At 43.5% G+C, this 139,971-nt stretch overlaps 1 protein-coding gene across 4 annotated transcripts; it reads left to right on the top strand.

The window, feature by feature from the left end:
- The first annotated feature begins 56,223 nt into the window (after nt 1-56,223).
- SPSB1 (splA/ryanodine receptor domain and SOCS box containing 1) lies at nt 56,224-136,232 on the top strand. Of its 4 annotated transcripts, none has more exons than XM_031962912.1 (4): nt 56,224-56,303; nt 113,467-113,547; nt 117,540-118,381; nt 134,107-136,232. In XM_031962912.1, exons 3-4 carry the CDS (start codon nt 117,688-117,690, stop codon nt 134,232-134,234), a joined length of 822 nt encoding a protein of 273 aa, XP_031818772.1. In that variant the 5' UTR covers nt 56,224-56,303; nt 113,467-113,547; nt 117,540-117,687; the 3' UTR covers nt 134,235-136,232. The 4 variants fall into 4 exon arrangements, with proteins under 4 accessions (XP_031818772.1, XP_031818775.1, XP_031818774.1 ...); XM_031962915.1 differs by lacking the exon at nt 134,107-136,232 and adding an exon at nt 118,872-123,693; XM_031962913.1 differs by lacking the exon at nt 56,224-56,303 and adding an exon at nt 66,232-66,606.
- Nucleotides 136,233-139,971: the final 3,739 nt, after the last annotated feature.

The following is a 139,971-nucleotide window of genomic DNA, read 5'->3' as shown; positions in this document are numbered from 1 at the left end:
ACAAAAAAAAAAACAGTTTTGGATTAGACTACCTCTAAAGTTCCATAATTAGATGACCAATAAGGTCCCTTTCTGCCAGAAATCTTACAGTTTTGCTTTTAATTTTCACAATTCACATCTCTCTCCTTTTCCTTTCTCACTCCTAAATTATAATAAAATCCAAACAGGGAACTGGGGGGAAGCAGAGGAAGGGAAGGGGAGGGGGGGGGCACGGTGGATTAGTTGACCTCTGAGATCCTTCCAGTTAAGATCCTGGAGCCATCCAATAGAACGTAAGCTCCCTGAGGGCAAGGTTTGCGGCACCCCCCTGTGCCTAGCAGAGTTCCTGGATCTGAATTCTGCCCAAATCTGTGTCCTGTTAGAAAACAAATGGAGAATCTGTTTCCAGACCTCCACCACCTCCTGACTGGGGTGAATGATCAGCATTTGTAATTGCAGCTGAGCCAGATTACCATTGGCTGCCATGTGGCAAGAACAGAGGGACTTTCCAGACTGTTGCAAGCTGCGTTCTGATTTTGGGTCTGGAGTAGATTCCTAGGTGACCACAAATGGCAATTTATGGAGGCTCACGTGGGTGGGTGCGATAGCACTGGAGCCAGATGGAGGTAGAGATGGTAAATCTCTTCAAAACTCGGCTTTTTCTTTTCGGTCTTTGAATTCCCTGTTCTTGGCACACAGGAAATACTTACTAAATGCTTGTTGATGGACTAATTGATGGATTCCTAGTGTCTGAGTCAGTTAGGGAGGCAGTCAGCCAACTAGCATTTAAGTGTCTACTGTATGTCAGATACTATGCTAAGTAGTGGATTTCTTTTTTTTTTTTCACTTTTTTTAAAATAATATTTTATTTTTTTCCAAATACATGCAAAGATAGTTTTCCGTATTCACCTTTGCAAATCCTTGTTTTCCAATTTTTTCTCCCTCTCTCTTCTCTTCCCCCCTCCCCAAGACAGCAAGCCATCCAATATAGGTTAAACATGTACAAATCTTCTAAACATATTTCCATATTTGTCATGCTGTTCAAGAAAAATCAGATCAAAAGGAAAAAAAAAAAACAAGCAAACAAACAACAACAAAAAGGTGAAAATACTCTGTTTTGATCCACATTCAGTATCCACAGTTCTCTCTCTGGATGCACATGGTACTTTCCATCCCAAGTCTATTGGAATTACCTGGAATCATCGCATTGCTGAAAAGAACCAATTCCATTACAGTTGATCATGTGATGGATTTCTAAGGAAAGGAAATAACATTCCCTACCTATGAGGAGCTCACAGCCTAATTAATGTGAGGAATAACGTGCAAATAAATACCTACAAACAAGATGGAAACAGAAAGTATTAGAAACAATCATCAGGAAAGGCATGAAAATCAATAGGAATTAGGGAAGGCTTCTTATAGAAGGTAGGATAACATTCCCTTCTTTTTTTTTTCTCCATAATATTTTTTCCAATTTCATGTAAAGATAATTTTTAACGTTCATTTTTGTAAGATTTTTGTTCCAATTTTTTCTCCTTCCCTCCCTTGCCTCCCTCTTCCTCAAGACAGCACGCAATCTGATATAGTTTATACATTAACATCCCCTTCTGCTCCAAATCTGTGATCCTATGTAAGCTGAAACCCACTAGTAGATAAATATAAAAAGTGGAAAACGATTGCATATGCTACCTTAAGATGGTAACCCATTGGAATGGAAATAGCAAGGTACATAATGGAAGTATTACCTTTATGTTTTCCCGGCACAGTCCCTAGTTCATGGTTAAACTACTTAATAAATGCTTGTTAATGAGGGGGGAGTTATGGGTATCTTTTCATAGGGTCCCTGGTTTAGAATGAGAAAAACATAGCCATTCCATTAAAAAAAATTTGAGCTAAAAGATGACTTTGAGAATAAATGTCTTCAAATCCTGGTAAATCTTGGGCTTGGCCCAAATAAGTCTTTTCTAAGTGAACACAGCAGTTCCCCTCCATCCTCGGGGACAACCCCCAAGGAGCCAACAGGGCTCTCTCTCAGCGTTCTTCAGAAGTATACCATCAGGCTTTGTCTGGGACCTTCAGTAGTTACTCTGCTGCCCCTGTAATATTCAAGGGCCATTTTCTTCTTGACTTTTTTGGAAGGTCCTGTCGGTCTTCCTATTGCCCCAGTCCTTTGTAGAAATGAAACCATGGCTGGATTCTGCTCCCTGGGTCATTTTGATGCCTTTTCCATGTTAAACCTGGGCCCTGAGGGATGCAGGTAGTCACAGAGTGGTTCTTGATTCAGGTGACATCTCTGGGGTCACTAAGGTCATTTCCTCCTGCCTTTTCAGGACTTGGCAAAGACTTCAGAGGGTTATCAGAACCTAATTAACCCTTCTGCCTTAATTGATGACCTGATAAAACATCTCAGGAGGCAGAGACAGGCCTGTGGGGGACCTGAAAATGTCAATTGGAAGAGATGTCTATAAAAAACCAAAATGGTTCCAGGAAACATGAAACTATTTCAGGTGAAAATATTCTGCTATTAAGACTCCCCCAAAATAACCAGTCCCTGAATCTCAGATCCCATCTAGTCCAGGTGATGCTCAAAGAATCCCTGTTCTGATGTTGCCGACCAGTAATCATTCAGCCTCTGCTTGGAGAATTCTAAAGCAAGGAGGAGGAACTTGCCTCCTCCCTCCCAAAGGAGCCGCCATTCCACTTTGGGGAAGCGATCAGCAGCAGAAAGTTCTTCGTCACATCGAACTTAAATTTCCTTATCCCCAACTGCCACTTCTAATTCCTCCTAATTCCACCCTCTGATCCTAAGTGGGACAACTTTTTGGCTTTGGGGGGGTTGGTTGTTTGTGCGTTTTTTTTTTGTTTTTTGTTTTTTTGCAGGAAACTGGGGAATCTTTGTTCCCGTCCAGCCTACTTGTTTTTTAAGTATATAATAAATCCAACATGTTTCTCTCAAAGCTGTCCTGCCAAGCAAGACAAATTTAATCCCTCTTCTGTGTGTCTCAATAGATGTGTAATTTAATGGTTCCCTCCAATGAGGCAGATTGAAACCCACCCATGATTCACCATCTTGCAAGAGTCCCCTCTTCCTATAAGCTTGTTAACATAGCAGGGTTGGCCACCCAAGGTGCTAGCTGTTTTTTTACTTGGTGATGTAAAGAACACTCATCCTGCCCTCCCATCATTCTTCACCCTCACCATGTGACCAACCCATTTTTTTGTATCTTGCTTTTCTCTAGGGACATCCTTTCTTCCTGTTCTTAGGAGCTCCTTGTTGGTTCTGTGTTGCTGTTTGTTAATGGACCCTTGGGGGGCAGCATGTATTTAGTTTCGTTTCTTTCTCTCTGTCTCTCTGTTTCTCTCTTTATCTCTCTGTCTCTCTCCTTTCTCTGTCTCTCTTTATCTCTCTCTCTGTCTCTGTCCTTTCTCTGTCATTCTCGTCTGTCTGTCTCTGTTTCTGTCTCTCTCTATGTCTGTCTCTCTCCTTTCTCTGTCTCTGTCTCTTTATCTCTTTCTATCTCTCTGTCTCTTTATCTCTTTCTATCTCTCTGTCTCTGTATCTCTCTGTCTCTCTGATTTCTCTATCTCTCTGTCTCTCTGTCTGTCTGTCTCTCTCTCTCTTTCTCTCTCTGTCTCTCTCTCTCTCTTTCTCCCCCGCCCCAGCCCCCCCCTCCCTCTCTTGACTTGCCCAGAGTCATACAGCTAATAAGTATCTAAGGCCAGATTTGGAGGCAGGTTTTCCTGACTGTAGGGCCAGTGCTGTATCGCCTGCACCATTTTGTTACCCCGTGGAATGTAGGTGGGTGCAATTAGGGATGCTGGTAGTTGTGTGAAATAGTGAGATGCCCCAGCATTCTCTCTAGCACTGATTAGCTTTGAGATCTTGGGCAATCCATTGGTCTCTCTGTCCTTCCTGACCACTTGACTTCCCCATGTGTAAGATTCTTACACTTAAGATTCTTAAAGACCCAAACAATCTTTAAACCCTCTTCATCCTTACTACTTCTGTTTTCTCCTTCCCTGCACGCATTTATACCAACCATCCTGGGAAAATGTGCCATTATGGAATTAGAAACCTAGGGGACAGAATTATGGTCGGCTCTTGAAAAAACTATCTTTACCACGATATATATACATATATATATATATGTGCAAAATATATATATGTCTATCTAAACAAACATACATATGTACATACACATATGTGCACAAATGTATGCAACATGAGTATATACATACATTTACACACACACATGTTATTCTTTGATCATTTTTCTTTGCTGTTGGATTGGGGCGAGTGGCCAACAAGAAGCAAATAGCTAGCACTGTCAGCAAGGGGAAACGCATCTCTTATAATAATTGTAACAAATTATCACTAAGTCCAATGGGAACATAGTCACTGCATTGAAATTTTCAGCAACACATCTGTTTTGTAAAGCAAGGCTCATCTGTGTATATATGTACATACGTGGGTGCGATCTCCCTTAATCGGAAGCAGAAAAAGAGAATTAATTTTCTATTTGTGCTCTTTTTTACACGTATATTTCCAAGGTTAACTATTTAATTAAGGCCTTCTGCTTGGATCACAGCTTGGACACATGAAAGCACATGTATTTCCTCAGTCAGACTCCCGGGTAGAAAATATGGGAACTTACTAAATAAAGCATACTCCTACATTCATGAACTACTGACTGTAGAAGGTTTATATAAATTATCCATGAGCTGTGAGAACAGAAGTGTAAACAGAATCATTTAGGAATTTGCAATTCTTTGCTCTTTAACCATCCCCACATGGCTCTATAAGACCGGCCGTGTTTAACTTTATAAGCAACAGTTGCCTCATGTATAAATTCTCCAAACTATGTAGTTCTGTAACTAAGGAACCGGTTAAAAATAACATTTCCATCGTGTGGATGGAGTCCATCCTTTCCAATTCTCTGCAAGATTTAAAAAAAGAAAGGTGCTGGAATAGACATGAAGAACTTGTGGTACTGGTGTAAAGTTCGTTTACCTCTGAAATTGGTGTGGAAGAAAGCATGTTTGTGATTTAATGTGGTTGGGGGAAGAAAAACCTTTCTTTAGTGTCATGCCTGTTGTTGAGTACTAATTCTTGAAGAAAAACATCATGAACCGGCACCTGCTGCTATGTAGCTCCTGTAACGTATTATGCTAACAATACTCTGCCCATTAGGTGCCAAATTATTCAAAGGCTTGACTAAATTGCAGGGTGAGAGGAGATAGAAGGCAGGAGCTAACCCAGTGCCTTCCCAAGTCTGAAGTGGGACTCATGGGCACTTTTCCCAAAGGGTTAAACTATCTAAGATGTTCCCCCCAAATTAGGATTTGTCTGTACACAGGCTTGTGGGACACTGTATCAATACTCCTTCTCCCAACATATGGCCTACCTCTTTTGGGTTGGCCCCACATGCAATCTGTTCACACTTCTGGCAACCTGTGTAAGTTTTGTTTTCTTATTTAGAGAAAAGTGCCAAGGGACCTTCCACTGGGGTTTGTTAGATCTGGGGAAACACTGGAAATTCAAAGATCTTATATGCTGTAAGACACATTTATAGAAGAAAAAAATTTTAAATTTCATTTTCATATATTCATTGTAAAAATGTATATTTTTTAAGCAAAATAAAGCTGTTTTGTCAAAAAGTTTTGTGCTTCTGTGGAAAGTATTTGGTAGCAATCGCATAAACTCCTCATTTCTGCTGTGGGTATTTTGGGAGGAGGGAAGGGCAGGACAGATTATCATCTCAGTTTTCCATCTATGGTCAAGAGAGATTTTAAACTTGGGTATCTTATTTCTTTCTTTGTCAATGGGTTGGGAAGGGAGAAAATTTGGAATTGAAAATTTAAAAAAAAAACTTTTTTAAAAAGAAAGATTTAAATTGAAAAGGGAAGGGGTAGAAAGACCATTCCACGTGGATTTTTGAAGCCTGATACCATTGAGAGTGGTATATTAGACAAAGAAGAAGAAAATAGCGGAGAAGAGGGTTAGTAATTCAAAGGAGACCATATCCCAGAAGACCAGCAATTAAACACCATGGTCCCCCAAGACTTGAAAGAAGCACACAAGAGTACAGGCAGTATACAATACCTAGTTCCCAATACAAAAGACAAACTTGAATTTATGGGTAGCCCAGAGATTTGGGGAGAATTGTCTTCTGAATGGAATTATAATGATAGAAACATCCTCTATGCAAAATAAACAGAATAGCTTCAAGAAATGGTATTGAGAAGATATAATCAAGTGAGCAGATGGAGGAAGGTGGGAAGGGATGAGAGCATGGAGGAGATCATTTGAATAATGATCAACAGGAGAAAGAAATTATACGATGTATCCTACAGACCACCTGATCAGAAGAGGGAATGAGATGAGTTTAGGAGACATCACAAACTTGGCATGAAGCCCGAGTATGTTAGTATGGAAATTTCAAGCCCAATAGATGTCTACTGGCTTTCAGTTCCCCAAAGAGCATCTTGTACATTTGGGACTTTTTAAAGAGTAATTTCATTGTACAAAAGGTGGGGAAAATTATAAGGGCCTGCTTTTCTGGGGCTGACAGATATGGAGAAACTAGTTGCTGAATTAAAAATGATGGGAAACCGGGGATCTAGGTGGTGCAGTGGATAAAGCACCAGCCCTGAAATCAGGAGGACCTGAGTTCAAATCTGGTCTCAGACACTTAACACGTCCTGGCTGTGTGACCCTGGGTAAGTCACTTAACCCCAATTGCCTCAGCAAAAAAGCAAAAAAAAAAAAAAAATGGGAAACTGGCACACATCATAGAGCTCAAGAGTGTGGTGGAGTTATTCTATGGAGAAAAAAGAGGGAGTTGTCTAAAGAGACCAATGTGGCTGCACAGGGAACTCTTCATCCAACTCCGGCTTTTAAAAGGTATGTATAGAAGATGGAGACAAGAATTGTTAACTGAAAATGAAGCTTAAAGACAAGTCAAGTCCTATAAGAGGCTGCCTGGCATAGTGGATAGAGGGATTTGAAGATAGTGAACCTCAAAAAAACCAGAATTGAGCATGGGGATTTTAACCACATGGGAGGGTTTGATGGTGAAAAGGAACTAGCCTCTTTCACTTGGCCCCATAGGGTAGAAATGGGAGCAGGAGGCAGACGCTGCCAAAAGCCTCCATAGTGTACTGGAGGCAGCCCATGCTGGCTTGTGAGAGCCAATCGTAAAATTTTCAGCACGAGCTTTTCCACTTTGGAAATTGGCAAATGCTACACATCAGGGCTTGATTTGTTGTTTTGTTGATTGTCTGGAATGAAGAAAGTAATAGAGAAAATATTAAAATTCAAAGTAAGCACATGATAGGTACATTATCTCCTCTTCAGAGAGCTGGTTGTTAAACATTTACCAGTATACCCTGGAATTTAGATATGATGAAAAGAAAACATTTTTCCCCAAAATGAGAGTTATCCAAAAGGGGAAGGAGCTCCCAGGAGGATAGAGGAGGGTGAGGGGTTCATATTTCACTGGAGATATGTAGGTTAAACTTGAAATTTGTCAAGAGTGATGGAGAAGGAATTCTCGTTCAGGAACAGAATAGACCAGCAGTTCTTGGAGATCCTTTCCCAATCTGACATCCCAAGGAAAATGGGAAATCATCTCCTGAGCACATGAGCTGTACTTTGAGGGAATCTAGAGAGTCCAAACATGAGGGGCTACCAAATGAATGCAAAGATTGGGATGGGACGGCCTAGAGGTGAGGAACAGAATAGCTCCCTGACTAGTCTGAATGAGATGCAGAGCTTGTGGAGGAAAGTAATGTTAAATAAGACTGGAGAGGTCATCAGGTAGAAGTTGGATTGTGAAGGGCTTTAAATCCCAAGCATTTTATCCTAGAAGTAATGTGGCTATTTGGTCATTTTTAGTTGGGGTCTCTGTGACCCTATATGGGGTTTTCTTGGACGAGATACTGGAGTGGTTTGCCATTTTCTTCTCCTGCTCATTTTACAGATGAGGAAACTGAGGCAAATAGGGTGAGGTTTCCTGTCCTGAAGATGGATTTGAACTCAGGTCTTCCTGATCCCAGGCCTAGAATCCATTATGGCACCACCGAGCTGTTCCTAGAAGCAACAAGGAGTCATTGAAGATTTTTGAGCAAAGAGATTTTTGAACTGCACCTCCCAGCCAGAGCGATCTTTGGGAGTTTGAATAGACCAAAAAAGTAGCATCGCCCCAAGGAGGAACTGGTGCAGAAGGGCGTTTCTCTGAGTGGGTGAGTGTTGTCTGTTGAAACCCTGGGAACCTGCTCAGCTGAGACATTTAATACTGGACTGAGTCAAAAAGAGAGATTGAAGAGCAAGTGGAGTAGGAAGAAGCCAGTCCTTTGGGCCTGGAGCAAAAGTCATCATGGGAAAGAGGAAGAGGAAGGAAGCTGATTCTTGGGAGGCCGAAGCTTCTTCAGGAGTGCTCCCCCAGCCCTGGGAAGGAGAAGGAAGGTCAGTCCAGATAATCCAGTCCTGGGCCCCAGCCTGGCTGGGGGACTGGGAGATGAGGTGGGATGTCATGGCAACATCTGGCCTGGGATAGAGCCAGCTCCAGGGCTTTCTTATTGAATCTGTTGCATTAGCAGCATCCTAGACACCAGGGATGCCAGGGGGAGTGGAGATAAAAAGACGTGATGGCTTCCTCTTTGGATTTCATGCAGGTTATAATCCCTGTCTGCGCTCATATTTTAATTACCACATAGCACCCATTTTTGGGTCGTCCCCCAACTGGTACTGCCTTCCCCAAGGAAGGATTCAAGATACTGTATGGAGCTTCACTTTTAGAACCATTGCTCATGAACCCCCACTGGCGAATTGATTTTAAATGGTCAGCCAGAGGACACCATTAGCACAGAGCAAAGTAATTTATTGACATGATACAATATGAACATGAATAACAAAATATTTCCTTCCCTTCATAAACCCATGGCATACCCTTCCCCAAACATAAACAGTGGCGATGGGAAGAGTGAGCACACACACAGTATACTAAAGAGGTTGTTCTTGTTCTTATTTGTTCTTTATTCTGGAAGAGGAGCATGACATCAGAAAGATGATGCCGTGATTTGTAGGTGAATTGAATTTAAGTGAAGGAAGGCCGTGTAAAATCCCCAGCCTCCACTTCTCCTCCAGATCCATCTGGTTCCAAAAGACATAGATCAGGATAACTAGAGGTGACTCTGGATGCAGCAGGAGATGTTGACCTTTTTAAGCTAAGGTCTGTTTGATTGAAGCAACTGACTATTAAATGAGTAAGACTAGATAAGAAATGAGGCAAAAATGGCCTTTTTTAAAAAAAATCTAGCCAAAAAACATGAATCTGGAAGGAGTAGACCCTCAAGGCTTCTGGCCAAAAGAGAAACAATTGCTATTCATACTCACTCTGAGCCATCCAAGCCCAAATGGTGACAAAAAAGGCTTGGACTGGAATCTAATACCCTCAATCAAACAGGATCAAATAGGAAATACAAGTGACCAAGGTAAGTCTTTGCCCCTGATACTATGGGGTCTTGATATTTTCCCCTTTCTCAGTGATCTCCATCTTCTGGGGTTTTACTGTCTCTGCTGAACATGTCACTCTGTTACTCTCCCTGGGTCTGTGCTCCTCATCTGAATTTTACTCCAAAGCTATACTCTCTTCTGGATTTCTTGATCTCTCTTCTTGACTGACTTCAAAGACCATTTCTTGCTTTTCAAAAGGTTGAAATTTTGACTAACCAAAGACAAATTCTGCCCTTAACTCCAAGTTTAATAAAGAGTCTCTTTTTTATTGAAGTTTTTTTTTTATTTTCAAAACATATGCAAGGACAATTTTTCAACATTGACCCTTGTAAAACCTTGTGTTCTAATTTTCCCCCCTTTCCCCTTCATCCCTCCTTCCCCTAGATGGAAGTAATCCAATATATGTTAAACATGGTAAAAATATATATTAAACCCAACATAGCCATACATATTTATACAATTATCTTGCTGCACAAGAAAAATCAGATCAAAAAGGAAAAAAAATGAGAAAGAAAATAAAATCTAAGCAAACCACAACAAAAAGAGTGAAAATGCCATGTTGTGAACCACACTCATTTCCCACAGTTCTTTCCCTGGATATAGATGGCTCTCTTCATCATAAGATCATTGGAACTGGCTTGAATAATCAAAGAGCCTCTTAAAAGAGTAACAGAATGCTAATATTCATTTACACTTCATTTAAGAACTTAACTCCTCATTGTCTCTATTATTTGCCCTTTACCCAGTTTCTTCAATTTGGCAAAGGAAAAAAAATCAATTGATCAGGTGTATAAATAGGTAGGTAGATAGATAAAATGATTACATACACACACACACACACACAAATAAAACTTATCTTTAGCCCAGCAAATAGATTGATGGATTCAGAATTAAGAGACCTGGATTTGAATTCTGTCTGAGGCCTCTTGGTTGTGTGACATTGAGAAAGCCTGCTGGTTGGGAGACATTTCTGAGTCTCAATTTTTTTTCCTTTATAAAATGAGGAGTTTCTCACTGGGTTGATTTGAGGCTCCAATGGGACAATAGAAATAAAGCTCTACAAATTTTAAAGTGAAATAAATGTCAGTTAATAGCGTATCATTTCAAATTTTCAATGGCGTTCAGATAGAAATGCTCCTAGGACAAGTTGTTATTGTTCTTTCATATTTAATGTCCTGTAGACTATTAAAATATCTATTTTTCATAATTGAAATGCATTTGGTATTACTGTTGTTGTACTTGCTATCTTACACATTAAATTATAAGTCCTATGAGGACAATGTTTTATTTTTAGCTCTTTCTCAGCAACTAGCTTGGACTAGTTCAGAATAGGAAGGAAGAGGTAGAGAGAAGGAGGAAGGAAGGAAAGAAGAGAGAAAGGGAGGGAGGGAGAGAGGGAGAAAAGGAGAAAGGGAGGGAGGAAGGAAAGAGGAGGAGGAAGGAAAAGGAGGAAGAAAGGAAGGAAAGAAGAAAGAGGAGGAAAGAAAGGAAGGGATGAATGAAAGGGAGGACAGAAGGAAGGAAGGCTTAGAAGGAAAGGGAGGAAATAAGGAAGAAAGTGTTTGGGGCAATTGCACCTACCCAAACTGACTATTCAGGAGTCACTCCAAATGATGTACAGAAAGAATTTATTAGAATCTCGAGAAGCGGACCGTCCTGGCCTGTGGGCCCGAAAGGACAGCAAGGATACCCACAGGAGGAGAGTCACTCACTTGAAGATGCTTACAACTTTTATACATTTCAGACAAAGAACCCCCCAAATCCCACCCTCTACAGGCTGTGATTGGTTACATAAACCTTTATCCCCCTATTTGGTCAGTGGAATGCAGTGAAAAAGATGATATACAGCTTCGGCCACTTAATTCCATCTTTAGACAATGGAATGCAGTCCAGGTCTCATCTAAAATCATGTGACTGGGGCCTATAGGCCTGATCTATTTTAGTTAACAGTCTTTGATCAATATGTGCTTAATCTGTAAGTTCTTCACCTTTCCACACAAAAGAAGGGGAAGAAAGAAAGAATGAAGGAAGGACGGGTGAGGAAAAAAAGAAGGAAAGAAGAAAGGAAAGGAGGGAAGGAAGGAGGGAGAAAGGAAGGGGAAAAGGAAGGAAGGAGGAACGAAGGAAAGAGAAAGGGAAGAAAAAAGGAGAAGGGGAGAAAGGGAAAGGAAAGGAAAGAAGAGATGGATGGGTGCCAGACAGGCTAGTCTCTCTGAGCCCTGGGTTGTTCACAGTAAAAACAATACATCCAGATGTTGCTTTAATATTCACAAAAAGCTATTTTTTTTCAATCCAACCCTGTGATTTCAGTAGGTTAAGTGTTATTAGCCTCAGTTTTACAGATGAGCAAACTAAGGTTCAGAGGAAGAAAGGAATTTAATTTGACTCCCAGTTCCTCTGACCCCAAATCCTGGCTTCTGTCTGTTGCCTCCCATAGTCCAATGGGGCAGATTGAATTTAATGATCTGGTCTCTAACAGTCTCTAAACTTTTCCATTTCTCAATATCTCCTCTGGCATTACCCATCAAAGGGACCCACAAGGTAGATCATGATTCCCCTTAGGGATAATTCCATCCCATTCGAATAAAATGAGGAATACAGGCTCCTGAAAGTGGAATTAGTTCCACAAACAGTGCTGGCTGCCAGATAACAATCTGCTAGTTCAGTAATAACCGTTTCTGAGACAATAATGAGGTGCATACCAGACCACTCCTCAATTCTATTTCGAAGCCATAAAATGATGATAACAGAGGGACATGAAACACCAGATCTCTCTCTTTTTCCTAGAAATTTATCTTCTTGATCCTGGTTCTTTGCTGAATCCTTTTAGAACTTAGCCTGCTTCAATTGGTGTTATAATTTTAATAAACTTTGCCCCTTCACTTGGACATGGGTTCAAGCCTCCAATTTCTTCTGAGATACCTCGTGACACTGGTCTGCAATCCCAACCTTTTGGGGTCTCTTTTGAACTTCAACAAAATGGCTGCTGATAAAGTAAGCTAGGCAAATCCCATATGGTCCTTCACCATTCATTTACCCAAACTTGGGGGCCATTTCTTGGGCCTGTAGATTTAACAATGGTTCACTGACCCCTGACTTTTGGTCTGGGGCTCACCCCACCTTCTACTCTATAGCCATTGAGCTCCCTGAAATAGTTTATAATCTAGTTCTCTTTTTTTTTTAATTTAATAGCCTTTTATTTACAGGATATATACATGGGTAACTTTACAGCATTAACAATTGCCAAACCTCTTGTTCCAATTTTTCACCTCTTACCCCCCCCCACCCCCTCCCCTAGATGGCAGGATGACCAGTAGATGTTAAATATATTAAAATATAAATTAGATACACAATAAGTATACCTGACCAAAACGTTATTTTGCTGTAGAAAAAGAATCAGACTCTGAAATATTGTACAATTAGCTTGTGAAGGAAATCAAAAATGCAGGTGTGCATAAATATAGGGATTGGGAATTCAATGTAATGGTTTATAATCTAGTTCTCAATGAGCAATTGGAGAAGCTAGAGGATGCCATAGTGCACAGAGTGCTGGGCATAGAGTCACATAGACTCATCTTCCTGAGTTCAAATTTGGCTTCAGACACTTAGCAGTTGTGTGACCCTGGACAAGTCACTTAACCCTATGTGCCTCAGTTTCCTAATCTGTAAAATTGATTTGGAGAAGGAAATGGCAAACCATTTCAGTGTCTTTGCCAAGAAATCCCCAAATGGGGTCATAAAGAGTCAGGCATGCTTGAAAACGACTGAACAAGAACACCCAAGTGAATAGGCAGTAGAATGTCATGAAAGAAGGCAAGGTGGAGAAGGAGAAGTCTCCCTCAAGACCTGTTGGGCTCATCATTAAATGAGCCAGAGAACAGCACTCCCACCCCTAGGGAACTCATGTACTAAGGCAGAAAGGACATAAACACACAGAAATACAGAGGGAGCATTCTTTAAAAAAAATAGTTGAGCTGGCTTAGTTCCTTCTTGTTTATTCCCAGAGGAGAGCCAGGTAATTAGAGTCCGTGCATTGAGGTTCACCTCTCTTAAGGAGGCAAGAGGACGCAATGGAAAGAACACTGAGTTCGAAGTCAGAGGATCTGGGTTTGGATTTATTTGTGTCCCTGTTTTATCTCTGACCCAGGAAATAGAGTGATGGACTTTGAGTTTAAAAACCTGGGTTTGAATGACACCTGGGAGCCTCCTCCTTAGGAAAATCATTGATCCTCTGTAATGTTCTCTGATTTGATTTTCTTAGGGGCTTCTGGAAGCAACCTTCTTTTCAGTTCAGAGTAATCACCACAAGAGTAGTCTGGGGTTAAAGTCCAAATCCTTTATTATTTCCTTCCTGGGGCTGGGCAGCTTTCTGGAGAGCCTTTCAGACCTGCCTTGGTCTCAGTGGGGGAAGTGCAGGAGGCCAGGCCAGCCAACAGGAACATCAAAGATCCAATGGAATTTCTCCCCTTGGTTCTGAGAGCTTAAGCTGCTGCCAGTCCTTTGTCTTCTCTGCCTCTGCCCCTGAGGGTTTTCTGGGTCCCAGTTTATATGCTCTACACTGAGTATAAACCAATCATTATATCACTAGGAAACCATTATTTGTTGTAGGATTGAATCAGTCATACTGAATTTAGAAACTATTAAGCATCATGCTAAACTAGATAACCATTGTCTCCTCAATTCCACTTAGTTAGTACCTTGTAAACATCCTTGTTTCAAGTTCAGAGTTCTGGCCCATAACATCTTCCGCTTTCTTTTGTTTTAGAACATAAGGTGGTCACTCTCCCTGACTTCTCAAGGAGGTGAGAACCCCCAAAAAGGAGGTGATCACACCTTCCCTGACATTCAGGAAGGGAGATGAAAACACCAAAGGAAATGGGAAATCAAATCAGATTAGCGGGTTTCTGAAGGGTCTCATTTGAAACAACTATACATAATATCAATATGGGAGGTATTACACATAATTACATAAATTACATAAGCACATAGTAACACAGGCTAGTAGTGATGTCACAAATAACATGAATCAACATGAGAAATTATACATGTCCATAAGTCCTACAAATAGTCCAAAAGGAATCTATTGTCCATTACTTTATGTGCCAGGAATCCAATAATTCCTGCAAGTTTTGAAATCCTGCAATAGTCTTATCATGTCTCAGAGAATCCAGTGATTTCTGCTGGTTTTAAAGTTCTGCAACAGTCTTATCAACAATTTTTTATCTCAAGAAATCCAGTGATTCCTGCGGGTTTTGAAGTTCTGAAGTTTTGAAGTCTCATTATCAGCCATTCTCTTTCAGTATCAGATGTTTTTTAGGTCTTCTCCTTTGTTTCGAGGTTTTTCTCTTTTTCTGTCTCTCTCCAGGTGCTTGTTGGCACCCATCTGATTCCTTCTCCATCTGTGAAATACAAGCAAACCCTTTCTCCCAGGCAGTTAACCTATCTAGTCCCTTCTATTTTACCACTTTCTAGATCTCTCCTCATCACCTGGCAATTACATTGGAGCTGCTTGCACTGGACACTGCCCTTCTGTTGAGTTAAAAAGCCTGTATTTTCCCCAATTATAATCCCTTTCTGCCATCTGATTGCTTTTCTGCTGATTGATCATGTAATCCCTTTTTCCAATCCAGTTGCTTTTTGGCTGATTGGCTGAGTCTTCTATCAGATTGCTTCTCTGCTGATTGATCATATCAGAGTATTGAGCTTCTAAAGATTCTCTGGGTATAAACTTGGTTGCCATCATGTTCCACCTGTTTTTTGTTTGAGGTCTCGGAGCTAGGCCCTGTCTCTCATTTCCCTGGGTCAATCTACAGTCTGAGGCCCGGTGGAAACCCTGGTTGCATTTTGGACATAGGGTTTTAAGATTTTGGACATAGGGTTTTCTCTCACTCTATCTTTTCACTCTATCTCTATACCTACATTGCACTTTCAGATGCCCAATTTTTACACATTGTAAACATCATTGACTCTCTCTAGAAGTCCCTTGCCAAGAGGGACCCTATCTTCTCATGTTCATCAAAGTTTGGATATAATAAGCATTTGTGCCCACTGTGGCACAGCATCTTATGATCCCCTCTAAAGGAGCATCTTTGTGTAGTCCCCATATAATTCTTCTGCAAACCTCATTAGCATTTTCCTTAGCCAGTTGTCTTATCATAATTCTTGTAGCTGCATTTTCTCCAATGGTTCTTGTGACAGCTGTTTGCAAACATCCCACAAAATCCGCAAAAGGTTCATTGGGACCTCGCTTTATTTTTGTGAAGGCTTCCCTTCCATCTTTCCCTGGGAGAGAACCCCATGTTTTTATTGCAGCCTTAGAAATTTGCTCATATGCTACTATGGGGTAATTAATCTGTGCTAAATTGTCTGCATACTGACCTTCACCTGCTAGTTAGTCAAAGGTGATTTGTATATTAACTCTGGTTTGCCTATTTCTTTGGGCTTGTACCCTGCATAGTTCACTATATTTCAAAAACCACAACAAGTGATAATAAAGTCTGTAGCACTTGTCCCATCATGTTGATTTGAGTGATCTTTAACCTCCTTAAGATTCAGATTCCCCTTCTGTAAAAGACTCAGTGACTTTTCAAATCTCTTCCATCTCCAAATCCATGATCTCATCATACTTCACTTGCAATCTATGTTTTGGAAAAGGTAGGACTTTAAATGACCTCAGAAAGGAATAGGGAAAGAGATGGCATTCAGATGGAGGGAAAGGAGGGAGAGAGGGACGCAGACCAGCAGGAAGAGGGGGCAAGAAGAAGCTTTTGTTGCGTGGGAAGCAGGCTAAGAACAATGGGAAGAGGAGAGAGGAGAAAGATGAGGGTTGGCCATTGTGGCCCCTGTGAAACAGTTGGGACCATACCAAAGCAAAGCCTGTATGTCGTGTGCTGAGTGTCACACTCTAACCAACCAATCAATAAATGGGTATGTGTCTTTTCTTCCTTCTTCTTTTTTAATGTGTTTTTATTTAGTTTGTTAAATATTTCCCAACTATGTTTAAAATTATTTGACATTTTAAAAAATTTTGAATTCTAAGTTTTCTCCTTCCTCCTCCCTTGAGAAGGCAACCAATATGATATCGATGATGAATGTGAAGTTAGCGTGCGTCTTTTTAAGCCCTCAACAGTTATTGCCTTTCCTCCATTATAACTTTATATTTATTTTGGATATCAAGTACTTAACCCTGTTTGCCTCAGTTTCCTCAAGTGTAAAATGGACTAGATAAGTCCTTGGTTTTAGCTTTTGGTGGCATGGGTATGGAAGCATTCTCCTGAAGATCACTCCTCGTTCTCTGGGGCATTGATTTGCAATAATTGGCTGGCTCCAGACTGAGACCCCTGTATTCCTGTGGCTTTCACTCCCTGTAATGTCCGGGCTAGATTTCTGGAGGTCCTCCCGACGGGCCTTGGTCTCAGCAGGATAGTCACCATGACGATGGTCAGGAGTAGAGTCTAAAGTCTTTATTGTTTCCTTCACAGTCTCTTCCTTCTGACTAAGTCCCCAGTTTTCTCAGCTCTTAAATAACCTATTACAATTACATCATTACAGCACACTGAGTATGTGTGAACTAGAGAACCATTACATCACCATGCCAAGCACTAAGTATATGTAATATTAGAGAACCATCATCTCATCAGTCGCCCTGAGTTAACACTTTGTTGTAAGTATCATTGTTTCAAGTATCCTTCTCCACAGTTCCAGCCCTCTACAACTCCCGTCCAGTGTCAGAAACTTTATTCCCTTTTCCTTCCAATCCCTCGGTTAAGCCAACTGGAATCCCTATAGAATGTCCATATTTGTTCTGCCATCTTAAGCCACTTCCTCAGGCGCCTTCTCCCCAGCACTCTCCACTCTTCCATGTGACAGAATATATCAACTGAGGAAGCTGATGGCATCCAGCCATGCTCCAGATTCCCATTAGGCATCTTTACATATAGTTGACTACAGAATATAATCTCTTTGAGGGCAGGAACTATTTCACTTCTGTTTTGTATCCTTAGCACATAATAATGCTGCTGGTTGATTATTTAAGGACCTGTCCCATGCCTGTGTTAGGTACTAGATTCGCAAAACTGGCCAGTTTTCCAGGGGAACAGTTCAAATTTCTGGTCAATCTCAGACTAATTAGGTTGGGTTCATTTCTGTAGCACTCCAAGGTTTACAAAATACTTTTTTCCCAATTACCCTGTGAAATACATAACACCAGGATCAGTGACCCATTATACAGATGTGGAAACAGTTTGGGAGAAATGACTTGCTAATGGTTAGTGAGCAGGAGGTATTAGACAGATCAAGCTCTTCTCACTCACATGGCTTTTCCCACTTCCCTAATAATACCTTGCCAATAGACTAGAGTTGTGGGCCTGTTTTATTTTGGTATTTATATACCAGTAGATGGTATAGTAGCTAATCCTTAGGTACCTTCTACCTAGTAGTAACATGGTAGTAGTAATAGTAGTAGTGGTGGTAGTAGAAGCAGCAGCAAGAAACATAAATGCTTGTTGAGTTGAATTGAATGGCCTCCGGCAGACAAAGGCAGGGCCATAATTAGCAATGTGGTTGTCAGGGACAACCAGGATAAAATGTGCATGGAGCTCAGAATTCAGAATAAGATACAGAGAATCCCAGAAGTCTTGGTGCAGTTTAAACTTTCATAGTTACACTAAAACTTTTGGAAATATATCTGGACATGAGCAAAATGGGAATATGTTTTGCTTATTTTGCATATTTATTACAAGGGTTTGGGTTTTTCCTCCCATTAAGGCAGGGAAGTGGGAGGGAGAGAAAATTAATGCTTCTTAATTGAAAAAATTAAAACTGTTCCTGGAGCAAATAGCATGAAACATGCCTTTTACTCAACTTTTTAAGATAAAATTAATTCAACAGGGATGGAAGGTGGAAGAAAGATTCCAGAAAGCTGACTGGTTGCTGATGAGGAAGCCATAGCTTGTGGTTGTGCAGGGAGAAATCCTAGACTAGAGTTGTAAAGTCAGACCTGTGGTGGGGAAAGGGAGAAGTAATTAGTCTTACTATTAGTAAGATCTAAGTTCAGTTATTTCTGTCCTACTGGAGGGCTAAAAGCATAGTCAATGCCCTTTCAATTTTAGGGTTCTAAGTCAAAGCTTAATCTATTCCACCATAATTATAGTTTCAATGAAGGTTTTTCAGCAAGGATTCAATTAAAACCCCACCTATTGTTCAAAATGTGCCACAAATATACTGTCTCCCCCAAGAGTGTAAGCTCCTTGAACACAGGGACTATCTCTCTTTTTCTATTTGTTTCCCCATTCCTTGGTATAATGCTTGGCACTTTGTAAGCACTAAATAAATTTGTTTTCCTTCTTCTCCTTCCCTCTGTCCCTTCCTTCCTCCCTTCCTCCTTTTTTTCCATTTTCCTTCTCATCTTTCCTTTCTTCCACCCTTCCTTCCTTCTTTCCTTCCTTCCTTCTTCCTTCCTTCCTTGCTTGCTTCCTTCCAACTTTCCTTCTTTTCTTCCTTTCTTCCTTCCGATTTTCTTTCCTTACTATTTTCCTTCTTTTCTTCCTTCTTACTTTCTTTTCTTCCTTCCTTCTTTCCTTCTTTTCTTCCTTCCTCTCTTTCTACTTTCCTTCTTTTCTTCCTACTTTCCTTCCTTCCTCTCCTCATTCATACACAAAGCCTAAGAGTCTCTGGTCACGTTCTTGGGAGCTCAGCTTCAATCCAAACATGACTTTTAGTAATAAAGCTATTTAAAAAGCAGCTTATGGGGTATATTTATAAAACCCAGTCATCCCGAAGCCCTGCCCTCCACCCCGCCCCCATCCCATGTGTGCTAAAGCTGGAGAGGAGGGGAGGAAGAAAAGGAGATGACCAGCGCCTGAGAAATGTCATCATTGTTTCAAAAATAAGCAGCTCACCCAAGGGCTGCTTGTTTGGCCTCCCCCACAATGGGCCCAAAGTCCTCAGAGCGGCCGGAGATTCCAGGCCGCCCGAGTCACAGCGTCTCCATTCTTAGCTATGGTTGGAGGCCGTGCAAATATTTTGACTATGTAGTGTGTGGGGGAGAGAGTGTGTGTGTGTGTGTGTGTGTGTGTGTGTGAGATTGTGTATGTGTGTGTGACATGTTGTGATATATGTGTGTGTGTGATGTGTTGTGATATGTTGTGGTATGTGTGTGTGTGTGTGAGTGTGTATGAGTTTTTGTGTGTTTTCACTAAAATCCACAAAGTTTAGCACAGGCAGGAAGACCCTCCCTGCTCCCTGTGCTCCATGGGGCAAATGGCTAGGGGTCTGTGTGTCCCCAGGGACTAGGGACGTGCACATGAGTCCCTTGCACGTGTGCCCCGACCCCTACATCATTCCAAAAGTCCTGAGCATGGCCCTGGGGGCTTATGGGAGGGAGCCAGGAGAGAACTGTCCCAGAATAGCCCCAGCCCGGCTGGTGTCTCCCCTGCTCTGTTCTATTCTGAGGTGCCCTGAGTGGGGACGGGCCGGCCCCGTGTGACGGATGACTCTCCTGTTTTGGAATGACCGCCCCCAGGGACTCTTGCACTAGAGAGGGACTCAGCTTTTCCTTAAAAGGGGCCCCATTATTTTCTCCTCTCTCCTCATCCCACCTCCCTCTCTGAGCCCCACCCAGCCAACCCTCTCCCAACAGGTAAAAGGCTACCAGCGGTAGTCACGGCCCTCCCCACCCAAAACCTCCCCAAAGTGTTTGTTTATTCAGGGTGGCTCTCAGGACAAGCCGTGTTCCTGCCTGGCACTTCAGTGGTCTGACCCTTTTCTTCCTCCCTTCCAGTGCCGAGACTGGGACACTGTGTTCTCCCAGAGGAGGACTAGAGCCCCAGAGGTTTCCCACTGCCCAAGGTTCTGCAGACAAGCCCTCTGTGGGGCAGGGTGCTGGACACGCTGGCCCCAAACCGGGCACTCTGCTATGGGCCAAATGGGCTAGCATCTCTTTTAGAGGGGGAATGAGGAAAGGGGGAGGGGAAGGTCCAGATGGGTCCCTTCACTTCCTTTCACCTGTCAGTAATTTGGAAAATCCCTCCCCCCCAGTCTCCAGAAACTTCCTTATAGACCTTGGAGTAACCCAGTGAATTCAGCTCCTTCTGCCTCATTTTCAAACATCATCTGTCCTCAGCCGGCCTTATCCAGCTTAACCCCAAGGCAAAAGGGATCTGATTGGAAGTTAGGGGTACAACGACTGGAGGGTGTAGCTGCTGAGGTCACAGCCCCAAAGAAGGGGCAGCCTCAGAATCTCGCAAGGAGGGAACTTGGACAATTAAGAGCCCTGTTTTCTCTCAAGTCAGTTGTTGTACTGAAAAAAAAAAAGTTTTAAAATAGGTCCTGTAATGAAGATGGAGGGTGTGAAGTTATAGAATGAGATTATTATTTCATATTATATTATATATCTCATATCTTATATAAGAGGGCTCTCAGAACACAGAATGTCAGAGTTGGAAAGGCTTCTAGAACCCAGGATGTCAGAGTTAGGAGGGCCCTTAGAACATGGGATGTCAGATCTGGGAGGGCCCTTAGAACCTGGGATGTCAGAGCTGGGAGGGCTCTTAGAACCCAGGAGGTCAGAGCTGGGAGGGCCCTTAGAACCCAGGAGGTCAGAGCTGGGAGGGCCCTTAGAACCCAGGAGGTCAGAGCTGGGAGGGCCCTTAGAACCCAGGAGGTCAGAGCTGGGAGGGCCCTTAGAACCCAGGAGGTCAGAGCTGGGAGGGCCCTTAGAACCCAGGAGGTCAGAGCTGGGAGGGCCCTTAGAACCCAGGAGGTCAGAGCTGGGAGGGCCCTTAGAACCCAGGAGGTCAGAGCTGGGAGGGCCCTTAGAACCCAGGAGGTCAGAGCTGGGAGGGCCCTTAGAACCCAGGAGGTCAGAGCTGGGAGGGCCCTTAGAACCCAGGAGGTCAGAGCTGGGAGGGCCCTTAGAACCCAGGAGGTCAGAGCTGGGAGGGCCCTTAGAACCCAGGAGGTCAGAGCTGGGAGGGCCCTTAGAACCCAGGAGGTCAGAGCTGGGAGGGCCCTTAGAACCCAGGAGGTCAGAGCTGGGAGGGCCCTTAGAACCCAGGAGGTCAGAGCTGGGAGGGCCCTTAGAACCCAGGAGGTCAGAGCTGGGAGGGCCCTTAGAACCCAGGATGTAAGAGCTAGAACATTGAATGTCAAACCTGGGAGATGTAGCATTATTTCATTACTCTATGGAGCCTGGCAACCTTTAAATCACTTTAGAAATCTGAACTTTCTATTCTTCATTTTTCCAAAAAAGCAGCCCAGGGCCTCACAATCCTAGGCTCCAGGCAGGCCGGCCCAGGAGAGCAGGTCAGGCAGCCTTACAACTGAAAGGAGCTGTAATAAGGCAGAGGGCTGAGTGAGAGGAGGGATTGCCTCCCATCTCTCATTTATCAGTGGCAGAGGATGCTTCTGTGTTTAACTTCTTGACATGGGTATTTTGACAGGCTCCTGCTTTCCTGAGAAAACCCACCCACACACGTGTCCCCTTCTGGAAGGGGTCTGTTCGGATTTGTTTATTTGGAAAGACCCTTAGAGAAAACCAAGGAGAAGTGGGTTTTTTAAGACAAATTTGTTTTTTTTTACCTTTGGACAAAAGGCCCCTTTTCAATCAGGTTTCTGATTTCCATCAGGGCACAGGCCCATTTTATAGATAAGGGGGGAGGTTTATTATCAAAGGATATTTAAGGTTTGTTTGTGGTTTGTTTTCTGTTTGGTTGTATTCTACTGCCTTTCTTCAACCTCAGATTGAGTAATCAAAAGGGTATTTGCAGCAAAAATGAGAGGGGAGAGTAGTATTTTGCTCTGATAGAGGGAGTCCCTTGTTTATAGGCCGTTCAAGGAAATTAAACTGTGTTTTATTAATTAATTAAAGACCTTTTGTTTGAATAAAAGACCATGTTAGGAAAGGCAAAGAAGAATTGGGGATCAAGGGACCCAGTCAAATCCCATGAAAGTTTGGGACTCCCTGACCCTTTTTGGGGTACCCACCCTTTTGGTTCTAGGGGACAGAAAATTTTGCCAAAAAGTTTCCACTGTCAAATGGTTTGACAAAAGAACCCATGTGGGGATTAGAACTCTAGACCTTTTTCTGGTTTTTGATTTCCATTCTGTTTCCCAAGTTTTTTAGCCTCCAAACTTTGGGATATCCCAAGTTTTAATTCATGTGTCTTATAATTGTGTGACTTTCGTTGTTTGGGTTTCCCTGAGGAGAGGGATTTTCGTAACCTTGCCTGAATGAAGTGTTTACATCCCACAAATATTATTTTTTGCCTATCATTTATCAGACATTGTGTAAGAGGAATAATTTTTCTGTCTTGAAAAAGTTGTAATGAGGATTTTGATGATATATGATAAATTTTTTTAGATTCAGTGATTCAAAGATTTCTGATCAGAAGATTGTGTAGATATGAATTGTTTTCCTTTTCTTCTTTTCTTCTTCTTCTTCTTCCTCTTCTTCTTCTTCTTCCTTCTTCTTCTCCTTCTTCTTCTTCCTTCTTCTTCTTCCTTCTTCTTCTTCTTCCTTCTTGTTCTTGTTCTTCTTCCTTCTTCTTCTTGTTCTTCTTCCTTCTTGTTCTTGTTCTTGTTCTTCTTCCTTCTTGTTCTTGTTCTTGTTCTTCTTCTTCTTCTTCTTCTTCCTTCTTGTTCTTGTTCTTGTTCTTCTTTCTCATGATTTTTCTCTTTTGTTCTGATTTTCCCCCCACCTGACTTAAATGGAAATATGTAGACAATGAATGTACATGTATTACCTAATTAAAAAAAAAGTTCTGTCAATCTATTACAATCTATCTCTATCCATATGTTTATCTCTCCATCTATCTCTGTATCCACCTATCATGTTTACCAATCTCTATCCACAATCCATTATCAATCTATCTGCCCATCTATCTGTCCTTCTATCTATCCCTTTTCATATGTCCAAGGATCTTTATTTATTTATCCATTTCTATCCACCTCTCACCTGCCTGTCGATCTCTATCCATAATCCATTATGTATATATAAAACCATCATACTATATCACTATCCATCAGGAGCTATCCATCTCTCTTTATTCATCTACCATGGTGATCTATCTACATTCACATGATAGAGTGCACCACACATTTACCCTAGAAAGTAAATTATTTAACTTGAAAAGGCCCAGACTAAAGTGGAGGTAAGTGACTTTTTGTTTGCTAATGACTTATGCACTTAATATAGCCTCTGAAGCTGAGATGCAGGAAAGTAGGGATTGATTCTCTGCAGCTTGTGCTAATTTTGGCCTAATAATTAACATCAAGAAAACACAGGCGCTTCACCAGCCAGCACCATACCACCCATAGGTGGGAACCACTGATTAAAGCAAATGGAGAGATTTTTGAACGCTATGGATAATTTCACTTACCTTGGCAGTGTATTTTACAAGGACGTCCATATTGATAATGACATTGACACACACACATTGCAAGAGCGAACTCAGTGTTTGGGAGGCTCCGAAGGGAAGGGTGAGAAACAAGAGGAATTAGATTGCTTACCAAACTGAAGGTCTACAGAACAATTGTGCTGACCTCGTTGTTATATGCCTGTGAACCTTGGACAGTGCACCAGCACCATGCTGAAAAACTGAAAGAATTACACATGCATATGTCTTGTAAATAAAAAGCTATACTAACAATAATAAAGAAACTGAAAGGCTTCCATTTGAATTCTCTTAGGAAGATTCTGAAGATCACTCAGAAGGAGAAGATACTAAGGTCTTTTCTTGAGCTGAAATGCCAAACATTCAACCTCTGCTTCTGAGAGTGTAAGCCATCATTTGTTGTTTAAAGGCAAATGTATGTTTGCCTAAAAGATGATTTTATGGAGAGCTATCTCATGCAAGGCAAGCACTCACATAGAGGTCACAAGATGGGATACAAGGACACTCTCAAGGTCTCTCTTAAGCACTTTAGAATTGATTGGAGATGCAGGCACAGGATTGCCCAGAATGGCATGTCCTCATCAGAAAGAGGCTGTGCTCTATGAGCAAACCAGAATTGAATTAACTCAGAAGAAATGTGAGATGATCATATTTAGAGATATGTCCGCTCCAAATGTTCCCAGGGTCTATTTTGTCCAACCTGTGACAGAGCATTCCGAGCTCGTATTGGTCTGATCAACCACAGGTAAACTCACTGTACCTTAACTCTAACATAGTGATATCATTTGGGACCTCTTCAAGCACAAAAGGCAACAATCCATCAGTCAGCCAACATGAGAGAATGTAAACGAAAGCCCTTTGAAAATTGAGCAAATATATTGCTGTTAGAATAAGGGTGATGAAGGGTCCTTTCTGACAGGTCTTTGTGTGGTTCTGAACTGGGTTCCCCCAAGCTCCATGGGCTTTGATTCAGCTTCATACCTGCTCCAATGGGATTATGTAGGGGAGAGGAGATCATTACTCTATTTTGTTATTAATAAGCAGAGAGTAATAATAAAAATAATAAGTTTGAATGGATGATCTTGAAAGTTTCCTCCAGTGTTTGTAGCAGCTGCTTTTGTGGTAGCAAAAAATTGGAAAGTGAGCAGATGCCCACCAACTGGGGAATGGCTGAACAAGTTGGAGTACATGAAGGTAATGGAATATTATTGTTCTTTTAAAAAAATGATGAACAAGCTGATTAACAAAAGGCTTGGAAAGATTTACATGAACTGATGCTGAGCGAAACAAGCAGAACCAGGAAAACACTGTACACAATAACAGCAAGAATGTGTGATGATCACCTAAGAATAATTGGTTCTTCTCGGTGGTTCAGTGACCCAAGGCAATCCAATAGACACTGGCCAGAAAATGCCATCTATATCCAGAAAAAGAACTAAGAAGACTGAATGCAAATCAACATATGCTATGTTCACTTCTTTGTTTCTGTTTTTTTCTCCCATAGTTTTTCCCTTTTGCTCTGATTTTTCTCTCCCAATATGATTCACAAAATAATGTGTATTAAAAATAAATAAATTTACTAGGAAAAAAAAGGAACTTGGATTTAAATTTAGGTCATCTGAATCCAAATCCTGAACTTCCCTATGATACTGGAAGTTGTTTTCATTTTTCTCAATGAAAATTGAGAAATGGGAATAAAAATATTAAATCTCTTCATTATTAAAAAAAAGTTTCCTCCAGTTCTTAAATTCTTTATATAATGTTTACTAAGTGCCAGGCACTATGTTAAGCACTTTACAAATATTATCTCATTTCAATCTCAAGAGAATCCTGGACTTATTATTCTCATTTTACAGCCGAGGAAACTGAGGCAGGTAGCAGTTAAATTACTTGCCCAAAGTCACACAGCTAAGAAGTATCTGAGGCTGAATTTGAGTCTCTCTGACTCCAGCCTCAAGGCTCTATAAGAGATAAAAAGAAAAGATAAAAACCAAGTCACTGTCCACAAGAAGCTTACATCTCAGGAAGGCAGTTATTCTTTTGCATCTTTGCTTCGAGGGTTTTGGAGTTCTCGTTGAGGATTTAACAACCTGAATTTGAATCTCGGCTCTGCTGCTTCTGACCATAGACAAGTCATGGAAGCGTTTACCTGGATCTCTTGGTCATCTGTAAAGGAAGGGGCCAGGTCAGGTGACTCCAGAGTTCTATCTAGGGTGCTGGTCATCTGGCTGCATTAGGGGGTCAAGGTTCAGGAGCTCCTTCCCCCTCTCTTTCCCTGTCACCTTCCCCTCCTCCACAATACCAGATAGAGCTCTCTTTCTCAATCCTTATTCAGCCTAAGATTTCCTAGTTAAAAACAGAGAAGTGCTGATTTCCAGCAGCTGGTGGGAAGGATGGTCCCCAGATGGGGCTTCCAGACTTAACTCACTCCTTTGGTAATCCTCAGATGCTTGGCTGGCTGGGTGGTCTGGTGGTTAGAACAAAGGACTCGGGACCAGCAGCAGCTGACCTTAAAATTGCCACCAATTCTCCGAACTGCTCTCAGGAAGTTGCTCCCGGTGCTCCAGGCAGCTCCTCTGGTCATTGGTTATAAAAACAGAACCCTTACTGAAAGCCAGATGTTGGCATCTGACAGAAACTAGCCTAGGGAGATGAGAAGTCCCTCTTTGTCTCCCCTCATCCCCCATCCTCCTCATCCAAATGGGAACAGACGGCACAGCAAGGCATGTAGACAAAGGAGAGCCTGGAAAAAGGGGTTTGTTCACGAGGGAACCCACAAAAAAGTGAACTGGAGCTAGAAGAGGCCTTAGAGCTCAGCCAGTCCAACCTGTTCATTTTACAGGTGAGCAAACTGAGGCCGGCGAGATATAATATCCAAGTCACAGGGTCAGGAAGGAGGAAGGGAATCCTCATTTATCTAGTGGCTATGAATTACCATTCATGCCTTTATTAATATCATCTCATTTAATTTTCACAACAAACTTTATGAAGGAGATGCTGTTTTGATTCCCATTTTACAATTGGGGAAACTGAGGCAAATAGATTGGATGGCTTTGACTGGATTGGAATGCTGATTCTCAGATTCCAAAGCTGCTGGTCCTTCCATGTTGCCTCAAGCTCCACTTTTAACTCAGTTTAAAAAATACCGTCTCCCTCCCAAGGTTGTTGTGAATATGGAACAAAGTCATGGATGTTAAATGCTTCGTACACTTTAAAACTTTATAGCAATCTGAGCTATTCAATTATTTGTGAAGTGTGAAAGGTAACATTAGCAGTGAGGAACATCTGGGGAGCTGCTCCCTAGAGAATGCCAGACTCAGAGTAGAAGCCGGAAGCCTCCATCCCATCAAAAGGCCATCGCTGCTACTCTCTGGATCGGTGAATGGACAGGGCTGATCTCCCAAATGGGCCCTTCCCTTGACTAAACAGCAGATGTCAAGGAAGGATGACCTAGATGAGTGGCTAACTTTCTCACCCTCTGCAGCCCTGATAATTCAAGGTACTCTATAAATTCCTTATAAATGGGATTTCCTTATGCCAGAATTACTCAAGGAATTTTTGATACATTAAAAAAAAATTCTAGACGGTGAGGGAGGCAGGATTACCTAAACCCTACCCTAAACAAAAGGAGGTAGGGCCCACTAATCCTGGGATAACTTGGTTAGAGAAAACAAGTTGAAATAGCAGAGTGATAAAAATCTCTCATCATTATCCACTTTAACCCAAATTCCCTTCCTGAGTCTCAAGGTTATACTGCTTTAGTCTCCCTGGGACAAAGAGCATTTCCCCATAAAACAACTAGCTAACAAAGAGAGAATAAAGGCAGTGGCTTGGGGAGTAATAGTGATGTTGGTGAGAAGGGCCTCTTAGGGAGTGCTTTCAAGTCTGCAAAGTGTTTCAAAAGTCACAGAATCATAGAGAATGTCTTGTCAGGCATGGTCCTGGATGCTGGGAAAGAGAAGAAAGAAAGAAAGAAAGAAAGAAAGAAAGAAAGAAAGAAAGAAAGAAAGAAAGAAAGAAAGAAAAAAAGAAAGAAAGAAAGAAAGAAAGAAAGAAAGGAAGGAAGGAAGGAAGGAAGGAAGGAAGGAAGGAAGGAAGGAAGGAAGGAAGGAAGGAAGAAAGAAAGAAAAAGAGAGTTGGAGAGGCAGAGACAGACAGAAAGAGTCACAGAGAGACAGACACACACACACACAGAGGAAAACATACAGAAAGGGAAAGGAAGAAAGAGAAAAAAAGGAGGTAGGTAGGAAGAAAGCGAAAGAAAGAAGAGACAAAAGAAGAGAGAGAAAGAAAGAAAAAGGAAAAGAAGGAAGAGAAAGCAAGAAAGAAAAGAGAAAGAGAAAAAGAAAGGAAACAAAGAAGGAAAGAAGGTTGAGATGGAAGAATGGGAAGATGGAAGAAAGGGAGAAAGGGAGAAAGGGTGGGAGGGAGGAAAGGAAAGAAAGAGGTCCTGTCTTCAGGGAACTTACATTCTATCAGAGGAAACATGAACATAGAAAATTAATTAGAAAATCTATACCAGGCAGTTTCTAGAGGGCTGAGCTCAAATATGAAGACAGCTTGTTAATAATAAAGTGGGGTTGCAGACCCCCATCAATATTGTACTGACTTAAGACCCAGGAGTACCTGTGACTAGACTTCTTACTGGTCCTCTGACTAGTGACATGAGTGTAAACTTAGGCTGCATAAATGAACAAAAGTGACAGCTCAGGGACTGCCTCTCGTTCCAAGTTTTCCTTCATCCTTCCGAGGGAAAGGGCAATCACTCCCTCTTCAACTACCCTGAGTAAATGTATAAATCCTTCTGGTGGAACGCAAGCTTTCTGAGGGCAGCGATCACTCTGTTCTTGCCTTTATTTCTCTAATACCTGGAATAATGGGTAAGCAGACAATTCTGTGTTGATAAGTATCTTGGTATTAATCGTTAAGGTGGATGCTGAAATGTCAAAGTATGAAATGTGTATTAACGCTGGAGGGATAATGATGTCACCTGAGGGAGCTAGTACTGTTGTTGCACTGGCCTAAAAGGTGTATTTAAACCTGGCACTCAGACTAATAAAGGGAGACTGCAAAACACATCTTCCACTGTTGCGCCACGGTTCCCTTTCATTGCCTTGACTCAGTTTCCCTAAATTGTTCTGCCTCAGTTCCTAATTGTTCTGCTCAATCTTGCAACACCCCCCCTTCTAATCATGATGATCCAGATAAGGAGAAAGACCTTCTATCTTAGACATCATCAGAATGTTGGTTGTCTATTCCTTTCCCAACTTATCAGAATGTCCGGTGCCTTCCCTACCCTGTCGGAACCAGATTGATTGTCCGATCCGCTCTTAATGCTCTGACTCTGCCCCTGCCTCAGTTTACCCCTATAACTGAGCCATGTGTATGTACATATATCATTGAGAACTCACATTGGTTGGTCGATGGTTTGGACATCAGCCCTGGGGACAGCATGCCCACAGCACAATCCCTCCCTTTTAAATATTATTATTTAATTATTATTAAATAAATAAATAATGATAAATATATTAGTATATCTTATTTGTGATATAATAATATATAATAAAATAATAAATAAAATTATTAAAAACTCTAATCTCTAACTTGCCTCAGTTTCTCTGGCATTATACCACCTGGTCTTGGATATTCATTCACACTCTGAGTGTTCAGTGGAGCTGGACTCCAACAATTGGCACCTGAACAAGGGACTTACATGTCTAGCAGGAAGAGTGTCCTCATGGAGCTCAGTCAAGTAAGAATTTGTACGAGAAATAAGATAAAGTAAGGAAGAGGTCATCACCAAAAGTAATTTATCACTAGAAATAAATTATTACCAGGCTGACATGAGGAATAAGATATAAATATATGAGGTATAGAATGTATCATATTAAAAAATATATATATATATATTAAGATAAAATTTATAAGATTGATTCTTGTCCATCTGATATCAATACAGTGTACATATTGAATCAGAATGGGGCAAAATCAATCAGGTAGCAGAAATGGAGAATATTATCTGAAAGTATTAAAAAAAATTTAGTTAAAGAAAAAGGATTGGTAATCGCCACAGGACAGTTACAAGAAATTTTGGAGTCTGGAGAAATAAGCTGTCCTTGGTTTCCTCAAGAGGAATGATTGATTTGGAAAAATGGGACATGGTAGGAAAATGGGAATATTTCAAGGAAAAAGGACCGGGGGCTCTTCCAATTACTGTGTTTTCTATTAGGAATATTTTGAAAATATGTCTCCAACCATCAGAGACAGTTCACTTAACTACAAAAATCCTTAAAGTAGATTCTTCTATCAATATTCTAGAAGAAGAAGAAATGGCCCAAACTATAGAATGTTTCAATGCTAAGAAAAAGGGAAAATCAACACAACTTGGGATTTCCTCCCCTCTTGCCCTCCTCCTGGTTCCTAGTCCAAATCCTTCACATAAACATAGATCTGAAGAGAAGCAAAATTCTTATGAACCCTCTGGGCTAGTTCAGGAGGCAATTAAGAGAGCCAAGGAAAAAGGAGAGGATGTCCCTCTGGAAATGCAATTAGCTTTTCCTGTTATCAAAGTTCCTGATCCCAATAATCCAGCTCAAATTAGAAGGGGATATCAATTTAAATCTGGCTGGGACCTAATGTGACTTTTGATGAGGCAGCTTAAATGGTATTGAAACAACTTGCCTTTAAAAGTGCTAAGGCTGATTGTAAAAAAGCATTAGCTGGGGGAAAAACCAAACAAATCTAGTAGAAATGATTCAAAAGCATGAGAATATTAGGACTTTTATTTTTTAAGCTGCAGTAATAATTGCTTCACTAAATCGGGACAATTTACTAGCTAAAACTTTTTCAAATTCTCATTGATGTTTTAATTATGGACAATTGGGTCACAGAAGAAAAAAGTTATATTACTCAAAAGTTGTATTACTTCATTGCAATTCAGCAGATAAACCTTGGACTTTAAGTCCAAAATGGAAGGACAGACATTGGGCTTCTAAATATCACTCTCAGAATGACAGGGAAGGTAATTTGATATTGGGAAACCATTCCCAGGACCAGCTCTGACCAGGACCCCATGGAGGGACTCTGATGGCTCCGGACCAATCAGACAATGGACACTTACACTTACTTTTTCCATCAAGTTGTGACTGCAAACTAAATACCTTAAATCTTCCCTTTTTGACAGTACACGATTTAATACATGCTACCCTGAGAAGTGCCAGCCTTGATTTTTCCCCCTCAGTATCACATCAAATTATAGATAATATAGAATATATTCTTTCCCCACTAGAGATCCACTCGAGTCCACTTCCTTCTGATATGCTAGGTCTCATTTAGGATGCAGTTCACAGGCATTTCTAAGGCTTAAGATTATACCTGGAATAGTAGGTTCTGATTTTTTAGGAAAATATGTATTCTTTGCTATATCATTTCTCACCACAATATTTTAAAAAATTTTAAAAAGGGAAGAGAGGATAGCACAGTTATTAATAATACCTTACAAAAATAAGAAAAGCATAAAATTAACTTAAATTTTAAAAACTAATTAAAAATAAAAATTTAGGGTGAAGATTTTAGAGATACAGGAAAAGAGGCATTCTGGATGCAATCTATCACAGCTCCTAGGCCAATTTTAAAATAGAAATTAGAGATAATTTAGTTACTCTAAATGATTATCAAAAATTGATGAGGGATAGTAATTGAATAAAACTGTATCTGAAATTGGAAATACATGAATTGACAAAATTATTTCATAATTTTAAGAGGAGATTCTAACACTAATTCAAAAAGAAGTCTGAGGATCAGCTGCAAGCAGTAGATGGTATTTACAGATGTTACTAATAAACAATCAGCCTCTTTAAATATATTCCATCCACTACTAAATATGTTTTTAACACCCTGTTTGAATATACACCACAGAATGAGTTATATGCAATTATTACTGCACTGTATACTTTTCAAGAACCTCTTATTATTTTTTCCGGGTAGCAAATTTGCTGTTTATGAAACAGCCCCAGCCCTGGATATCCTGCTGGTTAAAATGATATTCCTTTAATATTATTTCTATAGTTTAACAGAATGGTTTATGTTTTTACAATATTAATAACTGAGTAGTAGTTTTTATTTTTCAAGTTTATGGCTTTTGGCAAAACTGGAATAGTCTTCTTCCATGTCATTTTTGCCTGTGTCTGTGTTTCTGCACAGAATATCTGTGTTGTGTTTTTTCTGTGAGCTAGATTTTGTTACCTGGAAAGATTTAAAAGCCAACCAGCAAGAAAAAACCTCTTTGCTGTAGTTAGAATGCTGGAAAATTTTCTTAAAAAGCCTAACTTTTTTTTTCCCCTTGTGGACATCAGCTCTGACCCAAGTGGGGGCTACACAAAAAGTTAGCCAATTTAAAATTAAAATAATATCTTTGCAGATTCTCAAGTTTTGAGAGCAAAACATCTTAGCCAATTCTCAAACTTTTGAAAACAACGATTAAGAGTTTGGCAATTAGTCATTTTAAGATTGCAAGAAAAATTCCTGAAATGTTGGGGATGATTCCAAATATTTACCCCATTCTGAAAGAAAAGAAAAACAAACCAGGTAAATAGCAAATCTTTTGCTAAATTTTCCTTGTCTTCTATCTTGTCTGGAGTCTCCTTTTACTCCATGGGGATTAAGAGTGAATCCTCATAAGGATTGCTGACAAGATTGATATAGCCCCAAACGCTCTATTTCCTAATCCTTCTCATCTCAGATCAGATTAAAACTCAAAAGTCTGCCTCACCTTTAGAAATAGGGGAAGCAGCCCGTGGGCACCCCACCCAACTTTGGCCAAAATGCCTTCCCAACCCAGTTTGGGGGAATGGGGATAGAGTGGGGGTTAGGTTCCATGGTCAGCATTTCCTGAGCTCTGGCACCTGAAACTACCATCAAAGATAAATCCTGGCACCAGTCACCCCAGCTTTCAGCACTTTCTGTCCAGGAACTGCCTGGGGAGAATCTGGGTACCCTTGGCAGTGCCCAGCATGACAGTGTGAAGTGGAAAAAGGCACTCAGTCTCTGTTGTTGGTAAATTCACCATTCTCTGTTTCAGTTACAGAAATATATTAAGTATGTAATTTATGGCAAATTATTTTCTCTCTGTCCAGTTTTCTGATTTATAGAGATAACTAATATAAATGATTGTTGTTGTGAAGATCATACAATTATAAAAAAGTACTTAGCAAAAAACAATGCTAAATGAATGTTAACTGCTTTATTAGATAAAACTACTTTGTATTTGATAACTTTATGGGTTTTTAGATGTGACCAATATACCATACCAATGTTGAGACAAATAATTTTTGGGTGTGTGTAAATTAAATTAAGCAAATTCAACTAAATTAAGGCCTAGGAAGATAGTGTATAGAATCTCTTTCTTCCTCCTTCCCTGACTGGGAGAAAGGGTAAAAGGGAGAGAAAGAAAATATACATAATTCAGTGAAATTTGTTATTTGAGATATGATAATAAAAGCAGTTTTAAAGGAGCTTTAATACTAAAGGAATATATAAATTATAATCCATTTGCACTAAATTTAGGAAAACAAAAAAGCAGTTCATGGCTACTTAAAAAAACTGCCAAAAAACCAGCCTGCTTTTCAGTTCTCTAGAGTCAGACTACTCAGGGCCCAGTCATAAAAAATTGACATCTTAACTCTTTCCTGGCTTACAAAAGAGAAATGATTTGTGTGAATTGGAAAATACCCTAATAGTAATTTGGTTTGTCTGGAACATTTAATTGATATTTAGGAAATCTCATGAACTAAAGTTAAATAAATTTTAAAATCTGTTCTATTTCAATAAAAAATAAATTTTTATCTTATTTCCTCCCTAAAAACAATATATATATATATACATATATATATGTGTATATATATATATATATATATATATATAGAGAGAGAGAGAGAGAGAGAGAGAGAGAGTTTTGAATTTAATTGCATGATCTTTAAGTCAGTAACCCACCACTTGAGAGAATTATCATAAACTACTCAGAGAAATGTGACCCTGAACGGCTGGGGGTCTATCTGGACAAGAGTTGGGAGCTTCTGCTCAAGGTAAGATGTTTCTGACTCAGTTTCCCAGTTCTGTTTCTTTGTTTCCCACATGATCATTCCTGAGTCTGATAAGATAGAACTATTGTAATTGGATATCAATCTAGACTAAGGAAAATTTATTTTGTCATGTGTATGCTCCCATGCTGAAGCCTGAAGAGTCAGTTCTGATGGTATTATCATACCCCCTGTATTTTAATCCTATAACAAATTTCTATGATCCAATAAGAGCAAATGGTCAACACAAATTCAATTACTTAATATCTTATTGTTTTCAGTCTGAAAATATGTAGTCATTATATCCTAAATAATTTGATGAGTGAGTATTTGGCCTAGCCATCTATTTGTTATAGATACATATAGATGTTTGTGTGAAATAAAGTTCTTATGGATTTCCAAAATAACGTAAGAATAATTAACATGATGGTAAGACCTGTTATTTTATTGTTTATTGAAATTAAAGCTGAAACATCTTTCACATTTATATGTATTGTGTGTCCTGTGACACAAATATATTTCATTACATGAAAAGTTTCTGGCCAATCTACATTATAGCAATCCTTGTGGACTTGTCTTCCCATTTCAGATTATCCTAACCTCTATTTGTTAGATTGGTTTTTTATTCTAGATTTTGGTCAGTTATAGCTGTATTGGCCAGCTTCAAGGAACTGAATCAATTTTTGGATACTTCAATCAGTTCCAATTTACCCCGCTTCCATAAAAAGATAGGACCCTGCAGTTAACTTAGCTCTATGCCCATTCTCAGCAGGAAGTAGTTTCAGAAGATAAGATCATCGCCCCTGCTCCCAGAGGACTTCGGGGACCTAGTCTAAAAAGCTGTTGTGCTGACCATATGGTTATATGCCTATGAAATTCACTGTCTACCAGTGCCGTGCTAGGAAAGAGAACTGCTTCCACTTGAATTGTCTTAGGGAGATTCTGAAAATCACCTGGCAGGATAAGACACCAGACACTGGCAGGGTAAGATACCACCAGCTAGATGGTGCAGTGGACAGAGCACCAGTCCTGAAGTTAGGAGGACCTGCATTCAAATCTGGCCTCAGATACTTAACAGTCCTAGCTGTGGGACCCTGGGCAAGTCCCTTAACCTGATTGCCTTAGCAAACAAAAAAAAAAAAAGATACCAGACACCGAGGTTCTTTTTGAACTAAACTGCCAAGAATTCACAATTTACTGCAGAGAGCTCACCTCTGTTGGGCTGGCCACATTGTTTGAATGCCAAATGTACACTTGTTAAAAAGACTATTTTGTGAAGATTTCACACGGGGCAAGTGCTCACAAGGTGGTCAGAAAAAGCAATGTGAGCACACTCTCAAATCTCTTTTAAGAACTTCAGATTGGATTGTATGACAAGGGAGACACTGGCACAGGACGACCCAGCACTGGATGCCCTCATCAGAGAAGGGGCTGTGCTCTATGAGCAAAGCAGAACTGAATCAGCTCAGAAGAAACGCAAGATGGGCAAAGTTAGAGAATCCACCCCAAATGTTCATAGGGACTGTGCGTGTCTGGCCTGTGGCAAAGCATTCTGATCTTGTATTAATCTGATTGGCCACAGTCAGACACACTGACTTGTCACTTTGATGTCACTTTGGTCCTCTTTGAGAACCAAGGACAACTAATCAACCAACCTAGAATAATAGCTAGAGAAGTACTGTGCCCGTAATTAGGAAGATATGAGTTCAAATCCAACACCAGACATTTCCTAGCTGTGTGACCCTGGGTAAGTCATTTTACTTCTGTCTGTCTCAATTTTCTTATGTGTAAAATGGGGATAACAATCCCACCTATTTCTCAGAACTGATATAAAGCATTTTACAAATCTTAAATGCTCCATAAATGCTGTTTTATTAATGGTGTCTGATTCGTAGTAGTCACTTAAATTCTACTGAACTGGTAAAAGGCAGCTGGGTGACACAGTGGATAGAGCACTGGGCTCAGAATCAGGAAGACTAATCTTCCTGAATTCAAATTCACCCTCAGCCACTAACTAGCTGTGTGAGCCTGAGCAAGTCTCATCAGTAAAATGAGCTGAAGAAGGAAATGGCCAACTAATCCAATATCTTTTTCAAGAACACCCCCAAACAGGGTCACAGGGAATCAGACATGACTGAAAAAAGGCTGGATAACAAAAATTAAATCATTGAATGAAAATGAAATCAAGAAGGAACTGAGTTTGACTAAAGAATCTCAGTGGAGACAAATGAACATCAACAGTTCAGAAGTAACCTCGGAAAATAGAATCCATGTGAATACTAAGTATAAGAAATACTATCACTTAAATGCTTTGGTGATTTGCTGGTAGCCTCTGTAATAATAATGATGGTTATAATTTCTGTATTGGTCAACCTGCCATCTGGGGGAGAGGGTGGGGGGAAGGAGGGGAAAAGTTGGAACAAAGGTTTTGCAATTGTCAATGCTGAAAAATTACCCATGAATATATCTTGTAAATTAAAAGCTGTAATAAAAAATTTTAAAATGATGATTATAATTTTAAATTCATATGGTATCTTGCAGTTTACAAAACACTGTAGAACTTAAACTCTCCCAAAGAGAAAGCTGGAGTCTGGGTATGAAGAAGAAGCTTGTTGAAGGCTTTAGAGATGAGTGACCTAGAAAAGATGTCCCTTTGCTCAGTGCCTGGGAGTTTGAACTTTTATTCCTTAAGCTATAAAAAGACTGATTTGAAGATATCCTGCATGAAAGTAGCACATGATCTGGGCTATTCCTTTCTTCATTCAGGAAATGTGACTATCACTGAACTGAGAGTCTCTGAGAGGAGTCATTGGGAACCTGGTAAAACCCCAATTTCCTGCCAGGAGTCAGGGAAGAGAAAGAAGTTACCCAGTGGAGATAAGAATTCCCTGTTCTGTTCTGTTTGATTTGGCCATCACAGTGGATTACCATTGGCCCCTGTTGGACAACAGCTCCAGGTAATGTTGCATCATCAACAAGGCAAATGAAATTAGAGGAAAGAATACAGAAGTAATGGGGACAGAAAGAACAGAGTCCAGCCCTAGGCTCTTTGTCTAATCTAATCTGGCTTTCTTGTCCATAGGTCAATTGTGGCCAAGATTTCCCAACGTAGGTGGCCGCCACAATTTGATGATTGAGTAATACCAATTGGAGATAGTGGGGAGGGTACAGAGCATTGTGTTGCAGTGGAAAGAATTTTGAAACTAGAAGACCTGGATTTGAGCCCTAGATCTACCACCTGTAATTCTGAACAAGTCATATAACTACATGGTGCCTCAGTTTCCTCCCCTGTAAAATATGGATAATATTCATACTCTTCAACCTCAGAGTTCTTCTGCAGGAAATCTTCAGTAAACTTGTAGTGCACATAAACTTGAGCTACCTAGCTCTGTGACCTAGATGAGTCACTTCCCCACTCCTAGCTTTTTTACCTAGAAAATGGGAAGAATAACACCTGCCATTCTTAGGCCACATGGAGCTGTTGCAAGGCTCAAGAGAGATAAATTAGGACCAGCTCTTGTGACGTGTTAAGGTTAACCAAGCACATACTTTCCTTCCAACAACACTGTTAGGGTGGGTTTGCAAATCATATTGGTTCCTTTTTACAGCTAGGGAAACTGAGGCACAGAGAAGGGATTGACAACTCGGGATCATTGACTGATAAATGTCAGAGCTAGGATTTGAACCCACATCCTCCAAGCAAATCTAGCATGTTTTTCACTTCGCTACATTGTCTCTCCAAGACTCAGTGCTCTTGGAAGCCAGTTTCTGGAGCTAGCCCCAGTAATTTTTTCCACTGTACCAAATAGCTTCCTATAAGGAGGCAATGTGCCTTCCTTTTATGAGAAGGAACTGGGGACCTGGAGGAAGGAACTCTCCCAAGATCAGCAGCCATCTAGTCCAACCCCCTAATTTTACAGATGAAGAAAATGGAAATACGGATATGGGGCTTAATTAGCCCACGGTCACATAATTAATGATCGGGCAGAGCAGAGATTTAATTGCCAAGATCTTAGATAGATTTCAAGTGAGACACTGCATTACCTTTAGTCTCCTCAGGCTTCTATCTGCATGAAATAATAATAATAATAATAATAATAATAATAGAATTTCTATAAGCTTTAAGATCAACAAAACTCTCTCCCAATATCATTTTATTTGACCCTCTCAGCAGCTTGGGGAGGTTGGCAGTTTTCTCATTGGCCCTCTGAGCTCCACAATCCTGGAAGGTAGGTACTATTATTATCCCCACTTTACACTTGAGGAAACTGAGGCAGGAAAAGGTTACATGTAAGTATATGAAGTTGGATTTGAACTTGGGTCTTCTTAAGTCAGGGTCTTGGGGTCTAGTCACATAATAGCTAAACTGATGGGATGCTTGGGACTTTCTCACAAGGCATTGAAATTTAGATGGATACAAGTTATGCTACTTATTAGCTGAGTGACATTGGACAAGTCACCCTCCTTTCAGTCTCACTGTGAAGTGAGGGGCTGAAACTATGTGACCCCTAAAGTCTCTTTTTAACCCTAAATTTAGGATGCTTTGAATAACTTGCCGTCCCTGGTAGAAACAAACAACTCCACTTAGCCCTTTGTTAGCAAAAATAATTGGTTAAAATTGAGAGCCTCCAGATGCTTCCTTCCCACTTTGGCTTTACTTTCCCAGAAAAGTCTCTTTTCCTAGATACAAACATTCATTTTTTAGTCTATTTATTTTTAATACACATTGTTTTATGAATTATGTTTAGAGAGAAAAATCAGCGCAAATGGGAAAAACCATGGGAGAGATTTAAAAAAACAAAACAAAACAGCAACAACCAGAAAAAAGAAGTAAACATAGCATGTGTTGATTTACATTCAGTCTCCTTAGTTTTTTCTCTGCTTGCAGATGGCATTTTCTGTTTAAAGTCTATTGGAATTGCCTTGGATCACTGAACCACCAAGAAGAACCAAGTCTTAGTCGATCATCGCACATTTTGCCGTTATTGTGTACGATGTATTCCTGGTTTGTATTCATGTAAGCATCGGTTCATGTAAATCTTTCCAGGCCTTTCTATAATCAGCTTTTTCATTATTTTTTATAGAACTATAATATTCTATTACCTTCATGAGGTACAAACATTCATAGGATTGTAGACTTAGAACTGGAAGAGACCTCTGAAGCAATGAAGTTGAACCCCTTCATTTTACAGATGGAAAAACTGAGACAGTGATTTTTTAAAAATTGAATTGCCTATGGTCACACAGCTGGTAAGTGTCTGAGGTGGGATTTGAGCCCCATCTTTCTGGCGCCATGTTTAGTGATCTTCCATTATACCATGGTGCCTCAGTTACTAGGTCTGGCTTTGTCTTCGGATAATGAAGCTCTGAGAACCATTGAATCTCAGCATCCTAGATCAGGAGGGATCATCCAATCCCAACTACGATGACTAAGAATCCCTTTTGGAATATTCCCAATAAATGACTATCCAGTCTTCACTTGAAGTCCTCTAGGAGGACAACCTGCTACTTCTCAAGGTAGTCCATTCCATTTTGGAAAGATTCTGGTAGAAATATTCACCAGCATTCATCCTAAATTTTCCATTTTGCAATGTCCACTAACTCCTAAACTATTTCCACTGAGCCTGAGAAAGGGCTTTTTTCCACTAAAGCTTTTCAAGGGCCTTGATAGCACTTTAAATACTTGAAGATAACTGTCATGTCTCCTTTATTTTTTGATAAAATGTAAGCTTTTTGAGAGGAAAGAGCCTGTTTTGTTTTTTGTTTTGGTGATTTATACAAAGTTCTAGTTGAGTTGAGGTAAACATTTCCAGTTCAATTCAACTCACTCTCATGAAACAGGATCTCAAAGCTCTTGAAGATGACAACATCAGAAACACTTCAGGCTTGTAATGTGTGAACTTTTGGATCATAGTGTCAAATTGATATTACTCTGTTCTCCTGGTCTCCTCTGTACCCCTTTGATACCCATAATTTATGTTTGTAAGATTAGTTTAGAAGGGATAGTCCCTGGCAAAAGAATAAACCAACTCTCCTAGAGAGAATAAATACATGACTTTAAACTCATCAGAATGGGTTTCTAATGAATTAAGGCACCCTCATGCTCAGTTCAATATAATAAACATCTATTAAATGACCTATCATCTATGAGGCACTGAGCTAGTCCCTGAGTATACAAGGAAAATAATAAAATAATAATATTAATAATAGCATTAATTAATAATTTAACACCAATAATTAATAATTTAATAACAAATAATAATAAAATAATCCTTATCTTCAAGGATGTTATTTTCTTGGCACATGAGCATACAACTATCTTGTATAGAGATAAATGGTTGGTGGTTGATTATCAATCTTTGCTCTCCAAAGATTGGAGGAATACATTTTAGAGGAGGTTTGGAGAGGACCAAAATGACATCACTGTGTTGGGGTTGACATTGTGTCCAAATGTGGCTGATCAGACCAACATGAACTGGGAAGACCCTATCACAGGTAAGATCCAAATAGTCTATGTGAGCATTTGAAGTAGAGATGGCTCCAAATTTTCTCATCTCATGTTTCTTTTGAGCTACTGCAATCCTGCTTTGTTCATAAAGCGCAATGCTTTTTTCTGGTGCAGGCACGTCATGCTGGGCAGTCCTGTGCCAGTGATTCCCTTGTCTCACAATTGATTCCAAAGTTCTTCAGAGAGATCTTGAGAATGGCCTTGTATCGCTCCTTCTGACCCGCATGTGTTTGCCTTGTGTAAATTCTTCATAAAATAGTGTTTTAGGCCAACATTATGTTTGACATTCAGGCAATGTGGTCAACCCATCAGAGTTGCTCGCTCTGCAGTAGAAGTGGAATATTGGCAGTTTAGCTCAAGAAGGATCTGGTACCTTAACCCGCTGGTAATTCTGGTATCAGAATCTTCCTAAGACAATTCAAATGGAAGCAATTCAGTTTCCTAGCACGGTGCTGGTACGCTGTCCAAGGTTTACAGGCATACAACAATGAGATCATCACAATTATTTGGTAGATCTTTAGTTTGGTAGGCAATCAAATTGCTCTACCTTCTGACACTTTCCTTTGGAACCTCTCCAAAACTGAGCTGCCTCTGGCAATGTGTCAATCACATCATCTATATGGTATGTATGTGGTAAAGTTTATTGCCAAGGTAAGTGAACTTCTCCACAGCATTCACAAATCTCTCCATTTGCTGTAGCCAGTGGTTCTACGTATAGGTGGTATGGCGCCTGTGTTTTCTTGGTCTTAATTATCAAGCCAAAATTAGCACAAGCAGCAGAGAATCGATCCATACTTTGTTGTATCTCAGCCTCAGATACTGCGTTGAGTGCACAATCATCTACAAATCAAAAATCACGTATCAATTCTTCCTCTACTTTACTCTTGGCTTTTTGAGTTAATTTATCATCAGCGCAATAGCTCTTCTGTTTTTGTCCTCATTGAAGCCATCTAACAACACTGGTGAAAATATTGTGGTAGAAAACATGAGAGCAAGCACACAGGCCTGGGACTGGGAAAGTGCAAGAGTATTGTCCTTTATCCAGAACCTGAGATCATGAATATATACAATACCAATGAACTCCTCTGAACAACCAAACTCTGCTAAAATTTTCCATAAGCCTTCAAGTATCAAAGGTCTTGGTCAGATTGACTAATGTTGCATATATTGTGTACATTCTCTCTTCTGCTTCTGTTGAAGCAACAATGGGATCTGGAAGCCCCATGAATATCTTAGGAGCCTTTTTTAAGGACCACACTGCTCACCTCCTATTGTCAGGAAGGGGCTTGAAAAGAATCCCTACAAATTATCTGTTTTACTCAGCCCTGTCATGCTTACTGCAGCAGAGAGGGATGCCACCCTGTGCTCAAAACACAAAATGAGGTACACAAACTTCTACCAAGTTGATTCCACGCCCATTGTAATGTGTGAATACTTATGGACAACACAGAATCCAATAGATCTGAAAGACAAATGACTCTTGTGACTCAGCAGCTATCGCATCCAGATAAAAGCCCTGGGTGGAAGAAGGCCGGCAGATGAAAGCCAGCTTACTTGAAGTCCGAGCTGGAGACTTGTTTTTCTGGAATGGCCACAGTGATGGAGAAGACTGTGAAGATGATTTAGGTTTTGCAATTGAAACAATAATCTAGTCAATCAGCTTGTATGCCTCCAAAAAGGAGTGAATGACAGGCTCGTGACAAGGTAATTGCCACTTGCAGAAAAAGTGCCTGGCCATCATCATCATTGGACATACTCCAACCATAAAAAACCCGGATGAGATAACAAAATTTTTTTACAAAGATTTGGAGACCTTTGTAATGTGCCAAAAGAAGACAAGCTTATGATTCTAGATGGCTTTAATGCTCAAAAAGGTACAAATTTTCAGACATAGCAGGGAACTATTGAGAGGAATAGAGTTAGAAAGAACAGCCACAGTAAATGTCACTTATTACTGAAGACTTGTGCATCCTCTGACCTGCTCTTCTCCAACACTGTCTTCTGTTTACCTAAACAATAAAATTTCATGGATACACCCTCATAGCAAACATTCGCGTTTAATAGACCATCTCATTGTAAAGAGAAAAGATAGACAGCATATGAAAGTGACAAAGCCATGTGTGGCTCAATGTGCTGAACTGATCGTGAAATGACTTTCTCTAGGCTAAACATTCACATTTAATAAAAGGAGCATTCACAAGACAAGATAACTCCTAGAAAACTTAATGTCAAAAGATTAGAGCACTTCTCCAAGCATGAACGGTTTTTTTTTTTTTTTGATAAAGCTGAGCATTTGGCAACAGTGGAGCAGAAAAGGAGTGGGCAGCTTTCAGAGATTTGGTGTAGAGCACCACCTTTCCTTACTGAGCCAGAATGCTTGCAAACATCAAGGCTGGTTTGACATAAATAATAGGAGAAATTCAAAAGCTGCTAAATGAAAAACGAGACCTCTACAGGATAAATTATAATTTATCCATCTCTAAGAAGACAGCATCTAATTCTATCCAGAGTAAAGTGCAAACAAAGCTTAGAGAGATGCAGGATTCTTGGCTTGATAAGAAGGTAGAGGGAATTCAGTTTTAGGCTGATAGAAATAATCCAGAGTGCTTTTACGATGCCATGAAGGCTCTTCATGGGTCAAAGATCCATGGAGCATCTCAACTACTCAGTGCTGATAAAGCCACATTGATTAGTAATAAAGCCATGATCTTAAAGAAATAGGCTGAATACTTCCATGGTGATTGAGCTATGGATCAAAAGAGCATCATCAATCAATGATGAAATCATTGACCATATACTCAGCTTAAAATCAATCCCTCTGTAGCCAAACTTCCAAGTGAAGATGAGATTTTGAATGTCATTAGGTTACTCTCATGTGGCAAAGAACATGGTACTGATTCTGCTCCAGCTGATATGTATAAGGTTGGGAGTTCATTGCGCAAACAAAAGCTTTGTTTGAAATTTTCTGGGTTATGTGGCAAGAGGAAGTTCTTCACCAGAAGTTCAAGGACGCTTCCAGTGTCCATCTTTATAGAAGTAAAGGAAATAGGTTGCTCTGTGACAATTACATCCATTAAGAGTCCTCCTTAATAGACTGAAGATGGCCACATGAGAACCAATGTAGCTTCAGAAAGGGCCAAGGAATGGTCAATATGGTGTTTGCTATCTGACAATTCCAGGAGAATTTCCAGGAGCAGAACAGATGTTTGTATACAATGACCGAGGCCTTTAATCCAGGTAAAGAAATAAAGTAATCTCAAGAAACAGAGACCTCGGTGGAGCTGATATGGTAGATCAGGAAAGGCCTTTTGTAAGCAGGAGGAACCTAAGGAAGAATTATCTGGGGTGGTTGTGGAGTTGCCAAGAAAGAAGAAGGATCACTGATTAAGTTCTAGATCCCTTCAGGAAGTTTTTACTTAGGAGTTAAACTTCTTCCACTTATGTACAAGTATTCCTATTTTTCAGGAATAGGTTTGTTCCAGAAAAGTTGGTGATAAAGTAAATGTCTATAAAATGATGAGAAGCAATATAGTCTAATGGAAGGAACTCTGGGCTTGGGGTCATGGGACTATAGATTTAGAGCTGAAATGGGCCTTCAAGACTTAGAGATGAATACATAGAGGCAGTGAGTGACCTTCCTAAAGTCACACAATTTATAAGAAACCGATCAAAGATATGAACCAAGGTCCTTTGATTTACTCTCACTTCAAGGTCCACATTCCACTGTTCCTTGTTGTTCTGAGATAAAGTATTAGTTCTGCTTGTTACTAATGCTATGTGAAGCTTGTGTAAGTCAAACGATATCTTTCATTCTCAGTTACTGATAAAATGAGAGATTGGACAAGATGATCTCTACATTCTTTTTAACTCAAAATTCATGATTTTATTCTTCTTGCCTTTGGGACTTTCAAGTGTATTTTCATAGTTTTTTGTAATAGCATGGAAGAAAGTTGGAAAATATCTCCCAAGAAACTGAGCTCAAATTTTAGGTGAAGAAAAGGGTAAGCTAGTAATCAGGTCTCCTTCTGACCCAGAGTTATAATATTAATGTTATCTTGGAGGAATTTCAAATTACATTTCTGACTTCTTCGTAACTATATGGATTTTTCTTCCATCAGGATTTGTCTGGCTTTTTATTTGCATTTTAAGAAACTTAAGAAACTCTTGGAGAAACAAGAGAACATTGTACATAGTAACAAGATTATGTGATGATCCACCAGGATGGACTTGGCTCTTTTCAACAGTGGGATGATTCAAAGAAATTCCAAAGACTTGTGATGGAGAGAGCCATAAGCTTCTTTGTTGTTGTTATTTGTTTGCTTGTTTTTTAAATTTTTTGTGTTTTTTCCCTTTTGGTCTGATTTTTCTTGCACAACATGACAAATATGGAAATGTATTTAGAAGATATGCTTACTATCTTGGGGAGTGAGGAGAGGGGAGAGAGGGGAGAAATTTGAAACACAAGGTTTTGCAAATGTGAATATTGAAAACTATCTTTGCATGGATGTGGAAAAATAAAATACTATTTTAAAAAACAATCTTTACTCTTTTCTTTATCTTTAATTTGGGGGAGATTTACAATATTTTATAATGTCTAATAGAGATGGTCTCTGCTATCACCTCTGGTCAGTAGGTGGCACTGTTTCATGCTTGATATCCTACAATCTGAAAATTATTTAATTCTGTGGTTCTAGATTCAGTAAAATTAGTTACTGGTCCAATTGGTCTGCCTGGAACTCTGTAAGATAGATTATAATATTTACATAACACCTTGTGGTTTATAAAGCACTTTAAACAGTAAGATATCTTATTAGGACTGTAGTCTCATAGATGAAGACCTAAGAACATTTTGTTGTTCAGTTTTCAGTCATGGCTGACTCTTTTGGGGATTGTTTGGTGTTTTCTTGCAGAGATAATGGAGTGATTTGTTATTTCCTTCTTCAGCTCATTTAACAGATAAGGAAACTGAGGCAAACATTGTTAGGTGATATGCTCCGGGTCACACAGCTAATAAATGAGAATAATATTATTAAATAACTTCCCCAAGGTCCTATAATTAGAAAGCCAGACTTAAATTGGGGACTTTCTTTTCGGGCAGCAAAGTGATCTAAAGGAAAGAGCCCTGATTCTAGAACCAGAGGATCTGGATTAGGATCCTGCCTCTGATGCTTACTTCCTGGTAAATTCCTTAATCTCCTTTCTGTTTCTCCAACTGTGAAATAATGGAGTTGAACACAATGGCCCCTGAGGACTCTTTCAGATACGTGTCTAATGGCCAACCCATGATACCAGGCTGCCTCCCCTCTTGTACATGGTAGATATTAAATAAATCCATCTATTAAATCAGACCACTCTATTCAGGAAGTACTCGTGCAACAAAGCTGGAAGGAGCATGGACTTGAAATCTTGAAGACTTGTTCCACTTTCCCAGCTCTCCACTATCAGGAAGAGTAACAGCATTTTGCTTTTACAGGATATCTCAACCTTTTCAAACTTTCACATTCATTCTTTCATTTTATCCTTAACCAAAAATCCTGTGGAGTAGGTTGGACAGGTATTATGAGTCCCATTTTACAGATAAGAAAAATGGTGCAAGAAAAGTCATGTGGCTCACCAAAAATATGTCCCAGCATGAGTTAATTTAACAGATTTCTTGCCTTAGGAGGCTCAAGCACTGGGAACGCAGTCTGCAAAAGATATAGATGATTCTGAGAACCCTTGGGAATGAGTTCTGAGGGGGGTCCTCACAGAAACTGGTTTAGGAAATGCAGCCCATAAAGGAAAGAGGCCATAGAGATGTTCTCATCCAAACAAAAAGGAAGGAAAGACAGAAAGAAAGAGAGAAAGGAAGGAAAAGAGGAAAGAAAAAAGGAAGAAAGAAAGCAAGAGGAAAGAAGGGAAGGAGGGAGGAAGAAAAAAAAGAGGAAGGAAGGAAGAAAGGAAGGAAGGAAAGAGAGAATAAAGGAAGTGAGGAAGGAAAGAAGAGAAGAAGGGAGGGAAGAAAGAGGGATGGATGGAGGGGGGAAGGAAGAAAGAAAGGAAAAAAGTCCCATTTTCAGAGGACCTTCTCCAAAGACCATAGGCTCACAGATCTTCTTTCCAAAATTATTTTTTGTGCCTGTAGTACAAAGGAAGAAAAGAAAGAAAGAAAAAAGTTACAAAACCTCTGAATAGCTTAAACATAGTCATGCAAAACATTCCCATATGATCCATAATACATTCTGCCCATTTGTCCATCACCTTTGTGTGTGCAGGGTAGGGTTGCCCATAGGGAAGAGTTCTTTATCCTCTGGAATAAAGTTGCTTATTTAGTTGATGGAAGTTCTTACATCTTTTTATAAAAACTGTTCTCCTGGTTCTGCTCACTTCACTCAAGAACAATTCCTACAAATCTTCCCAGGCTTTTTATCCCTTCTCTTTTATCATTTCTTACGGCATTTCTTATGTAATGTACCCCATGACAATCCCACTAACCTAATTCGTTCAGTCCTTCTTTAATTGATGGGGACCCCCTTAGTTTTAAGTTTTGGGCCACCCCAGAAAGAGCTGCTCTAAATATTTTTCTATCAATGTATCAATCAATAATCAATCAATTATCCTCTCTCTTTGATCTCTTTTGGGTATAGGAGCAATTGTATAACTGGGTCAAAGCTCATGTACTGTGTAGTAAATTTTTGCCCATAGCAAATTTTGTTTTTCCAGAATGACTGGACTCATTCACAGCCCCATCAGCAGATTATCAATTGTGATTTTAAAAATCCCCACATACAATTCTGAGAAAGGGGTTTATGGGCTTCATCAGATTGCTAGAGGAATCCACGTCACTAAGGAGGTTAAAAATCCTTAATCTGGTCTGTCCTAATTTTACCGAGGAGGGAGAGGGAAAGGAGGTTCAGAAAGGAGAAGGCATTTGTCCAAAGGTCAAATAGATAAAGAGACCAACTAATCAGATGGCAAATAAGAGATACTCATCTGAAAACACATTTGGAGACCTATTGAGGCCCTTAAGAGACCATTTCTAAGATACCTGTTGATTCCCTTAGGGATGATATTGTCTAAGTCTCCCGGCCTCTCCCTGTGGCTTCTCTACTCTCTTCTTTGTCCCGTCCCCTGGTTTCTGCATGTCCATCCTTCCTACTGTTCAACCAGAGTTTCCCTCCCCATCACATCTCACTGCCTCCCCACAGGACTTTTTCAAAAGGAGCTTAACCGCCATCTAGGTGCAAGGACCCCTGGGTGATAATACCCGGCTTAGCTTTTCATGGGGAAAAAAATACCATTGTGATCATTTTTCTGAGACTTGGAGATAACTTAGGCTGTTAATATCTGTGAAGCTCAGGGATATTTGAGTCACAAGTCAGAACTTTAGGATCATTTGGAAAACTCTGAATGCTGATTAGATAAATAGGCAGTCTTCACAATCCCTGCATTTTTGCAATACCCAGAGAAGGCATCAAATCAGATTTGTAACTAGCCCAGTGTGATAGGGGCTTTATCATAAACTGCAGATGCTTGGGAGAATTGCTATGGCATTATTGTGTGGTCAATCCCCAGGCCACCCCCATAAGGTGATGTCACTATGACACCCCATTCCCAGAAGACCTTTCTCTCCAAGGACCACAGAGGCACAGGTTCCCCTTTCTCAGTATTACTCCTTGTCCCTGTCACGCAACTGTCTTCTGAATCACCATCCTTCCTTAGCTTATCACCTCCCCATCGCTCCTTCCCCAAAACAGAATCTGCCCCATGCTCAAAAACCCCTACTTATAAATCTGACTCTAATGCAGTTATGAGAAAGGACTTTTGAGATGAAGTCAACTAGCACTTCTTAAGATCCTATTGTGTGCCTGGTACTGTGCCCAGTGCTGGCCGTACAAAGAAATGCAATTTTCAGTCTAAAGGAGCTCACCTTCTAATATAAGCAGCTAAATATAAACAAGATATATACAGGATAGGGGCAGCTGGGTGGCGCAGTGGATAGAGTACCAGCCCTGAAGTCAGGAGGACCTGAGTTCAAATCCGACCTCAGACACTTAATACTTCCTAGCTGTGTGACCAGGGTCACTTAATCCCAATTGCCTCAGGAAGGAAAAAAAAAAAAAGATAAATACAGGATAAATTGGAGATTTATATATGGAGATGACCTCAGACAGCAAGCAGCAGTAGCATTTAAGAGGATAGGGAAAGACTTCTTCTAGATGGAAGGATTTTCTCTAGGATCTGAAGGAAGCTAAGAAACCAGGGAGCAAAGATGAGAAGGAGAGAAATCCAGGCCTGAAATTCCACAGCTGGTGAAGACACCCAGAAATGGGAGATGGAGGAATGGGAAGGAGGCTGACATAGCTGTATCCAAGTACATGGGGAAGGGGATGTAGGGAGTGTGGTGTAAGAAAACTAGAAAGGGCCCAGATGACAAAGCCTGTAAAAATCCAACTGGAGTTTGCATTTCATTTCTGAAAGGAAACAGGGAGTCCCAGGAGTTTATTAACTCAGCTTCCCCCTTCTTTCAATGCACTATGATAATCCTTTGAGGTAAGTTGTCCTTCCTACCTAACAGGTAGGGAAACTGAGATTATGCAAGAAGGATCACAGAATAAGGAAAAAGAAGCCTCAGTGGCTTCACAATACGGCCCCTTCCTAGCTTTCTAGGCTTATTACACTCTACTCCCCAAACGCCTCTCCACGTACTCTTTGATGCAGTTACACCGTCTATTTTCTGTTCCTTTAACTCCCACTTCTGGATATCTTCACTGGCTGTGAAATTCCAAGCCTGGAATTGTCTCCTCCCTCATTCATTATACGGTGGGAGAGAGAAGTTTAACTTTCGGGAGATGACTTTGATACCTGGGTGGAAGATGGACTGGATTAGGGAGGTAAAGTGGGAAAAAAAGTCCATTAGAAGGCTACTGACAAAGTCCAGGAGTGAAGTAAGATGTACTTGTCCCAGAGCACAGAAGGGGGGATATTGAGAGATATTTCAAAAATAAAATCGACGGGATTTAGCAACAGATTGGATTTGGGAGTAGGGAGAGTGAGGAGTGGAAGATGACACCCTAGCTTAGAAGCCTAAGTGGATTGGAGGACGGCAGTACCTCCAGAGGTCACTTTATAGATGAGGAAACTGAGTGACTGATTTGTCTAAGAGTAAACAGGAAGTGACAGAGGCAAGTTTTGAACCCAGGACCCTGGACTCCAAATTCCATGAGTTTTCCAGTAGATAAGCTTTCTGTCTCTGGGAAGACTAATCCTTTCGACTCATCATTTTGGGGAATATGTCTGGAGACCAAAGAGTGGGGAAGGCTGGGCAGACTTAGGTGATGAAATGCATCTTTGACATTGCCAAAGACCAGGAAACCACTCCTGGCAGAGAGAAGGGGCTGCCGGCCTCCCCTGGCAGACAGGTACTCAGTGTTCGTTTTGAGTCAGTCTTCAAATTCCTGGAGGGTGTTTATCGGGTGATGTCATGTATGAGCTGTCTCTCTCTGTCTCTCTTTATCTGTCTCTCCCCATCCTCCCTTTTTAAGCAGTCAATAGTATCATGCTGTTAGGAGGGATACGGTCGTTCCACGTACGGCCTTTACTCTGCATTTCTCCATGTTGTCCAGCAGTGAAGCCAGTCTGTTCCCAGATGGGAAATTTTCTGATAGCTAGCCAGCCATTCAGTAGGGTGGGTGGAGGGAAGGATGGAAAGAAAAAGTTAAAAATTAAAAATTCTAGTTCAAATCTGGCCTCAGACATTTAACACTTCCTAGGTGTGTGACCCTAGGCGAGCCACTTACCCCCAATTGCCACAGGAAAAAAAATTAAAAAAAAATCCTTCTCAAAGCATCAGTTCTGGAAATTTAGTACGGGAATGATGAGGCATTCTGTAGGATGCTGGTAGCACCCCAGTGAGTTATTATTTACCTTGTGATCATGAGAAAGTTGTGTGACTTTTCTAGGCCTTCTTTGTAAAATGAAGGGGTTAGACTATTATTATTATTATTATCATTATCATGATTGTTGGCCAGGCAATCAGGAGTAAGTGTCTTGCCCAGAGTCACACAGCTAATAAATGTCAATCTCCTGAGATCACATTTGAACTCAGTTCTTCCAGACCTCAGGGCTGGTGTTCTATCCACTTTACACCTAGATGCACTGGGGTTGGACTATTTTTACCCAATTGGATTATGAGCTTGGATTTCAAAAATCTGTCTTTTAGGAGAAGAAGAAAGAGTGTTTGTTCTGTTCCTTGGGGAGACCCAGAATGGAGTTCAAATCCAGCATCAAATACTTGCTAGCTGGGAAAGCTACTTAGCCTCTCTCTGCCTCTGTTTCCTTCTTTGTAAAATGGGAAGAGGATTGGCCTTGATATCTCTAAGGTTTTTTCCTAGTTCCACGATGAAAGGATCCTATTTCTGAATCTCATTTTGAGATAGACCCTTCAGGAACAGATTGGCCAGCTTGTCCTCTGGAAGGGTGAACCCCAATATCCTATAAACTCAAACCTGGTTTCTAAATGGAAGGCTCAATGGGGCTCAGTTTGTCATAGGCAATAGCATCTTGGGTCCAGATAGCAGAGTTAACAAACACAGCTCAGACAGACCACTATTGTCAATGATCTCTGGTATTTTTTGCAACCCCCGTACCCAGCATGCAAGGAACAGGACAAAAAGGGGAGGCTGGGAGTTAGGTTAGCCTTTGTGATTTCCAGGAAAGATCGTGGACAAGAGGAATGTATTTCAAGTGGTCTGCTAACTAGCTTTACCTAACACTCTGCCCCCGCCCCGTACACACATCCCCACCCCCCGCCAAGCTAAGAACAGCTTGAAATTGAGGGCAGATTGTGAAGTGGGTAGTGATTGAAGGTAAACAGAACTTGGTTATTTAAAAGCCCAACCACCAAGTTGCTGATGATGGGGGTGAAGGAGTCTGGGGCTGGGGTTTGGCATTCCTAGACAATGAGAACCACAGGCTGAAATCCTGGTGAACATCAGGAGTGTTGACTCAGCTCCTGCCCTGCCTAGGTAGGTACACTGAGTCTCTTCTCTCCTTCTTCCAACACACTGCAATAACCCTTCTAGGTAAGTGCTGCAGTTGTCTTTCCCATCTGACAGGTGGGCAAACTGAGGCAAAGTCATTCTGCCAGAAGGATCACAGAATAAGGGAGGCGTTTCGGTGGCTTCATGATCCGGCCCCTTCCTGGTTTTCCAGTCTTATTACACCATACTCCCCAATCCCCCTCCCTATGTACTCCTCAATGCAGTTACATCTTCTCCTTCCTGTTCTTCTAACTCCCACTACTGGGCATCTGGTTGTGAAATTCCCAGCCTGGACTCCTCGGCTTCCCCATCGCTGCCCTCTGGCTTCCCTGACTTCCTTCAGGTCCTAGAGAAAATCCTACCATCTATCTACAAGAAGACTTTTCCTATCCCCCCTTAGCACTATCACCTTTTCTCTGAGATTATTCCACTTTAGGATAAAATACAAAGTCCTGTTTGGATTTAAAGCCCCTACAATCAGGCTCCAATTTATCTTTAAGGGATTTATTAGGTATCCACCGGATGTCCCGGGATACTGCTTATATTGTGACATTACTTCTCCTTCTTCTGGATCTGTTCCCAGAAGGTCCTCCTTTCTTACCTGGCCCTTCCAGAAATTTTAGCTCTCTTCAAAGCTCAGTCCAAGGGTCAAAGTTCCTAAGGGCCTATTTTCTGGCTTCCTCTCTTCCATATCTCTTGTTAGGATTTCCTGTTCAGGGGTGCTGGAGCTGACCAGGACCAGAGATCTGAGGAAAATGAGTAAATGTCCAGTGTGAACAATTACACCTTGGAAACGAGCAAACTCTAGGTAAGGGTTTTGTTTTTTTTATCATCTTGTGGATTGTCAGACAACTAGGTGTCGCCATAGTGCACAGAGTGCAGGGGTCTGAAGTCAGAATTGGGATCCGATTGGACCTCAGATAGTTCCTAGCTGTATGGGCCTGGGCAAGTCACTTTGAGATGGGATAGCTTCTAGGGAAACATAGTGGTGGTTTTGGGGTCCCCCGACCTTGGGGCTTCTGTTCTGGCAATCTGATTCCAAAGTCCTCTGGCTTTTCCATCCTCTCCCCCCGCCCTCCCAAATGCTATTATTCTGGCAATCTGCCTGACTCTGGAGACCACTGTCTCAGTTCATTGCTGACTGTCAGATAATCTGTTGGTTGGTGATAACCAAATTTTGGACACCACTCCTCCATCCTACCTATGAGCTGGATAAATGTCTCTCCTTGCCTGCTCATTTCTTTTTAGAAATTCAAGCCCGCTTTGTAATGGCGTTATTTAAGATAAATTTTGGTCTTTGACTAGGAGTTGGATTCAAACGTGCAAATTCTTTTGAGACACCTCACGACAACAGGCTGTGACTCCAAACTTTTGGGGTCCCCCTTTCCCAATATCAACAACTTTATCTCTGTCTCAGTTTTCTCATTTGTAAAATGGGAGTAGTAATAGTGATTACTTCATGGAGATTTCGTGAAGACCAGATGGGATAATATATGCAAAGAGCTTCCCAGATATCATGGTTTAGTGAAGTCTGACTCTTTGTGACCCTCTACAATGAGGTGAGGTACTTCCGGCCCAAGGGTCATTGCATAATCAGTCTCAGGTGATGATGAGCTGAAAACTAGGTCCCACTGCCCGGATTCTGTAAATTGATAATTTTGAATGACCCCTAACAGAGAAAAGGTTCCCCACCCCTGCTCTGTGGGGTTTTCTTGGCAAAGAAACTGGAATATTTTGCCATTTCTTTCTCCATTGGATTAAACAGAGATTCAGTACCTTTCCCAGGTCATATTAGTGAGTATTTATGGCTGAATTTGAATTCAGATCTTATGATTCCAATTGCTCTATCCACCAAGCTACTCAGCTGCTTCTGCCATGCTTAAAGATTACCAGAAAGCCAGCTACAATAATCCTTTTAAGGCTTCTACCATCTATGATTGCAAAAGATCTTCAAGCTTTTTAGGGGGAGGGGAACAATGAAAGGAGGAGGCAGGAAAATGAAAACCAAAGGGTGGTGGGAGGGGTTGGGGAAGGGGAGCTGTATTTTTGAGCCCTTTGAGATTCTAGGCTGCTCTTCTATATTTTAAATTCTCAGAAGATGCAGGAAATGTTCTACTGGATATTACACAGAAGGTAATTGGAAAAAACTGAACTCTGCTTTTGGTTTTGAAGCGGCCTTCAGAGGTCATCTGGGATCATTATACAGATAAAGATGGCCAGGCCCAAAGAAGTATAGATAGTTATATATAATATACCTATATATAGTATATATATAGTATAGTAAGTGGTGGAGCTGAGATTTGAACTTTGATCTTCAGCCTCTTGATATGAGCTCTTGTTCCAAAGAACCCTTTTTTTTCTTCTGATACATAAACATTTTTATTTAAAGTTTTGAGTTTCTCTCCCTCTCTCCCTTCCTGAGATATAAGCAATCAGTTGTATTTGCAATTATCTAAAACATTTCCACATTGGTCATTTTGCACACACACACACACACACACACACACACACAAACTCAAGTAAAAGAAAAAATGAAAGTGAAAAATAGCATGCTTTAGTCTGTATTCAATCAACATCAGTTCTTTCTCTGGAGGTGGATAGCATGTTTCATCATTAATCCTTTGGGATTATCTTGGATCACCAGATTGCTGAGAAGAGCTAAATCCATCAAAATTGATCACAGAACAATATTGCAGTTACAGTGTACAAAGGTTCTCCGGATTCTTTTCATTTTATTATGCATCAGTTCTGGTAAATCCCAAAGACCCCTCTTGGTACAATTCTCTGGATCAAGATTAAAAAAAACCAAAAAACAAAAAACCAACACCCTTCCCTGGGGGCAAATACTAAGTCTATACATTTCAGGTCGATAAGAAAGTCTGAGAAATTTTCCAGATGTCAGGAAGCCTTTATTGCCAACTCTTAAATTAGGAAAGAAATTTTAGAAATTAGCTAGTCCAACTGTCTCCTTTTACAAATGAGGAAAACTGGGGCTTCCCCCAAATGACTTGTCCAAGGCCATACAGCTAGAAAGTAGCATAGGCAGAGCTCTTCTTAATCTAAATCTCTTGCTCTTTCCACTAAATTCAATACTATCAGTTACTCTCTGGCATTTTTCTTCCTTAGAACAGTAGAACTTGAAACCTTTTTCCTCTTTAGGGCTGATTTTCAAGTTCTTTGTGAAGAGAAAACTCTAATAAAGAAGAAAAAATATTAAGCACAAGACAGCCCTAATGGGCTGTCATGTGTAACCCATTCTTCTGTCCCTCCCTCAGTCAGTCCCTGCCTCTTTCAGAATTTTTGTATGATTTTTTTTTTGATTCATCTTGGCACGAATTTGTGGGCAGGAAGTTTCCTTATAAATATAGTCAGTCCATTAACATTTATTAAGTGCCTACTATGTGTCAGGCCCTGCTAAGGGCCAAGGCTAAAAAAGAAAGGCAAAAGGCAACCCCTGCTTTCTTAAGCGTCTAATGGAGACGATACCCAAATCAGCTATGTACAAACAAGCTATAGATGATATAAATAGGAGATAATCAACAGAGGGAGGGCAACAGAATTAAGGGGGATTGGGAAAGTCTTCCTGTATGTAGAAGGTGGGTTCGAGGAAGGTTTAATAAATGCTTAACTTGATTTGTTAGAACTAAAATGGACTTTTGTGGGGTTTGTGGTTTGTGAAAGGAGCATTTGGAGAATCTGGTTCTGATTTCAACCCTGTCATTTGGATGACCCTGAGCGAGCGCTTCCCTCTCTTGGAGGTCGGACTGGCTGACCTCTAAAAGTCCCTTCATCCCATTTTGACACAAGAGGAAACTGAGTCCTTTGCTCAAAGTCCCCAACTCTTGTTTCCTCCAAGAACTTTACATGTAAACCCACACACAGCTAGAAGGAGCAACCTCTTTAGGCAGAGGGACAAGCCACTCCATCCAGCATCTTCCCTCCCATCCTCGCAATCTCGCAGGGCGGAGAAACAAAATAACGCATTTATTTGGGGAGAGCCCGGGAGGAAAAGCAAAGCGGGGAAGTCGAGGCCCTGCGGGGCTTAGCGCCAGCGCCGGGGACTTCCTCCCGGGTCTCCAGCCGCGCCGCCGCCGCCCGGACTGCCCGGACTGCCCAGGCTGCCCGGACTGCCCGGACTGCCCGGGCTGCCGCAGCCCCTGCCCCGCTGCCGCCGCGGAGGCGGGGACGCGAGAGGAGGAAGGGGCGGAGAGAGCCGCGGGGGGCGGTGCCCAGCCCCAGCTGAGCGCTCTCGGGCACGTGACCACGCCGGGGCTCGGCTCTCGGCTGCTCTCGCGCCCCCTCGGAGGAGCCCCGGGGAGCGTCTCGCGCCCCCAGCCCCAGCCCCAAGCCCAGCCCGGGCAGCACGGCGGCGGCGGCGGCGGCAGCAGGAGAAGGAGCCGGAGCGGGAGCAGCAGCAGCGGCGGCGGCGGCGGCAGCGACTCGCGCCCTTCTGTGCCGCGCGCTCCGGGGCGCCCCGAGAAGAGTCCGCGCGGGGAGCTGCGTGCCCTCGGCGGAGACCTCACCTTGGTGGCGGTTACAAAAAATAAATTGGCACCGAAGTGCTTCGTGAGCCTCGGGGGCACGCACGCACACGCACTGCTCCCGCGGGCTCGGGCCGGACCGACGGGCGCGGGCAGCGGCATTTCTTCGGGACTGCACCGGGAGCAGCGCCCCCGCTTCATGCCCAGGGCCCCCTCGGCGGGACGAGGAGCCGCGGGCGGCCGCCGGCCCGGCCGGCACGGACTGCTGCAGCCCCGAAAGCCCGAGCGCGGGGGCGGCCGCCGGTTGGCCGCGAGGAGCCCCGGAGCGGTAGGTGGGCCGGGGGCCGGGGGCGGTGGGCTGCGGACACCACCGGAGCTACTCGGGCGAGGGGCAGCGGCGGCGGCGGCACCAGCGGGCTCCGGCACCTCCCCGGGCGGCCCGCGGTCTCCGCCTGGTGGCTGCCGCCGCCGCCGCCGCGACCCCGGCCGCCGAGGGGTTGCGCTGGGCTGCTGGCGGGGGGCGCCCCCCGGGGAGCCGCCCCCCAGACCTCCGGGGCCGGGAGCACGGCGGCGCGCGGACGGGGTGGCCGTCTTCACGCTTGCCGGCGACTCCTCCGAAATGCCTGGAAGCCCCCGGGGACAGCGCCCCGTTTCGGGCTCCCCCTGCCCTGCTGGGCTCCCGCTGGCTTCGTCTGCTCTCGCCCTCCTTCCCTTCTCTTTCCCTCTCTTCCTCTTTTCTCTCCCTCTCCTCCTCTCTTCTTCCTTTCTTTACCCTTCTCTCTTCTCCCCCTTCTTTCTTTTTCTTCCTATCTGTGTTTCTGTCTCTAATTCCCCCTCTACTTCCTAAGGGAGATGGGTGATGTCCCCCGTTTCTCTCTTTCCCTTCCCTTTCTGTTTCTTCCTCTCCTTCCCCTCTTTCTCTTGGCTGAACCTCCTGGGGGGAAAAGGTTGGGGAGGTGATGTCGTGCTGCTCTCCTTCTGTTCCTCTCCCTTTTCCCCTCCTTTTATTTCTTTCCTTCTTTTATCCGTTTTTCTCTTTCACTCCTTCCACACTTTCTTCTGACTATATCTCCAGAGGGAGAGGAGTGGGGGGTGGGGGGTGGGATTTTGTCTCTCCCTTCTTTTCCTCGTCGTCTTCTTGGCTTTACCTCCGGAGGGAAGTAATATGTTCAGGGTGGCTGAGATCTCCAAGTACCTCACCTTCTCCCCTTCCCTGCCCTAGGAGAAACTTTAGGGGTCCAGCAGTCATCTCTGAAAGTTTCTCTGGGAATTCTCAGTATCACCTTCCTCCCAGTCTTGGCCAGTGGCTAATCCTGCAGCCGGGGACCAGCCTGGGGTCCCGTCCCTAGTTGGGGTGTGGGGGTGGAATGTAATTTCTTCTCTGTTGGGGGCAGAGCTGGGCCACCTTCCCCGGGCAACTGTTGGGTTCGACTCCTCTCCTATTAAGCCCAGTCTTGGGGAACCCAGATTTCCCAAATAGCCTTAGGGAATTGGGGCAAAGAGGGAAGGAGTCAAGACAGAACCTTTTTTGTAAAAGCTGACCTTAAAAATTACAACCCGCCTCCTTGCTTCCTTGGAAGGGCTCGGCAGTTCCATGCCCCTTTGGGGCAGGAGAGATTGACAGAGAAACCCAGGGAGAGGAGGAGAGGGAGGCCGAGGTAGGGCCGAGCAGGGCTGCAGGAGAGCTGCAAAGCTTGCTTGGCCTGAGCACTGGAGAATTCAGATTTTCCTCCAGCTCACTAAGGAAGTGAAGTGTGTGTATGTGTTGCAGCCCGTAGTAACAACTGCTGGGGAGACACCCTATGCTGCCAGTTACAGAAAGCTGCTGGAGTCTTGGCGGCCTCCTGTCTCTCCAGCTCCAATTGAGGGAGGACTATCCAGAAGTCACAAAATGGGGAGGAGGAGGTTAACCTCAAGGCCTCTTCATCTTTATTTCCCCCCCTTGCCCTCCTCCACCCTCCCTCCCTCCCTCTGCCTCTCCCTGTCTCCCTCTGCCTCTCCACTCCCCCCTTCTCTCTCCTTCCCCCCCCTTTCTCTCTCCTTCCCCCCTCTCCTCTTTCACCCTGCCATCTTCCCTCCCTCTCCCTTCTTTTCCCTTCCCCCATTTTCCCTTACTCTCTTCTCCCCTCCTCTCTTCTCTTCTCCCCTCCCCTCCCTTTCCCTCCCCTCCCTTTCCCTCCCTTCCCTTTTCCTCCCTTCCCCTTTCTCCCTCTCCCCTCCTTTTTCCTCCTTTCCCCTTTCCCCTCTCTCCTCCCCTTTCCTCTCCTCTATTTCTCCTCTCCTCCCTTCCCCTCTCCCTCCTCCTAACCTTCTATTCCTTTCTTCCCTTCCCCTTTTCCCCCCTTCCCTTTCCTCTCCCCTTCCCTTTCCCCTCCCCTTCTCTTCTCTTTCCCCTCCCCCATTCCTCCCCCTCCCCTCCATTCCCTTTCCCTCTTTCCCTCTTCCCTTTTTCCCTCCCCTCTTTCCTTTCCCCCTTTTTCTTCTCCTCTGCCCCTCCCCATTTCTCTCAATCTCTCTCTTTTTCTCTCCCCAAATTAAATATAGTTTTCAAGTTGATTGCTGCTTCCTATAGTAATTTTTAATTAAACCCTCCACTCAAGACTGGTCGGTTGAAGTTTTAACAGGTGTTCATTGTAAAAGCACCATCCTTCTGGATGACTAAAGTTTGATGGTCAGGGGGGGAAAAAAGGACAGTTTTAACATTAAAAAGTATGAGGGAAGGAGAGTCTGCTGGAAGAAAAGGATAGAAAGGTGGCCAGGGGGGATCAGTCAGTAATCAGACATTTATTTAAGTGCCTGATGCATCCCAGATACTGCCCTAATTACTGAGAGTACAAAGAGAGAAATGAGTAGTCTCTTCCCTTGAGGAGTTGGCCATTTTATTGCCTGTGTTCAGAGAAGTAAATAGGAAAAAAAAAAAATTATATAGACAAACGGTCCATTGCTTTTGGCTGAGAGTTTCCCCTCAAATTTCGGAGAAATCGCGGGTAGTTTAGGCTGCCTAGTTAGTACTAAATTTACAATTTTGACTTTGTGGATGCTTAATGGTGTTGCCTCAGGTACATCATTTAAGCAGTCTGTGACTCAGTTCCCTCCTTTGTAAAATGAGCGGGTGGGACTTCCTGGCCTTAAGGTCCATTCCAGTGCTAAAAGTAGCCTCTTCGGATATAGACTGATTCATAGGTGCCTAGATTTGAGCTGGAGGAGACCTCAGAGGACAGCAGTTGAGCATTTTAGATCCAGAATTGACTGAGACTTCAGGAGTCACATAATACAACTTCCTCATTTGACACAGAAAGAAAGTGAGATGTACTGAGGGCTGGACTGAGGTCACATAAGTAGCAAGTTGGCAGACCTGGGTATGTGAACCCAAGTCCAAAAACTCTTTCTGTGGTACCACATCCCCACCCGTGGGCCTGTGCCCACTGACTCCCCCACCCCTGCTATGTATAGTATAGAAGCTTCAGACCTAAGTTCTAAATATATGCACATTCCCTTTGCCTTGATCCCCTCCCTGGCACATCAAGCCTTAATAAATACTTGTTTATTGATTTACTTTTGCTTCTTAAGACCACAGACAGGGTGGTGGCTTCCTTTCCCAGGGCTAGGGTGGGGCAGAGTCCCCTCCTCCCCCCATTTATGACCCATCACTCCAGAATCAGCCTGTGGGGCCAGGCAAAAGAATCCCTGGAAGGACTCCTTTTTGTGACCCTGCCCAAATTATCCACCTCTCTAGGCCTTCTTCTCCCCATGTTCAAGGCAGGATGGTTGGATGGCTGATTCTGAAGGTCCCCCCTTCACAATCATTCAGTGAGCCTCACCTCAGGTGATGTTTATTTTCTTGAAACTGGGTGACTCTAAATGGGTCATGCTGTCAGCTCTGGGCTGGCATGGGATTGGCTCTCAGAAGAGAGGGAATGTCATTCAGTAGATCCAGCTTAATTCTCCTGGGTAAAATGAGTGCAGATGTTTAATTTCTGCTGTTGAACCAGGAGGGGGGCGTTCCAGCTCACTTCGAAACTCCCCAGATAGCCAAGACTGAGGTTCCTCACACTCAATGGTTCAGTCTGAAATGTGTGTGAGCCGCTGAGCCCAGGACTCGGAAACTGACTGGAAGCCATGGCCAGGCCATTCTTTCAGCTCTTAACTCCATGCTCTGTTCACAAGTTTGGTTGGGGAATGTCTCCTGAATTTTCAATGAGAAATGTTACAGAGTTGCACCTTAAAAGGGGAGGAGGGAGGGCTGGGGAAGGAAGGGGAAAGATACTTTTACTGGGAATTGGAACAATTACAGTTGACTTGTGGCTTTGAACTTGGAAGGGACAAGAACTGGTGTACTGCCCAAGTGTTTCTTCTGAAAGATTGTATCTATGTAGATAGTTTTTCCTAAGTCCGGTTGTAATTTAAATGGGCTAGGAAACCTTTCTCCTTAAAAGAAGCCTTGTGCAAAGTACATGACACATCTTAAAGTGAATAACACTTTTTTTTTTTACTCCCCTCCAAATGCACACAAGCCTAAAACTATGGGGAAATAATTCTAGATGAGTTTGTTTGATTTGAGAGTTTCTAACATCAGTGGATCAGCTGGGATCATGAGCCTAAGATCTGAGTAGCCATGATGCCTTGAGATAGAATTCTTGCATTTTCAGGTTCTCAATTTGTGACATTTCAGAGGTTATCTTGCTTCCCACCATAATATCCCACGTTACTGAATGTTTTCATCTCGACTCTTTCAGCTCTGTTTATTTGATATAGGTTTTGAAGGTGGGAGGGAAGTAAAGAGGAATTATGGGCATTTTGCATTATATTCTGAGCCTCTTGTTATTGTTCTTCAGTCCTGTCTCACTCTTTTACTAGTACTGAGTCCCTATAACGTTTCAGGTGTTGTGCTAAGTACAGTGGATATTTGTTATTCATTCATGTTTTACTATGTAACCCTATTTGGCATTTTCTTGGCAGAGAGGCTGGAGTGGTTTGCCATTTCCTTCTTCAGCTCATTTTACAGATGAGGAAACTGAGTCAGACAGGTTAAGTGACTTAATCAGGGTCACACAGCTTGTGGCTAGAGCAGTTATCAACTTAGACTTTCCATCCTTCAGATCTGGTACTGTATTCACTGTTCATCCAGCTGCCCTCACCACCTAGAGCTTCTGTTTACTCATCTATAAAGTATGGGGTGGGGAGGGGAAGGGGCATATCTCAGTGTGAGTGAGACTGCTGTATTCTAAGTATTGATTTTCTTGTTATACTTGGCATTCAAAGGTCATATGGTACATTGTCTGTCATCTCATCGACTGCCCAACATGCAGATGCCCTGATACCCTCTTTTACAGATGAAGAAACTCCAAATTCAATTTTGAATATCTATCTTAAGAATTTGGGTAGTACAGTGGAAAGAATTGTAGGTTGGGAAATCTGGAGAGACTTGGGTTTGCACCTCACCTTTGAAATTAATTTTGAAATTAACTTTCCAAGTATGAATGAACTTTATTTTCTTCATTATCCCATTATCCCAAAGGGGTTAGACAGATTGCTCTAGTCAAAAGGGTATAGCACTGGATGCTGTGTTTAGATCCTGATTTTATATTTCAATGTTAACTTGAGTGAATGAACTCATATTCCTGGACACGACTCTCTTGGAGGATACTTAGGACAGTCCACAGTCCTCCAGGGAAAAGTGGTAAATTAGGGTACAGAATAAGACATACATCATCAGATATGACCAATCTTTCAGTTTATTTTGCTTTACTATCCTTGTGTAATAAATAGGGAGGCAGGGGTGACATTAATGCTAAAAGAAAAGGAACAAAGACAGTGGTGAAACATAAAAATACACAATTCTGATGAGCTAGATTACCCCCGCCCACACACACACACACCAGTGCCTTGAAAAGGGGGCAGGTACCTTACTCTACAATGTCATCTCTCTTCATCTCTGTTTGGGTGTCCCTTCTGATGACCTCCTCTCCATCCCTCTAGTTATCCATGTTGTCTCTCATTGAAAGTTCCATAACAAAAACACACTGAATTTTCAGAATGAATATGGAAATTTATGAGACAAGGGACCCCAGTTTCTAACAGCAAAACCATTTCCTCTTGTCACAATCAGTACAACTGTAGACCAAGTGGGAAGCCTGGCCTCTGGTTTACTAGCAAGAGGTCTCTCAAATTTCAAGACTAAACTTTGAAGATTGGCCTACTGGCTGTTCCCTGAACACAACATTCATTCTAGATATCAGGGCAATCCTGGGCAAAGGCAGACAGGTGCGAGATGGGATGTTGTGTCAGTTGCCACAGACTATCAAATGTTTCTTGGAATGAATTGACAGTTGCAATATCCCTTTTTTTTTCCCCCTGAGGCAATTGAGGTTAAGTGACTTGTCCAGGGTCACACAGCCAGGATGTGTTAAGTGTCTGAAATCAGATTTGAACTCGAGTCCTCCTGACTTCAGGGCTGGTGCTCTAGCCACTGCACCAACTAGCTGCCCTGTAATATCCCTTCTTGAAGTATATGTCACCCACACAACTGTAGAATTACCCCTTCTACATTGCAGGGGTTAAGGCATCCCTCCTCCCCCAGTCTGGGGGAATCGGAGTAAGATTTTTGACCCTCCCTTCTTGCCAGAGAAGTCTGAATTTTTTCTTGTTTAACGGGGTGTACCTTGTTATAAAATGTGGGTATATGCATTTGTGGTATTAAAATATAAAATATGTTGATATTATACAATACTGTACATTTTATGCAGTTCAGAGCTTCATAAATTTTTCTGTGCTGTCTGTTGTCCTTCTTGTGTTGTCTGCAGCTTCTGTAGAACTTGCCCCAAATTCCCATTTAATTTCTGACTCTGACCCATGATGCATCAGAATCACAGTGAAGAGTCACAATGTGGAAGGGGTAACTACTGTTTTTTCCTTCTTATAGAGTACTATTGAATTGTTGACAATTTTTCACCTTTTCCTTGCTCCCCAAAAGCTAATCAAGTTCCTCACTAACAGTTTACACCAGGGACTCTTAAACTGTGTATATGCACATATATATGTGTATGTGTGTGTGTGTGTGTGTATGTATATGTGTATAATTATCTGATACTGAATTTGAACTTGGGACCTCTTGATTCCAGGGCCAGTGCCGTATCCACAGTACCATTTAATTGTTCCCATCCATAGGATTACAAAGAAAAGCAATTATAGTGATAATTGATTATATTTTTTGATGTAATATATTTCATTTTCTGTATGATTCTGAGAACGGGGTCCATGGGCTTCCTCAGATATTGCCCAAGGGAGCCACAGCACCAAAAGACCAGTTGCAAGCCCCTGTCCTATATTGATGTCCCATTGATTATGGTCCTGGGTCCTTGAGGCTGTGCTTTCAATAAATCAAACCATTCCCAAACCAGGGCTATGCTAAGTGGGGGGTGGAGATTCAAGTGCCAGGAGTGAAATGTCCGTCCTGATGATGGGGGGTGGATGGCAGACAATAATAATCGTAGCTTGCATTTATATAGTGTGATGGTGATGGTGATGAGAGCTAGCTAGCATTTACATATTGCTGTAAGGTTTGTAAGGCAGAACTTGAGAAGGCAGAATTAGGCACTACTTCTTGTTGTGGAGTTGGGAGGTTGGAAAGGAAGAGCGTTTATTTAGCACCTACTATGTGCCAGACATTGCGTGAAGTCCTTTACAAATATACCCTGAGAGGTAGGTGCTATTATTATCCCCATTTTACAGATGAGGAAATCAAGGTAAACAGTCATTAAGTGACTTGGCAAAATCACATAGCTAGTTAAAAAACTTATCTAAAATATCTGATTAGTCATTTACGTCAGTCTTATTACTTGAAAGCAGAAATACCAGTGTCTTGAATTTAGCTTGATTAAAAAAGTTTCCATTTTTTACGGAGTGCAATCAGACTCATACTAGCTGGATGACCGTGGGCAAGCTATTTCACCCTGTTTGCCTCAGTTTGTTCATCTGTAAAATGACCTGGTCAACCATTCCAATACTTTTGCCAAGAGATCATGGACAATTGGGCATGATGGGGAAAAAAGTATGTGACAATTACTTAAGAAATTCTCATTCCAGAATTCTTTCCACCAGAATGGAATGTAGTGATTTCAAAGCACTTTTGAAATGGGTCACATAGGTATTTTCCCCATTTTGTTGATGAGGAAGGTCAGGCAGCTTATTGTCCAGAGTCACAGCAGCTAATAGGTGTCAGGGGCAGCCTTGGATTGCAAGGGCTTAGATTCAGGGCTCCTGGTCCCACGCTCTTGGAATGACCTCACCCCTACCCCCTACCTGTTTCTCAGAGGGCAGAAAAGGGAAAGATTAAAATAAGAGATCTCTTTTCTGTCCCTATCGATAAGCTTGTTTTTGTAAGGATAAAACCAGACCTTTAAAGTTCTGAACTAACTAGGCCTGGGGCCCGGGTCTTTTTATTTATTGGAGAGCTTGGGTGGTGGGTGAGAGAGGAGCTCATCAGTGTTTGGGGTTCTGACCTTGAGTCAGTCCCTTTGTTGGTGTCCGTTGCCCCTTACACGCGCTGGAACGACTGAATTTAGTAAGCATTTAACGAACCTGCTATGTGCTAGATGCAAAAACACAAGTGGGCTTCAGCCTTTGCCCCTGACACTTCCCCGGGGCAAACCTTATTTCCTCACCCCTGGATTACTGCAGTAGCTGCTGGTGGGTCTCCCCACTCAACTGCCAGAAGCCAACCATGTCCCTCTTCGTTCTGTAAAACCCCCTTATCACGTCTGGGATCAGCTAGTAAGTGTCTGAGGATGCATTTGAACTCGAGTGTCCCCAGCAAATGCCATCCACTGAACATTTAATCAATGAATGTTCATTTTGTACCTTGAGGACTGGAATCTGGGTTGTCTTTATATTTCCAGGGCCCTCACATACTTGATAAGTGCTTGTTGACTGGATGGTTAATTCTGTAGGGATTTCTTTGAAGCAGAAACTCAAGCAGGGCATGTCATCGCCTTAATGTGTTAAATCAGTCAGTCATTCAATTACTAGTACTAGTGTTAGACTCAGAACTAGGCTCTGAGTGCAACCTCTTTTTTGTCAGATGAGGAAATCGAATCCCACAGTTCTGTGTTTAGGTAAGATGTGACAGAGCTTGAATTTGAACCCCGGGCTTCTGACTCCCAGTCTAGCGTTCCAGCTGATTCCTTTCCTCCGGTTAGTTATTGTTTATGGCCCACAGCTCTGGGATTGTTTTGTGGGCAGTTGCGTGCTCCGCACGGAGCTGTGAGGGCTGCCGCCCTCTCTAATTAGCTGGCACAGAGGGTGGAACTATTCACACGTGAGCCCGCGCTGGAAGGGGCCGCGGCCTGGCGGATGCCGGTGTCGGATAAAGCTGCGGATTCCAGGCTTTGCAGGAACAGTCCATTCATCTCGTGGACCAGGGAAAAGGTCTCCAATCTGGGCTTCCCCATCTGAGGTCACCAGCTGGGAGCCTCCCACTTGGGAGACCTTAGAGGCATCCAGCTCAGCTCCTCCCCAAGGAGACCTTTCTGCCTGTGCTGGACCACACTGCCTTGGGATATAAAAGGAAGAATTCTGAGTTGAGAGGGGGCAGCTATGGGGGCTAGACTTTGGCATATTACACTTGAAGGCAGAGAAGCGGGTCCAGATCCCAGCTCTGCCCCTTTCTTGCCCCCTGTATGAGCTTCAGTATCCTCATATTTGAAATGAGGAGAAAGGTCTAGAGCAGTAGTGACCACCTGTTACAAAATGATCCCTGGGACCTCATGATGAATGAGTTTCTAAATATTATACCACCTGTATTTTATCATATTTTTATTGTTTTTTATTATAGCTTTTTATTGACAGAACATATGCATAGGTAATTTTTTCAACATTGACCTTTGCAAAAGCTTCTGTTCTAACTTTTCCCCTTCTTCCTCCCCCTCCCCCAGATGGCAGGTAGACCCCTACATGTTAAATATGTTAAAGTATTTTTATTTATTGTTAATATTTTTCAATTATATTTTATGTGGTTTGGGAATATTGTGGACTGACTGTCGATAATTAGCATCTTAGGGCAAATCAGTTAACTTCTATCTGCTTCAGGTTCCTCAACAGTAAAGTGGGGATATTAAAACGCTTACCTCTCAGGATTGTTGTGAAAATGAGATTTGTAAAGTGCTTAACACAAAATAGGTTATTTTAAAATGGTAGTTTCTTTCCCTCCCTTTTTCTTCTTCCCTTTCTTCCTTCTTTCCTCCCTCCCTTTTCTCTCTCCTTCCTCCCTCCTTCCCTTCTCTAAATCTCTGATTCTACAATCTGCTGCTGATTCTGTCTAACTTTAGTTGAATCCCTTAATTACAGGATCAGAGTTTTTTGGGTTGTTGTTGTTTGTGTTTGTTTGTTTTGTTTAGAGCTGGAAAGGACCTTTTAGAGGCTGGCTTAGTCCAGCCTCATTTAAAGCTTTAAGACAGGAAGGCTCCCGCGAGGCTGTGACATCATAATTATAGTAATAATAAGAGCAGACATATACCTAACACCCCAGCTTTGTGAAATGCCCACTCTGGCAAGGCTTAAGCAGCAGAACTTTGGGAGCCCAGGTTTTTGGTCAAAGGGAGATTCACCCAGGCTGCAGAATGAGATATCTCAAGGTACTTTAGAACCATTCAGAAGAAATTAAATAAAAAAACAAAAAACAAAAATCCACCTCTTTAATTAGGCAGGCTCATTAGAGTTACTGGCGAGTCGGCCTATAAATGAGACTGGCCTTTGATAACATTGGATGGTGGAGGCCACATCCCTCAGCCCTGTTAGCTCTTCATTGCCAAGACTCTAGTCAACTTTAGAGTCTTTTCCCTCCAGACCAGTGAAATCACAGGTTGGCCCCTTATCCCCCAGAAGGCTATATGTCTCCTCCAGAGTTGTGTGTAAGGAGGTGAATGAGGTGACTGGGAAATTCAGACACGGTCTTGGTTGCCTTCCAAGGAGTCAGTAATTGATAAAAGGTCTTGCTCATCTTTCCTGGAGTGAATTGTTTTCCCTGAGGAAGGAGAAGCTGATAGATGCTTACAATTCTTCCATCTACTTCCTTGTGCTATTGGAAAAGGCTGATCCACCAGCCTTTCTGACTGTGGCCTTGATAAGGGAAGTGTTACCTTTCCTTAAAAATGGAAGTCTCCATGCTTGTCTGCTCTCACCCCCTCCTGGCTTTAGATCTCAGTAACATGAGGATGGATGGATGGAAGGAAGGAGGATAGGGTGGGAGCAGGGCCCCCGGGTGGGCTGTCTGTGATAAATGAGCCCGGTACCTTTGTAAGCAATCAGATACTGAATCGGACGAGATTATGGGATGTCAGTGTTGCAAGTTCCTTTTATTCTCAAGACCCAGTCAATGATGCTGGTTCTAAGCAGGGGTTTGGAGAGATAGGATTGGGTTTCTTGAAGGTTACCTTTGAAAGCCTCTGGTGATAATTACTTATTCATTATTGGCTGCTGTTAACCTTATCTGGGGTCAGCAGCTGGATGTCTGGGTAGATAACTGGCTTTCCCCTTAATGGCTAATTCTCCACCCCCACTCCCTCTAATTCTCTCTTGCTATAAATAATTTGCCTTGCAGGTGGCTGGATTGGGCAGCCAGCTCAGTTTTGCCCTAATGGATGGTGTTGGGGGCTGTTTCTTGTCGGAGGTCTGTCTTTTCTATCCTTTTGTTAAATTTCCCACCAAAATTTAACAGGGGACAGACACTTAACCCTTTATTTCCCTGCTGCCTACATTGCTAGTTCCTGAATGGATTAGCAGATAGTATTGTCTCAGTCTAATAATAACTGTTATTCAGAAAGGGCTGCACAAAGAATTTATCACCTTTGAAACTGAGGAGAGGAACTAATGTAGGACCTTCTAAGTAAGATACCTTGGGGGGATTTCTAGCCCCCAGCTTCTAAAACTCTGGTTTTCAACCCATATGGGGTCTCATAACTGAATGTGGGAGTCTAGAAATTATGATTTACTATCCATAAAGATTGATTTGCACACCTATTTTATATACCAATATACATAAAAATTTCTTAGGCAAAAAGGAGTTGAGAGTAGAAAAGAATGAAGAAGCAATAGTGTAGTCCATAGATGTTAAGTGACTGCAGAGGTCAAGAGCAGATGGAAGTTTATGACTTGATCATCTAATCAGAACTAACACGCAATGAGCAATTAGAAAAAAGGAGGTTAAATTATATAAAACAAATGAAAATATGAATTAAATGTAAAATATATATATTACCTGGGTATAACAAAATTTTAATTAAGATATTTCAGAGAAGGGAGGAATTCTGGTGAGTGGGTTTATTAAAAAGGTAGGGGCTGGAGCTGGATTTTTGAAGAAGAGATAGCATTGGAAGGGAAAGAGAGAAGGGAACTTTAAAATGTTTTTGGCATTTAAAGCCTTTCTTAACCTTTCCAGAATTATTATATTTGACTACCCCCCATCCTGCATGTATCATGTGATCCTTGAAGACCCCTCAATCCAGCTTCTATTTTTTAAAGAATGAGGGAACAGAGGCCTGGCTAATAGAAATTATTTCCCCAAAGTTGTTCAGCTGGTGAGCGGCAGAGCTGAGATTTGCACTAGAGCTGAGTCACTGGCTCTAATCTGGAGCTCTGTCTAGCTGGGTCACTATATCCCCTTCTCATTTTTCTACTTTTGTGTCTTCCCTCTATTTCTGTTCCCATATCACTCCCCTGCTACAGTCTGAGCCTTGGGCTGGGTGGGGGAGTCTTGGGGCTGTACTTCTTTTGAGCCCCTTTAGGAAGGGTCATCAAACACGCCCCCAGAGCCCCCCACTTGGATTGACGTGGCCAGCACGGGCACTGTTAGGACAGCAGTTAGGACAGGTCCAGGGACTGTGATGAGCCGTGTCCTCCTGGACCGCCCCTTCCTCTCATGGTTTCTGAAGGCCCTGGAAAGGGGAAGCCGTCTTTGTCTGGTCTGGTGATCTCGGACAATGGCTCCCTGCTAATGTTCCATCAGTGGCGTGATTTAATTGCCTTGACCGGAGCAAAGGGACAAGAGCCCCATTAGTTCTGCCATCTGCTCTTGAATGGCTGGTGCCTGGCATCCTGAGAACAGGGCTCCACAGAGCTTGCCTGGAGGTGCGGAGGACAAGGAGGGAGGCCGAATGGGGCTGCCTGCAGCACAGAGGGGGCGATTTCTATCCAGGGGGCCTCGTCCTCCCAGTCCCAGCCAGAAGGGACCCCCGGGAGCCATGTAGTTCAATCCTAACGCAGGAGGAGTGTGAAACCCAAGACAATTGGGGATGCCTTGAATGAAATAAGGCCACTTTAGAGGGTGTTAAAGTAACTAGAACACCAGACTTTCGGGTAGGAGAAACTGAGTTTAAATCTGGTTTCAGACACACTACCTGCCTCAGTTTCCTCATCTGTAAAAAGGGAATCATAATAATACTTAACCTCCTGGAGTTGTGAGAGTATCAAATGAAATATTTTTAAAGAGCTTGGTACAATGTTTAGTATACAGTAGGTGCTACATAAATGTTAGGTGTTACGTTAGTGATTGGTCATTTGTCCAGGGGAAGACTGGACATAGTGTTGTAGTATAGGCAGGAGGACCTGGCTCCTAGTCCAGGCTGTGTGATCTTGGAGAGGTCACATGTCATAGTTTTGAGTCTGGCTTGCCTGGTTTGGGGAGGGGAAGTGTGACTGATGTGGTGGTTCCCAGGACAGAGGGTGAGTGCCTTACAAAGTTAAAAAATACTTTTATATAAATGTTTTTTATCATTTCTTATTAAGATTTGATCTGACCTGTGGCTTTTTTTTTTAATTATTGGGGAACTCCCCAGTATGGAAATTCCCTTCAGAGAGAGCAAGAGAGTCTTGCATGATTTTCCTGTAACAGAGCTTTGAAAGGTGCTAACTACTTTTGGTCTCATCACTGGTTTATTGCTTTCTCTTTGGGACTCTTGAGTTAAAAAGCCTGCTAGCCAGAATCAGAAAACATAAAGCAAGCCCTCCTTCTCCACTCCTTAGGAACTACTTACATGGGGGTTATTTATCCCCATTCTGCAGATGAGTTATGCGAGTTTAAGTGGCGTTCCCAGATTAGATACGGGATTTGAACCCAGGGCTTCTGACCTTTCCTGGGAAGATGGCCCACGTGGTGATTTCCAGTCTGGATGACCAGAGACAAAGTAGGAGGAAGGAAGGTAATGAGATCCCCAAGCCATCCATACCTGTCCATCTTGGGAGAACCCGTTCTGTCCCACCCCAAAACAATAAGGGGTTGAGAGTGTGTAGAATTTTCCCAGTGTGACTTGTCTCTTTGGGTGTCCCAGATGTGTGGTTGGGTTATGAATGTCCTGAGAGGTCTAAGCTTAGAATAAGGTCAGGATAGAGCGAAATGGGCCAGAGAAAACAATGACAAACTATTCCTAGCCCAAACGGGGTCACAGGGTGTCAGGTATGACTGAGTGGCAAGGGGATGAAGGGCCAAGTGTGTTTGTATTGGAAACAAGCCCCAAGATTGGCCCGTCCTCCCATCCTGCAACCAGTCAGACCCCCCCACCCTTTTTCAGAGACTGGGGGTCAGCCTCAGCTGGCCAGTGTGGCTTGGGAAGACTCGGTAGTGTTTCCTGCTGCTGATGCTAATAACCTGGATACCTGGGAGGAGAAAGGGGATGCTGTTATCCTTATGACAAGATCTCCTCCGGGGCTCGGTGGCTTCGAGCAGCACAGCCTCCTTCCCTGCTGGGAAGTAGAAATGATGTGATCCGCTCAGCTTGCCGGGGTTTGGTGGGAAATTGCCTATTTTTAGCCAGGTCCTATATTGCCTCTTGCTAAACTCAGTCACAGTCCAAGAGGCGAAGAATGTAGTGGGTGGTGGTGGTATGTGTCTGTGTGTGCTCTTTGTTATTAAAAAAAAAATTATAATTTTAGTTTTGCATAACATGGATTTACATAGCGTGTATTCACAGAGCATCGATGTGTTTCTGAGAAAGAATGAACTGGCAAATGGAGACCCCGAGGTCCTGACCGTTAACCCTGATGGAGTTAGGAGGGTTGGAAGCATTCTTCCTGGGCTTTGTGGGAGGGACTTGATTCCTATGCTCCTCTTGGGGTTTCTTTCCAATTATATTCCTCCCTGAGCCTTCCCCTAGTAAAATAGACTAAATAAAAGGGGGTGGAGGGAAAGAAGGGCAGTTCCCCAGAATTAATAGACATAGTAACCAAATGTAGCAGTGAGTGGGATGTTCTTCCCTAGCCCTCCACGTCTGCAGAGAGGAAAGGTGTACGCTGGCCTCTCCCAGGGCCGCACTCAATTGGTAACATTATATCATGTTGACAAATATAGAAATATCTTTAAAAGGATTATACATATATAACCTCGACCAGATTGCTCACTGACTTGGTGGAGGGTGGAGGTAAAAGAGGGAGAAAAAAAAAATTGGAACAAAATCTTAGAAACAAATATTGAAAACTATCTTTACGTGTATTTGGAAAAATATATGTTGATGGTCAGTTTCGCCTTTAAGAATCCATATGTGTACATATACATGGATGAAAAAATACATGAACACATAATACACATATACAGATACCAATGACCGCAACACTGCCGATGGAAAGAATTTCTTAACACAATGAAGCGGAACACTGTCAACTTATACCTGTTGTCCCTAAAGAGTTAGTGCCTTAAGACGTCACTGAGCCTTTTGGGACACTGTGTGGGCATGGATTTAGTTTTTCCTGGTTCTTCATACTTTACTTTGCATCTATTCATTGGATTTTTCCTTTATTTCTAAGAGCTACTCAAGGAGTTTTTCAGCTTGAGCATTAATGAAGTGCCTACTGAAAGCTAGTTCTGCTACAATCTTAAAAACAAAGAAACTATATCTGCCCTCAAGGAGCTTCCATTCTCCTGAAAAAAATGTTGTTTCTTGCAATGGACACACTGTAGCAATGTTGTTTTTAGAAGTCTGAGCAGTGGAAACTATACAGTGAGAATAACACTGAAAATTACAAAAACTTCCTTCCCTCCCTCCCTCCTTTTCTCCTTCCTTCCTTCCTCCCTCCCTCTCTCCCTTCCTTCCTTCCTTTTTTCTTCCTCTCCCTTCTCTCCGTCTCTCTCCGTCTCTCCCTATCTCTTCTTCCTTCCTTTCTCCTCTCTTTCCCTCTCCCCCTCCTCCATCTCTCCCTCTCTGTCTCTTTATCTTTCTAAAAATCTTTTCTCAGCTTCCACAAATAACTGTAAGAAGGTACATTATTACATTTCTTGTGAAACACAGGCAGGGAGTTAACATGTTTTTATTGAGCACTTACCCACTGTGTGCCAGGCACTGTGCTAAGAGCTGGAAATACAAAGAAAGGCACAAAACACTCCCCTCAAGGAGCTTCTTCTATCATCATGATGGAGACAAAATGTTTATTATCTGAGAAGGGAAGGCTCTTTGAGGGCGGGGGATAGGAAAAGGTTCCCTGAACAATGTAAGATCTTTAAGACAGAAAGATAACTCTGTAAGGTGCAGGTGAGACAGCCATGGAGACAGCTAATGAGTCAATAAGTCAGTCAGTAAGCATTTATTAAGTGTCTGCTGTATGTCTGGCACAGGGAGATACAAAGAAAGGTAAAAGATGTGAGTCAGGTGAGGGGTGTGAGATCCACAATGTGTGAGCCAGCTCAGAACAATGAGCAGCTTCTCCAAGTTACACAAAATCCCCATAGAAAGTCTGTCATTGTTTCTGTATTTATGCTTCATTTAGGCCAGGGTGCTTGTAAAATAGTGATAATAAAAAACAAACAGCCTCATAAATCTGGTGAGTTGATTAGGTAAGAGGAAGGCTGACGTGCCCGGCTGGGCAGGTCCCATGACTGTCCTGGGTGACCCAGGGCATCCCCACAGGATTTGGGCCAATTGGCGTCTCCTCGTTTCCTGCCCAGGGGAAGGGGGAGTCGATACCAGCATCCGGTGGGAAAGATGAATTTTCTCTCTGGTACTAAGTCATGCTAGAAAATTCACAAGCCAGATAAAATAACTGTGATTATAAATAATTTTTCCCTGAAAAGTCACTGGTTTCCTCTCATTAAGCTGGTGACTAATCCTTTGCATCCAGTGGTCTTTGTGTGATGTCTCATGGAATTATAACTTTAAAAAATCTTAATGTTAACTCATTCTTCGCATTTCTATTTTCCCCTCCCTCCTCTTTCTTTTTCCTTTTAAAAGGCAGAGGATGAGAACAGACCTTCATCCCTCCTCCCCACATATTTTGGGTGGTGAAATGAGAGATGTTTTTGAATTCCGTGGAGATTGCCTTCGGATCCTAGATTTAAAACTGGAAAGTCAGTTAATAAACATGTAAATAAATGCCTGCTCAGTGCCAAGCTCTGGGCTAAGGATACAAACATCCTCATCATTACAGCTGAGACTTGCCACAGAATTACACCAGATATTCGGGGGCAGATCCTGCCTTCCAGTCTGGTGCTTGTCCCCCTGTTCTGCAGTACCTTCTCTCTCATTTCGTCATGAATGTGAGGGGTAAAGTCACCCCTAATAACCTCCGAGATTGCCTCCAGTTTACCCTGCCTGTATCTTCCTTGGACTTAGCTCTTTACACTTATATCATAAGCTCTGTGAGAGCAGAGGCTGTTTTTGGCTTTCTTTGTCTTCCTAATGCTCAGCACACAGTAGATGTTTAATAAATGCTCTTTGAGTTGACTTGTCTCAGTAAGTGCCCCATACAGTGACAAGGGTATATGATGAAATTTATTTAAAAGCTTCAGCACAGATGAAATTAAGTGCATCTGGAGTAAGAAGGGAAGTGGTCAACTGGGAGAAGAGAAGGAGGATCTGGCCCACTTAATGCTGGGAGATCCACTTGACATTTCTCGTGGAGTCTGCTTTGGGTCGTGGGGGAGCTCCCCCTGTTCTAGGCCCTCTCAAAACAGTTCAAGGGCCTGGAGGAGCCTTGGAGGGCCCCTTGCTCCCCTCCCCCAGCCCAGTCTGTCCTTTCCCTCCCCCTCAGCCCCAGCCAGGCCCAATGGGTGCTGGAATTCCCCTCTTAAGTGGGCTGGGGCTGCTCTCTCTCTTCCTGGGCACAGACTCCCTGCTTTCTCAATGTCCAGAGGGAAAACTATCCCAGCTATGTGCCGTCCTTAGCTTCCCTCCAGAAGGAAAGGGGGGTGGGGTAGATGAGGACAGGGGAGGCTGGAGAACGTCCCCCATCTCATGATGGTAACGTTTCTGCCTCGGAAATCTGAAATCCTTAAAGTGAAAATGAAACCCTCCGTGGGCGTCTCCTGGGGGAAGACAGACCAGGTACCGAGTAGATTTGGGGGGTATTTTTAAAATGTGCTCTTTTTTTCTTTGCTTGAGTCCCCCTTAATCTTTTAAAGTAACTCCCTTGTGAACAGTGCCCAAATCTAGGGTTTGGTAATAATGGCAGGAGTGGAAAGGACCTCAAAGGTATAAACCCTCCCATTTCCTAGAAGGGGGTTACTGACCCAGAGACTGGGAGCCTTTCTTGTCCAATCATTTAGAGGAAGGGAGGCTGACTTACAGAGGGAGAGAATTCACACCCAGCCCTGATCTTTATTGGAGGTCTACAAAGAGGGGGAGATTTCTCACTGAAGCTCACTTTGTAGAGGGGGAAGCTTCTCATTGAAACTTTTTAGAGGGGAATCTTCTCAATGAATCCCTTTATAGGGGGAAGAGACTTCACAACACCTCATTTTGTAGAGAGGAAATTTCTCAGTGAACCTCTTTATAGAGGGGAGACATCTCACTGAACCCCACTTTATAGAAAGGGGAAACTTCCCACTGACCCCCTAGCCATTTTCAGACTAAGGGCCTATAACAGAGCCCCCATGCTTCTCTAGAAGGAGGGGAAACTGAGGTTCCCAGAGGGGATGACTTATTGAAGGAAGGTTACATAAATAGGAAGTAACAGCTGAGGTGTGAGACCCTCCCCCCTTCCCCCGTCCTGTGCTGACTCATCCTCTGGGTCTGATGGATGTTTTAGTCATCTTCCTCCCCCTCCACACCTTAGTCCATCTTTCTACATCCATAGTGCCACCGTGCCCCTCTCCCCCCCAATAATGTGACTTTTCATTCGCTGGGCCAGGATTTGGCCCCCCTCATTTGTGGGCTGGGCAGCAGGGCAGGCTTGGCCAGTAGCCTTGCTGAATCACTTGTGAGAGAGCCCAGATGGAGGAGGGTGACTCAGCAGGGGGGCAGAGGAGCAGTTCTCCCCCTTCCCCCCTCCCCACCCCCAGGTCCTTATAGAGGAAGGCCCCTCAGCCATGCTGGGTGAAGTTGTTCAGTGGAATCCCACTCTCGGGACCCCATTTGGGATAAGATTGTAATTGCATAGTAATAATAAATAATAGCTAGGATTTGGGCTCTGCTTTAAGATCTGCTAAGCCTTTTACTAGAACTGCCTCATTTGCTCCTCAGAATCACTCAGGCTGTAGATGCTGTTAATCATCCCCATTATGGGAGCAGCTATAGTGCAGTGGATAGTGCTGCAGCCCTGGAGACAGGAAAACCAGAATTCACATTCAACCTTAGACTCTGATCCTGGGCTCATCATTTGACCCTGATTGCTTTAAGAGGAAAAAATCAGTTCCATTTTAACATATGAGCAAACTTAGGCTTGACTTGTCCAAGGTCACTAAGCAGGATTCGAATTCAGGTCTTCTAACCCTCAAGTGCATATCCAGCGCCTATAAATAAATACAAATATTAGGCTCCAAACTCGTCCACCTGGGGCCCATCCTCGTTACAGCTCCAGTAACCGAGCAGAAGGGATGCTTCCTATTGTCTCATGTTGCTGAGCCTGCTGCTCCATCTCTGATTTTGAAAGCTCTTGGGTTCCCAGTAGCTTGGAAACGATGAGTCCTCGTTTTGGTGACATCTAGTAAAAAATTCTTATTGTGAAGTTTTTATTAATTGGTATTATGTCTGAGCAGGCATTTAGTCTGCTCCATTGTTTACCAGGAACGTGGGGTTGGCATCCTTCAAGAGCCTTCTGGGTCCCTCCTGGAATCTTGGACAATCGGAAATCTTCTACTGTCCCCCACCTACAACATAATGTTAATGGCAGTAGTGTAATACAAGCAGATAAGACTATAGAGTGTTTGTATACCTAGCACATAGTAGGTGCTTTTAATAAGCGTTTAAGGGTTGATTAATGGGAGTAATATAATGCAGGCAAATAGCATATAGGCTGCTGGAGAGTAGTGTTCTGTCCCATTCTTTGTATCATGTGACAGTACCTAGCGCAGAGTAGGTGCTTTTAATACATGTTTGTGGATTGATTGATGGCAGTGATGTAATGCAGGCAGATAGAATTTAGGCTGCTTTAGAGTCTGTCTCATATGACAGTGCCTAGTACATAGTAGGTGCTTTTAATAAATGCTTATTGATTGGTTTTGATATTGATTGAAGGTTTACAGGATGTTCCTACACCTTTTGGAGGCTCCCATTTTTTTCAGAGACTATTTCCCACATGAGGTCTTTCCCTGACTTCTCTTCCCTAGTTGATAACGCCTCCCCCTTTTGAAATAATTATTATTAAACACTTATAATTATTAAATTATTATTATTATTAAACAAAAATACAATTTATATGCTATTTCTATATTAAAATACAACATATTAGAAAGTTGGTTTGGCTTAATGGCTAGTGAGCTTTGCAGATCCTGCTTCTGATAGGCTGTAGGACTCTTGGAAAGCTCAAGTAAGTCACAGAGAGGATAGTAACCGGCACTGGTTTACTCATCCAGGAATTTCTTGGGGTAACTGTCAGCTCTCGCCCCATCCCTGGTACAATCAGAGTCTCTTAGAGCCTTGATCTCCCTACAGCCCCGGTAGCTGGACCAGTAATAGGGGGGTTCACATGGGCCAGAGAGTGTGGTCCATGGGCATCAGCTGGCTCTTTGCATCACTTGACCATGATTGAGACTGGGGCTGCTCCCAGATACCTCCTGGCACCTCCAAGTGCTCTTTGGAGTTAGGGTGAAGGCGCTGTGCATACCTGTCCAAGAGCAGGGACTGCCTTTTGTCTTGTATTCTATATTCAGGCACAATGCTCAGTACAGAGTTGGTGCCTAATAAATGCTTATTAACTGCTAGAAAAAACCTGACTGCCCATAGGACCAAAGAATCTGTTTCTTATACAAGCTAACTTGGGAAGGCAGAAAGCTTCCTCTGCCTCCACCTGGTTTAAAGGTGAGGTTGGAGAGAAATATAGGAGAACTGCCCCTTCTTCCCCTTTCCTTCGCCCTCTCCAGGGACATCATCAGTGGCCAGAACTGGGAGGGAAAACAGGTATCCTGACCCTCCGGGCCCGCTGGCCTGGTCATTTGCTCAGTTTGGCTGGTGGTTCAGTGCTCAGAAATCAAACCCACCCCACCCCTGGCCCTGGGTGATGACTTCAGTGGGACCACTCTGTTCTTTTTCTCAGCTCTACCAGGGAGTTGAAAGCAGGAACCTTAACTGACCTCAGAGGCCTCTGGGTTCCTGTCCAAACAGCTCCTCAGCCCAGCTGGCCTTGCCTGCTGCCCCGGGGATTCATTTGTCAGGTGCTGGATTTCAGTCCAGAGCAAAGCCACTGAGAGGCTCCAACTTTTTCCTTAAATTTCCTGCAATCCTTTGAAAACTACCCGGCCAAGTACTGTTCCCCTGACCTCCCGGGGCTCCAAAGTTACATTATGTTGACACCTTTTTTTCCTCCCTGAAGAATTAAGGAGAAACACATAGTTTAGCAAGAGCTGCATAGTTGGAGTCGGGAGAGACCCAGATTAGAATCCTGGCTCTGACAAAGTCACGTGTCTAATAACTGGATAAGTCACTTTCACCTCCTTGTGTTTCTCAATCTTTCCATCTATTGTAAGGGGAAGAAGAAAACATTCCCTATTTTGTAGAATAATTGTTGGGGAACATTTTTGTAGGATTGCAGATTGAGAGCTGGAAAATTAGATAGCTTGTTTTTGTTTTTGTTTTTTTTTGCTTGTTTTTTGTTGAGGCAATTGGGATTAAGTGACTTGGCTAGGAGGTGTTAAGTGTCTGAGATCGGATTTAAACTTGGGTCCTCCTGACTTCAGGGTGGTGTTCTATCCACTGTGCCACCTACTTGCCTCAGATTAAATAACTTTAATGGTTATCTAATCCATTCCTTTTTCCCCACTTTACAGATGAGAAGACTGAGGTCCAGAAGATTAAGGGATTTGCACAGGGTCATATAGCTACAAACTGTCTTAGGATTTGAATCTGACTCCTAAGAACAATTGCCTTTCATAATTATTATATTTCAATTCAACATACATTAAGCACCTACTGCATACCAGGTGTTGATTAAAAAAAAAAATACACAAACCAACCAAAAATCTAATCTTTAATCCTTACATTTGGAGAGCTTACATTTGAAGGAAGAAGAGACTGCATCCAAACCGGGTGAACATAAAGTAATATAAATATAAAATGTAAATTTCAAGTGAGAAAGAATTTAACTACTAAGGAAAACACAAGAAGGAGAATGCTTAGGAGGTAGCCGAGTCTGCGTTATGGGAATCAGGGAGAAAGAACTTTACAGATATGGGTGAGAAAGCCCTAGGGGAAAAGGGAGTGATTTATATTATTATGTATTGCTATTAATATTCAATTTTAGGATTTATCTTTTTGGTTAGACTCATGAGTGCCCCAGGGATATAATCCCAGCAAGTCTCAACCAGGCCTTATGAGAATGATTTTGATTGAGGTCATTGTTTGGGGGGAATCATCTTTTTTTGATAAGTTTCTAGGAATCACTCAAAGTTACTGGAACAGCACATCCTGGCCCGGTGCCATCATCAAGGGGGATTCATCACTGACTGCTCACACAGCATGACAGGAAGCCAGGCTGGCCAGACAGTGACCACATGCTCTGCTAATGAGATCGGGTGTTCCCTGACTAGCCAGGTGTCCAGCAGGAGACACAGTGGGGCTCACTCCCCCCTTTCCTGACAGGTTGGGGGAAATGCAGGGCTTGTTCTGGGAAGCTTGCCTCGGTGGTGTGGCGGTACTTTCAGAGTCCCTAGGATGGCAAGGAATGAGTGGGCCATTCAATTCTCTTTCTCTTCCTCTACTGGTTTATAGCCCAGGCTTAAAACAGGCAAAGGAAGGTCAAGGCTACAAGTTGTTTCTCTGTGGAGGGGAAAAGGCTCAGGCTTAGATGCTCTGAGTCAGAAACCCAGCTCTGAGTTCAAGGGGATTCCCGGTTTGGATCCCAACTTTCCCATTTTGTAAATTGAGAGATTGGATTAGACTCTCTAAAGGCTTTGTAATCATCTGCAAAGGTTGGGCTTTCTCATATCTCTGTACTCCTGACTAGCTCTGCTTCTGAATGAGGAAAAAACATTTTTAAATATTTCTTTTTTGGAGCCAGGAATCTAATGGAAAGTGGGGGATGTTTATCAAGACATGGCACTCTCCAGACCAGAAATAGTTTCCCTACGGAGCTTTACCCGTCTCCTACCTGAGATTGTCATTTCTTTCTCTCCTTGTCTTCCTCTTGTTCCTCCTTTCTTCCTCCACTTCCCCCACTTGCCCCTTTTAATTTCCCACTCTCATTTCCCTTCACTTCGCCTTTGCCCTGATCACATCTGTAAAACCTTCCCTCTATACCTCAGCTTCCTAGAGACCGCGTCTCTATCACCACCATCTTGTGTGTCAGGGCTTCCCCTCCTCCTGAACTGATATTGGTAAGTGTTTAATAAATGTTGAGCTGACTAGTATCCCCCTTCTCTTTGTTAGTCACTGCTTTGTATTTATTCACTTTATGTGACAATGTGTATTTTATTACGTACCTACTGTGTAGTAAGCACTAAAAGTAGTATCAAGATAGCCTCTTTCTCAAGGAACTAACAATCTAATGGGAGAGGCACTGGGCAAAAAATTGTGTGAATATATATATATATTCACACACAGGCATAGATATTATAGATATTATAAATATTTATAAATGTATGTGGCTATCAGCAACTATAGTAGCATACTATATGTTATATAGTATATATAGATATGTGCAAATTTCTATTTATGTGCACACACATATGTGTATGTGTGAGAATATAAATATGAGCACATGGACACAAATGTACCAACATACACACAACATATGGAAAGAAAGAGAGCACTAGCAGTGTTAGAAAAGAGAAGGGTAGGGCAACTAGATGGCACAGTGGATAGAGCACCAGCCCTGAATTCAGGAGGACCTGAGTTCAAATATGATCTCAGACACTTAACACTTCCTAGCTGTGTGACCCTGGGCAAATCCCTTAACCCCAATTGCCTCAGCAAAAAAAAAAGAAAGAGAAAAAGAGAGATAGAAGGGAGTATATAGGAGAGATGGTAATGGCAGAATCCGTAGGGCTGGGGGACAGATTGGACACAGAGGAAGGAGGGAAGGATGACGCCCAAGTTGTGAACCTAGGAGGAAGGTGGAAGCCTTGACAGTGGCAGTAATGGGAAAGTTAAGAAGGGAGAGGTAGGGAGGGAGTGAAGACAGTGAGTTCCATTTTGAACGTATTGGGTCTTCAGGACATGTGTTTGAGATGTTCAGTAGGCAGTTGGAAATAGAGATGAGAGGCCAGAAGAGAGAGTGGTCAGGGTTGGATAAATAGATCTGAGAATTACCAGCACAGAGATATTCATTTATATATGTCCTTATTGTCTCCCCCAATAGAACACAGGTGCAATGCAGTAGTAATGGAGTCATCCTTCCTACTTGTATCCATACTGTATGGTCTTTAATCAATACTTGTTGGGTGATTGCTTTACAGAGCCATCCTTTGAGCCTCAGTTTCCTCAGCTGTTAAATAAGGGGACTGGAGTCCCATGAGCTGATAGAATGTAAGCTTCTCGAGGACAGGTGGCTTAATTTCTGGTTTTGCCTCTCTGGTCTCAGATACCAAGTTTGGAGCTCAGAGAGTAATAAAAAGTGACTCGGTGATGGATTGGGCAGCAGCTCCGAATCCTGAGAAGTCTGAGAGCCAATTTACTCCAGACTTTCTCCCCTGTTTGTAGTCCCTGGTTGCTGCAGAGGCTCAGGGGAGGGGGAGGGGAGGGCAGAGGCCTTGGAGGTCTTAGCCTCCTTCCAGTTGGTTTTTATGGGATTCTTGGAGTTCTCAGCCTGGTGGCTGCTGTCCTTTGTTGAGGGGGAGGAAGTGTCTCGAGGACTGTCTGGGGTGGGGTGGGCAGGGATGTCTGTGAGACTGAGCCTCTCCCGCCTATCCCCCCTGCTGCTGATCCGACCCTCAGAACAATTGCCTTTGTGAGGGTGCTCTGGGAATTGCGGAGAGCATGGATGCAGTGAACCAGCCCCTGGGAAATGTTCCTCAATCTCCCTCCCTTTCCCTCCCTCTCTCCTTCCCCTCTTCCTCCTTTCTCCCCTCCCTTCCTCCTTCCCCCCTCTCTTTCTCTCTTCCTCCCTTTATACTTCCCTTCTCCTCCCCCTGTGTGCTCGAAGGTGTCAGTCTTTCCCTACCCTCTTCCCTCTCTTTTTCTTCTCCCCACTCCCCCATATATTCTAGACTAATAAATTGCTCTTGCCTTGCACAACCTTCTCTCCTTGTCTTTGAGAGGAAAGCTTATTCTTATTTTCAGACTCTCTCCTCAGAGTAAAAGGAGTAATTGGCTTCTTCCCTTCACCTTTTTTTGGGCTGGGATTCCAAATGTTCTTTTGTCTGTGGACAAGTGGCCAAATCCTGAAGCTTATAGCAGACTAACTTAGGACCTGAAAAAGACTAAAAGGGTGCTGGGCCTGAAGCACCCTGGGGTCCGAATCTTGTTGCTGTCACTTACTCCTGTGATCTTGACTTCTTTCCCATAAAGTAAATGGGTCAGGGTTGGTGACCTCTGAGAGATCAGCTCTTAGTTCTGGGCTCCAGAGAGACCTCTAAGGCTTCTTGCTGATGATGGAGGTGCTTTCTGGATCTGTTCTCATCCAAGCCCCCCCCAATGATCAGGAGATGCCAAATTTTTTTTTTTTTTTTTTTTTTAGTCCCAAGCTTCCTGGAGTCTCTGTACATATTTCACTGGTGGTTCATGCCTGATAGATTCTTTGCCTCACCTTTACCACCTGGCTTCTTTCTGGTTTCAGCTATAAAGTTTCACTTTCTGCAAGAAGAAGCTTTTCCTTTCTTTAATACTTATGTTTTCTCTCCTGTGGATCTGTACATCCCAGCACATAGATGCTTTCATGATTGTCCCTAGTCTGATAAGATCATTCAGTGAGCCATTTATTAAGCCCCTACAATACATCAGACATTTTGACAGGTGCTGGGGATGCTAAGACAGAAATAAAACGCCTCTTGCACTCAAGGAAGAAAACAACTTCTTAAACATCAGAATTGGTCAAGTGAAAGCTAAAGCCCCTTTGAGACATCAAGAAACAATAAAACAAAGTTAAGACTGGAGGAAAAAAGAAGAAAATGTAAACTGTCTCATAGGAAAAACAACTGACTTGGAAAACAGATCCAGAAAAGGGATTTTAAGAATCATTGATCTACCTGAAAGCCATGATCAAAAAAAAAAAAAAAAAAAAAAAAAAAAGAGCCTAAATATCATATTTCAAGAAATTATAAAGGAATGCTGCTCAGATATCTTAGAAACAGAGAGCAAAGTAAAAATTGGAAGAATCCACCAATCACCTTCTGAAAGAGTTCCCAAATAAAAATATTAGCAAATTCTAGAACTCCCAGGTCAAAGAGGAAACTCCCTGGTCAAAGAGGCTATTTTGATTCTTACAACAACCTTGCTATTATTGTCTCATTTTATAGAAACTGAGGCCGAGAAGCTGACTTGTAAGTATCCAGGGCCAGATTTTCACACATGTCTTCCTGATCCCCCTGCCACATAAGTGCTACCTTTCTGCCTTCCTTTCCCATTTCTTGTTCTGTTGTCAATCCCTAGTGTCACAAGGGAAGCAACACATATAGTAAGAGGACTTGAGTTTGAATCTAGGCTCTGCCATTTAATGTCAATTTCATTTAATTTCCCTGGACCCCACTTTCCTTTTCTATTAAAAAAAAAAAAGGCTTCTTCTGAATATATACATTTATTTAAGGTCATTTAACTTCTTTGGTTCTCAACTTCCTCATCTATAAAATGAGATGGGAGCAGAGAGAAGAGAGAATTTGATGTGATCTCTACACATTAAGTCCACATTAAGGTTTAAAGCCAGAATGGACCTGAGAAACAGGCTATCTCTTCCTGTTAACAACAGAAACTGAGGTCCATAGAGGGGAGAAGGGAACTTGCCCACAGTCATATATCTACTAAGTAGAATTTGAACCTGGATCTTCTATGCTGCATTTAGCTCTGACATATGCTCTGTCTGCAAAAGCCCAAACAGAAACTCGGAGGAGATCTTGTCTGGAATGCTGACTGAGAAAAGCAGCCATCTAATTACAGCTACCAGAATATAGCCACCTTCCTCCTCCCCCACTCCTCAAATAAAAAGAAAGGAAACAAACAAAAAAAGGCCGTTCCCCCTCGTGGTATTTTAGTCTGCAGAGGCGTCCCAGCTGAGCGAGTAGATGCACCTGGATGCTTCAAGTTTCATTGACTCACTTGGTGATCATCACATTCCTTGTTCTATTATTGGTGTTTTTCTCTCTTTTTTGGGGGTGGGGGCAGGAAGTTTCAGCCTTGAAAACAGAAAAAGGGGGTGCTGAGGGGAATTCAGAATCCTCAAGAGAGCATAGAGCAGCTCTGAGTGAATGCTGCTATTGATCGTTGTTAGAGCCAAGAGCCAGGAGGAGCTGATGGGAGACCCATCCCCCCTGAAATTGCATGTTTCGAGCTGGTAGGATGCTAAAAGCAATGAAATAAGGAACTTTGCAATCTGATCAAGGAGACTTTTGGTTGCTGGCAGGGAATTTAAACATGGCAGAGCAGGCAGGGAGACTTGGCAGAGGCAGCTCGGGGTAGAGGAAAAAACGCTGGCTTTGGGGTCAATGAAACCTGAGTTTGAATACCATCTTTGACACTTTCGGCCTTGGGTCAGTCACTTATTAGTTTGCCTCATCTATAGGAAGGGGAGAATGGTACCCATTTAATATTTTTTGTGTGGTATTCCATTCCATGCCCATAGCAAAGTCAGAAGTAGTTTCTCATATTTCTTCTTGATTGCAAAACTTTTGGGCTTTGCTGTTGTTGCTCTTCACCTTTATATTGTGTATGTTGTTCTCCTTCCCTTTGCATCAGTAAAAGTTTAATTTTCATGCTTCTGTATTCCCCATCATCACTGTCAATCTTTATTATATTGTATATCACTCAGTAGTGTTCGTTGCCATTGTGAACCACAAATTGTTTAGCTATTCTTCGAATCTACTTTGTTTCTTGTTGTTTGATACTTTCAAAAGGCTGCTGTAGTCAGTCCTCAACATTTGCACGTTTGGCTTTTGTCACTTCAAGCATTTGGGTGACTTTTATCAGTTCTCATTTTTTCCTTCCTTCCCTTCCTTCCCTTCCTTCCCTTCCTTCCTTCCTTCCTCCCTCCCTCTCTCTCCCTTTCTTTCTTCCTTCCTTCCTTTTTTCCTTCTGTCCTCCTTCCCTCCCTCCCTCCCTTTTTCCTTCCTTTTCTTCATTTTAATTGAGTTGTCAGTTGGGAGGCATGTTGCACACAAGTTTGTGAAAGGGCTGATGTCTTTCTAGGCACTTCACTGATCTTGTTCATTCTACTTTGTAAAGAACTCTTTGTGCATTTGTTGCATAGTTTGTGGTTTGCCTTTCAAACTCAAGTTTTAGGTTGTAGTTAGGCAATCAAAGTACAGTACAAGCCCTTTAGGGCTCTAAACCTAATTGACCAAAATCAGTGATGTGGCTTAGTGAGGAAAAAAGGTGTTACATAAACTTTGGGCCACAATTTCTGTAGCCACTATTGGCCATGGCTTTGGTGTTAATGAATTGATGATTCATTTTATCTGCAAGGAGGAAAGTATTTATGGTACTGTAGATTTCATGTGTTGTGAAAAGTGAATATTGTCTGAAATGGTTTTTTTTTTTTTTTTTTAAGAATTTGAGATATTAGCACAAAAGGTTACAGAATTCTAGGGAATTACTAGAGAGAAAAAAATGTTTTGCATGTTAACCAGTTTTTATGTACTGCATGTAATGGGTTTATGGTTACTGTGTGAGAAAGTACATATCAGAATTAATGTTTTGTTATAAAGAATCATATGCAGAAAAACATACCCTCTGAAAGATGACAGGTTTGGGTGATTGTCAAAGCCTAGTCCCCCTATTTCCCATTCACATTTTTGACATTTGTGCTGTTTTCTATGAATGTTACCCCTGTGAAAATTGAGCATATTTGGTGTCTATAGGGTTTTTAAAGAATACACTGACTTTTGGGAGTAGGTGCTGAGCAGAAGTATCTCGACACTGGTTGGTAAAGGGATTTAATTCCTTTATGGGTGCTCTGTACAGTGACAAAAATCGTAGGAGAGAGAGAGAGAGGGAGAAACGCAGAGGAAGACAGACACACAGAGAAAGACAGAGAGAGTAAGAAGGAGGGAAAGAGGATCACAGTGATAGGACTGGAAGAAAACCCAAAGGTCCTTAAGTCCAACTGCCTCATTTTGACTGAGGCTCAGATTTGTCTGTTTGCCCACAGTCACACAGTTGCTAAAGAGAAGGATTTGAAGCCGACTCCCCATCCAGTTCTGCTCCCTTTATGCCCCACTTCTCCTTAAGCTAAAGGAGTGGGGTAGCCGGGCTGAGAGATGGGCCTCCCAGCTGCAGAATGCCCCCCCATCACCTTCTCAGGGAGGCACCAGCCGGGCACTCCTGGAGAGTAGATGCTCACTTAGCAAGAACTGGAGTTTCTCAGAAGGCTGCTGACTCATCATCTGGGCTACCCACCTCTCTCAGCAGTCACTCCTCCCCTCCTTCCTGGGCTTGCGGGACTGCCAGAGCATTTGACCTCTTGGCCCTGACCCTCGAGTGGTCAGACTGGTTCCTCCCCTGCTTCCCTCCTCTCTCCACTAACTTTAGACGGCTGAGTGGAAGTGACCCAAATCCTGGTGTCTTCCAGCCAAGTGGGGCTGCCCCTCCCTTCCTCCCCCAGCACAGGCTGTCATTACCACCTGCCTGGAGCTTCTTAAGGGGCCATCCTTTGTCTGCTTTCTCTTTCTCACCTTGCTGCCTCCCCCCTTTTCTCAGAATTATCCATCCGAAATAAGACATGTGCTTCCAATAATGATAGTAATGGCTAGCATTTATATTTCACTTTAATAGATTTTATAAATATATTTTGTATCATATGGTCCTTATATTTTATAAATATATTATTTATATACTTTATAAATGTATTTCATGTCATGTGGTCCTTACATTTCATAAACATTATTTATATGCTATATTTTATGTCATGTGGTCCATATATTTCATAAATATATTATTTATGTATTTTATGTTATGTGGTCCTTATAACCCCCCTGTAAAGTAGCTGTTATTATTATTATCCTGATTTTACAGATGGAGACACTGAGGCACAAAACCACTAAAGTGACTTTAGGGTTATACAGCTAATGTCTGAGGCAATATTCAAACCCAGGCCTTCCTGATTGCAGCTCCATCTCATTCTTTTCATTGTATTGCCCAGCTGAGGACTGACTGCAATGGGAAATAGAGTGGACTAGGTATGGGGCCGTGACTAGGACCGTCCAGGGAGTTCTGAAAGCCGAGAAGAGTTGGGGGTACAGTTAATACGGGGTAGGACTAGAAGAATGAATGGGTACCACAGAGGATAAAGTCTTGGACTTGGATTTCCTGCCATAGGCCCTTTGTTTCAGCCAGGGCTTCTTCCCTCTCTTAATTATTTCTGTTTGCCCAGTAGATATTTGTCTCTGTACAACTTTGTTTGTATGTTGTTTCCCTGTTAGACCATAAGCTCTTTTTGTATTCTCAGTATTTAGCACAGTGTCTGACACATATAAGATGCTTAATAAATATTTACTGAATTGAATTGAATGTGACCCTTTCCTCATCTATAAAATGGGTATAATCCTAGTCCACCTCTCCCTTTACTTATTTTATGGCTCTTTTGAAGTGCTATATAAATGTTGGTGGTCGTGTGAGGAGGAAGATAGCAACAATGTGTCAGGCACTGTGTTAAGTGCCCAGGATACAAAGAAAGGCAAAAGACAGCCCCTGCCCTCAAAGAGCTTGCAATCCAAGAGAGGCAGACTTTGATTTAATGTGAAAGTAAACTTTTTAAGAAATGGAGCTGTCCCACAGTGGAATGGCCTGCCTTAGAAGCAGGATAGTTCACTTCTTCCCTTCCCCTCCCCTTCTCTGCCCCCGGGGATTCTTTATTGTTCAAGTTGAGTTTTAATTATCCCACAAGCATTTATCCAATGCCTACTGTGTACCAAGCACTGAGCTAGTCTTGGGATTGAAAGACAAAGAAGCAAGGAGCTTACCATCTATTAGAGAAGATCTGTAAGATCTGTCGAGAAGAAAAGTACAACCTGTTTTGGGGGGGTGGGTTGCATTTCCTTGAGAACCCCAAAAGGCAAGTAGATTAATCAGGTGAAGATGGTAGGGGAAGGCATTCCAGACATAAGGAGCAGCCCGAGAAAAAGAATATTTTTGTTTAGTTTTCCTAAATTAGAAGACTAAGCCATTGGAACAGAAAAGAGAATCTAGCCATCAGCTCCCTGCTGGCTGCCCCTTGTCGAGTTCACATCTCTCCTGGACAGACAAGATTCTGTGGATGAAGGTTAACAGGGAGGGATGAGCCCTTATCTCTTCAGAAGCTCGGCTTGGGTGGCCCTTTCTTCTTGGCTTTGCAGAGAGCTGCCCCTGATTTTCTGGTTCCTCTGGTTCACCCTGAGTAACAGCAGCCTTGCTCTTTTCCACTCTTGAGACATTTCTGTCATTATCTCTCCACTCGGAGGGGGCCTATGGTGGAGTGTTCCTATCAATAGTCTCCATAATGGTGGCGACCCTCTTCAGAGATGGGACCAGAACTCGAGAGCTGGAAAGGATTTCCAAGGCCATTGAGGATGGCCTCCTCTCATTTTACTGTTGAGAAAATGGAAACCCAGGGAGTTTCAGGGCCCAAGGTTCTACAAGTAGATAAATCTAAGATTGAAGTTAGGTTACATGCCTAAAGTCACACAGTGTGTCACCAGATGGATTTGAACCCAGATTTCCATGATTCCAATATTCTAACCATTTGGCTACCCTGTTCCTGTCTTGGCTGCTCTCCTTCCCTTCTCCCTCTCTCTTTCCCCCCACCTTTCTCTTTCATTTAAAGAAGACTTGAGCCCAAACAAGCAGGGAAGGCGGCTGATGACAGGTGGATGTCTTAGCCCCTCCTGGTTTCTGCTCCTGAATCCGTGCTGAGTTGGGGGAAGCAAGTTCTGATTAGCTGGTCTCTGAGTCTTCCAGAAAGCAGGGTCCTGGTTTAGAAGGTTAAGGGTAGAAAAGCAGACTTAAATGTGCATGATGAGGAGTTTGTGTCCAGACAACGTTGCCTGCTCAGATGGTGTGATTGCAACATCATGGTTGCTTTCCCAGAAGGAAAATTGCTGAAAGGTAAAGATTTTCTTGAGTGATGTTGAAATAACTTCCTAACTGACCTCCCCTAACCTAACCAGCCTCTGCCTCCCTCGGCAAGTCTTCCTGTCTGCTTTCTCTCCAATGCTCCTTGGCTGCCACTAAAAACTTGAGCATGGAGGGGCTTTCCTTCATTTAAAAGTTTAGTCTGGTTTGGTTGACTTTGAAAGACCTATTGGCACCAAATCAAAACACAAAAATCCCCCTGGATGTATAATTTTGTCTGATGTATCAGAAGAGTTGGGCTTCTTTCTTGAGTTGGAAGGGGAGAGGAAGAAGTTCTTGTCTTTTCCTACATTTGATGGGGCAGCTTTTGGGGCTTGGGGGGGGGGGGGGTGGAGAATTAACATAGACCAAAACTTAATTTAATTCAATGTTGACTAAAGACCAAGCTCTGTGTTCTTGTGTTCCATGCTGGGGATACAGAGCTCTAACTGCCCTATAGAAGCTTACATTCTATGTCACCGGCAGTGATAGGATATAAAATAGACCCAGATAAATAAATATGAAGTTCAATTTTTTTTTCATTTTTTTATCTGAATTTTCTTGTGTAGCATGATACATGTGGAAATAGATATAGAAGAATTGCAGATGCTTATATATTGGATTACTTGCTGTCTAGGGGAAGGGGTGGAGAAAGGGAAGGAGAAAAATTTGGAATACAGGGTTCTGCAATGGTGAATGTTGAAAACTATCTTAGCATGTATTTTGGGAAAAAAAAGCTATTAAAATAAATGAATATGAGGTTTTATACAGTGTAAATCCAATTGGAAGTGAGGGAAAAGATAAGAAGGTCTTACATAGAATTGAATCATGCTTTGAAAGCATTTCAGAATATTAGAAAAGGTAGAGCTGAGAAAGAAAGTATATTCTATATATGAATTTCAAATGTTACATTATGTTCTAGTCTATGATTAAGTCCAAGGGTACTCTTGGCAAAGATGCAGGATGGGTTTGTGTAGAGCACAGCAAGGAAATATGGAATCTTTCCTTTGCTGTATTTCATCCATCTTCTAAAACCGTCCATGTTGTACAGTAAGAAAGAAATATTGAAGGAACATAAGTTCTAAAACTAGAGGAAACTTCAGGGACCATCTACAATTCTTTCATTTTATAGATGAGAAAACAGGGCCAAATTGGGGAACTTGCCCAGGAATTTGAGCCTGGGTTCCAGACTCAATGTTCTTTCCAAGACAAACATGGGAAGATTTGTATGAACTGATGCAGAGCAAAAAAGTAAAACCAAGAGAATACTCTACCCAACAGTTCTTAACAAGGTTGATGAAAAGATTGTTAAAAAGAAATGGGACTCAGAGAAATTGAAAAAAAAAAAATCAGTGAGGATCCAAGAGACCAGTTAATGAAACTTGCTTCTATCTTTGCTTATAGCAGAGAAATGGGGGCTTATGGGAAGGGGGGGGGGTGTATATTTTTATTAGAAATTTTTTGTTTAATTATTTTTCTTTGGCACAAGAGGTCAGTTTGGGGAGTGAAATGATTGTGATATAAAGACAAAAGGCAACAACAACAACTTTTTTTTTTTTTTAAGGACCTATACACAATCTATATGCTAGATCCATATAGATGAATCAACCAGATTAGAGAAATGATAGCAAGGATAGTCCAGCTCTGCTATAACCTTACTTTGACTAGCAGTGGTCCACATTTGCAAGATGGAGATAGAGCACCACACCTGATGTCAGGAAATTTTGAGTTCCTCTGACACTTCGTACCTGTGGGACACTGGACAAGTCACTTCTTTCTGTTTCTTCTTAACAAATCACTTAACCCGGTTTTCCTCAGTTTCCTCATCTGTAAAATGAGCTGGAGAAAGAAATCATAAACCCCTCTAATATCTTTGTCAGAAGATCCCAACTGGGATGGTGAAAAGTTGGACAGGACTGAAAATGACTTTGCAAGTATACTTAAAGACAGTTGTCTGGAATGAGGAGCAAGGTCTCTGCTCACAGCACAGACAAACCTAAGTGACCCACAGAAGGGTTTGGCCAGTTTTCCTGGTAGGTGGATGAGCAGAGTTAAGCTCCAGCTTCCAAGTCTAGCTCTGTGAACATCTGGATTTTCTCCAGCTTCTCTGAGTAGCCCCTTCCCACTTCACTGTGAAACACTTGACCTAAGTTCAGGGCTTCCATTGCCAACTAAGTAGCCAGTTGACCTCTCACAAGCTCATTCTCTTTTCTTGACCTTTTGTGCTTAGATCTAAGGCCTTTATGGATATAATACCCCTGCCTTGAAATTTACTTTCCTTTGTAATGAAGAAAGATAGTGGAGCCAAAAGCAGTCTAACTGTGGAATCTGACAGTATGTATATAACCTTTTGGCCCCTGTATCCCTCCACCCACCCCGCTAAGGAAAAGAGGTGTCATTTCTTTGTTTTGCTAAGGAAGGGGTTAGAACCTAGCATTTCCACGGGTCCTTCCTGCTATGACATTTTAAGATTTTTTTTTTTAATTAGTTCCAAATTTAGAGACATGACAGTGGATTTCCTGACCTTCAGTGGATCCACAAGCAACAGGGTCCTTCTTGTACTCCACAAGGCTCACCTTGCACCTTTCCTAGGTACCAGAATAGCAAGATGAGGAACCTAGGGTTTTACCTGGCTTCTTCTTAAAGATGATGGGTGATACTGTGTCACCCAGACTGCCGGCGCTGACTTGGTTCTTGGAATTACTTCAGTCAGGATCATCCCTCCTCTCTCTAAACTCATCACTGGTGGAGATTTTCTTGGAAGGAGTAGCTGGAGCTAAGGACGATGATGTTAGATATGATGAACATGCTTCTCTTAGAGTCTTATCTCTTTATCTAAGAATAATAACAGCATGGCAAAGTGGTTAAGAAAGCCCTGTTAGAGTGAGAGAGCACTAGGAAGGAAGGAAAAAATACATTTTTGATCATTTAGACAATTCACATTTTAAAATTTCATGTGAAGTGGTTAAGAGAATCTTCTTGGAGTGAAAAAGCATTAGGAAGGAAGGAAAAATATGTTTTTGATCATTTAGACAATTGTTTTAAAATTTTTAAGTGTTAATTTTGGGGGGAGGACAATGGCCACTGAGAAATGGGGAGTTGGTTCCTGTTTATGATTTCTTCATTACAGAGAATGACCATTGAGGAAATTCCCTATGCTGATAGCCATCAGCATCTGTTTTGCATCTTAGCCTTAGAGAGTTTTTGAGGGCCACTGAGAGAGGGTGAGTTGGGATGTGTCAGAAGCGAGACTTGAATGTAATCGGGAACTGATATTTCCAAGTTGCTCCAATGCTTGGGATTGGGGGAGTTCTAGAGATATTCTCATTTGAGCCTCCCAAGCACAGTTACGATCTCCATTCTGCAAGTATAAAATTGAGGATGTCAGAGGTACTACAGGTATACATGTCATAAAGGGAGTAGGATTCAAACCTGGTTCTTTCTAAGAACTTATGGTTCAGTGAGAGTCATTGCTCTGGAATCAGAGGACCTAAGTTCAAATTCTGTCAAAGTTATTCCTTGTATGATTGCCAGCAAGTCACTTAAATTTCCTGAACTTGTTTTCTCATCTATAAAATATAGGCATGAGATGCCTTTTAGCATCCCTTCTGCCTCCAGAAGTATGATCATCTAGATCCTAATCTGCTTCTCTGACTATAAGATTAGCATTATTAATTATTGTAATTGTATCGTTTATCATGCTTGATTTCCCCAGGTTGTTCTTGGTCATATTATCTCTGTGTGTGTATGGGTATTTTGACTCCTCCTTTCTTATCCCCTGGTATATAGAATCTTACCAGTAAACATTTAATTAATGCCCTTTCTGTGCTGGGCACTTGCCTGTGCCCCAAAGATACCAAGATGAGGAATGAAACAGCATCTGTCCTCTAGGAGCTGACATTCGTTTGGGTGAAACAACTTGTACACGGATACAAAAAAGCAAAACACATCATCATAATGATGGCTAACATTTGCATGGCGACTTTAAGGTTTTCAAAGCTCCTTAGCTATCTCCTCACCTTTGGCTCCCCTGGGAGGCAGGTGCCGTCGTTATTATCCCCATTTTACAGCTAGGGAAACCGAGGGAGAGGGACTAAGTGATTTGTCCTGGGTCATTAGTGTCTAAAGGAAGATGAAAACAGACTGTAGATCTAGAAGTCCATTAGCTGGCCATTTATGGGCCTCCAGAAGCCGGAGATTGGTGACTGTTGCACACTTTTGGTGCTCAGGGTTCTGGCTGCAAAGTCTGTGATTGCACGCACCTCCAGGGAGAATTTCCTTTATTTGCTCCCAGAGGTACAGATTGGCAAGTCTTTTCTTGCAAGTCTCCCAATGTTGCCCAAGGCGCTTAAAACGTTGAGTGACTCACCTAGGTTTGTGTCACCCATGGTACGTGTCACAGACTGAACTCGCAATCAGGCCTTCCTATCTCCAGTCCCATCATTCCCCATCAACTCTCTCAGGTTGTCTCATTATGTTTCTGTCAGGGGCGTTTTCTGCTGAGGGAAGGCTTCATGTAGGAGGCACTTGAGTCCAGACCTGAAGGAAGGGAGAGAATCTGAGAGGCAGAAGTAGAAAAAGGAGCGTGTTCCAGGAAATGGCCTTTGCAAGGCCACAAGTTGGGAGATAACATCTGCACTGTGCTTAGCCAACCTTGAAGAACTATATAAATACTGCTGCTGCTCCTCCCCCTCTCCACCTTCTTTCCTCTCCCTTCCTCCCCTTGTCTCTTTCTCCTCTTCTCTCCCCTTCCCCCTATTAGGTATGTGTAGGTGCTTAATAAATGCTCCTTGGATTGGATTATTAACTGGGATTCTGCTTTATTGTAGTTTCCTTCTCCATCTTCTTTCCCTTCCCTCCTCCATCTCTTTCTTCTCTTCTCTCCCCTTCCCCTTATTAAGTATCCTTAGGTGCTTAATAAATGCTCCTTGGATAGGATTATTAACTGGGATTCTGTTTTTTGGTAATTTCCTTCTCCACCTTCCTTCTCCTGTCCCTTTCTTCTCTTCTCTCCCCTTTCCCCGTTAAGTATCCATAGGTGCTTAATAAATGCTCCTTAGATTGGGTTATTAACTGGGATTCTGTTTTATTGTAGTTTAATTTTATCTCTTTCCTAAGCCTGCTGCCCTTTCTCCCTGCCTTGCCTTTACTGTGTGCATGCATTTTTTAAGCAGTATCTTGTCCCCCCTTCTCTTTCTTGGAAAGGGCAGGTCTCCCCTGCTGAATGCCCACTGGGGTTGGTGGGGGGGTCTCACTGTAAAGGCCTAAAGGTGCTGCATTGGGAGATCTAGGGGTTTCCAGAGCCTCTTCCTTCTTTCATTTCTCCAACTTTCTCCCAAGCTGTAAGAAATGCATCCACGCAATGTCGATAGAAATCCATTAGCTGGCCATTTATAGGCATCTCCAGTTCCTGTCTGGAAACCAGAAGTTGGCGACAGCCACATCCCTGGCCCTCGCTTTCTGCTCCCAGTTAGTGGGCGCCTCATGAGTCAGCAGGAAAGTCTCACCTTGGTCATCTCTACTCCCCCTTGAAGGATTCAGATCCTCTGGGGGAAGGGAAGGGAAGGAAGAAAACCAGGTTTTATTAAGTTCCTACTGCATTCCAGAGACTGTGCTATGGGCTTTTTACAAATTTTATCTCATTTGATTCTTATAACAATTGTGGGAGGTGGCTGCTGTTACTATTCCCAATTTTCAGATGGAGAACTGAGGCAGCTTGCCCAGATCTTCCTAACTCGAAGTCTAGTACTCTTTCCAATGGCATGGTATAATCAGATCTGTTTTAGGCCTCTCACTTTGGCAGCTGAGTAGAGAAGAGGATTGATTGACCCGGGGGGAAAAACTGAAGGCCTAGAGGACCAGTTAGGAGGCCATTGCAGGAGTCCAGGTAGGAGGTCATAGAGGTTCTGAGCTGAGGTGGTGAGTGAGTGCAGAAGAGAGACTGCTCGCTGTTCCTCCAGAATTAACCTTGTGTTTTCTCATGGCAGGCCTTTCACCAGTGTGGGAGACAAACAGAAAATACATGTCCACCAGGGAAGCCTGGAGCATCCCATGATCCTGCTGCCCCCCTCTCCGCTCCCACACATATACCTCGGGCCTCCCATGGGGCACATAACCACAGATCCCTAGGGGACAGGTGGAGGAGAGCTTTTCCTCTCCCCTTTTAGATTATAAGCCTCTTGTGGGCAGGATTGGTTGCTGCCTTTTATTTTCATAATTCAGTCTCTTCCCCATATACTCTTCCTTCCCATTATCCCCTTTTCCAAAATAAATAAATAAATAATAATAAGCAAACAAAACCATGTTAACAGTTAAGTCTGCATGTACACTACACTCCTTACCTGTAGTCCACCACTTTTCTCCAGAGAAAAAGAAAATGTGCTTTATCCTTTCTTCTCACAGGGGGACATTTTAGCTCCTCAGAATTAGGCTATCTTCTCCAGATTCTGGCCTGTCTGTTCAATACCTGGCTGTCTCCTTGATTCCCTCAATCCTTCATATTCTTTATTTCAAAAGGCAAAATAATAATGTTCCATTGTGACCCAAGGTTGTTTGCACTTTGCAGACTTTTATAAAATGCTACATAAATTATAATTATATTATTATTATTAGTAGTAGTAGTGTTATTGTAGTAGTAGTATAGTAGTAGTGGTAGTAGTAGTGATCATAGTGTTATTGTGATAATAGTAGTAGAAATAGTGGTGTTGTAGTGTAGTAGTATAGTAGTAGTGATAATATAATAATAGTGATAGTAGCAGTGGTGGTAGTAATAAAAGTAGTAGTAGTAGTAGTAGTGGTGGTGGTAGTAGTATAATAGTAGTAGTGATAATGATAATAATGGTAGTGGTAGTATTATAATAGTAGTAGTAGTAGTAATAATGGAAATAGTAGTGGTAGTAGTAGTAGTGTTATTGTGATAATAGTAGTAGAAATAGTGATGTTGTTGTAGTGTAGTAGTATAGTAGTAGTGATAATATAATAATAGTGATAGTAGCAATGGTGGTAGTAATAAAAGTAGTAGTAGTGATAATGATAATAATGGTAGTAGTAGTAGTAGTAGTAGTAGTAGTAGTAGTAGTAATAATGGAAATGGTGGTGATAGTAGTAGTCATTGACCATAGTGTATCTAGCTTGCCCTTAGTTAGGGGATCTTCATTTAATTTTGATTTTGTCTTGTTTCTCTTTTCTTTTTTTGGTGTCTAGAAAAAGTATTGTCATTCACATTTTAATCTGAGGGATCTTCCATCTTTTCCTCCTTTGTTTATCCACTTGTCTTTGGAAGTAACAAATTTGCTGACTTTTGGAGCTATGTCTAACTTGAGTGGATGTTCCCTCACTACTGGTTATATGGAAAACTGGGGGAGCGCGTGGTGATGAGAGGTGGATATCATACAAGGGTTGTTCAGTTTCTCTCCTCTCCCTCTGTGTTAGGGACTTGTCTTCCTTGGACAGAGCAGGGTGGTAGAAAGGGCAAATCCTGTTTTTATTCCTTGTCTTGATATGCTCTTAATAAATAGGTGAGATGGGATGGAAAGAGTAATGGGTTTGGACTTGGGTTCAAATGCTGGTTCTGCCACTTGCAAATCTTTGTGATCATGGGTGTATTCCTCCTTCCTTCTTATTTCCTTGTCTGTAGAAGGATGGGGTTAGAATAGAGCCAGATCTAGAATCGGGAAGATCTGAGTTCAAATCCAGCCTCAGACACTTATAACTAGTTACTTCACCCTGTGTGCTTCAGTTTTCTTATCTGTAAAATGAGCTGGAGAAAAATACCAAACCATTCCTGTACCTTGGCTGAGAAAACCCCAAATGGGGTCACAGAAACTCATACAATTTAGCAACAAAGTCAGAGTGACCTTGAAGGCCAGTTCCATCTTTGTATCCCTAGTCCTGTGTTTGTCAGATTGCGGAGAGATGCTGACTGATCTGTGCTTGAAGACGTGTCGCTGTACCTGGACTGCAGTGTCCCAGGCGTCCTTCGCCTTCTTCTCAAAGTTCCAAAGGCTCAGAAAGTTTTGTGTTCATTAAAAAAATGAATAACCTGGTGAGAAACTTGTTCAGTGGCTTGGCTGATAGCAAGAGGATTTTTTTTCTCCATGAAGGGAAAGGGGACCCCAATTTGCATGGCGGTTGAAGAACACCTCTGATATCCTCCTGAGAATTAGAGAATGTCAGGGTCTGGGGAGGAGGCTGTGGGAAGTGTCTTGAAGCGATTTGAATAAAATTCAGCTTTGAGCTCAGATTTAAAGAAGTTTCTGCATTTGAAGTGTGCTCCCACACCCCTGAACTGGGGGCTTGCCCATTTTATATATTAAAAAAAAAAAAAAAAAAAAACTGAGGGAGAATGAGAAGAAAAAAGAATGATGGTGTGGACAGAGTGCTGGTCATGAAGTTATATAATAGATTGAATAGCTAATTGGAATAACTAACTATGGGACCCACTATGTGCCAGGCACTATGCTAAGTACTTTACAAATTATTATCTCACTTTATATCCTCACAGCAACCTTAGGAGATGGATGCTGGCATTTATCCCAATTTTACAGATGAGGAAACTGAGGCTGGCAGAGATTTAAGTGACTTGCCCAGGATCCCACAGCTAGTCTGAGACTGGATTCAACCTCAGGGCCTTCTAACTCCAATTCCTGCCTCCCCAATTTTAATGTACGACATGCCTTAATTCTAGTGCTTTCCTTCTATTATTTCCTCCTCAGTATAAGGATTGCTTTGTTTCAATGAATCTCTCTCACTAGATTATAAACTCTTTAAGGGCAGGGCCCTTTTTTTGTTTTTTTCCCTAATTATTGGTGTTTAATTAATATTTATTGACTGAATGGCCGAAGCATTTCATGAAAGTTGAGGACATGGGGACCTATGGCTATGAAATGTCATAAATTGTGACTCAGTTGGTGTGTTGGTTTTGCTGAGCTACTTTTTTTCCTTCCTCTTTTACAGCTTTATTAATAGAGGATGGCCTGGGAGAAGGGGTCATGTTTGGGAAATAGTGAAATATTGTAATATAATCACAGTAGTGATCACATATTTTGATTTTAAAATGAAGTTTCAACAAAAATAGAAAAAAATTGGGGAAGGTAGAATGAAGGTCTTAGCTTAGAGGCTCATACAAGGTTTTAAGTTCTCCTCTCTGGAGCTTTTTCCAGAGAAGCACCTCCTTGTCATAATAGTGGCCCAAAGGGTGGGTCAGCCTGTTGACGGCTGGGGGTGCCTGCCAAGCCTCCAGAAGGATGTTGCTCTTCCCTCTCGGTGCTATTTGGACCAAGAAGTCTTCTCTCCATAGTTAGGTCATGGGTTTATTTTTTTCTCCATCCCCCTTCCCACCCCTGACCTCCTGCCAGAGGCCTGTAGCATCACCAGCAGCCCGCTGCACCTGTGTCTCTAGCAGTTCCACCACTCCCCGGCCTTCCCTTTCCCCAAGCTGCTTCTCACTTTACTTTAGATGACCACCCTAACATCCAAGCTTCCAGGGACCTCTCTGCCAAGGAAAACCCTTATTGTCAAGAAAAGAGGGAGGGAGAAGCTACTTCCCTTCACTTGTGGGGAATATTGTTTTCTGCCTCCTGAGTTGGGTCATCTCATCCTGTCCGGCCTGCCTCTCCTTGGCAGGGAGGGAGGGAGCTCTGGGCCCTTGCGCCGGCTCTTTGGGGACCGTGACCCCTGCCTCAGAGATCAGAAGGACACGTTCTGGGAGCCTGGGCTGCAGGGCCTGTGCTCACAGGTGCCTTTGAGGGGAATTGGGGCTCCCCCTAAAACAGCCATCTACAACCCCCTGCCTGGGAAAGAAGTATTCATTCGTTCATTCATTTCTCTCTGGGTATGAGGAATGTCTTTCATCCACTTGGGGCTTGTTTAGGTAGAGATGGGGGGAAGGGGAAGGCTTAGGAAACAAGGGGTAACTTGAGACGTTTCTGCCGGCTGGCAAATTTGTATGAAGTAAAATGGACCCCTCAAGGTAAGAGGAAATTAGGTGGGCGGCTCTGGCCCCGTAGCAGGGGGCTGGGGAGACTGGCCCCCAATAAATGAATGAATGACTAACCGTGTGGGTGACCCAGAGGAGGTGGCGGGTACCTTCCTGTAGGAGGGAGACCAGACCTTGTTTTACCTCTTCATTCTCAGGAGACATATTTCCCTATCAGCACCCCTTCTGTAAAAATTATTTTGGAGGGAGGGGAGCTGCTGATTGTCAACCCAGATGTTCAAGGGAAGGGGAGAATTCTTCTTGCTCCAGTCTACCTTTTCCCACCTTTCTCTGTAGGGACCAGTCGGATTTCAGTGAAACTTGATGCACAAGGTGGGGAAAGTGGTAATTCATTCGCAAGTGACTCGCCTTGTCTGCGTGGGAGGCGCCATCTTTCTCTGGCCAAGCTTTGGGCCGTGAACAGAAGGAGACCCTGCTTGAGCGTCCTCGTGTCTCCAAGGGGCAAACATGCAGTGGTCTCCTGATCAATCCAGATATTTGGATTTTGTAAGGGGAGGAGGTCACAATGGGAGAACTCATTAATAGAGTTTCGAGAATTAATTCATTAGATCGTGAGTTCTGCCTGCATTTGGCTCTCTTTGGATCTCCAACTATCTTAGCATGCTGATGGGTATATAATAGGTGCTTCATAAATGCTTCTTGACCGATTTAGAGTACTGTTCTGCAGCTTGTTTTGGCACAGTGGTGGGTATATAGTAGGTGCTTCATAAATGGTGATTGACTAACACAGTATTGTTGTGTAGCTTCTTTTGGCATTGTAGCTATACAGTAGGTGCTTCATAAATGCTTCTTGACTGATTGACTAACAGAGTATTGTTCTGCAGTTTCTTTTGGCACAGTGATGAGTATATAGTAGGTGCTTCATAAATGCTTCTTGACTAACAGAGTACTGTTCTGCAGCTTCTTTTGGCACTATGGATATACAGTAAGTGCTTCATAAATGCTTCTTGACTGATTGACAAACACAGTACTGCTCTGCAGCTTCTCTTTTTCTTTCCTTCTTGGCTTGGAGTCATTCCGTAGTTTATAGGACTTGGCAACAGAAGGGGAGAGAGGGACCCGGCTCTGGCTTGTCTCCACTGGCCCCCAGCCAGGTTGGTCATCACAAAATGTTTCATAACTTGAGTGTGTTAATGAGTTTCCGCATGCTAATTTGCCCCCTGGGTGAGCTTTCATTCCTTTCACTGAGCTGAGGAGGAGGAGGCTGCAGATGGGTTTTGGGGGGGGGGCCTCCCTGACTTCTGCAGGTACCAAGTGCAGGGAGAGCCCCTTTCAGGAGCCCAGAAGGTGCCCGTCCCTGCGGAGGAAGGAGCATTTCTGCTTCCCTGTGGATTTGGCAGCTAACAGACTTTACGATAATGTCGATGCTCCGGTGTCTGTTTGCTATGGCTGCTTTTTGCTTTTGGGGGGACCAGTCTTTCTTTAATAGGGCTGGAGCGTGGTTTCCCAAACCCCAAGGGGGGGCTGTGGATATGATGGCAAGGGCGGGTGGGGGGTTGGACTGTAATCTGGATGCTGTCGCAAGGGCTTTATTTTAAAAAAAAAGAAAATTACCTTGTAATTGTTACCAGCAGCTCAGAGATGGCCACACTCCGAGGTGGGGCAGGCCTGTTATTTGTTTTCCTTTCTGTGGTAACCAAGGCCCTTTTGCCTCAGTGACGGTGGGGTGCTCCAGGCCGAGGCCAGGGTTGAGCCAAGGACGGCCCCGACCCTTTCTGGGAACTAGCCGGCTGCAGTCCCCCTCCTGAGCAGTTGGATTTCCTCCAGACCCTGCTCCCCAGCCTTACTGGCCTGCCCTCCTTTTTCCCCCCTTTTTCCTTAAAATGTTAAAACAAAACCTGAGGCCCAAAACATTGTTAAAGGCTCACTACATGTCAGGGACTGGCTAATGCTTATTCTGGGTCACGCAGGCAAGATTCGCACCCAGGTCTCTGATTCCAGTGACTCCAGTTGAAGCATTGTTTCTGCTCTGCCCCATTTGCTCCTTCCTGGGATTTGCTTATGGAATTGCATAACCGCGCAGGAACTTTGTTCTTCAAAGGCACTTAAAGTGGGAAGGGAAGGCTGGGGTGGGGGTATGTTGGGGGTGAAATGAGGTGGCAGGAGGGAAGAGGAAGCTTATGATGAAGAGAGACAGGTCTGGAGTTGTGCTCTAGGTAGGAACATGGGGACTCATTGAAGGTTCTTGAGCAGGGTAGTGACAGGGTCAAAAATAGTATAGTGCTGGTGAAATATGCTAAGGGATAATGGATGGGTGGATGGGTGGGTGGATGGATGGGTGGATAGATGGATGGATGGGTGGCTCAGTAGATTGAATGATTGGAACTAGAATCCAGAAACTTGTTTGGTCATGTCCAACTCTCCATGTCCCCTCCTAGGGTTTTCTTGGCAAAAACAGTGGAGTAGTTCTCACCATTCCTTCTCTAGATCATTTTATAGATGAGGAGACTGAGGTAAACAGGGTTAAGTGATTTGTCCAGGATCAAGGAGAGAGTCTTAGAAGTAGTATCAAATCCCCATCCTCCTCCTAATAACTGTGGGACCTGCCTGGAACAAGTGACTTTTCTGTCTGGGAAATGGAACATTTAGACTAAGTACTGGTCCCTTCTGACTGATTCTGTCGCTTAACTTCTTGGGAATCTAAGCTTTAAATCTATCTTGTTTCTACAATAATAATTTTTTTTAAAATCATCTACCTCCTGTGAAGAGCTTCCCTTCCAAAGGTGCCCTTATCATTATCATCATTATTACAGGGTTGAGATAATATGGATAAAGCACAGAGTCTGGCACATAGTGAGTACTTAATAAATCCTTCCCTCCCTTCCTTCCTCCCTTCCTTCCCCTTCCTTCCTCCCTCCCTTTCCCTCCCTCCCTCCTCCCTCCCCTTCCTTCCTTCTTCCTTCCCTCCCTCCCTCCCTCCCTCCCTTCCTTCCTTCCTTCCTTCCTTCCTTCCTTCCTTCCTTCCTTCCTTCCTTCCCTCCCTCCCTCTTCCCTTCCTTCCTTCCTTCCCTCCCTCCCTCTTCCCTTCCTTCCTTCCTTCCTTCCTTCCTTCCTTGCTTCCTTCCTTCCTCCCTCCCTCCTCCCTCCCTTCCTCCTTCCTTCTTTCCTCCCCCTCCCTCCCTCCCTCCCTCCCTCCCTCCTTCCTCCCTCCCTCCCCCTTCCTCCCTCCCTCCCTCCCTCCCTTCCTCCTTCCTCCCTTCCTTCTTTCCTCCCTCCCCCCCTTCCTCCCTTCCTCCCTCCCTTCCTTCCTTCCTTCCTCCCTTCCTTCCTTTCCCTCCCATCTCCATCTCTCCTGGAAGGCCAGGTCAGGTTGCTTGGTGACAGAGTAGAGAAGGCCCCGGCCTGTGAGGTGCCCACGTCTCTCCCCCAGAAACCTTCCCAGGTCTGCAGCTGCTGCTCCCATTAAACTCCAGTGATTCATTGTCAGCACGTTTGGAGGCGAAGGGTTTTCGGTGCTCCAAACCTCAGTCCCCATGGCTCCTTTTGCTGGCAGATCTCGCTGCCTCACAGAAAAGCCCCCTTTGATATGGGAACGGAAACTGGGCAGCCTCAGAGCCCTGTGGTGCGCCCAGTGATGGGTGCTCGACCCGGGGACCCCGCTTTGTCTGGCCGTTCGGGGGACCCTGAGACAAGGTCTGTCCTGGGAGAGCCACTGGGCTGTCCCGGGCCGGTGGTACCTAGGATTGGGGCAGACGGCCGGGGAAGGACCGTGGATTCAAATGTTTGTGCCTTTTAAACATTTTTTACTGAAAAGGTAAACATTTTGCTGTTTTTAATTTTATGGAAAGTTAAACTTGCAGAGGAAATACCTTTCTAAATGTGGCCTGTGATGTCACAAGCCAGCTATGCAGAGGCGCGTGCTGGGTGGATGGGGTCACCCCAAGGGTCCATGCCGGCCCCGACCTGGTTTGGTCCAGTTGGGCCCGCCCCGGCCCGCCCCCCCGGGCCTGGCTCCTGGGTTTCCCTTCCTGGCCCGTTCCATCTCGCAGGGGCCGTGCCTCTGGATGCTGACCCACTCAGTTGCCTTCGTGGGGTACACTAACCCAGAAACCATTGGCCCCTTACCACCTGGATGGCTGTGGGCAAGGTCCTTAACTCCCAGTTCTCTCATCTTTAAATTTGGGCCAGAGGACCTTTAAGGTCTATCCATAGTCTTCAGTCACTTTCCTCCCTTGGGCCTCATTTTGCTCACCTGTAAAATGGGAGGGGATGGGATCAGGTGGCCTCTGAGATCCCCATGACCCCATCACCTTTAAGTAACACGTGCCGCTTCCTCTGCCCTCTCTAAGCCTCCTCTCCCACCTGCCCCATTGCCCCCTGGCATCAGAGAACTAGCCGTGTACTGAAACGATCATTTCCAGATGTGGCAGCCCCCTGCCCGCTCTCCCTCATGGCTCAGTTCCCGGGTCCATAAAGGAGAACGGCGGGGTGGGGGCAGAGTGGTGGGAAGGGGTTTGGAGGGAGGTCCCTCCTCTGCACTGAGTTTAACAAGCGTCTGTGCGCCCGGCACTGGGCTAGGTGTACAGAGGCAAAACCGGGCCTTGCAGCCCAGTGATGTAAGGCTCCCATTTTCCATAGTGCACGAGGTTTTCTAAAGCACTCGAGTCTCTGAGTTCTAATGCTCCTGTCAGTTTGTCTCTTCCCATTAAGAGCAGCCCTCCTCCATCTGTCCTCAGTCCCTCCCATCCACGTCCTCCCTCTGGTCATCAAAAAGGGCTCCCCTGTCTCACTTGATCTGCACAATAGCCCTGGAAGGGAGAATTATTACTAATGACTTATTTTTATTAAGGAATTTATTTTATTATTAGATTTTGCAGAGGAAGAAAGTGAGGTTTAGAAAAGTCAAGCAACTTTCCCAGTGCAAATATCTAAAGTAGAATTTGAACTCGGGACATCTGTTTCCCAAGTCTAGCATCATCCTTCTGTTTATGATCCTGCCTTGCCTTCCTGTTGGTAATCTGCTCCCCAAAACCACCTCAGAGCAAAATGTCCTGTGTTTATTTGGAATTTATTGTCTCTCTTTTGTACGTCTGTGTGGTCCTTTTCACCAGCAGCCCTGCCATGGATCCTTGGGGACAGGGATGCCCGCATTCTCTGTATTCCCGACATAGTGCCCAGCTACAGTGGGCTCTTAATTTTTGTTTAATTAACGTTTAGCTGACCTAGGTTCTACTCAGGCAGTCTACTAGCATTTATTAAGCACTTACAAACACTGTGCTGAGGATACAAAAGAAGGCGAGGGAGAAAGAATTATCTGGTGCCACTGAGTCCTCGATCCCCTTTGGCCATTTGGGCTCGTACGGGGCTCAGCCCCTGTCTCCTGCCTGCCCGGGTGGCCCTTCTCGGTTTGAGAGCAGGGCCCAGCACCAGTGGAGATCATTCGGTTGGAGGCTGATCTTTTAAGAAGTCATTTTTAATTTTCTGGGGCAGGGGGGGTAAGCTGGCGTGGCGGGAGGGTGAGGGGCAGCCTGTCGGGCTGCGGCCCACCCTGCTGGGGGCTGATCTCCTCCCACAGAGCCAAGGAGGAGTGCTCCCAAGGAGTGCTCCCAGCAGGTGACGGGCCGATATCCTGAATGGCTCTTTTGTGTGGGTCTGTGTCCCTGTGTGCTGACGCGGAGCGTCTCGCTCTGCCAGGCACCAGCCAGCAGGGATTGTCCCAGTGTGAGGACCGCCCCGGGGGAGAAGTCGGAAGCAGTTGTCTGGAGCTGGGAGGGGAGGGAGGGGACTCCTTTAGGTCACCCAGGTCATAAATGCGACCAAATTGTGGCCATATTGTGATTTTTCTGGAGAATCAGTGGTCAGGTTTTTATCTAGGGTTGTTTGGCCAAATAGCCTGTGAACCTCTTCTTCTTTTTTTTTTTTTTTTTTTTTTTTTTTTTTTTTTATGTAACTTTTTTGAAATAAATTTTTATAAATTATCCCTGACTCACTTCTTTCCATTTTTCCCTCCCTCCACCCCCTCTCCTAGATAAGGGTTTCCAATGTTGAATATGTCGATATCCTAGATAAAATTATTGGGAACCGAAAGTTCTCTTGTGCAAGGGAGTTGGATTTGAAGGTAAAAAACCTGGGAAGAAAAACAAAAATGCAAAAGTTTACATTCATTTCCCGTGTTTTTCTTTGGTGTTCTTCCCCATCCTTGATCAACTGAAATTGAGTTAAATCTTCTATTTGTCAAAGAAATCCACTTTCATCAGAATACATCCTCATACAGTATCGTTGTTGAGATATATAATGATCTCCTGGTTCTGCTTATTTCACTTAGCATCCATTCATGTAAGTCTCTCCAAGCCTCTCTGTATTCATCCTGCTGGTCATTTCTTATAGAACAATAATATTCCTTAACATTCATATACCACAATTTACCCAACCATTCTCCAATTGATGGGCATCCACTCAGTTTCCAGCTTCTAGCCACTACAAACAGGGCTGCCACAAACATTCGTGCACATACAGGTCCCTTTCCCTTCTTTATGATCTCTTTGGGATATAAGCCCAGTAGTAGCACTGCTGGATCAAAGGGTATGCACAGTTTGATAACTTTTGGGGCATAATTCCAGATTGCTCTCCAGAATGGTTGGATTCGTGTGAACCTCTTCTTGTTGTAAGTTCTGTCTGTACTCGCCTCTGTTTGCGTGCTCATAGACCCAGAGACAAAGAGAACCACTGCCATTTTACAGAGAGGGAAACTGAGGCCCAAGGTTGTTGTAGGTGATAAACCTGACACTGGAGAGGACCCTCAGTTTGCAGAGGAGGAGACTGAGGTTTAAGGATGCCAACTGGTTTGCAGGATTTGAACCCGTGGCCTCTTGACTGCCAAACTGGGGCTCTTTGTACCATGATGGATATGTGGGTGAGAAGTGGGGGTGTTTGCGTTTGAAATCTGCCCTTCCAGCTGCCCTTTGGAAATTGGACTTGTTTGGAATGTTGATTTTTTTGGTTGGGAGCCGGAGCACTGAGACAGCGGTGTATGTCTCCACCGATGCCGGCTCTGTTCCACAAGGATGGCATTCATAGATCGATGAAGGGGCCATTGTCCCCCCAGCTCTTGCCATCTCCCCGATCTCTGCTCCTTGCGGCTGGGCTTTGGGCTTTTTTCCTCCTCCGGCCCCAACGAGGGGATGACAGGGGCCATACCCCAGAGAGATGAGAGGGCTACCTCAGACTTTCCCTTTGCTCATGTCATGAACACACTAACCGGGCTCTCGGGTTACCCCACGGGAATGCCATTGACTAAGTACCTGTGGCGTAAGCAGGAGCGAGGGGGCCGCCTGCCAGCTGCCTGAGGCCCGAGTCCATCCCTCCTCCGTCCCTATACCCTTGGGCTCTGGCCCTCCTGCTGGGCTGAATTGCGGGCACATGGGACACGCCCGCCCCTTGCCCCCCAGCACCATGAAACACTCGGCCCCTGAGCATTCTTGGACAGCATGGGCTCCCCTTGTCCTCGGCTCTAGAGCCTGCAAGGTTGCCCTGAAATGTGAGCGTTCTTGGGAAGTTTCTGGTCTGGGTTTGCTCTTCAGCCCAGAAGGGCCCTTCCTTGGGGTGCATTGTACCCATCCTCCCAACCCATGCCCGAGAAAGACCGTAGGGGAGGGCCCTGGGGATAACGGCAGCTGGGTGGCTATGGACGTCTATCCAAATTCAGTGTGTTTCATGGGGAAGGTATAAATGCTGAGTGTCTGCGTGTCCACGCTTAGGTAGCAGAGCTTGGAAGGTAGAGCCCCTGGATTCTAACTGCAGCTCGGATGCTTCACCAGCTGGCTGATTGTGGCCATCTCTCTTTGTCTCAGTTTTCCCACCCATAAATAGGGGATAATGTCCCCTACCTCACAGGGTTGTCATGATCAGAGCTGATAAATGGATCAAGTTTTGGACAGATAAAAAACCCCCTTTTATGATTAAGCTCTCCCTTCCTTCCTGGCAACATCCCCTGGTTCTCAGTGCCGGGTGAGCCTAGATTTGGACCCTAAGACCCCATAGAGGTCATGTCATCCAACAGATGGGGAAAGTGAGACAGAAAAACAAGGTTAAGTGACTTTGCAGCAAGGGGTCTCCCGAGGTATCCCCTAGCAGACAAAGGAACTTGGGGGGCCGTCAACCACCGTCAGGCTGGTAAAGCGGAAGGGAGGAGGGGAAGCCTCAGAGGCAGGTTCCTGTGGCACCAAGAAGTGAAGGACTCATTTAAGTACCTATTGGCAAAGGTGAGAGCCCTCACCTCTCTGTGAGAGTGTTAATTGTTTTAAAGTACCAGGCTTGAAATTAGGAAGACTCATCTTCCTGAGTTGACACTTAATAGCTGTGTGACTCTAGGCAAATCAGAAAACCTGTCTTCCTTAGTTTCCCCATCTGTAAAATGAGCTAGAGAAGGAAATGGCAAACCATTCTACTATCTCTGCCAAAAAAAAAAACAAAACCCTAAAATGAGTCAGAAGAATTAGACATGACTAAAAAAATGCTTGAACAAATTTTTGGATCGGGAAAGATCTTGACTTCTGACAGCTAAAATATCCCAGCCTCCAGGAGTGAGAAATGACCTGTCCATGGTCACACAGGATGCAGAGCAGGCACAGGACCCAGATCCTTTCCTACTGCATCAATATCCATTTAAATACTCTTTAATAAAAGAATTTTTATTATCATGTCTGACCAGGAACATTTCCTTTTAAAGAGGTCCTGCTCTTCATTCGGTGCCTTTTTGATGGCCACCGCAAGTGGACTACGGTCACACACACACTCTCTCCCCAAAGGGCTTTAGATTGATTTATCCCTAATCCTATAATACTTTCAGCACCCTCGCCTGTGAATCTGCCAAGGACATAAGGAACTTGGGGGGGATAATGGAAACTAAGAGAAGTCTGGACTCAGTGGCGCTTGTGGGGACAGCTGAGAGTCACTAGCACTTTAGCCTTGGGACACTTCCAGGTGAAATGATCAGAGATAAAGTGGAAAATAGAAATGAGAAAGGTTTTAATGGATCATAGGACCGAGATTACCCAGGGAGTGAGGGTCAAACCAGGATTGATCCATCAGTGATCAATGAGCATTAACCAATCCATCGGTTCATTAAGGAAGGACCCGTTGTGTGCTTGGAATACAGACACGAAGAACACTGTTTCTGCTTTGGTACAGGTTACCTTCTAATAGAGGGAGGCAGTCAGCACATCTAAAAATATGTATGGCATAAATCTAACATGAATAACCACAGACTGAGTTATTAATTCCTGGTAGTCCTTTTTGGAGGGAGATGTCAGCAGTTGGTGGAGGAGGGAAAGGGGAACAGAGATCCCAAGGATTTCTGATGAGGGAAATGCATCTTAAGGATAGGAAAGGACTGCATAAAGCAGAGGCAAAGCGGGATCGTTGTCACGGCCTTTGCAAGTGGCAGGGGTGGGAGATGAAGGTCTTGCTCACATGAGAAACAGACGGCCAGTTTTGTTTCCCCAGTTTTTGGGGAGGAGGAAGAATGACATCCACTGAGGCTGGGGCCAGCTTGTGAGGGGCTTGAAAGGCTAAAGAGGGAAGTTGGTTTATATTTGTTCAGTTGGGTGAGAATGGGAGTGACAAGGTCACATCCGCGCTTAAGGAAAATAATTTTGGCGTCATTGGGTAGGACAGATTGGGTCAGAACAGGCTTGGGAGAGGGACTCAAATTAGGAAGCAGTAATTGACCTTGAACCTGGATCTTCCAGAATTTTATCCATCACATTGTCATTTGATGTTTAATAAACGTTTTACTTTTTTTTCCCCCTGGCATTCTGGGTTAAGTGGTTAGCTAGGGTCTTACAACTAATAATTCTCTGAGGCCCAATTTGAACTCGGGTTCTCCTGATTCCAGGGCCAGTCCTCTATCCACTGCAGCACCTAGCTGCCCCAGGGTGAGAATAGTTATCCTATACTAAATAGCAGAAGTACTTTCTTACTCAGGGGTTGGTTCCATTGGGAGCTTTTTCTAGGCAAAGATATAATATAGAAAGGATATTTCTGCTCTGGGTCCTTCAGGGAGGAAGAGGCAAGAAGAAGTACTTATTGGATCTCTGTGAGTTGATCCTCCACCGGGTACACAATTCTGGAAACGCCTTTAAATTCTTAGAACACTCAATCCATAAGAAATGGACATCAGAAGTCATTCAATCTGATCCCTTCATTTTTCTGAGTAAAAAGTTGGAAGTCCACATAGATGAACTGCCCAAGGCCAAATAATTCAAATAACCTAACTCTCATCTTAACAAAGGAAAACTGGCATGAAGAGGTTGTGACTTCGTGGACTCATAGATTTAGAGGTAGAAGGAACTATAGGTATCTTCTGATCCAAAGTCCTCATTTTTTGAATGAGGAAAACTGAAAGGCATGAAATTATTCATCCAAGGTCAAAGAAAGAGGCAGGATTTGAACCTAGTACTTTTTTCCATAGTCTTCTGAAGAGGAATCCCTCAGGGGTATCCAGTGGCCAGCCAGTATATTTTGTCTCATTGGTGAAGTTGTCAAGTTAATATTTGAGGACCTTTGAGGTCAGAATCCGCTCCCTATCCAGTATTTAGTGCTGAACCTGACACTTAATAGGTGCTTAATAAATGTTTATTGACTCACTGTCTATCCAGCTTCTAAGAACTGGACCTTCTCATGGAGAGGAACATTTGGCAGCAAAGATAGAATGATGTACCCATGACCTTGATGATTAGTACAGCCAGTAGCTTTTATTTTTTCACTTTTAATTTTTCGTATCTAAATGAATACAGACCTGATTTCCCAGGGGACAACGGCTTTAACTGATTATGTGGTTTTCTAAGCACCGTTGATGAGTCATTTGGGGCCTTCTGGAGGTGGAAGGCAGGTGTGTTTGTGCCCTTTAAGGTCAAAGGGGATGACTTAGGGACTGTTAGTGCTTTTATTGCCCCCCTCCCCCTCAAGAGGAGAAGCTTTTGGAACCCATTTCAACAAATGCTTAATGGAACTGAACTTCCTAGAGGTCAAAGCAGAAGGATCGTTTCCTTGACTCATGGGCAGAAGGCATTCCCAAGGACTTGCCCTCGCTAAATATTCAATGTAAAGGTACTTCATTGAGTGACTAAAACCTAGGAGGGAGTCTTCTCCCATTGACATTTGTTCATTTCCACAGCATGTGTCTCTTTGGTACCAGGAAAAGCAACCCCAGCTCTTAAGGAGCTTCAATTCTACATTGAACATTGGGGAAATTAAGAAGTCGCCTACCGAGGGATGATCGGGAATGACTTTTTGTAAAATTGGGTTCCGTCAGCCAAGCATCTGGGGAGCTTTGGGTATGGGCTAGGTGCCAGTAATTCAGGGACACAAACCAGAACTGTTGCTCTTCAGGGCACTTCATTACAACCTGGATTTCTCTAGCTCTTTACGGTTCCCAAACCAGTTTACAACTATTATTTCATTTGATCCAACAACCCTGTTGTTCAGAGATAAAATGACCTGTCAAGAATCCTAGTTAGTAATTATTTGAGGCTGGATTTGAACTCAGGTCTTTCTGACTCCCAGCCCCTAGCTTCTATCCACTATGCTACCATTCTGAGAAGCAGAGCTGAGGAGAAGAGGGGAGGTCAGCATGGTATTAGAGGAAGTATGAATGCAGAGGGAAGAGGCTTTAAGCCTAGGGAGTTCATAGAGAGGAATAATGTGAAAGAAGTCAGAAAGATAGGAGCCGGATTGAGGAGCCTTAAATTCCAGCCTAAGGAATGGGTATCTTATTTTGTTGTTGTCCAGAGGTAATAGGGAGCCATTGAGGACTTTTGAGTAGGAAAATGATAGGGTCAGATTCCCAGTTTTGCCATTTTACTGTCTGCCTGGATTTGGGAACAAGTCACTTCACCTTTATGTACTTCAATTCCCCATGGAGAGGGTTGACCCATGCCCTAAAACTAGAGCCCGTCATGAGCCTGTGCTTTAGAAAGCTTATTTTGACAGCAGGGTGGTTGGATGAAGAGAGACAGAGGAAGGGGAAAGACAGAGACAGACAGAGATAGACAGAGACAGAGAAGGAGAGAGAGAGAGGAAAGGAGGGTCTTGTAGGTATGTGGTTTTTTTCCTAATTGGATAACGTGTGTAAGAGGGAAGGGAGTAGGTTGTCACTGTGACATGCTGAGCCTGAAGTTTCCTGAGCAGAAGTATTCCAGCCGAAGCACCAGTCCTAGCCCTGATACTTGTCTTCCGCCCAAGGGACCTTGGGCAATTAGCCTTTCAGCCCAATTTCTTCATTTGTGAAATGGAGATGGTAATATCTCCTTCCCAGGGTGGTAGTAGGAATCAAATGAAATAATATTTGTAAAGCTCTTGTTGTTGCTCTGTAAAAATGCTATTGTGATTATTGCTGCTATTATCCTGGGCTTTAGTTATCCTTTTTTGTAAGAAAAGGTGGAAGGAAAGGACTTACCAGATACCTCTAGGCTCTCAAATCTAGCACCCTGTCACTTCCTCTAAAATTATTTATTTTCCTGTCCTGTCATTTTTTTCTTGGGAAGATGTCCTTTACCCTGAGTCTGTGAACTTATTTTTTTAAATTTTATTTTAATAGCCTATTACTTTTCTAGTTATATGTCAATATGGTTTTCAGCATTCATTTTTGTAAGATTTTGGGTTCCAAATATTTTCCCCTTCTTCCCTCCTCCCCAAGACAGCAAGCAATTTGATATAGATTATACATGTACCATCATTTAAAAAATATGCCATATGAGTCATGATGGGAAAGAAAAATGAGAACAAAAGGGAAGAACCACGAGAAAGAAAAAAACAAAACAAAATGAAAATAAAAGATGAACATAGTATACATCAATCTGCATCCAGTCTCCATGGTTCTTTCTCTGAATGTAGATACTGTTTTCCATCCCAAGTCTATTGGAATTGTCTTGCAGCACTGGAGCTATCACAGTCTTGTTACTGTGGACAGTGTTTTCCTGGTTCCAGTCACTATGTGAACTTTTGTAATCTGATGCATTTTACTTTAAATATTTAAAATCTTGATTTTGACTGTCAAGAGGAGTCTGGGACACCACACAGGTTAAGAAGCTTTTTTATGCTCTAGAGACTTGTATTGATCTTATTCTCCCATAACTTCAGGGTTTGAGAGTAACCTAGTTCCTTGAGCTCAAACAGAGGCTGACCAGCTCCCTACCTTGTCTAGGGGAGGGGAGAACTGCAGCAATGAGGGAATGTGACCACCAGAGTTTCCCTTGCAAAATCCCAGACTGCATCAGCCAAGTTGGGGTGAGGGAGGAGGGAGGAGCCCTGGAGGCAGGGGCTGAAAGGAAGGCTGGGGGTGGGAGGATGTTATTTGATCTTCAGGTGAAAGGAGGTTTTATAAATAGGTCACCTTGTTCCGCATCTTGAATTTTATCCTTTCCCAGCCTTTGTGGGGTAAACAATAGCTTAACTGTTCTAGGGTCACTGCAAATCACTGGGAGGGGAGCCGGCTTGCCTGGCTGGATGGTCCCCTGCCCCAAGCACCCCTGTGGGAGCACCGCCCCTTCGGAGAACCTCAACCATTTGCCAATAATCCCTTGGGAACCTGGAGGTGGGGGCAGGGGTGAACATGGCAAGCTGCCTTGCCTATTTTCAACTATTTCACCCCAAGAATAAGTGGGATTTTTGGTTTGTTTTGGTTTGGGGGAGAGGGTTGTTGGGATTTTTTTTTTTTTTAGTGACTAGAAATAGAGATCTCTGAAAGTCACAGGTCTACACTGGAATGAGTGTTGTAGAAAGATCTGAGTCTAGTTCACTCTTTTCAGATCCTTTCAGATTAGATACTAGCTGGGTCACCCTGAGCCAATCAGGTCACCTCTGAACCTCAGGCTCCTCTCCTATGAAATGAGAGAATTGGACTCAAAAGCCCCTCGTAGCTTTAGGTCCGATCCTTTATAAAATCCTTGAACTTCACTGGGCCTCAGTTCTGGTTCTGGTTCTGTCCTCCGGGTGAAGATTCACATCTAAACATTAAGCAAAGGTTCAACAATAAGAATCGAGGTAGAATGGACAGAGACCTGGCCACAAAGTCCTCTGCCATTCCCTCACACCCTTCCCTTCTCACCTTGCTGTCTATGCATGAGGCAATGTTGATAATAATAGTAATAATAAATAGCTAACATCTACATAAAACGCCAGGCACTATGCACCAATGACAATAATAGTATTCCTATAATAGAAATAATATATAATAATGATATTATTATGACATAAAATAGTTAGCATTTACATAGCCCTTATTATATGCCGGGCACTCAACATTCCACGGCTACTGTTGGAGACTGGATTTGACCTCGGATCCAGGTCCACTGCTAAGCTGAAGGAGTTTTCATTTGAATGGGAGAGACAGGATTCCAGGGGGAAGGGCCATCTGATCTGGAGAGCTACAGAAGTGGTAATAAAGGCTATGGAGCAGGAGAAGTCTTAGCTCTGGTATGATTAGGTAACCAGGGTTTGAGGACTGGAGTCTGGGGGGTGTTGGGAGCACATGGATGAACAGGATTGGTCATTTCATTCCTAAGTGGTCAGATATATTAAAAATGACTTATTTCCCTTGGCCTTGATTCCCAGCACTACTGCTAGATAAGCTGTAGATATTATCCCCATTTTACAGATGAAGCAGTTGACAGAGAGGTAAGCATGATTTACTCAGGATTTCACAGCTTCTCAGTACATAAGGTGGAATTAGAATCCAGGTCTCCTTAATTTCCAAGTCAAGGGAAGGATCCTCTTCTGAAAGGGGAGCACTTTGATCCCCAACACTACCACTATATATACTGCCAATCACAAGGTGGAATTAGAATCCAAATCTCCAAGCCCAGGACCTTCTTCTGAAAGGGGAGCCTGGGGTTTTAGAGACAAGATTTCTACCTGTGGTTTTAGTCAATGTCTCAAGGCACCCAGTCTTAGATTTGGCTTTTTCTTTATTCCTTCAGGTTTGTCCATATCTTGGTCAGAGCCGGCGACTGAGGGGACTGGTGCCGGATCCTGGAACAGACTGGAGTGGTGTTAGACAGGTAGGCTGCTAGCCTTATCTTTGTTCTGTGGATTGCACCGTGGAACTCTAAGAAGGGTCCAGGTGCTCTCCTTGGTGTTCCTCAGCCTCCAGGGCAGGCCGGTGCCCCATTGTTACTGGGCAAATGAAAAATATCCATTGGAAATTGTTAAAGAAAAAAATAAGAAAAGTAGTCAAACTCTTGTATCTGTCATGAAAAGTATGCATGGCACAGTGGAAAGAATGCATGGCGTGACAGGTTCAAATCCTGCCTTGGAAACTGATTGGGCAAGTCAGCTAAATTCCCTTCACATCAATTGGTTCATTTGCAAAATGGGGATGATAATGATACCTTACTTCCCTGGTTCAGTTAGTTATTAAGTTCCATTTCACCTTTTTCAGCCTCAGTTTCCTCAACTGTAAAATGTTGATAATAGCACTTATCCCTTAGGGTTGTTGTGAGAATCAAATGAGGTGATATTTGTGAAATTGTTTAGCATAGGTGATACATAAATGCTTATTCCCATCATTCTTCCAATTGTGTAAGGGGGAGGAATCAGAAAGTAGTGTGTGACACAGAAGAGGAAAGGAAACAATCTCAGAAAACTCTAGCTTCCTTTGAGGTCTAATTCACATAGCACCTTCCTCTCTCTTCCTCCATCTCTCCCCTCTCTTCTCTTCCTTATATTAAACAGGCCAAGCATCAAGTTTAATTTTCACAGGATCATAGCCTTATGATTAGAATGAGATCTTAGAGATCCAGTCTCCCCACATTTAATAGAAAAGGAAACTGAGGTCCATGATTTACCCAATGTCACACAGATAGCAAGTGGGAGGGGCCCTGGTCTTCAGGGATGGGTTTGCTCCTTCCTGCTTATTTCTCCCCACTTTTATCCTCCCAGGTTCCCAAGCTGAGTTCACTTCAGACCCTTGGTAGGCACTCACCGTGATTCAGGCTGAGATTTGGGGTCACAAAACCAAAAAAAGGAGTTTTAGGAAATTTAAGATTGAAAAAATTATCCTGGCATTGAGTGGTTCCTCATGTCAAGCTCCTTGGTCGTGCCTTATGAACACCAGCTCTGTGGGGTGAGCTGGGTAGTGGAAGAGGTTGTAGCCAGGTTGATCCATCAGGAGAGGGTCCCCAGAACTTCTTCTCTTCCTTCGGGGAGTCATGAGAAAAAGAAATGGAAGTGATGTTGTTCCTCTGGACTGAGTATTTCAGTGCTCAGGAAGATGCCCTAAGGTCAGCTCCTCCAATCCCCTCGTTTTCAGGTAAGGGAATAGAAGTTGAGGTTGAGTCACTTGCCTAGGATCATTTGACTATTAAGGATCAGATCAACACTGTGCTAACCACTGAGTATACAAAGGAAAACGGGGATTTATTCTTGAATCCAGTATGCTCTGAAGGGCTGCGTGAGAATCCCAGGGCCACTGGCCCTTCTTCTAGTACTCCATGGGTCCAAGAACCGAGGAGAGCCAATGTTCTGAGCTCCTAGATTTCTCTTCTTTGCGCAATGGATGGGCATTGGGCTGAGCCTGCCCTTCTGACCTCCCCACAGACACAGTGTCCTGACCGATGTGACCACAGATTGCTTTTCAAAGTGGAAAATCAATAAAAAAAGCAAAGAGGAAACACTTTTTGGCTTCTCAGCTACCAGTGACTCTCTCCTTCTCCCCTTCCCCTCTCCGCTTGCTTCCTGAATGAGAAGGAATCTCAGAAGAAGCCCAATCCCCTCATTTTACAGATGGGGAAACCGAGGCCTATAGGAAAAAAGCTGTTCAAAGTCATACAAGTAGTAGCTTCTTTTATGGGATAAGACCATCTTACCCACCCCCCTCTTTCTCTAAATAAGAAAACTTGTTTATTTGGTCCTATTTCTTAAGATTATTTACCCTGTTAGAGATGAAAAAATTTCTTAGTGTTATTATGAAAATAGTTTTGATTTCATGGTCACCTAAGGGATGCTTGGACCTCACATTCACAAGAATGAATTTAGTGCATATGCCTGGCACATAGTCTATGCTTAATGTTTTGTTTTATTGATCATTAGAATGATTGATCAGTTGATTGATTGATCTTGGGCTTGGCGCCCCTCATCCCCATCCCCTTTGAGAGCATCTCCAGCAGTATCTGTTGGCATTTTCTTCTCTCTGCACATAATACAGCTCCATCGATGTTTGTCCATGAATTGACCCAAGGGATTATAATAACTCATCATGTATGTCCCAAAGGAAGATGGGGTGACTCCCAAATTGAGTTCCATCTCCTGTTCTTAGTGCCTTCCTACTCATTTCCACCTCCCCAGCAGTGCTCAGGTTTCATTAACTACCAAATCCAACCTGAGTCGGAAGAAGCTCATTTAGACCCCCTAACAAGGGAGTCTATCAGCCTTTGCCTAATGGCCTTTAAAGAGGACTCTAAAGAGTACACAGAGAGTAGGTGTCTGAAGCAAGATTCAAATTCCTGTCCAGGTTCAGATTCTATCCACTGAGACCCTCAGCTGCCTCCTCTTGTTGCTGATTCTGTTCTCTTGAGCCGGGCAGAACAAGTGTAATAATCCTTCTGCCCCAGGAATTGCTGGCAGATAAGTAGCAATGCGTTTGCACGTTCCCCCAAGTCTTCTCTAAGTATCACCAGTTTGGTCAACCAGCCCCCCAAAGCACAAACCGAGACTCCTCAAAGCTAAACTAGTAACAGAACCAAGTTTGATTATGTTTTGTCTCTTTTGCTCACCTTCTTTCAAAGGTTCTGAAGTGAAGCGGACTCAGGAGACATTCAGCTTGTGTGGTCAGCCCCTGAACAAAGGGGATGCTGGGCTCTTAGCTCAGAGGCTATCCACTTCAGTCCTTCCGTTTTCCAGATGAGGAAACTGAGGGATGTAAATGTGATACTAAATGCATTGGTCGGAGGCCAAGATGATCCCTTAAGGAGTTTGTTCATGGCAGCCAGACAAAGTAGACAGAGAGCTATCCTCAGGGAAGCTGAGGGTTCAAGGTTATGTAGGCTGTAAGATCCATGATGGAATTTGAACCCAAAGCCTTTGACTCATGAGAGAGTGCCCCCTTAGGAAGTTTGCCCAAGTTCACACACATGGTGTCCATGGCAGGATTTGAATACAAGGGCATATGTGAAAGGGCAGTGTCTTAGGGAGCTTGCCCAGTCACAGAAGTAATAAACGTAGCTACTATTTTTGCTGTGATTCCTCTGAAGTGGAGAGGCAGCCTACCTTAGTGTTTATAGCATTGTGAAGATTTGATCTTGACTCCTGCGTTGGGCTTTGTGTGACCTGAGGCAAAGCATTTAATCTGCCTCAGTTTCCTGAATTGTAAAATGAGGATAAAGAGCACTACCAACCTCCCAGGTTTGTTGAACTGTTCAAATGAGATATATGTAAAACACGCATAGCACAGGACCTGGCACACAGTCAGTGTGCTTATTTATTTCCTTTGTTGGTCTCTGGGCAGTTTCTTAGCTTCTGTGTCTCTCAAGCTCAATTAACTCAACAGTAAGATGAAACCGTAATATTTTGTGGAATTGTGAAGCTCAAATAAGATGCAAAGATTTCTTTGCTTGTCTGTGTAAATACCTTACCTCCTCTACTGGCCTTTAAGCTTTCTGAGAGCAGGAACTCTTGTCTCATTCATCCCTTTTCCTTCCCTCGCATGGGGCCCCTTAGACAGACTTTGAAACCCTGGCATTCTGGCCTTCGGGAACACAGTCAGTCCCTTGGCCAGTACTACGGACACCTGCTATTTCCTTTTACAAAGACCCATGACTAGGGCTTGGGGAGGGGGGTTGGAGGGGCACGTATTTGGCTCCTGCCCCAACCCAGCAGTTGTGCTCCGAGACTTGACTGTGTTCTGCTAACAGGTGTGAAATGAGCTTGGGTTTCTAAAAACAGCAGATGGGATGTGTTGTTCATTTATCCAGTTACTATGACCCCGTAGTAATATTTAACTTCCCTCCCCCCCTCCTCTTCCCCCTCCTCATCTGTTTTTCTTTCCATCCTTTAGGCAATCCTGAATGCTATACAAGTTGACTGGGTCTCCTAGCAACCTTCTTTAGGAATCTTGCCGGTATTTGATTGGAAAACAGGACAGAAAGGCCTGCAATTGATGAGTTTGCCTTGGGAGGACGAGAAAGGTGAAGTCAGACGTTAGCATGGGGCAGAAGGTCACTGGGGGAATAAAGACTGTGGACATGAGGGACCCTACGTACAGGCCCCTGAAACAAGAGCTCCAGGGCCTGGATTACTGTAAGCCCACGCGGCTGGACTTGCTGCTGGACATGCCCCCCGTGTCCTACGACGTCCAGCTGCTCCACTCCTGGAATAATGACGACCGCTCGCTCAATGTGTTTGTGAAGGAAGACGACAAACTTATCTTTCACCGGCATCCGGTGGCCCAGAGCACAGACGCCATCAGGGGGAAAGTGGGGTACACGCGCGGGCTGCACGTGTGGCAGATTACGTGGGCCATGCGCCAGCGTGGCACTCACGCGGTCGTAGGGGTGGCCACGGCAGATGCCCCCTTGCACTCCGTCGGGTACACAACCCTGGTGGGGAACAACCACGAGTCCTGGGGCTGGGACCTGGGGCGGAACAGACTCTACCACGATGGGAAGAACCAGCCAAGTAAAACCTACCCTGCCTTCCTAGAACCGGACGAGACTTTCATAGTGCCAGATTCTTTCCTGGTGGCCCTAGATATGGACGATGGGACGCTGAGCTTCATTGTCGATGGGCAGTACATGGGAGTGGCCTTTCGGGGACTCAAGGGCAAAAAACTTTACCCAGTAGTAAGTGCTGTCTGGGGCCACTGTGAAATACGAATGCGTTACTTGAATGGACTTGATCGTAAGTATTACCTTGACTCTTGAAACCATATGCTGTCTTTGGGTTTGTGGGGGAAATTTTTCTCCTTGGGGAGGGCCAAATTTGTAGTTCCTCGAAAGCTGGTGTCCAAGCTCCCTGGGTTAAACAACTCCATATTCCACTTCTTACTGCTTACCGTGACTACCAATGGGACCAGTGGGCAGCTCATTTCACTGGGCCTTCATTTGTTACCAGTCCTCTCTGAAATGAGGGGATTGGACCAGGTGGCTAGAGAGAGTCCATATAGAAGGGAATATGTGAAAAGGGAGGATGAAATTCTTCCCTTGTTCCCATCAGGCCCCATCCCCCACCCCCAGCCTATTTTGCAGAATGGTGTAGTAGACAGCACTGAAAATCCGATTTCTGTTAGTTGTGTGGCTCTGAGAAAGTCACTTGATTCCTGTACCTTAGTTTCCTCATTGTTGACTAGATAGAGTCCTCCTGCTAATTGGATAGTTCCTCTTCTCCCTAGGATTCTCAAAATTCCAGAATAAAATGACATATTAGAAGCATGAGCAAAAGAAGAAATAAAATTATCCCTATCTGCAGATGGATATGGTGGTTTAACTTTGAAAGTTCCAGAGAATTGGCAGAGAAACTAATTGAGACGATTTTTAACTTCACTAAAAGAAGCAGGATACAAAAAGAATGCACAAAATCATCAGCATTTCTCTGCACTACTAACCAAAAGGCAAGAAAACCAAGAAATTCCATGATGAAAATTGCAAAATGCACAAAATATCTGGGAGTCAGCCTACCAAGGCACATGTGGTATTTATTTAAAGGCAACTACAAAACACTCTAATTTACCAAGAAGACCTGGGTTCGAGTCATTTTATGAATCTGGGTAAATTACTTAACTTACCTATGCCTCAGGCAACTCTCTTCCATCTTTCAATCAATTAATAAATAATCATTTATTAATCATCTATGTTCCAGGCACTGTGCTTAAACTCTACTAAGTTGCAGAATAGAGGGTCCCACAGCTAGTAAGCAAGCATCTGTGCTGGTGATGGGGCTTCTTGTCCATTTCAAAAAGAAAAGAAAGCTAGGAAGGCTTAATAATTGGAGAGAACACATCATTGTTCATGGTTGGGCAGAGCCAATGTAATATTTTCAAACCATCAGTCAATTTCTTTCTTGCATCTTAGTAGCTCAATTCTGTCGAAAGGTAAGATTGTATCTGTCTCACCTAATAGCCCCATCCCAGTTGGTGTTCCTCCTTAAAGTTCCTTCTTAACTCCTAATTTGTGTGGTTTTCACTGAGGTGCAGACAAATTAGTCATTTGGGGGAGCCAGCTGAGAAGCCCTCCTTCTGCTCTGGCTGACTTGCTGAGCATCTCATCTGTATTTGATAGAGAAATATAGAAAAAGAACCACATGTGTTAGAAATTGACAGTGGACACTCAGTGATCAAAGAGAAATCTCTAGAGAAAGATCCGCTAGCTGTCTGTGTATTTGAAGGGCTGACTGTCACCTGTGAGAGGGACTGGGTTAGTTTTCTGATTCCCCTCATTTAAATGCTTTATGATTCTATGAAATATCTTTGGACAAATGGTCTTTCTAAGATGGGTTAACACCTCCTCCCCAAAATAGTACTGATATAACCATCGGGACTAGAGGTGTGATTTCATTAGTGCAAGGAACTCCCAGTCTTTGAGGAAATACTCTCTTCCTAGGCAAGTAGCCATTTTCTCTGCATTTTTGGTAGAATTGCCTAGATCAGGGCTTCTTAAGTTTTTTTCCATTTGTGCCTCCTTTTCAACCGAGAAATTTTACAAAGGTATATAAAATAGGTATAAAAATCAAACACTACTCTCTTCCTATGCAATTAGTAATTTTCTCTACATCTCATGTAGAATTGCCTAGATCAGGGTTCCTTAAACTTTTCCCATTTTGCTCCCCCTTTTCACCCAAGAAATTTTAACCCAGCCCTGGTTATATAGTATATAAAATAAGTATACAAATTAAACACTACTCTCTTCCTGTGCGATTATCCATTTTCTCTGCATCTTATGTAGAAATCCCAGGGCTTCTTAAACTTTCCATTTTGCTCCCCCTTTTTACCTGAAAAATTTAACCCAATCCCAGTTATATAGGTATATAAAATAGGTATACAAATTAAAGTTACTGATAATAAATTGTGATTTCTCAACCCCCATATTCAGTTACAAGAGCCTCTTTGGTGTCAAGAACTACAGTTTAAAAAGCTGGGGCTTAGACCACTGAGAAAGGTCAGCCAGGTTCATGCAGTCACTAATGCGTCCCAGGTGGAACTAAATCTGGATCTCTTTGGCGTCAAAGCCCCCTCAAGCCTTGCTGCCTTCTTCATACTGATGTAACATCGGCAGGACACTTTATATACGTTATCTCATTTATAGAACGAGCCACTTGTGTAAACACGTTAAGGTGTTCTTGGCTGTCTTGCGTTTCTTAGCCAGTGATAGGCAAAGCTGCCACCTGACTTTCTCCGGACACATACCTGGGGTCATGAATGGTGGATCCCCTCCCCCTGTCCCTGCCCCTGCCTCTCCCCCCCCAACGATGGGCAATGGCCTGTGGTTCAGACCTTCCTCTGCAGCTGACCTTGGTGGGCTGGGAGCAGGTCTGGGCTGGCGCCTCCGAGTTCTAGCCTTGCTTTTCAGACCAGACACAGCGGTGCATGTGGTCTCTCCACCCCCCTCCCCAGCCCCAGCCAGAGTTTTGGAGGCTGAATCCAAATATTTGCCCTTGCCTTGGGTGTCCCAGCTCCCTTATCATCATGTTCTGCTCTTCCCCTCCCATCCCACCCCCAAACTACAGCCTTCAAGAGGCGACGAGAGGGGAAAACAACCACATGATTGGCTGCGGGCTGAACGGGGTGTTGTTGTGTTGCTGTTGATGCTGTTAATTTTTCTGTGGAAACCTTCTCTCTCCCCCGCTACCCCCCACTCTCACCCCCCCCCCCGTCTCAGCCTTGGCTGGGATAATGAAAACAAGTCCGACTGCTGTGTCTGCGGCTTCCAGAGCAGCTCGGGCTTGACCTGAAACAGCCCCAGTACCCCCGATCATGAGACGCTCTTCTGGGCAGAGGCGGTCACTCGCATATCCAGCAACCACCGGCTGGGGAGCCTGGCTTTCCAGATGCTGAATAAATGGGCTGCAGCCGGTGTCTTTCACACCCTTGGGGAAGGGGGGCAGAGGGAGAAGGGAGACAGGTTTGAATCTTGCCATCTTGCTCTGTAACCTTGGACAAGGTGATCTCAGACCCTCCCAGCTCTGACTCTGGCCCTTTGTCTGGTCCTGTGACCCTAAAGGAGGATGCTGGATTGGAAATCAGAGGGAATGAGCTTGCTGCAGCTCTAGGCAGATCGCTCTACTAAGTTCTAAGTTCCTAGGGACTTTTGGTGTCCCACCTGTGGCAGAGCACGCCGAGCTTGTACGGGTCTGAGCGGCCACAGTCGGACACACTAACTCAACATGAACATACGGATGTCATTTTGGTCCTTTTTGGGAACCAAGGTCAACCATCAACCAACAAATCTAGGGAATAATAAATTCTAGTGAATCTCGCAAATCCTCCTATAAAATGAAGGCATTGGATTAGAAGTGATCTCTAAGATCCCTGTCTACTCCCAAATCTGATTTTCCTCCTTGGAATGGAGAAAGTAAAAACAAAACAAACTGGGTCCTCAATCTCACAAGCCCTTCAGCCCCGAATCTCTCCATTTTGGGAGTGACTTTTGGGCAAATTACATCTTTTATAAAATAAAAGTTCCCTTTCCATGCTGAACTGCTGATCCTAATTTACAGGCAGATGAATACTAGGGCAGAAAAGGGATCTGCAGAGGGACGGGCAAGGCCTTGGAGCCCCCGTGAGCAGCTCAGAGAAGGAGCAGTTGCTTCTTAGCATCCGTTTCATTATTTCTCTCCCGATGGCTAGGATTGCTCTGAGGATAGGGAGAGGAGCAGGGCAAGGGCTGTGTCAGAGAAGCCTCTCCAGCGGCTGCCCGTGATGCCTCTTGTTTCTGCGGCTGCATATCTGGCGAAATGTAGTCATCCCCCAGCTTGGACCTGGGAGGTTTGGGGCTGATTTAAGTTTTCTTAGCCCGGTGACTGACACCTTCCAAAAAGTGGCTGGAATGTCTCTCGGGTCTAGGTGTGGTGGAACAGTGGAGTGCAAAGGGAAAAGGATTGACGTGATCTTGGTCCAGTCACTCTTGTCTGTGTTTCATAATAAGGACTGAACCAGATCCAAGGCTCCTTCCAGCTATGAATTTTAATCAATCCAATAAGCATGTATTAAGCACCTACTGTATGCCAGGCACTATATTGTTATCATAACTTGCTCTTGACACTCAGGAGCTCAGCAAGTCATTACTGTCAGTTTCCTTGTTTTATAAATTGGAAATAATCCTTGGAAAAAAGGCAAACTTTGAAAGCACCACTTGAATAGTATACTTGCCATCCAGCCCTTGGAGCTTGACACCTAGAAAGGGAAAGAGACCTCACATCTCTGTGATACCTCACATCTCTGTGATCTAAGGTCGGAGGTCCCAAGTTTGAATTCTGATGCTACTGGCTTTTATTTCCCTGTGGGAAGTGTCGAAACTTTAAAGCTGTTACCTCTAAAATGAGAGAGTGAGACCAAGCGGCTGAGGTCTGTGACCCTCTGGGGAGGTACCGATGGTTTATGGCAACTGGGTGGAGCAGTGGGTAGAACCGTGGGCCTGGAGTCAGGAAGATCTGAGTTCAAATGCAGTTTCAGAGGACTTCCCCGTGGGGTGATCCTGGCCACATCCCTTCTGATAGGAGAGGGAGAGAAGGGCACCTTATTCTCAGGGTGGTTGTGAGGATGAAATGAGATAATGTTGGACTGCGGCACAAACCAGGTTTGGGTCCATTCTCCCTCTGCAAAATGAGGAGGTTAGATCAGATGCTTTCCTTTGGCGCCTTTGGTGGTACAATGTATGATAAAGTTCTGGACTATGGGATAAAGCCCATATCCTGCCTCAGACATTGATAGTATGGAGAGAATCTGATGATTAAATAAGGATATTTGTACATAAAAGGCTTAAAGTATGACATAAATGCTGGCTCTTGTTTTTGTTATGATTATTATTCCAGCTCGAATCACTGAAACATCAAACTGGGAGAAATCTGTCAGCCCAACTAGGTCTTTAATAGCCCCCAAAAATCTTTACTGGAAGGCCTCTTTTGTTGGGGAACTTACTACTTCCCATCAAAGGTCCATTTCACTTGGGGGCAGTGCTTATAACAGTTTTTTTTTTAAGTAATATTTTATTTTTCCTAATTACTTGTATGTGTGTGGGGGTGTGTTTGCTTAGTGAGACATTTGGGGTTAAGTGACTTGCCCACAGTCACACAGCTAGTAAATGTTAAGTTTCTGAAGCTAGATTTGAACTCGGGTCCTCCATTGTGCCATCCACTTGCCCCTAACAATTTTTAACATTCATTTTAAAATTTTCTCTCTCCTTCCCTGTCCTTCTCCCCCCTTGAGATGGCCAGCATTTTGATACTGCACGTGCAGTCATGCAAAATGTATTTTTGTATTGGTCCTCCAAACATATTTCATGTTGGTTGTGAAAGAAAATACAGACTAAACCAAACAAACCTCATGAAAAATGATGTTTCTGTGAGTTCCCCACCTGGAAGAGAAAAACAAAAGAACTATGGCAGCACTTAGCTTCCACAGACCCCCCAATATAACATCCTCATTTTTAAGATCAGCCTTTGAGAATACTCTGTGAGGCTGAATATTCCTTGACCAAAAGTTCAAATATTGGGAGCATGGCTCATGCCAAAGGTGTGGTAACTATGTGTGGGTGGAGTATCATTACCTGGAATAGGTTAAATAAACATAATACATTTCTAAAAAGAAACCTATATTAAAAATAATATTAATGACAAAAAAAAAAAAGAAAAGAAAAATGATGTTTCACTCTACATTCAGACTTGAGCACTTCTTTCTCTGGAAGTGGGATAGCAGTTTTCACCATGAGTCCTTTGGAATTGTCGTGGGTTTTTGTATTGCTGAGAAGAGCTAAGTCATTCCCAGTTGATCAGCATACAGAATTGCTATTTATGTGTCCAGTGTTCTCCTGGTTCTGCTTTTACTTCACTTTGCATCAGTTCATATAAGTCTGGATTTTTCTGAAACAATATCCTGCTCATCATTTCTTAGAGCACAATAATATTCCATCACAATCTTATATCTCAACTTGTTCAGCCATTTCCCAACTGATGGGCTTCCCCTCAATTTCCCATTCTTTGCCACCACAAAAAAACCAAACCTGCTACAAATGCTTTTTTTCCTCTTATATGTTCTTTTCCTTTTTGTTTTTTACCTCTTTGGGATACACACCTAGTAGCATGGGTATGCACACTGGAAGGTTTTCTTTTTATCCAGCCTCAATCTACCTCTCTGCCACCTTGGAATTAGGGTTAAGGCTCTGAGAAAGCAGACAAAGTCGGTGCCATATTCTTCCTGGGATAAGCATTTATTAAGCACCTACTGTATGCCAGAGACTGTATCATTATCACAACTTGCTCTTGATACTCAGGAGCTCTGCAGGTCATTACTGTCAGTTTCCTTGTTCACAGAATGGGAATAATCCTTGGGAAAAAGGCAAACTTGCCAAATCGTATCCTTGCCATCTAACACTTGGAGCTTGATACCTAAAAGGGGGAAGAGACCTACCTCCCATCTCTTTAGCTATTTTAAGGTAACTGTCCCATTCCCTTCTCCACAGGCTATATAGTTTTCTTCATTTAACAGCTCCCAAAAGTTCAAGATCACGCAGCACTTTAAGGCTAGCCCAGGACTTGAACCCAGGGGTCCTGATTCTTCCTTTAAAGGGATCACTGACAGCAGACTCCCTCTGCCCCCCAGGGCGTGCTTGTTGCTGGAACAGCTCTCCCTGTTCCTACAGTTGGGGGGCCTCCTGTTTGCCCACCTGTGCCAGGACCGAGGCAGGCCCGCATGGGAAGCTGTGATAAGGCTCGCTCTTCCTTCCAGGGTAGCTCTGGCGAGCACCAGCGATGACTGCTGATTTCTTTTGGAAAAACTGTCCCGGGGGTGGAGGGAGGACTTTGGACGGCCATCCCGTGCCGGATTCATCTGCTGTTCTGGGAAGCTGACGGGAGGATGAGCCAGCTCTGGACAGAAGAGGCGGCTGTTATGACTAATTGGTGATCGTCCTCATGCTTGGCCCCAGGCATCGGAGGGGGGTCAGTTTGGAGGAGAAGTCTGTCCCCACGCTGCTCATGTCCTGGAAGCGCCCTTGGCTCCGGCCTCTGGACAGCCCGAGGGGACTGGACCGTAGGTTTTTGGCAGTTCTGGGTAGCCGTGCCCTCCCTAGAAATGTGGAAAAAAAGAATTGATGTGTTAACATGGACAGAGCTGCCAAAGCCTGTCAGGGGGCTCCCACACACATACACACACACAGGGGTCTCCTTCTAAGGAGGCATGTGTACGTTCGGAGCTTTTTTCCTGTCTTTTCGGGGAAATGTTTAAAAATAATCAGACTTTTACACAGCGCTTTCAGGTTAGCAGAGTACTTTGGGGGTGTTGCCTCATTTGATGCTCACAGTTAACCCCGCTCGTCCCCTTTACAGCTCCGTCGGTCATTTGTCAGATGGGGACAATAATTGCATCTGTCTCACAGAGTGATTGTGGAACGAAGTTAAATAATGTACGTGAAGCACTCTGCAAACACGTCTAGGAGTTATTTGTAATGGCAGTAATACTGCTGATGGTCATGATGTGTGTAATAAGCACATTACGGAAAGGAGATTGGAGCCAGTTTCTGAAAGGCTTTAAATAGGAAACAGGAGTTGATGATGTTTTCTGGAGACAGCAGGGAATTACTGATCCTCGGGGAAAGTTAAGGATGTGCCCAGGGTCACAAAGCTAGTAAATGCCGTAGGTGGTGTTCGATTCCAGGTCTCCAACACTCTATTAGACTTCTGAAAACTCCTTCCCTGTCCTCTCCCACCTCCCTGACTTTGCATAGGCTGTGCCCTATGCCAGGAATGCCTTTTTCCCTCATCCTCTTCCAACATCTTGTTTCCCTTCTAAACTCAGATGCCATCTCCTACAAGAGGCCATTCTTGAACATCTGGTTATCAGTCCCCTCTCAAGAAACCCCCAAAGCTTTAAATTTTTCTTATTCGTGTGTATATTTTATGCCCCAGGAAAATGTAAGCACCTTGAGGTTTTTGTCTTTGTACTTCAGGGCCTAGCGCAGAGTAGGTGTTCAATAAATGCTACCTAGTAAGTACATGGCTGCTGGCTTGTTAGCAGCTGAACCAGAAATAATCTGTCAATCTAATGATCTTAGTGCTTATTGTGCAAGCTTATAAAATGTGATTGTGTTTCTAGTTGGTCAGAGAAGAGCAGGAGAGACAGAGACAGCAAGAGAGAGAGAGAGAAATAGAAACAGAGGAGGCAGAGAGACAGAAATAGAGAAACAGACAGACACAGAGACAGAGAAAGACAGATGGCAAGAGAGACAGAGGAGGGGAAGAGAGAAATAGAAATACCGAGAAAGGGAGACAAAAAGAGACAGACAAACACAGACAGACAGAGACAGAGATCTCATAAGATCATTTAAAAATAGGTTTCCAGGTAACTTTCTTACTGAAATGAGGAAGTCTATTCATACTCTCTTCCTGTTCCCTAAATAAATAGCGGCCAACTAGTTCATTTCCTAGTTTCTCGGCATCCTCCGTTAGCATGCTTCCTAACCACCCTCTCCCTGCACCCCCGTCCCCACCAGAACCTCTGTTCCTCGTGTCATTCATGGAAATCACAGCACCTGGAATGTAATAGGCAATAATAAACGCGTGTTGATCGATCTCATTAAATGGATGGGAAGCCTTGGCTTCCTGGACATTGGCTCCGCCACCAAGTCCGTTACTCCAAATTAGGATTTGTGGGTTTTGTTTTTTATATGGTAGCCTTGTATTGTCTCCTTGTCCTTGAGGGGGGCCCGGAGCAGCTCCTTCTAACCCTACTATTTAGTCTCCCATGACTGACTTTGAGGCTGGACCAGGAGACTTAGGTCCCGGAATTACAAGCATCTTGAACTCGGGTTCCTAACTTGTGGAGCCCTTTCACAAACTGGTAAAATCTAGATAGAGATCCTTTTGCAGAATCACTTTTTTAGCTAATTGAAGGAAATGCTCCATTACAGTTAGTGAAAATAAAGATGGAATTTTACTTTCCAGCCAAAATCATGGACCCCCAAGTTAAAAACTCCAATCCATACCTAAAAGGAATCACCCCCCTCCCCCCGTTAAAGGTCCCCCGAGCCATCACTCGAAGACCTCTCATGGAGGGGAGCCCACCACCAGCTAAGGCAGAAACCCCACCATTCTCGGGTCAGATCTAAGCGTTAGGAAGTCTGAGAGGAAACGAGCACTTATATAGTGCCCAGGTAATGCAAAGCACTTTACAAATATTAATTTATTTGAGCTAATATGCCTGGAGCCAAACAGAACAAATGTGATCCTTCTTCCGCTTAACAGCCTTTCATATATGTGAATCCAACTATATATCCACCACCCCCCCATATATATATGCCCAGTGCCCTTAATATTTATATGCCATGAACTCAATTCAGCTCATCCTCCCAACACTCAGATTTTTCAGGATCCTGACGCTGCCTTCCTTTCCTAGTTTTGTGGAATTTGATGCACTTGCTATATGCACCTTTAATAGTTTCGTGTTTGTTTTTCTTTAAAGCACAGAGCCAGGTGCACACTCTTGAGACACTCTCCTAGAGGCTTCATGTCATGATGACATTGAGACATTAGTGGACTCTTTGGGTTTGGTTCTAAATTCACCCAAGCCTACTGTCAAAAGGTGGATACCATTGTTCTGGAGCTGAGTAAGAGGCAGCCGCAAGACAGATTTGGCCTGTGGGATGTCAGCACCTGGTCACTCTATCTCATCCACAAGGATATCATGAGAGATTGTTTCAGATGCTTTGTTGATAGCAAGATAACATAAATATATATACATATAGGTTATATAAATAAAATATATATATTTGCTGCATCAATACTAGTTAATGATTATATCAGACAAAGAGATGAGATTACTTTGGCAAGTCCTGTTCATGGAGCCTTTATCTCTCTTAGCAATAATTTCTTTTTCTAGCTATTCCCTACCTCTGTCTTAATTTGTTATATAGACATATACACATTTCATAGATATATATGATATGTAATATGCATAATAATAAATTATTATATGTAATTTAATGCTACATAACATAATATTCTATATATGTGATATAATATTATATATTATATTATTAATAATTATTATATATTACAATATAACATTATTGTATATATAATAACATATATTTTAGAAAATCTTTGTCGTGAGAGAGTGTGCCCGAGAGGGATATATTTAACAAAAAGAATACAATTTGAAAACAAAAAATATTAATAAAAACACTGTATGATTAAATTAACAATAATGCATGATAGAATTTTGTCAGGAAGCAGAGCTAAAGTCATTGACCTCTCTATATATTTCTTTTTAAAAGAGATAAGAATCATCATCTGGGAATTCAAATTTGGAGTCTCCCAATTCTGCTCTTTTTGTCTTGTACTGTGTGCCTTCTCATTTTTAATAGCCTATCCTCAAAACATGCAGGGAACCAGTGGAGATAGGTCTTGAGTTTATTTTCTACAAAGACCAGTAAAAGGAACTAGAGGTGTTTAGTCTAGAGAAGAGGAGGGAGGAGGTGGATGTGATGACAGCAGCCTTTAAGAATTTGAAGGCCTGTTCTGTAGAAGAGATAATGGTCCTAATCTCTTTGGCCCCAGCAGGCTGTGAAGAGGCAGATTAGGCTCAGGGCGTAAAAAACAATTTCCCCAAAATTTGAGGGGTCCCAAGTGGAATTGGCTGCCTCAGGAGGGAATCCTTTGGGTAGTCCCAGGAGGATTCCACTTCCTTTGGGTCCCAAAGGCTCTTGGTTAGAATGATTTTGGTTGGCTTTCTCTGAACGCCTTCCATCAATCCCTAAGACAGGGAAATAAACAGAGGGAGCATGTTTGTTGGAAATTGACAAGTCAGCAAGCATTTATTAAGCACCTTCTGTGTGTTAGGTGTACTAAGCAATGGCGATACAAAGAAAGAAATAGTTCCTGCCCTGGAGGAGCTCCCAATCTAGGAGAGATAATATGCAAACAATCATGGACCAATAAGAAAAGACAAAGAGACTCTTAGTAAATGTCTAAGGAAAGTCTCAAGATGGGACATGTTAATTGTCTTCCAGTTTGAATGGTATAGAAGAGGGAATGGACTTTGTATTATTACTATTTGATTTATTATTCAATAAGATATTTGTAAACCACTTAATAGCAGGCACTTCATGAATGTTTGTCCCCTTCTCCCTCCCTACTCTCTCACATCTCTCCCTGCCCCTGGTTTAGGATTAGGGGGTGGAAGTCAGAAAGAGACAAATTGAAGTTGGAACTAAGGGAGAACCTGGGCAGAATGGGCAGCCACAAGGGCTAGTGAGTTCCCTGTCACTGGAAGTCTGTAAACCCGGATGGACACTCGCTGGGTACATTACAGAATAGATTCTTGTTCACATGGACTTTGGCTATTAGGTTTCCCACGATCCTTACTCCCCTTGGGAGTCAGGAAGATGGCCCTAGGGAAACAGCGAGTTTTTAACCTCCTCTACAACTACACCTGGCTTGTTCAGTCTCATCCGTGGGTGGTGGAGCCCCAGACGAGCCACACCTTTGCCTCACCTTGCTTTTTTAAGTCTGGGAGTGTTGGAAGAGGTCATAGATACCTGGTCACCCCATGACCCCAAACCCCAGGAGAGCAACAACCATTTATTAAATGTGAAAGGCATTGGAGATGCCCTGATGAAACAGGCAGTCCTCACCTTGCTTAGGTCTATGTGTATAACGTAGGCATTTAATAAATGCTCGTTGATTGTATTGTACTTTAGACTGTGAGTTCCAGAGGGTAAGGGCTATCTTTGCCTTCTCGGTATCCCTCGTACCTGGTGTACAGTACAGCTGACTGAGTGACCATTTATCTGGTTTGTTGTACAGAGAATTTCTGGTTTGGTACAGGTTGGATGAGGTTATCTCTGAGGTACTTGCAGTAGAAACTCTGCGATTGCTCAATCATTTAGTCCCCAAATCCCTGGGTGTAAAGTGAGTGCTTCCAGCCCACCCTTGTGATGTCATTGGAGCTCTTCAAGAAGGAAGGAGCACAGGATTTGGAGCTGGAAGAATCTTGGAACAATCGCTATAATAATACTAGTTAAGTTTTATATAGTGCTTAGTGTGTACTAACAAACCATTTTACAATTAATATCTCATTTGAGCTTCGTAACAACCCTGGGAGGGAGATGCCATATCCCCATTTTACAGGTAAGGAAACTAAAGCAGACGGTGGTCAAATGATTTGTCCAGAATCTGTTTTTCTGTCTCTGTTTCTCCCTCTCCCTTCATTTTTTCTCTCTCCTCTTTTCTCTTTATATCTGTCTCCCTCTTCTTTTTCTCTGCTCTCTTTGCTTTTTCTTTTCTCTCTCCATTTCCTCTCTCCTTTCCCCCTCCTTTCTCTGTCTCTCTCTCTCTCTCTCCCTCTCTAGCTCCCTCCCTCCCTTCTTTTTCTCTGTTCTTTTTTCTTTTTCTCTCTCCCTCCCTCTCTCTGTTTCTGTCTTTTTCCTTTCCTCTGTCTCTCTCCCTCTTTTTTTCTCTCCTTTTCTTCTTTCCCTCTTTCCTTTCCCCCTCCTTTCTCTGTCCCTCTCTCTCCCCCTCTCTAGCTCCCTCCCTCCCTTCTTTTTCTCTGCTTTTTTCCTTTTTTCTCTCTCCCTCTCTCTGTTTCTGTCTCCTTTCCCCCTCTCTCTGTCTCTCTCCCTCTTTTTTCTCTCCTTTTCCTCTTTCCCTCTCTCCTTTCCCCCTCCTTTCTCTGTCTCTTTTTCTCTCTCTCTAACTCCCTCCCCCCTTCTTATTCTCTGCTCTTTTTTCCTTTTTTCTCTCTCCATCTCTCTGCTGTTCTAAATCCAAAATTTTTTCCAACTCTCCTTTTCACAGAACCACAGTTCCCTTAAGATCCCAGAGGTAGTAGGGAATGGGAGGAGAGTTGAACCCAGGTCCTCCCCCCTTTCCCCCCAGTCCAGCCTGACGTTCACAGCACTGCTCTGGAGCTTCTTTCTGTCCTTGATGCAGACAGCTGTGGGGTCATTCAGGCAGCCTTCCTCTGTTCTTCCCCAAAATGTGTTCTTGTTCCCTGCTCCCTCCTGTCCCTGGCTACCTCACTCATTGGAAAGGAAACATCTGTGGATTCGGCTACTGGGAGGATTCAGGACAGGGTGTTCCTTGATGGGAGAGGCAGCCCACCCCATTTAGTGAGAACTAGCCTCAGGAACACCAGCTGGGCGTCCCCCACCCCAGCCTCCCCAAGCAAAACAAAACACATACACAAACACACACATGCCCCACGAGAATTGGCAGGAGCCCTTGGGGATGGCCCTATTCATACATATCTGTGCTAAGATGGAAATCAAGGAACATTGTTCCCATGTGAGTGACCCAGAGCAGGCTGACCTTGTGGGGCCTGAGACCTGAGCCAGGCCCTGTGGGGTGGGAAGGCTCCTGCCAAAACAGGTTGTCTGCCGTGTTTGGGGCTTCTGTGCTGGCACAAGCCTCCTGGGCTGGTGGACTTGCGGTGATCTGCCATGAAACTCGTAAATTGTAAGCCCTTTGTAGACAGGAAATGTTTTGTTTCTCTCCCTGTATCCCTAGCATGGTGCTGAGCACACAGTTGGTGTTTAATAAATGCTTGCTGATTGATTGAGATGCCCCTGAAAGGGATGTCTGGCTGATCTCAGATCCAGAGAAGGGAGAGTCCTCAGTTGGCGTTTCCTCTCCAAAAGCATCTTTTCTGTGTGTTCTCAATAAGATTTCTGGGCACAGAGTAAGCACTTAATAAATGTGGACTGATTGATTAAGGGGGTCCTCTACTTCCTCCCGATACAGCAGCTTCTCTCTCAGGAAGTGTTTCCATTGTGAACATCAAGTCTTAGTGGATCTTTCTGTGGCTTCCCGCTATGGTTCCCATTTCTGCCCTCTGTGGCCAAGGCAACAAATGGAGCCACGTTCCCAGAATGGGGGCTCTGTGCCTCTCTGGGGTGTACCCTGGCTCAGAGAATGTCAGTGGGTGACCCAGAGGGGAGGGGGAGGTGACCGCTTGTCAGTGGGATGCAGCCATCCTGGCTTGTGCCTTCTTGGCTACTTGTGGTGAGGCTGTTCCTGCTCTAAGGTCTGCAGAATGCTTTATAGACACCGGGCGTGTTGTTGGCGTCCCTGTTTTATGTATGAAGCATCTTGGGTGGTCACAGGTTAAGTGACTTGCCTAGAGCCACACAGCTGTTAAGTGTCGGAGGGTGGATTTGAATTCAGGGTCTTCCCGATTTCAAGTCTGATGCTGTATGGACAGCGCGCGTCAAAAAGACCCGAGTTCAAATTCACTCTCAGATGCTTACTCTGAGTGACTCTGGGCAAGTCACTTAACCCTGTTTTCCTCAGTATCCTCATGTATAAAATGGGGATAGCATTTATCTCATGGTTACATGGGGTATCATTGTAAAGTGCTTAGCACAGTGCCTAGCATGTAATGGTTACTATAAAAATGGTTAGATATATTGGATTACTTGTCATCGAGGGGAGGAGATTGGGGGGGGGGGCGGTAAATTGGAACACAAGGTTTTGCAAGGGTCAGTGGTGAAAAGTTACCATGTATATGTTTTGAAAATAATAAGCTTCAATTAAAAAATATTAGCCATTATCATCATCTAGAGTATTGTACTTGGAGTCAGAAAGATCAGAAATCTGCCTTCAGCCAATTACTAGCTGTGAGATCCTGGACTACACCTGCCTCAGTTTCCTTACCTGTGAAATGGGGAGAATAAAAGCATCCACCCCTTAGGATTGTTGTGAGGATCAAATGAGATATTTGTAAAGCACTTAGCACAGTGCATAGTACATAGTAGGTGCTTAATAAATGCTTATTCTCTCTATCCACTCTGCCACCTAGGTATATCTCCTTTTTATTCAAGGTAGTTGAGTAACGGGGATACAAGATGGAAAGGAATTTCAGGTTCATCCTAATCCAACTTAGTTATCTCCTCTTCCCATGTGGGACAGTTGTGTTACAAGACGGTTGTGTCACAGTTTGGGAACCTTGGAGTATTGAGAACAGAAGTTCACAACCTGAGGTCCACACAGCCCTTAAGACTTTATCTGTGGATAGATTTCAGGCAGGAGCCTGAACTTGAGGAAGGGGAAATAACATCTTTATTTCAGTATAACTGGTTTCCTTTATAATCACGTATATTTTAATTTATGTATTTAAAATCTGAGAAAGGGGTCCATAGAGCTCAGCAGATTTCCAAAGCACCTGGTTTAGTTGACCTGCACCTGGAATTCCCTCTGCAGTGTCTTTGACAAGAGGTCACCTGGCACCAGTGTAGGTAGGGATGAGCCTGTCTACCCCAAAGTGTCCTGGAGAGCAAGTTTCTCTATTGGGCTCTATAGCTCGGTCTATCTCAAAAGATGCCGACTCTTGAAATTGGATAATCTGTCAGAAATGTGGGCATTGCAATGATTGTGCAGTAACCGAGTTCTCTTCCTCTCTCTGTCTCTTTTCCTCTCTCCAGCTGAACCACTGCCTCTGATGGACCTCTGCCGCCGGTCCGTCCGCCTCGCCCTAGGGAAGGAACGCCTGAGTGAGATCCATGCCCTCCCCCTGCCAGCATCCCTTAAGGGCTATCTTCTCTACCAGTGATGCACCAGCTCAAGGCCCACCACCATCTGGGAGCGGAATCAGGAAATCCAACTATGCGAACCCACTGAGCCGCCACTGGGGACCACAGCCCCTCTCTCCCCCGCCTCTGCCCTACCCAGCTCCCCTCTTCCTTGATCTGGCTGTTCCAACCTCACTAGCCAAGATTTTCTCGTCCTTTCTCGCACCCCAGTCTTCTGCCAGATAAAGACAGACCCTAAGAACAGGCTCATCTAGTCTTTATCCCTTGGAAATGGCCTCTTGGAGTGTGGGCAGACGAGTTTCCTTTGTGTATTTGGATTTTATTTTCTCCTCTTAAGAGAGACTTTATTTCTACAGAAGTAATAAGGTGTGTCCTGGTCAGCTCCAAGAATGGAAGTTCGGAGCCCATGGCTTCTGCCCAAACGGGTCAAGATGTCTCCAGAGGATTCCAGGGCCCGATGAGGACCAGTTGGGAGAGAGTGACCACACTGGCAATAAGGAGGCCAGGAAGCATCGAGGGTGCTTGGAAACTGACCGATGACTTCCTTTGGGTGGCAAGCATGGGACTTCACGGGTCACTCCTGCGCAGAAAGTGCCGCCGTTCATAAAGCTGACAATGCCAAAAAAAAACTCATTCTGGACACTTAAAAAAATAAAGAAAAGAAAATAGGACCCTGGAAAAAGGCCGGAAAGCAACTAGTGTTATTCCCTAAGATGTTGTCCCACCCTGTACTCTGTATTTATTCTTTCACCAACAAAACCCAATTTATTTATTCCACATAGAAAGAAAATGTATTCCTTTCTCTCCAATGTGTGTCTTGTTGCTCTCCCATACTACCCCACCTCCATGTGCTGTGTCACCTGCCGTTGGCCAAGTGATGTCGGTAGAGCTAGCGGGGCTTCTTTGGTGGGTGGTTTTTGTTATCTTGGCTTGTAGCTCCAAGGGGGAGTTCGGGCCGGGCTAGAGGCTTGCCAGGACGGCCCTTTTCTCAGGCTACAGCTTTCATGTGCAATAGTGATGCCTTCAGGGGCCTTCTGAAGCAGCTCTAACAGCCTGCCACCCTCTTTGTTCATCGCCTCTTACTGGCTGGACATCCTTGCCCGGGCTATGGGTATGATCGGTTTTTCTTCCTCAGGTCGCTCAAATGTCTGAGCTAAGCTGCCATTATCATCCTTCCCAGCTTTGGTAATCTGAGAAAAAGCATGTTTTCAGTTCTTTGTCCATTGGAAGGAGAGAGATTGAGAGAGAGAGAGAGAAAAAAAAAAGAGAGAGATGAGAGAGTGAGTGTGTCAGTCAAGTTCTTTACCATCATCCCCCAAGCCAAAATTAGGTCTCTGGAATATTGGTCCTGCCTCGAGAGCAGACCCAGCGTCTAGATAGGTCCCCGGTTGCTTCTTCCTGGGCTAAAGAAAAATGTGTCAAGAGCTCCCTTTTCCTGATGATTCCTCCAAGGTGCAGGCCTCGATACGGCCCCCCGCCCCTTTATTTTGCACATTTTGTTAACTTTGAAATCAGTTTTGGAATCCAACTTTTGGTTCAGTTCTGTACAGGTACAATAGATGACTTTATTTGTTTAAAATGTTTAATATATATATATATATATTTGTCTATGTAAGAGATGTTTTGAACAGCTGCTGTTGGATACCTTTTTTTAAAAAAAAAAATCTACTTGGAGAGTATATTTTTCAAAGCATAGAATTGGTGCCAAGCCCGCATGGGGAGTCGAAGTCGCCTCCCCCCAAACTGTTATTGTTTGTTGCTGTTGTTATTTTTTTAAGGAAGAGAAAAACATAACACACGTCCCTAGTCAAAGGATAGGTCTTTTCCTCCTTTCTGTTACAGGGTGGGACACACACACACTCTTATTGTTGCACAAGAGAGAATTCACCTTGTAGAGTCCGCCACTCGATTGCCTGGCCCCTGTGGTCTTCCACCAATGCTGGAAATGCAATGTCACCGCCCCCCCCCCTCCCCATTTCCTCCACTTCTCCTCTCGTTTCAGGTTCAGCCCCCTCCCCCTGTCTTGCCATCCCAGTACATAATTGCTTTGTTTGGTTTTAAAACTCCTTTCTATTTTATGGCTGTAGAGAATACTCAGTAACCTAATAAAAAAAAAGTTTATTAAATTTGAATTCACTCTGCTAGTGTCTTTTTGGGTGTTGGGGCCGGGAGAGGGGCTTCCGCCAACTTGACCTTTGACTCCGTTCCTCTCCTTTATGCTCTCAGTTGATGATCAGGATGATCTTGGTCCAGCCGGGCTGCTTGTGTTTGCTAGGACCCCGTTTCTCCCCTCCTTTATTTGCACATCTTAATTCTCGGCAGTTCACCCTCCTTCCTTCCACGGACCACCTTTTACTGCTCTACTCAGTTGCTTTGGTGCAATCAGGAAGACCCGAGTTCAAATGCAACCTCAGACACTGATTAGCTGTATGACCTTGCATTAATTTTTGTTTGCCTCAGTTTCCTGAACTGTAAAATAGGGATAATAACAGCACCTATTTCACAGGTGCTTAGCATAGTGCCCGGCACATAGTAGGCACTTAATATTTAAAATTAGCATCTCTTTTGCATCTCCCTGTGTATGTTTGACCCCCTCCATAGACTATGGACTCCTCAAAAGCAGGGACTGGTTTTTGTTCGGTTGTTTTGTAATCCTTATATCCCAGGCACCCAGTATGACGTCAGGTACTTAGTAGGCGCTTAATAGCATTTTCTGAACTGATGGTTCCTCCTGAGCACAGAAGACTCCGTACTCCCAAAAGTTTACTCTTCAGTGAGTTGGAGACTGGGAAACATGGGGCTGAGGGAGGAGGGCAGAGTTCTGTCTGTGAGGCTGAAAATTCAAATATTGCCTGTTCCAGACATTTCAGGGGAGGGAGCGGGGAAAAGGGTGGTCTCGAATTATTTTTAGGTTGGAGTTCATGTCTGGGTTGCCGTAGAACAGGAGCTCATTTTAAAGGAGAAGGAAAGGGAGGGGTGGGAGGGAGGAGGGAAGCAGGAGGTTGTGGGGGGTGTTGGCATAAAGGAAAAGAAGGGGTTTTGTTCAGCTGGGAGGCTTCTTGTGCAGCGGGTCTCTGGGTTTGAAAGGAGCTGTGTTAATAAAAGCATCAGAGCAGACTTGGCACGTGGGCTGGAATGAATACTCCCGGGTAGGGGCAGACTGCCCCCTCCTCCTCCTCCTCCGCTGCCCCACTGCAGGTAGCGGCCCCTCAGTCTGGCCATAGATGGGAAACATTCCCCGTCTCTTGTCCGTCTTGCTCCCGCACATGTCCTCGCCTTTCATCTCCGGCCCTTCCCTTTCTTTCTTGGGATGTGGAATGCGGCCTCGACCGAACCATAAACTATGGTGGGGAGGGGGCCGAAGACAGCCATTAGGCCCCGCTCGGGCCCAGACACCCAAACATGGTCGGATTCTAGCCATGGGGAATATCTGAAATAAATGACCTGCCGAGGGGGCCCGGCGTTGTGCTCTGTTTTACCGATGGCACCATGGCAACTGGAGAGGAAGTCGGGAGATGGGGATTGGGCCATAGAATCAACAAATGATGTCCTGCCTTAGCCAGCCCTAATGAATCAGCTCACTCTCTCTTCCTGGGGCTTTCTCATGGACTCAGCTGCTCGGCAGCCAGAGACAGAGCAGTCGGCCTCCGAAAAGGGCCTTCTCCTCCAAGCCACTCGCCTCGCTCCTCAAATCGCCATTTCCTGCCCGGGAGATTTCTGAATGTCCCGGGTTTTTTTCTTTTAAATGACTGGGGAAGATGAGAATTCAAACACTTAGCTGGAGACTTTCCCCCTTCTTTGGGGAGCTTGGATGAGCCGGTTTCTGGGAAATGTCCTTGGGGGGCTGGATTCAGAACTCAAGGCCCCGGCTCTGATCACACATTGAGCAAATCACTAAGCTTCACCGTCCACTTGGCCAGCAAGTTCTGTCGTTGTTCAGTCGTGTCTGACTCTCCGTGATCCCCTTTTGGTGTCTTCTTAGCAGTTTGCTATTTCCCTCCGATTCATTTTACAGACAAGGAAATGGCTCGCCCGGGTCACGGAGCTAGAAAGTGTCTGAGGCTGGATTTGAACTCGGGAAGATGGATCATTCTGACTCCAGATCCCGTGCTCCGTGCACTATAGCACCACCTAGTTGCCCTGCATATAGTAGGTGCCTAATACATGCTACTGCTTCCTCTTCTAGAAAACGGAGAGATTGGACTAGGTGGTCTCTGGGGTCCCTACCAACTGTAGAACAATGGGAAACATTAGATTGAGCCAGAGGTCCTGAATTCGAATCTTGCTTACTCCTCATATTTACTACATGGACAAGTAGTTGGACCTCAGTTTCTTCATCTGCAAAATAGACTTGAATGAGATACCTCTGAGTTTTCTCCCAGCTCTAAATATCTGAGATTAGGAGCAGTTTGTCTAGGATTCCTCCCAACCTTCTGCCCCATTAGCTCTTTCAGGAGGAGATTATGAATTTATCCCCAAGTACAAATTTTAATAAATATACTAAAATGGGATGGCATTCCCTTCAGTGGTGCTGATATCCACCCATTCATGATAGCTTGTCAACAACAGGAAACCTATGAGCATTTATTAGATGCTTACTGCATACCAGGCACTGTTTATACTGAGACGCCCTTAAATAATTAAGGTCAGGGATGACCCAGCACAAATCTGAACCCACTTGTAGAGACAGAGAGAAGACAGTTTTCTGTGAACATTTGAACCAGTGACTCAGATGGTGCCATGTACCCAAATACCCGTGGTACCAGAGATAATAGGGTCGGGGGGTACTTCTACATAAAAACTTGCAAGCAGCAAGATGGGGCAGTATTTAGAGCCCTGAGCCTGGAGCTAGTGAGACCTGAATCCAAATCCAGCCTCAGACCTTTGCTAACACTATGATCCTGGGCAAGTCACTTAACCTCTGGTTGTGTCCTGAACTGCAAAATGAAGATCACAGTAACAGCATGGACTCCCCAACACTGGGCAAGGATCAAATGAGAAAATATTTGTGAAGCATTTAGCACAGCGCCTGGCACATGGTAGGCATCATCTAAATATTATTCCCTCCCTTCCTATGGACTGGGATTCACTTCTTTCCTGGGTAGTTGTGGTCCAAGGAAAGGGAGACTAGCTTTGGAATCCCGAAGACCAGAGTTAAAATCCTATCTCGCAACCAGACTCGGGCCCTCCCCAATAATTCCCTCAATCTTTCCTAACTTTACTTTGCTTATCTGTAAAATGGGATAATAATAGCACCTACCTCAAGGATCAAATAAAATGACATGGGGAAGGCCATTTGCAACTTGAAGCTCTGTAGAAATGTGGACCAAAAAAAAAAAAAAAAAAAGAAAGAAAGAAAATGACTTCCACTCTGAGACTCAGTTTCCTCATCTGTAAAAAAGAAAGGGATTAGGCTAGCTGACCTCAGAAGTCCGTTGAGCTCTGTAATACATTCTCAGCTTTCTTAGTGAGGCTGAAGGGACATTGGTTTGAATCTTCAAAGTGGTTTTCTGACCAAGAATTCCATAAGTTGATCTCAGAGGAAAATGATGTGTGCGTGTTGTTGTTGTTTTTTTTTTTAATTCTGAGGGAAAGAATGGGAGCTATTGGCTGGGACTGAACATCCTGCTGCTATCTCAAACTCAACATGTCCCAGACTGAACTTGTCCCTGAATCAAAGATTTTTGAGTCAAGTTCCATCGAGATCATTTCCTCCATCTCCTTCACTTTACAAATGGGGAAACTGAGGCCCAGAGT

Source organism: Sarcophilus harrisii, chromosome 3 (genome assembly GCF_902635505.1).
Source record: "Sarcophilus harrisii chromosome 3, mSarHar1.11, whole genome shotgun sequence".
In the NCBI taxonomy this organism is placed as follows: Eukaryota; Metazoa; Chordata; class Mammalia; order Dasyuromorphia; family Dasyuridae; genus Sarcophilus; species Sarcophilus harrisii.
This window is presented reverse-complemented; position numbering and strand designations above follow the sequence as displayed.

What these genes read in the sequence shown, in the direction of transcription:
- SPSB1 (XM_031962912.1), top strand. Translation starts at nt 117,688, where the DNA reads ATGGGGCAGAAGGTCACTGGGGGAATAAAGACTGTGGACATGAGGGAC. An exon ending in TTACTTGAATGGACTTGATC is followed by an intron (nt 118,382 to 134,106) that starts GTAAGTATTACC and finishes TCCTCTCTCCAG; the next exon opens with CTGAACCACTGCCTCTGATG.